This window comes from Bos taurus, chromosome 24 (assembly GCF_002263795.3).
Source record: "Bos taurus isolate L1 Dominette 01449 registration number 42190680 breed Hereford chromosome 24, ARS-UCD2.0, whole genome shotgun sequence".
Lineage (NCBI taxonomy): Eukaryota > Metazoa > Chordata > Mammalia > Artiodactyla > Bovidae > Bos > Bos taurus.
Window position 1 is genome coordinate 53,531,539 of NC_037351.1, and position 144,179 is coordinate 53,675,717.

At 42.7% G+C, this 144,179-nt stretch overlaps 1 protein-coding gene and 1 long non-coding RNA gene across 3 annotated transcripts in view; both read right to left on the reverse strand.

Annotated features, from left to right (window-relative positions):
* Nucleotides 1-49,163: 49,163 nt before the first annotated feature.
* On the reverse strand, nt 49,164-116,916 carry MBD2 (methyl-CpG binding domain protein 2). 2 transcript variants are annotated; one of them, XM_024984565.2, is made up of 7 exons: nt 116,252-116,916; nt 100,652-100,811; nt 82,712-82,849; nt 58,737-58,827; nt 57,288-57,465; nt 52,360-52,498; nt 49,164-49,635 (listed from the first exon to the last, which is right to left on the reverse strand). In XM_024984565.2, the coding sequence occupies exons 1-6, from the start codon at nt 116,809-116,811 to the stop codon at nt 52,372-52,374; spliced, it is 1,254 nt and encodes a 417-aa protein (XP_024840333.1). In that variant the 5' UTR covers nt 116,812-116,916; the 3' UTR covers nt 49,164-49,635; nt 52,360-52,371. The 2 variants fall into 2 exon arrangements, with proteins under 2 accessions (XP_024840333.1, XP_024840334.1); XM_024984566.2 differs by lacking the exons at nt 49,164-49,635; nt 52,360-52,498; nt 57,288-57,465; nt 58,737-58,827; nt 82,712-82,849 and adding an exon at nt 82,856-98,778.
* Nucleotides 116,917-136,643: 19,727 nt separating this feature from the next.
* The window catches only part of LOC104975792 (uncharacterized), a 13,447-nt gene continuing 5,911 nt past the window's right edge, over nt 136,644-144,179 (reverse strand). Inside the window, exons 2-3 of the long non-coding RNA XR_815255.4 lie at nt 137,277-137,335; nt 136,644-137,005 (exon numbers count right to left, since the gene is read on the reverse strand). This is a non-coding gene — a long non-coding RNA (uncharacterized lncRNA). The remainder of the gene's footprint in view (nt 137,006-137,276; nt 137,336-144,179) is intronic.

A 144,179-nucleotide genomic window follows, 5' to 3' on the forward strand; every position in this document is an offset into this window, starting at 1 on the left:
GAGCAGAGTACCCAATATGTTGATTTTTTAAGAATTTTGTATTTGGTTCATCCAAATAGTAGTAATAGCAAGAGGGTAAAGCTAATTAGTTACCGCAGTTCTGTTCCTGTCTATGAATCCCGAAATCCCATTGTCCGTGAAATTTCCAGGCAGGGCCAGCCTTTTTCCTGGATGACTTAGCAGCCTCTTATGCAAACTCTTCCAGATCTTTGTCTCAAGCCCAGAACTAAAATTCAAAATGAGTCATTTCCTTGATTGACAATAGGGAACAACACTACTTGCAAGGCAAATCTTTGGAAGAGAGAACTTAAGAGACCATTCTCAGTCATTAACACCCTAAAAGACCACCAGGAAACTAATCCCATCACCATAAAACCCGAGACTGCGAGCCACATGGCAGAGCAGCTTTCCCGGGTTCCCTTACCCTACTGCTCTCCACCCGGGTGCCCTTTCCCAATAAAATCTCTTGCTTTGTCAGCACATGTGTCTCCTCGGACAATTTATTTCCGAGTGTTAGACAAGAGCCCAGTTTCGGGCCCTGGAAGGGGTCTGCCTTCCTGCAACAAATGGCGACTCTGGTGGGATTCTTCTTCGCTGAGACTGACATCCTGACCACTCGGGGTACTCAGGGGCCAGCTTGCCTGCCAATGGACCAGACCCAGCGGCCTCAACTGGGACCCTCTTGTCCCTGGTCTCCACCTGACGCAGACAACTGGCCAGAGTGCCCCGACCGGTAAGGAACAAGAGACTTTATTGACCTCTCTCCCCTTCCCTCTCTCTTTCCTCTCCTTAACCCTTCCTATCCTTCGCCGTTTTTCTAGTCCCTCGGTCCTGGATGCAGGAATCTGGTCGAAGGGCCCTCACCCTGAGCTGAGGATTGGAGACTGATCACCTCCTCTTGGCAGAGAACTCGAATTCTGATTCTGGTCTGGTCTGATTTCTGGTAGGGCCGAGTTCCAGTCCTCCCTTCTCTAGAGGCCCGGGGAAAAGCCCCATAACGCCTGGGTATCTGTAGGTGGCAGGAGACGTCTGTAAGGCCACCCCTTTTGCCCCCCTCTCCCGCCTCCTCCCCCTTCTTCTTTCAACCTGGCTTCCTTTCCTCCCTTGAAATCTTTGATGTTAGTACTTGGATCTGAAGTTCTGTGTCTCTATAGGAGGTTTTGTGAGAGACTGTATTCTTGTATTTAAGGGCTTCCCTGGTGGTGCAGAGGTTAAAAGGTCTGCCTGCAATGTGGGAGACCTAGGTTCGATCCCTGGGTCAGGAAGATCCCCTGGAGAAGGAAATGGTAACCCACTCCAGTATTCTTGCCTGGAGAATCCCATGGACGGAGGAGCTTGGTGGGCCACAGTCCACGGGTCGCAAAGAGTCGGACACAACTGAACGACTTCACTTTCACTTTCACTTTACATTACCCACTTTTCCAGCCTCTCGCCAGGGGATCAGAGTCCTGGGGGAAAGAAAACAGGAAAAGAGGGTTTACAGCTTTAGAAGATCAGCCGTTCCATCTTCGTATACTGGATGCATAGGGACAAGGACCTTGTTCTTTTAGTTTCTAGGTCACCAGTATCTAGGGAGCCATAAACAGCTCTGAGGGTGAATATTATCAACTTCTAGGATATTTTCTCCCAGTAGGGAAAAAAAGTAACATTTTATGTGACTTCGTTTCCGAAGAATCTCCAAGAGTTCCCAGGTGACACTAATGCAAATAAATGCAAGGCCATTTGTGAAACACCTGCTTACTTTATTGTTGCTCAGTTGCTAAGTCACGTCCAACTCTTTGCAACCCCTATGGATCACAGCGTGCCAGGCTCCCCGGTCCTTTACTCTTCACATCAGGTGGCCAAAGTACTGGAGCTTCAGCTTCAGCATCCATTCTTCCAGGGAATATTCAGGGTTGATTTCCTGTAGGATGGACTGGTTTGATCTCCTCGAAGTCCAAGGAACTCTCAAATTCTTCCTCCAGCATCACAGTTCAAAGGCATCAGTTCTTCAGCGCTCAGCCTTTTTTATTGTCCAGCTCTCACATCCGTACGGAGAAGGCAATGACATCCCACTCCAGTACTCTTGCCTGGAGAGTCCCAGGGACGGGGGAGCCTGGTGGGCTGCCGTCTCTGGGGTTGCACAGAGTCGGACACGACTAAAGTGACTTAGCAGCACATCCGTACAAGACTACTGGAAAAACCACAGATTTGACTATACGGAAGTATAGTATAGTATCATATAGTATAGTAGGCAAAGTAATGTCTCTACTTTCTAATTACGCTGTCTAGGTTTGTCATTGCTTTTCTTCCAAGGAGGAGACTGTAAAAGGGTTTCATGATCAGGTAAGTATGGTAAATACTGCATCCAAGATCCCCTTATCAGAGATTCACAATGTTCCTTAGCAGTAAACAAACCTGTTCTCTCTTATCACTGTGGTTCAAACTCATGAGATATTTTTTTGCATGGCAGACACAAGAACTCTTCTGGAACCCTGAGAAACAGTGATGTGGATTAAAATAGCTCCAAGAATTATTAGCCAACAGTAAAGATGGTGACAGAAAGGCTTACACAGAGAAAATGAGACATGCCTAAGTAACTTGGTAAACTTCAGTCTGTGTTCTACCAAATCCTTTGATGTAAAAAAGATGGAACCTAATTGGCTTCCCAAGGACATGCTTGCCCCAAAGTGAAAGTGAAGTTGCTCAGTCATGTCTGACTCTTTCCAACTCCATGGACTGTAGCCTGGTAGGCTACTCCATCTATGGGATTCTCCAGGGAAGAATACTGGAATGAGTTGCCATTTCCTTCTCCAGGGGAATCTTCCCAACACAGGGATCGAACCCAGGTCTCCCACACTGAAGGCAGACTCTTCACCGCCTGAACCACCAGGGGCTCCAAGCTCCCCTGCAATATACAGGGACCATGTCTGTCTCTTGGACCTTCTAGAATGAAGCAGGAATCTGGAGGAGATTCTGAAGCAGGAATCTGGAGGTAGAGGAGAAGATTCTGCAAATGAATGTGTCCCATTTCAGGATTTCAACTAAAGCAGGCCTGGTGGCCAGTGAGCAGCCACTAACATCCAGGCTTCCAGGAGCTAACACACCTCCCATCAAAGAGAAGATGCAGAAATTCACGTTCTCATCTGGCAAAATCTAGTTGATGACTTCAAATGTGCTGCCAAGCCTCACAGAAGGAAAAGAGCTATTCATTCACTGCAAAGAGGTATTTTCTTACTTACGAGCAATTCCATGATCCCTCATTAGTCTACTTTGGTGTTTTTCTACCTAAAAATAGACCTTAATCACTCTCTCCAGCCCAGTGTTGAGGAAACTTGATTGCAGCCAACTATGAGTGAAATGAATTCAGTGAGTCTCAACCAGCATTTTGCTCTAAATGAGATAGAATGGAATGAAATGAATTAGATGATATCAGAGCATCAGACACAGCCAGAGTGATTATTATTTTTTCCACAAAATTTTAATTTACATTTGTACATCTATTCATATATATGTATATGCACATTGTGTTATAACATAAAATATATCTCTTACTTCAAGCTGTAACCAGAAACATCTACCAGTGATGCAACCTAATGCCCCCATTTTATGAGTATACTGAACCCCAGAGAAGTTTAGCAACTTGCCCAAATACACACAGCTAACATGAGCTATACTTAGAGTCTAGCAACTCTGACTCCTTGTTCAATGTTCTTGGCATTCTGCCCAATAATCCTGTTCAAAAACAAAAATTACACCTCCTTTCTGCCTTTTAAGATTCCTACCTATAAGGCTTGTTTGAAGAAATTTTTTCAATAACCCTCAGCTCATTGCCTTAAACAAAACTCTACATAAAATTCAGTAATATTGACCTCTGCTGAGATCTGTGCCAGAGAGACATGAAGCCTGAGGCTAAACCTAAAGGAGTTTAATGCTTGGCTTATAAACTTCCTGACTAAATATGACAGGAGAGAACACAGCCAGAAGTGCTGTAAAATTCCTATTAAATAATGTTTCTCCTAAGTAGGTACTGCTTACAAAATAAACCATACTGTCCCATTTTGTGCTTTATGATCTAATTCTCCTGTCAACAGAGCTAAGATATTTTTTCCCCCAAAGAAGGAGGAAAAGATGACTTCAGCAGCAGTAGGAAACTTATCCCCCAACTAATGAGAGCTTGTTATAAATAATAACAACAGGATCCTAAGGGTTTATAATAGCCTTGAAATTGCACAGAACCCTCTCAAGGGCAGGGCTTCCCAGGGAGTGCAGAGGAAAAGAATCCGCCTGCCAATGCAGGGGATGCAGGAGACCCAGGTTCAATCCCTGGGTCAGGAAGATCCCCTGGAGAAGGAAATGGCAACCCACTCCAGTGTTCTTCACTGGAAAATTCCATGGACAGAGGAGCCTGGTGGGCTACAGTCCATGGGGTCACAAAGCATCAGATGTGGCGGAGCACAGAACACATGACTCTCAAAGGCTTTGAGTCAGAAATGAAAATCTAAAAGCATAGCATTTTCAGTGAAGCTGCAGACTGGCAAATTTGGTGGAGAAGGGGAAGAAAGTGGATGAGGGGGTTGGTTTTATTCTTTTTTAAATAATTTTATTTTATAAAAATAAAGGACAGAAATGGCAGGGACCTAACAGAAGCAGAATAGATTAAGAGGTGGCAAGAATACGTAGAAGAACTGTACAAGAAAGGTCTTAATGACCCAGATAACCCTGATGGTATGGTCACTCACCTAGTGCCAGACATCCTGGAATGCAAAGTCAAGTGGGCCTTAGGAAGCTTTACTATGAACATAGTGGAGCTGATGGAATTCCAGCTGACCTAGTTCAAATCCAAAAAGTTGATGCTATGAAAATGCTGCACTCAATATGCCAGCAAATTGGAAAATTCAGCAGTGGCCACAGGACTGGAAAAAGCCAGTTTTCATTCCAATCCCAAAGAAGAGAAATGCCAAAAAATATTCAAACTAAAGCACAATTGCACTCATCTCACACGCTAGCAAAGTAGTGCTCAAAATCCTTCAAGCGAGGCTTCAACAGTACATGAAACAAGAAATTCCCGACACACAAGCTGGATTTAGAAAAGGCAGAGGAACCAAAGATCAAATTGCCAACATGCACTGGATCATAAAAAAGCAAGGGAATTCCAGGAAAACATCTACTTCTTCTTCATTGACTGTGTGTATCACAACAAACTGGAAAATTCTGAAGGAGATGGGAAGACCAGACCACCTGACTTGTCTCCTGAGAAATCTGTATGCAGGTCAAGAAGCAACAGTTAGAACTGGACATGGAACAACAGACTGGTTCCAAATAGGAAAAGGAGTACATCAAGGCTGTATATTGTCACCCTGCTTATTTAACTTATATGCAGAGTACATCATGAGAAATGCTGGGTTTTGGATGAATCACAAGGTAGAATCAAGATTGCCAGGAGAAATATCAACAACTTCAGATATGCAGATGATACTACTCTAAATGGCAGAAAGTGAAGAGGAACTAAAGAACCTCTTGATGAGGGTGAAAAAGGAGAGTGAAAAACCTGGCTTAAAACACAACATTCAAAAAACGAAGATCATGGCATCTGGTCCCATCACTTCATGGCAAATAGATGGGGAAACAATGGAAACAGTAACATACTTTATTTTCTTCGGCTTCAAAATCACTGTGGATGCTGATTGCAGCCACAAAATTAAAAGACAGTTGCTCCTTGGAAAGAAAGCTATGACAAACGTAGATAGCATATTAAAAACTAGAGCCATCACTTTGCCAGCAAAGGTCCATCTAGTCAAAGCTATGGCTTTTTTCAGTAGTCATGTACATATGTGAGAGTTGGACCATAAAGAAGACTGAGCACCAAAGAATTGATGCTTTCAAACTGTGGTGCTGGAGAAGACTCTTGAGAGTCCCTTGGACTGCAAGGTGATCAAACTAGTCAATTCTAAATGAAATCAACCTTGAATATTCAGTGGAAGGACTGATGCTAAAGCTGAAGCTCCAATACTTTGGCCACCTGATGCAAACAGCCAACTCATTGGAAAAGACCCTGATGCTGGGAAAGATTGAAGGCAGGAGAAGAGGACGACAGAGGATGAGATGGTTGGATGGTGTCACCAACTCAACAGACACAAGTCTGAGCAAATTCTGGGAGACAGTGAAGGACAGGCGAGCCTGGCTTGCTGCAGTCCACCAGGTCACAAAGAGTTGGACACGACTGAGCAACTGAACTACCATATTTTTATTTTATATTTTTCCCATGCAGCGTGTAGATCTTAGTTCCCCAACCAGGTATCAAACCCACACCCCTTGCTGTGGAAGCGCAGAGTCTTAATCAATGACCACCAGGGAAGTCCCTCATTTTCTTTTTTAAATCTTTTACAAACAATTATGCAAGGAACTTGGGGCTGCTAAAATGGAACTCTGAGATGGCAAAAAAGAAAAATTTTTTTTTCTCATGGTTTTGAAAACAATTCTCTAAAACAATAACTGGCACATAGGAAAATGCACGCTGACAGGCATTTGCAAAGACCACTTTTACTTTTTGTTTTGTTTTTTCCCCCAGGGCAACTTTGCCAGCCATCATTTTTCTTGAAAGATTTCTCTCCCCCTGAGGAGCTCCACATATATGCCGTAATAAGACAATGAAACAGATGCAATTCAAAATGTACGGAAGGGAGAATGTGGACAGCATAGATTGTGTAGTGTCCCTTGGTACTAACTTGAGTGATGGGAGACTTCCACTGAAATGCCCCAGTCCTCTGAGTTTATGTTATATTCAGACGAATAAGAAGCTCTCAAGATCCATCCTGTACCTCGTCTGTGGGCCCCCAGAGCAATCGGGTTAATCAGTATGACAGGACGATTTCATCTGAGTCACTCATTAGGCCCTGACACAGCTCCATCATATCAAGTCCTGGCTTCCCAACTTTCATCAACACGCCCCTTTCTTTTTTTAATTCAGCTATTTGCTCTAAAGCTCTCATTTTCCCATTACAAAACAGTGCAGTGCTCATAACAACAATTGTAGCTATAATATTTATTAAATGCTTTCTTGCGTCAGTTTTCAGTTTCAGTTCAGTCGCTCAGTCATGTCTGACTCTGCAACCCCATGGACTGCGGCACGCCAGGCCTCCCTGTCCATCACCAGCTCCCGGAGTTCACTCAAACTCATGTCCATTGAGTTGGTGATGCCATCCAACCATCTCATCCTCTATCGCCACTATCCTATTTGCTTTACATGTTTTAACTCAAATTTCACAAGTTGATAAAGTAGACAAGGGTAAGATCTAAGAAGTCTGTTTTGTTCACTGCTTTATCACTGTAGATGGTTTCTGGCATACAGTACGTGGTCAGTAAATGTCCCCACTATACAGTTCAGAAAAGTGAGGCATAGACAGTCTCTCGTCCAAGGTCAAAAAGGTATGAAGTAGCAAAGCCCAGATGTAAAATAAGTGTACCTAATGGCTCGTAGTGTTATTCATGGTGACTTCTATTTAGTTATTCTTTGCACGATGCTTTTCAAAACATCCATTTAATTAGGTTTTTCTAACTTAAAATTTCTTTTCATTGAAAAGTTTTAAGATTCTGAAGATATACACAGACAACAACAATAAAAAGATATCCCACTAACTCAATGCTAACCACTGTGAGTGTTTTGGAGGGTTTCAAAATCTCTGATAAATTTCTATGAATGTACTTACTGGATTAAAGGACATGGCCTCCAATGGGACTTCCCTGGTGGTCCAGTGGCTAAGAATCTGCCGTACAATGCAGGGGACGTGGGTTCCATCCCGGATCAGGGAACTAAGATCCCAAATATCTCAGAGCAGCTAAGTCCGAGAGCCACACTACTGAAGCCCATGCTCTGGAGCCTGCAAGTCCATGCACTACAATGAAAGATCCTGCAGGATGCAACAAAGATCTCGCATCTTGCAACTCAAACCTGACGCAAGGCAAATAAATAAATGAATACTTTAAAAAAAGAATATGATCTCCATAATACACATTCTGAGTTTGGAAATTACATGACTCACCAATTTTTATTCAAACATTAAAAAGCAGGGTTACTCTTACCCAGTGATGAAGGAAAAGGTGTGTAGTTGCCAATAATTTGCTAAAAGTGCATTATATAAAATGTTATAACAAGATATTACCATTATATAACAATATTACATTGGAGAAGGAAATGGCAACCCACTCCAGTGTTCATGCCTGGAGAATCCCAGGGACGGGGGAGCCTGGTGGGCTGCCGTCTATGGGGTCGCACAGAGTCTGACACGACTGAAGCGACTTAGCAGCAGTAGCAGCAGCAACAATATTACAACTTGTTCTGCCTCACACAAACAAAACTACCTTCCCCTATAGTCAGGACTCAGAGTCTCCCAACAACCATTCATTTATAGGAGCCAGAAAGTTCAGCTGTCAACAGTGACCCACGTAACGAAAAAGACGTGAACTTGGATGGCCAAGTAATTGGGTTCAAGTTACACGGAAATTAAATGGAGATGTGCCCCCAAATCAAGGAAATACATGAGAATGGCCAAATGAGATAGCCTAAAACAAAATCAGACCAGTGGCCTCCAATTTTTTTTATTTTCACCACAATCAAGAAAGTATTTTAGCATAAGCTTTTAACATAGGGATTTTTATTATAACATATATACATGTATCAATGCATTGACATATTCTAAACCATATGAAAAAATATTTTTAACCAGGTGAAATTAGTTTAAAAAATAAATGTCAATGTTATTTTTCCACACACCAATGGATCACTGCACATCCTGGAATACTTTCACTCTCTTATTTGAAAGCCACTCACGAGTTGACTGAGCAGCCTATGTTTTTAAGGATTGTGCCTGCTTCTTTTCAATTCAAGCCATATCTGTCTTATGATGGTTTTGCTCACCACAGTAAGTAAAGTCTAATCTTTTCTCTGTCCATAATTTTGCCTGACCTAGATCGTTCTTCACACAACAGTAAATAAAAGATGCATAATGCCCACAGTGCTATGCTGAGTCCCACACCACAAACTCATTTCATGTCTTTCTCCAAAATCAAGAGAGATTAAGAAATTTCTATTTTCAGATGAATGAGTAAAGAAGATGTGGTGTATGTGTACACTGCCCCCCCCCCACACACACACACAATGGAATGCTACTTGGCCATAAAAAAGAATGAAATAACGCCATTTGCAGCAACATACATGAATCTAGAGATTGTCATACTCAATGAAGTCAAAAAGAGAGAGACAAACACTGTATGATATCACTTATATGTGGAATCTAAAATATGACACAGACGAACTTATATACGAAACAGAAACAGGGTCACACAATCATCCTTTCAAAAAAACTGATAAGAATGCAAAGTTGTATATGTGAAGATGCCCATCTGAGCATTGTAAGGAAAAAGAAAATCAGAAGTAATGTAAATGTCCATCAGTTAGGGCATTGTTTTTGGTTAAAACATGTATCCAGAAGAATAATAAGCAGCCATTAAAATTGTTGATGAATACCTATATTTTATTGAAATGGAAAGATGGAGACAATTTATCATTAAGGTTTAAAATAAGGTAGGCATCGCCAGGCCAGATGGGGAACATAAAAAAGGGAAATAAACACCCCAGGAGACTACGCAAGGTGCTCAAGTTGATCTTTGTGCTCCTCTCTGCTTTTTTCATGAGTCAGACCTGGCTGTATACACCTTCCAATATGCTAAAGCTTGATTTTTCTTTTATCAATATTTCCAGGAAGTACATCATGTACTCCAAATAGCTTCCTAGCTGGAAACAATTTGAACATTGAGACCAACAATTATAGACAAATGTAATAATCCCAGATTGGCTGGCAGATTGCCGAAGAACTTGGATGCATGATCAGACAGCTCTTCCAATTATTCTAGCCAATGGCAAGAGGTTCTGTTGTTTGGATAATGGAGATTGATGACCCTAAATTACTGGATAATCCCAAAGATTCTAAATCTGTTTTAGCAAAGGAAATAGTAACAGCCAACATTCTCAACTAAGTGGTGGCAATCCTTTGTGGTATAAAACACAAAAGTCTGAGGAATATTTCCATGTTGGCTCTTAATTAGAACCCTCTAGAGAAAGGGCCTGTCAGATCCAAAGATGTGTTTATTCCTGCTGACAAGTTCCCATGGGAAAAGTATCTGTCAATACAAGTCCAGCCTCACCTCCCCCAGATGGTGCAAAAATCAATACCTCTGCTTCCTACCTCCTTCAAGAGAGTGCTGAGAGTATTCAAACAGCCCCTGAAAGATTAGAGATCAACTGTGTTATCGCCAGTCAGCTGCCTGAGCTACATTTCGTAACAATTTGGGTCATCCTCTGACAGCCACCAAAAAAGTTCCCTACAGGCACAAGCTTATTCTAAAGTCATGGAATCAAGCAGCTTGGAAGGACCAGAGTAAGAAGATGCTGAGGACCCAGCTGCCCATCTCAGACGCACCCCCTCCCTCCCAAGTCTTAGCCTAGAGCACATGGGCTCATCCTTTACCCACGCATCACCCAAGCAAAAAGGAGACTGACATTCAGGGAATCTATCAAATGTATGTTTAGTTTCACTTCTGAAATGCTCAGTTAAAGGTGGCTTAAAAGTTCTTAAAATCAAAAAAAGAAAAAAGAAACCCAGACCTGAGTAAGGTGAATATTCCCAGTGTCACGTCTTCAAGCGTCAGATTTCCCAAGGGGGAGGGAAAGGACTGCATGTCACATAATTCCAAGAATCACTAATGAAGAAGCCTTACCTTATTATTCTGCTTATTTATTTACTTCTATTATATTTTATCTTGTTCTGTATTCCGTCATTCCTAATTCTTCTTGCCACCAACTCCATTTCGAAACCCTATGGGATATTGCTTGTTTGCTTGCTCAGTCGCTCAGTTGTGTCCGACCTTTTGTGACCCCATGGACTGTAGACCACCAAGATCCTCAGTCCATAGTATAGAAGAGGCCCCAAAAACCCCAGGCAAGAGTACTGGAGTCGGTTGCCATTTCCCCTTCTAGGGGATCTTCCAGACCCAGGCATCAAATCCTGCGTCTCCTGCCCTGCAGGTGGATTCTTTACTGATTAGGTATGGTATTCACTACTTAGCTGCCACCTTGGGGAGAGGAAGGTATTCACGCTGCCTGGGAAGTACTTGGGGGCCCTATTTCTACCCAATAGGAGATTCACTTTCAGCTCTACTTATGATCAGAAAGCTAATTTTTCTATCAACAGTAATGAAATATTCTTCCTAGAGCTACAGTGAAGATCATAGAAAACACAAGAGCAAATGGCCAAAGCCTTGAGAACACCTGGAGTAGAGGATGAGAAAACTATAGGAACAGACAGCTATTATCTCATTCTTGGGATAATAATAATCAGTAACCAACAGTTTTCTGAAAGTAATATTCATTAGGAATATAGTAGATAAATACTGTAAGTAAAATAATTTGGGACCTCTTCTCAAAAACAGAAACAGTATTTTCTACCAGCAAGGGTCATGATAAAACAAAAGCTCTGGATATACCAATATGGAAAAAGTACAGTATAAAAAATACATTAGAGGATGACCACAGTTGATGTCATAGTGGGAGAGATGTCCAGATTAGACCAGAGCAGGGCCACTTCTCTTCACACTCACTCATCATTTCCTTTAGAGAAAGAATTAGACCACGGCCCTACTATATACATACAGGCTTCCCAAGTACCACTAGCAGTAAAGAACCTACCTGTCAATGCAGGAGATGCAAGAGACACGGGTTCAATCCCTGGGTCAGGAAGATACCCCGGAAGAGGGCATGCAACCCACTCCAGTATTCTTGCCTGGAGAATCCCCTGGAGAGAGGAGTCTGGAGGGCTACAGTCCGTAGCGTCATACAGAATCAGACAAAACTGAAGTGACTTAGCATGCCAGATACAACTATATGTATATATATACACTTTTGATTTGCTATATATATAATTGTTTTAAGTCTAGAAAACTTGCATAGCTTTCATCCAAAAGTATAAGTTCAGTAATTATTAATTAATATACCTTCACATATTTATGAATTAATACTACCTCCAGATGGCATGAACAGATATCTTGAATATGGTGGACCCAAATGACTACAGAAGTCAGGATTCTAGTACCTGGTGGGAAAGGTACCAACTACATAAAGAATAATGTTCTAGAATGTCAATGCTTTCTAAAATGTTACCTTGAAAGTGAAAGTGAGAGTCGCTCAGTTGTGTCTGACTCTTTGCGATCCCATGGACTGTAGCTCGCCAGGCTCTTCTGTCCATGGAATTCTTCGGGCCAGAATACTGGAATGGGTAGCAGTTCCCTTCTCTAAGGGATCTTCCCAACTCAGAAATCGAACCCAGGTCTCCCGTATTGCAGGAGGATTCTTTACTGCCTGAGCCACCAGGGTAGCCAAAAAACAGTGGAGTGGGTAGACTAGTCCTTCTCCAGGGGATCTTCCAGACCCAGGTATTGAACTGGGGTTTCCTGCATTGCAGGCAGATTCTTTACCAATTGAGTTATCAGGGAAGCCCATATGTTTCCTTAGCAGGAGTTTAATCCAAGAATCCTCTATACATTTAGTGAGTTTAATCTAAGAATCCTCTCTGCATTTAGTTTGGTACTTAGATGACAAAGATGAGGTTCTGATTCTTCTTTCTGAGCAAGGCCTAGAAAAAAAGAAGTCCTATATTTTAATACCTGATCTGCCTATATGAACAGGTTTTCAGCAAGTGAAGTTCTGTGTACTGGACTAAGAAGTGACTCAGTTCACAAAGGGGATCAGCCCCTGAGATAAACACAGTCTCCAAGAGTAACTGAACAGGCAAAGCTTTTCAATGAAAGAGCCAAAGTTTTCTTCTTCCTCTTCTTCCCCTTCCTCCTCCTCCTCCTTCTTGCCTTTAGTGTCTCCAGTGCTTCACAGTTAGTAATATTCAAATACAGTCACGATTTCTAAGCCAAATACTAATGTTTGTTATCTGATATTTTAGAGGAACCATGTTACTGCTGCCTGTCTGAAAAGAAAGAACCTATCATTGTTTCACTCCCTGGTGTAGAGGCTCTCTCAGATGTCGAATCCCAGCTCCTTTCTAAAGGTATCAATAACTGCAGTTGATTCCCAAATCCTTCATCCAACAAGCTTGTGCCAACTATTACCATGTGCTAGGCACTGGGTGCATAAAGATGAGAAAAATAAAGTTCCCATTGCTCAAAACTTTTAGGGAAAAGCATCAAAACCACAGAATGCACTAAAGAAGCGTAAGTACCATAATAGGGGTTTCCCTGGTGGTTCAGATAGTAAAGAATCTCCCTGCAGCCCAGGAGACCCAGGTTCAATTCCTGGGTCAGGAAGATCCCCTGGAGAAGGAAATGCAACCCACTCCAGTCTTCTTGCCTGGAAAATTCCATGGACAGAGGATCCTGGCAGGCTACAGTCCATGGGGTCACAAGGAGTCAGACATGACTGAGTGACTAACACCATAATAGAGATCTGAACAAAGACATGAGTACACGGAGAAGCTGGTGATCTGAGCAGCTATTCCAATGTGGTTTCCCAATTATAGATAACATTTTTGGGTCTGATAAACAGTTCTGGGCTGTTGCTCATTGTTTTGCAGGAACATATCCACTTTCCCTGTGCAGGATTTTACTACCAGAGAGGATTACAGGCTCAGACCAAGCATAACACCACTATTACTACTCATCGGTATAAAGGGTCATTTTTCTTGGAGTCATCTTTTAGGTGTCTTCTCTGCTAATTCAATCTCAGTGAAGTCTTTGACTTCATAGGGATGTGAAGTGATAGATTTATATGAGTTGGGAGATGAATAAAAAGAAGTCATTCCATACTGTAGACTTAGAGAAATTAAAATAAAATGGTGAAAAGAAATGAGAAGGGTGGTCAAGAGCTCTTTCAGAAATGTATTAATAAGATATCCCCAAACTACTATCTGTGCAATCATGCCTTAATTTATGTATTACATGCCATCTAAGAAATTGGACTGCGAATCAATGTTTGAGTCAAATTCTATTTCAGATGTACCCCCGGGCAATTTAAAGAAATAATTTAGTAAATCTCCTCCTAAAGCAGAGACTGTTTTACAGTGTGAATAATCACTTCCTCATTTTCTGTCTTGTAAGTTGGAGTTCTGTCAAGTCTACCTAATGCAAGGCAATCCACACCTTCTAGTTTATGAGAAAAAAATAATTACTATGAAGGAAATGGTAGCACACTGGCTGACTTTATCTCCAGATGCATTTTAGTCATTAAGTTGGTGAGATCAGCTGTTCTAGTTTTAAATAACTTGCACAAGGTAGACCAGTATTTCAGGACAGAGGCAGACAAGGAAGGGGAAAACTGGGATGCAGACAACCCTGGAAAGAGAGAGAGAGAAGGAAGGAAGAAGATGCAGACAACCCTAGAAAGAGAGAGAGAGAAGGAAGGAAGAAGAGAAGGAGAGAGGGAGGGAGAGAGGAAGGGAGGGAAGAAAGAAAGGCAGAGAAAGAGGAGCAGAGGAAGGAAAAGGGATGATCTAGCTCATCACTTAAAATGTAATGCATACATGAGTCACCTCACTTCACTTCAGTTCAGTCGCTTAGTCGTGTCCAACTCTTTGCAACCCCACAGACTGCAGCATGCCAGGTCTCCCTGTCCATCACCAACTCCCAGAGGTTCTCAAACTCATGTCCATTGAGTCGGTGATGCCATCCAACCATCTTATCCTCTGTTGTCCCCTTCTCCTCCCACCTTCAATCTTTCACAGCATCAGGGTCTTTTCCAATGAGTCAATTCTTCGCATGAGGTGGCTAAGGTATTGGAATTTCAGCTTCAGCATCAGTTCTACCAATGAATATTCAGAGCTGATTTCCTTTAGGATGGACTGGTTGGATCTCCTTAGAGTCCAAGGGACTCTCAAGAGTCTTCTCCAACACCACAGTTCAAAAGCATTCTTCAGCATTCAGCTTTCTTTTATAGTCCAACTCTCACATCCATACATGACTACTGGAAAAACCATAGCTTTGACTAGACAGACCTTTGTTGGCAAAGTAATTTCTCTGCTTTTTAATATGCTGTCTATGCTTTTAAATATGAGTTACCTGAATTTTGTTAAAACGTAGATTCTGATTTGGGGGCCTGGGGTGAGACCCAGAGGTTCTGCTTTCTAACAAGTTGCTGGTGATGCCAAGGCTGCTGCTGCCATGAACCACAAGTCAAGCAGCTAGGATGTAAGCGAAGTCTCTAAAATAGATGGTTAGAAGCATGCCTTGGAGAAGGCAATGTCACCCCACTCCAGTATTCTTGCCTGGAAAATCCCATGGGTGTAGGAGCCTGGTAGGCTGCAATCCATGGGGTCACTAAGAGTCAGACATGACTGAGAGACTTCACTTTCACTTTTCATTTTCTTGCACTGGAGAAGAAAATGGCAACCCACTCCAGTGTTCTTGCCTGGAGAATCCCAGGGACGGCGGAGCCTGGCGGGCTGCCGTCTCTGGAGTCACACAGAGTCGGAGACGACTGAAGCAACTTAGCAACAGCAGCAGCAGCATGCCTGATGCTATGCAGTTTATCAGAAACTTGAACCTCCAGGCAAAATGACTTTGAGGTCTTCAAACCATATTAGTGAAGGAAAAAGATCAAGAGAAGAAAGGAACTCACTGCGACAGTATTTCCTGTTCCTCAGGGTTTGTTTTTTCTCTACTGCACTCCCATCCCCACCCTCACTTTGGCTGGGGATGGCTTTATTTGGAGCAGGGAATCTGCTACCATCACATTCTTCTGCAGCATCTTCATGGCTTTTCATAGCAGCCACAAAAAGGCAGGGCACACTGGAGGTGGTCAAAGGTTTTAGCTTTGATCTCACACGATATCATTTCTCTAAGACATCCAATGCTCATCTTTTGAGCAAAATTAATGCAGTGTCTTTCACTCTGGCTCTCTCCCTCTCCTGAGATGTCTCTGGAACAGTAGTGCTGTACATGGAAAGTTTTTCCTTTGAACTAAGGCAAAGGGAGCACGTAAGCCCCAGAACACCTCTGGGCTCTAAGCACAGCATCAACTTTGAAAGGAACGATGAGACTAGAGCTCTATATTTTTTAGAAACACATATTTACTGAAAAAAATTGCAGGTATGCTACTGCACAAGTTTTTTAAAAGCCCGGGCCCAGAACTTCACTGATGGTGCAGTGGTAAGAATCCGTGTGCCAATGCAGGGGACATGGGTTCGATCCTTGGTTGGGGAAGATCCCACATGGGCCACAATTACTGAGCTCGCATGTCACAACTACTGAAGCCTCTGCACCTAGAGCCGGCACTCTGGAAAAAGAGAAGCCCGTGCACCGCAGTGAAGAGTAGCACCCGCTCACCAGGACTAGAGAAAACTGGAGCACAGCAAGGCAGATACCAGTGAGCCAACGAACAAACAAACAGAGCCCTGGCCCAAACAAAGGCTTAAAAAGACCCTCCCCTTTCTGGGCCTCAGGATAATTTCTACCCCTTGGTTTCCTCAACTGAGTAAGAGAATTAAACAATTAGATGTGCTTCACATTGCCATTGTAAGGTTTCCATGTGTGCATGGTTTAGAGAATTTCCTAAAGCCACAAAATCAGCCATAACGTTCACCAGGATTTAACGTCCCAGATGGTAGAAGTAAGTTAGCATAAAGGACACTCAAAATCAAAATACTCCCACGTAGAAATGGCACACAAAAATCTTGAGGCAGAAATAAATCAGTATATCAGAACTGTTGCCTCAAATATATATTAAGCAAAAGTATGGATAGGACAGTTGATATTCTTGCAAAATGGCATGCCATACCAGTTAGTTCTACATTCACATCTTAAAATCTCCTGTGGGATGTATGTTCTATGCTTCAAAGGAAATCTGGGTAACGCAAATCATTATCTATTCCTAAATGCTATTTCCAGATCCATAAAGCCTCTATCAGTGAAAGTACAAGTAAAATCGCCATAAGACTACACACATTCGCTTAGGATAGATATCAGTTTTATATGTATTAATATGCCCTGTGCATGCATGTGCACTAAGCTGCTTCAGTCCTGTCTGACTCTTTCCAATCCTATGGACTATAGCCCGCCAGGCTCCTCTGTCCATGGGATTCTCCAGGCAAGAATATTGGAGTGGGTTGCCAAGCCCTTCTCCAGGGGATCTTCCCAACCCAGGGATTAAACCCGAGTCTCCTGCATTGCAAGAGGCTTCTTTACCGCTGAGCCTCCCGGGAAGCCCAAGAAAGACACAGGAACATAATTTTTATGGTACATTTTGTATTTACCTGGTCTTTCTTTATTGGAAAACATCACCTGAGAGTTTCAATAGCTATGACATACCTGCCATCTGGTGGAAAGGTGGGTTTAGCATGTCAGGCACCACTCTTCCAGATCCCGCCGCAGAAATCTGCCTGCAACAAGAGGGACATCTTTATGGAGCCAGTGGAAGAGTGTGATTCCATCCTGAGTTGATGTCAAAGACACAGCTGGGGATGTCTTTCAGAATAATCGAGTCAGCTCTGCGGAGACAGAGTTAAACAAGAAATGGAAAAATCCTGCATGAGAAACAGCAAATGCTGTGGGAAGCCCACAGGCCCTACACTTGGTCACATGGGGGTGTCCCAATCCGACAGGAGGAAGAACTTTGAGTTCAGCAGAGATCCTTCACTCAGATGGTCTTATGGACCAGGGAGCTCTGGGCTTAGAAAGCGACGTGTTGCTTACAAAAACTGAAGGATCTATTTTCCATATTGTGTGGTGCCGGGAGCTGGCATATTGCATATTGAGTGCATATTGCATATTGAGTGCAGCACTTTCCACAGCATCATCTTTCAGGATCTGGAATAGCTCACCTGGAATTCTATCACTGCTGGGAGCCAGCGTGAGGAACTCCGCCCATGACAAAGGCCATGAGGAAGGAGACTCAGCATACGCAAAGGCGGGATCAAGCCTCAGGAGTCCCCCTGGAAATTCTCAAGCATCTACCCCCAAAACCAGAGTCTGCCTACTTTCTGCTTTGTGCTTTCACCTACACCTCTGACTTTACGGGGGGCTGTCCCCCACTACCTCTCTCTGAAAAAAAGAGTTAGCTTACAGCTCCAGTTAATAATTCCTGGGTGTGACAGTGTTTCAACCTACAAACTCCTTTGGAAATCCTCTAGCCTGCCTGAATAGGTTTTTCTGGCCACATGTGATTGTTCAGAGCCTCCCAACTGTGAGAGGCAGGAGATGTTCTAAACTGTCTAAACACAGATTCCTTTGAGTAGTTAAAAGATTGATTAGAAATTGTATTGGTGAAGGGTTTTTTACTTATTGGGCCAATGTTTGCTGCTAAGTCTCCATACTCCTTACCTACTGTGTCCTTGGCAGTGTATTGATTGATATAATGGGTGTATAGAAATGTAAGTAGTAGCCTCAATGTTTGTAACCTTGGACCCTTGAGTTAATTCTTTTCTTGATTGAGCCCACCTCACCTTTGCCCTATAGGAATGCAACTCTATCCAATGCTTTTTGGAGGCTGGTGCCTGACTTTAGAATAATCGCCTGACTTTAGAATAATCACCTTTAGAGAAAAATAAGTTTCTTAAAATGTTAACAGGCCTCCGGGCCAGAAGATGATGTAAATCACCTGAACTTTTGCATATGATAAGTTTGAAAGCCTGGCTTCGATTAGGACCAGGAACTGCTGTCCTTGCATGACTCCACTCCTTCCCCCATTATCCTCTATGCACAACTTAAGGTATAAAAACTACTTTGGAAAATAAAGTGCGGGCCTTGTTCACTGAAACTTGATCTCCCCATGTCGCTCTCTCTCTCAAATTCTGGCTGAGTCTCCATCTGGAGCGCGAAACCCGCCATGCTTGCTAATTATGCCTGGGCTTCTAAGATCTGACCGGGGAGGCCTCAGTGTCTCCTCTCCTTCGGTAGAACGGAAGGACGCCTGCGGCCTACGTGAGTGGTGCAAGCTTCTTGTCTTGAAGTTTTATTGGTCTCCCGCGTAAACCAAGCAACTCAGCCTCTTTTCTCCACTGAATTTTCCTACTGAGCTATCCTCATCCTATTACTCTTTATATCTTTGATAAATATTTAAATAAATAGGTCGCCTATGCCGTCTCTCTTTCGAATACCCTGGATCAGCCAGGGCTGGACCCCGGCAGTGTGGGAAGCAGAAGGTAGCACTGCCTCGGAACCAAGAGGATGTGGCAGGGCGCTAGAGGAAGGTCCTCTCACTTCACCTGTCCAGGCAGCATGGCACTGTCATGTCGAGGGGGCTGGGCATCAAATGGCTTCAGTAGCGTCCGTGCTTTAGCAGAAGGCAACGCTGCAGGGCCCTTTGAAGCTGGCAGAGCACAACTCCAGTCATCAGCAGGTGTTGGTGCCCAGAGCAGCCCTGCCAGCAGCAACACTAGAAACTAGAGCAACACCCGAAGCCTGGGCAGAAAACGTCTGGGTGTGTGTTCAGAGAAGAGACGTGAGGGTGTCTGCAGGGGCTGAAAGGATTCTGCTGCTGTGCTGTGTTTAGCCGCTCTGTTGTGTCTGACTTTTTGCAACCCTCTGGACTATAGCCAGGCTCCTCTGTCCATGGAATTCTCTAGGCCAGAATACTACAGTGGGTTACCATGCCCTCCTCCAGGGGATCTTCCCAACCCAGGTCTCCCGCATTGCAGGCGGATTCTTTACATCTGAGCCACAAGGGAAGCCCAAGAATACTGGAGTGAGTAGACTATCCCTTCTCCAGGGGACTTTCCTGACCCAGGAATTGAACCAGGGTCTCCTGCATTGCAGGTGGATTCTTTACCAGCTGAGCCACCAGAAAAGCCCAAAAAGGATTCTACTCATGAGCAACATGAGAGTCTCAGAAGACCCCTTGGAATAACTGGCTGTGGGAGATTTTTAAATTGGAGGCTAGGAAAGAGCCAGACGAGTAGTATTTACTACTATCGTCGGCATCTGTTTAAGCTCCAACTGATGTTACATGATAAAGTGACACCAGTCGTGTGCACAGTTGAGAACCTTTAGATGATGTCATGGAATTCAGCCTTGTCACGACTCACTGGTGGCCAGCACAAATATTGTTGCTGATAAAACAGAAACAGTTTTGATGAGCGAACCTAGATCAAGAGTGAAGAAGACGGGGACTTCCCTGGTGGTCCAGCAGTTAAGAATTTGCCTGCCAATGCAGAGAAGTGAAGTGAAGTCACTCAGTAGTGTCCGACTCTTTGTGACCCCATGGACTGTAGCCTACCAGGCTCCTCTGTCCATGGAATTCTCCAGGCAAGAATACTGGAGTGGGTTGCCATGTCCTTCTCCAGGAGATCTTCCCGACCCAGGGATTGAACCCAGGTCTCCCGCATTGCAGGCAGACGCTTTACTGTCTGAGCCACCAGGGAAGTCTTAATGCAGAGAACATGAGTTCAAATCCCTGGTCTGGGAACCGATATTCCACACGCCTCAGGGCACCTGAGCCCATGTACCATGACTCCTGAAGCTGAACGCCCTAGAGCCCACGCTCTGCAACAAGAAAAGTCCCTGCAACTAGCAAAAGCCCATGAGCAGCAACAGAGAGCCCGTGCACTGCAACAGTGACCCAACACAGCCAAAAATAAATAAATAAGATAAATAAACATCTGCTTTAAAAAAATGAAGGAAACAGAGGCTGGAAGAAACAAGTTTGGTTAAGGATGGAACAACTCAGGCTTCACAGAGGCTAAACCCTAGAGAAACTCCTGTTGCCTAAATCTCAAATACACAAGCAGCCTGTCAGCATCTTCCTTGTATTTAATTGTTCCCACCCCTGGGATTCACGTCTGGTGAGCACATTTCAATAGGACTCTCGGCTCCGGTACCTGATTCTGTAAACTCGATCACCATTCCTGCCTTGCCGGCCCCCACGTTTCCACCTGTAAATCTTCCCATGCTACTTTTAAATGCTGTTTCCTCCGCAGTACCTGGTGCGGAGTCAGGGACCAATACATTTTAAAGAAGCCTATTTTTATGAGTGAAATATTTTTTAAGGCACAGAACGCAAACCATTTGAAAAACTCCCACAGAAATAGGCTTCACCTTCACCCCCACCTCCAGCTGTCCCATCTGTTTCTTTAGAATAAAGAGGCCATCAGGAATATTCCAGGAGTGGGAGCATCAGAATCTCAAAATGCTGACATTTGCCTCCATAACTCCTGCACTATCCAAGTTTTCAAAAGTAAGCATGCAGCTACTATGAACAATGAAAGCAAAAATATTCCAGTTCTCCCAGCTTAATTGTTTTCCCCCAAACCATTTCCATCTCCTTTTTTATTCTCTGTTAACTTGGTGCCACCACCCTCCCAGTCACTTACTGTGGAAACCTTGACTTTGGGTACCTAACGGTTCAGTGGCTAAGACTGCCTGCTCCCAGTGCAGGAGGCCCAGGTTCGATTCAGGGTTGGGGAACTAGATCCCACATGCAGCAGCTAAAGATCCCTCAGGCCACAGCAAACATCAAAAGGTCCAGCATGCCACAACTGAGACCCAGCGCCATCAAAAAACAACACGAAAAAACACTCCTTCCCAAACCTTGACCTTTCCTGGATTCTCCCCATTGCTTGCCTCCCCTATGCAGACAGTCTTCAGATTTCATCTTTTTTTCTCCTCACAAAGTCTGTTGCAAACATCTCTTTCCATTCCTCTGCCTTGTAACACCCTTATGACCTTAGTCTAGACAGTTGCAACTTTGTTTCACCTCTAGCTTAACCCTGCTATATCCTTAAAAAACCACAAAGTTAACCTTAATTTAAATATATACATTTGCTTTGAGCAAATCACTCCACTCAAAACTGTCACCACCTTGAGTAAGTAATCCAGATGTTCTAGTCTGATAGCCCAAGTCCTCCCTCCAACCCGGTTTTCACCTTCCCCTCTGGTTTCTCTGCAGCCCCACTCCACTCCATGCATCACCACCTCCTGGGGACCCTCTGATCCAGACAAATGCACATGCTCCTGGTTCTCTTACACAAACCCCTGGATATTGCACCATCATATTCACACTCACTCCCTCTTCCACACTTCAACATCGTCTCCCACTTCCTCTCCCCTCAGCAAAGCCTCCTCCTGCTTCAAGACCTAAACAAACGGACCCTTTCCAGAGAATCCAAGACCCCCAACCTCCTTATGATTACATCTTCCTCTGAAACTATGACATTTACAGGCCGCATTAAATATCTGACAGGCTTTCTGAGTGTGACCCGACGTGTGGGGGATGCTCGTGTTTTGCATCTATATTCCTGGTAAAATATTCAATATTTCACTTAATAGTTCTGCCCCCTTTCACGCTCAAAAAAAGTCTCCAACTAGATGATGAAATGTGATCATCCTACTTATCGAACCCACCTTCACAAGAATCTTGCCGAGCAGGACTGTCAGTGACTCAGAGATGAGAATTTTATCACATGCCTCTGAAGTTCAGATGGTAAAGTGTCTGTCTTGTAATGCAGGAGACCTGGGTTCAATCCCTGGGTCAAGAAGATCCCCCTGGAGAAGGAAATAGCAACCACTCCAGTATTCTTGCCTGGAGAATCCCATGGACAGAGGAGCCTGGTAGGCTACAGTCCGTGGGGTCGCAAAGAGTCAGACACGCCTGAGCGATTTCACTTTCACTTTCACCTGACCCCTCTGCAAGTAGGTGCTATCAGATCAGATCAGATCAGATCAGTCGCTCAGTCGTGTCCGACTCTTTGTGACCCCATGAATCTCAGCACGCCAGGCCTCCCTGTCCATCACCAACTCCCAGAGTTCACTCAGACTCACGTCCATCGAGTCAGTGATGCCATCCAGCCATCTCATCCTCTGTCGTCCCCTTCTCCTCCTGCCCTCAATCCCTTCCAGCATCAGAGTCTTTTCCAACGAGTCAACTCTTCTCATGAGGTGGCCAAAGTACTGGAGTTTCAGCTTTAGCATCATTCCTTCCAAAGAAATCCCAGGGCTGATCTCCTTCAGAATGGACTGGTTGGATCTCCTTGCAGTCCAAGGGACTCTCAAGAGTCTTCTCCAACACCACAGTTCAAAAGCATCAATTCTTCGGCGCTCAGCCTTCTTCACAGTCCAACTCTCACATCCATACATGACCACAGGAAAAACCATAGCCTTGACTAGACGAACCTTTGGTGGCAAAGTAATGTCTCTGCTTTTCAATATGCTATCTAGGTTGGTCATAACTTTTCTTCCAAGAAGTAAGCGTCTTTTAATTTCATGGCTGCAGTCACCATCTCTAGTGATTTTGGAGCCCAGAAAAATAAAGTCTGACACTGTTTCCACTGTTTCCCCATCTATTTCCCATGAAGAGGTGGGACTGGATGCCATGATCTTCGTTTTCTGAATGTTGAGCTTTAAGCCAACTTTTTCACTCTCCACTTTCACTTTCATCAAGAGGCTTTTGAGTTCCTCTTCACTTTCTGCCATAAGGGTGGTGTCATCTGCATATCTGAGGTTATTGATATTTCTCCTGGCAATCTTGATTCCAGCTTGTGTTTCTTCCAGTCCAGCGTTTGTCATAATGTACTCTGCATATAAGTTAAATAAACAGGGTGACAATATACAGCCTTGATGAACTCTTTTTCCTATTTGGAACCAGTCTGTTGTTCCATGTCCAGTTCTAACTGTTGCTTCCTGACCTGCATACAAATTTCTCAAGAGGCAGATCAGGTGGTCTGGTATTCCCATCTCTTGAAGAATGTTCCACAGTTTATTGTGATGCACACAGTCAAAGGCTTTGGCATAGTCAATAAAGCAGAAATAGATGTTTTTCTGGAACTCTCTTGCTTTTTCTATGATCCAGTGGATGTTGGCAATTTGATCTCTGATTCCTCTGCCTTTTCTAAAACCAGCTTGAACACCAGGAAGTTCACGGTTCACATATTGCTGAAGCCTGGCTTGGAGAATTTTGAGCATTACTTTACTAGTGTGTGAGATAAATGCAATTGTGCAGTAGTTTGAGCATTCTTTGGCATTGCCTTTCTTTGGGATTGGAATGAAAACTGACCTTTTCCAGTCCTGTGGCCACTGCTGAGTTTCCCCAATTTGCTGGCATATTGAGTGCAGCACTTTCTCAGCATCATCTTTCATTTGCCCCAAGTGGCAGCTCAAACAGCCCTTGAAAATCAGGGTCTAATTGGACAAAGGGCAAACCAGGAATGCCTATTTTGTCACAGACGGTCTGCCCAACAGATCACTCTGTGGGGAATTACCTACTCTACTCACTTCCATACACACACACTCACAGGGACACACACTCACGGTGCGGCCGGAGTACACGTTCCAGCTTCATCCGCAGACCCGTGTTAACGGCACGCCTCCGTCCACGTGGGCGGGGCCAGGGGAGGGGCTCCTATGCGTCCAGGAAAACCTAGGTTTCGATTTTAAATGTCTGTACTAGGGATTGGTCTGAAACCAAATCCTAGCAGTTTGTCACTGATGACGTGTAGTTCCTCTTTTTTAGCACATCCACGGCCTCCTTTGGGCTTCTGTGGTGGCGCTAAGTGGTAAAGAACCCGCCTGACAGTGCATGAGACAAGAGATGCGGGTTCCATCCCTGGGTCGGGAAGATCCCCTGGAGGAGGGCATGGCAACCCACTCCAGTATTCTTGCCTGGAGAATCCCATGGACAGAGGAGCCTGAGTGGCTACGGTCCATAGGGTCACAAAAAGTCAGACAGGACTGAAGCGACTGAGCACACACTGCGTCCTTCATTCGCGAAACAATGGATGAGCATCAGCTCTGTGCAAGGTACCATGCAAGGTGCTATGGACTCAAGAAAAGAAGCAGACCTCCTTCCCTGTAGGAACTTAGAATTCTGGTGGCAGAAAAGACACCCACTCAGGATTCTGTGTGGCGTGTGCTATTGAGAAATGTATTGTGTGCTGGGGGACACAGAGCAGAGAATACCTAATTCTGATTTTGGTCTGCTGGGCTGAGTTGGAGAAGGTTTCACAGAAGTGACATTTGAGCTGAGTAACCAAACAGAGGATTAGGAAGAAAAGCTACACCAGCAGATACTGCAAGAACAATGTCCTGGAAACAGGAACTAACTGAGTGTATAATAAATACTCCAGGCATGAGGGCTGGATATGGAAAGGGGAAGGGCAGAAAACAGGGCTGAAAAAGTGGACTGGAGCCAGGAAAACATGTTCAGAATTTTGGGATTTATCTTATGGGCAAAGAGAAACCAGTAAAGGTTTATTAAGTTGGGGAAAGATGTGATTAGATTTAGGCTTTCCTGTAGAAAACTCAGAAATTCATATACAAGGGGGGCTAAGGGCTGCTTTCCTGTAAGGAGAGGTTGGATATTAAGTATACCAGTAAGTACACTTAGAGTGTATGTTACATGGGGATGGCAGGATGGGAGTGATGGTTTAAGGAGGACTGTGGAGAAGTTAAAGCCCTTCCCCACCACATAATTATCCATGAGGTAATTATCCACTTGATAATTACCCAAATACCCATTTGCTATTTATCACACATACAGTCTGTGTTACTGGGTGGATTTTGAGAGGACAGCAGTAGGGAACGGGGCAGAGGGCGGGGGGTGAGGATTGAAAAAAACAGAGAAGATTCCAGCTTGGGCTTCCAGGTGGATTATGCTGCTTTTAACAAAGCTGGAGAAGGTAGTAGGCCCAGGTTTGGGGAGGTGTGATGATGCGTTTGGCTTGGGACACGCTGGATGAGAAGTACTTGTAGCATTCCAGATGGGACTATTTAATAGGTTATAGAAATATCAGTGTTAGTGATGGGGGAAGATGTGTTCCAGAGATAGAGTCTGGGGTGTTTTCAGCATCGTGGGAACTGTGGGAAGAGACGGCGTCACCCAGGGAAAGGATGGCTATCAAAATGGAATCAAAGACTGTAGGAGAGGCAGGACTCAGGCAGGCTGGACGGGAGGTATCACTCATTCTGTCAACTTTGATCAACAGCTGTGGCAGCTGCGAGCCCCACGGGAGGGTGCCAGGACCACAGACAGGAGCTGGCGTGGATTCACGAGGCCACCATCCCAGGTTTAGGAGGCTGTGAGACACAGCGGTGCAGAAATCCAATGAGAAAGCCCTTCCGAAAGAAATGTTTGACAGAAGCAAGTCCCCCAGGGAGAGCTCATAGGATCAAGGGCTGAAAAGAGAGCACTAATAGAATCAAGGGCTGAAAAGGGGATGCTGGAGTTCGGACACCTGTGACTTGAGAGCTCTCGGTGATGCAGTGGAGGCAGAACTGAGGAAGGCTGAGGAGGAAATGGAAGGAGTCGTAACTATCTCAGTAAGCAGGGACCACGGCTCAAGATATTCCCAGAATCCTTTGCATGCTGCAGGTTTCCAGGGCTCTCAGCTATCCATCCCCACCTGCCATTCCAGGATGTCCTGTGCATTTCTACCATTCTCTCCCCCATATCCCACACTGCCCCCAGCAGGCCTGAAGACTGAAATATCCTTCAATAAAAAGACAAAAGAAATCAGGACTTTTCAACTTGGAAAGACAAGGGCCCAATTGACAAATGTATACAAAAGAACAGGGCTTCCCTGGTAGCTCAGCTGGTAAACAATCCTCCTGCAAAGCAGGAGACCCTGGTTCAATCCTTGGGTCAGGAAGATCACCTGGAGAAGGGATAGGCTACCCACTCCAGTATTCGTGGGCTTCCCTGGTAGCTCAGACGGTAAAGGGTTCACCTGCAGTGCGAGAGACATGGGTTCCATCCCTGGGTTGGGAAGATCCCCTGGAGGAGGGCATGGCAACCCACTCCAGTATTCTTGCCTGGGGAATCCATGGACAGAGGAGTCCATGGAGTAGCAAGGAGCTGGACACGACTGAGAGACTAAGCACAGCACAGGATACAAAAGGACAGGCTCGCATGCACACACGCACACACACAAGTTATTTTACTACAAGGTAAAAAGGGGAGTTAAAGTGAGGTGAGAGGACAGCAGGCTTCTGCCCATCCTGGGATGAGGCTTGGAAAGGACAGTGGGCGCAGAGAACCTTCCAGGTCCAAACGGAACAGCTGAAAAGCTACGACGTCTTTAAAAACAGCACAAATAGTCCTGAAATACAAATCAGAGCTGCTTTTGATTGCAGATGTTTAAAGTTACATTAAAGGAAAGTGGTCATCAGGAGGACTGTTCTGGAGCCAGGTTAGGCAGGAAGGAATAGGACTTCATTAGGATGGAATAGGGATAAAGCTGTGACTGAAACCTCCAGGTTCAGCTCAGTTGCCAGGCTTGGCCATTTTTTACGCTGCACTGACCCCTAGAGGTTCTTCATTTGCTTCAGAACGCGCTGGGCATTTGGCCCCAGGGGAAAGAAAGAAAGAAAATAAGAGGGAAAGGTTGCTTTACTTTCTTAAAATCAAAAAGGGAGGAGAGAGGAGCGGTAAAGCAGAGAGCCGAACCTCACTGCTAAGAGCCATCAATTCAAATCGCCTTAATAGGAGCAAACTTTGTCAGCGTATTTCTCCTGCCTGGAGCACCAGCAGTTCGGCTTGCTGCTGTATGTGTCAGACAGATTGGAAACCAGCGCTTGCATTTTAAAAGTGCATCCTTGATTTCCTGCCCCGAGTGGCAGCTGAGACCCCAGGCCGGCTGCTCACCGCGCCAGTCCCTCCCCGCCCAGGGAGGGCGGCGGGGAGCTGCGAACCCGGGAGGGGGCCCCGGGCGGGGTTGGGGGTGACGCAAGCTGCGGCATCGCCACGGGGTGGAGGGAGGCCTGGGGCGTGTCAGGGTCTCCTAAGAATCTTAATGACACACTCTGGCAACTGAAGTTTTAGAATTTTTATTAACACGCAAATCGGCTTCCCCGGTGGCTCAGCAGTGAAGAATATGCCTGCCCGATGCAGGAGACACAGGTTCGATCCCGGAGTCGGGAAGATCCCCTGGAGAAGGGAATGGCAACACACTCCAGTATTTTTGCCTGAGAAATCCTCTGGACAGAGGAGCCTGGTGGTCTACCGTCCATGAGGTCGTAAAGAGGTGGACGCGCTGAGCGACTAACACACGTATGGGGAGAAGGACGGAAAGTAAGCACATGGAATATCGAGGGAGCTGAGCCCCCAAGTCTGCAGCTCTGAGGGACAGGAGAGCTGGGGGTGGATTGGAAGGTCGCAGAAAGGAATGAACCCCTCTATGGGCAGACAGCCCACACCCATCTTTCCAGAAGGGGATGGGACCGTATGCTAACATTCAAATAATCCTCCGCCAGGGTCAGGACATTTACATAGCATCGCAAATAGGAGCAAAGGAAAAATATAAGGAAGTTTGGAAACAAACAGTTCTGAAACAGTAGTTCCATCACTCTCTAAACATCCTGTACAGCCTCTTAGTCCTTGAAGCAGCGCTGCTGCTGCTGCTGCTGCTACTAAGTCACTTCAGTCGTGTCTGACTCTGTGCGACCCCAGAGATGGCAGCCCACCAGTGTCCCCCGTCCCTGGGATTCTCCAGGCAAGAACACTGGAGTGGGTTGCCATTTCCTTCTCCAATGCATGAAAGTGAAAAGTGAAAGTGAAGTCGCTCAGTCGTGTCCAACTCTTAGCGACCCCATGGACTGCAGCCCACCAGGCTCCTCCGTCCATGGGATTTTCCAGGCAAGAGTACTGGGGTGGGTTGCCGTTGCCTCCTCCATGAAGCAGCGCAGACCCACCTAAAGGGGCCTTCCCCTTCCAGAACATCCGGGGTTTTTCAAGCAGCTTTGTTTGCACCTGGGCATACTTGGGTGCTCAGGGCCCCCTGATAGGAAGCGGAGGATGCTCCCCAAAGGGCTTGCCAACTAACCTGGATAGGTCATGGCGGTCAGTGAGAGACGCAGCATAGTGTCCACGCCTCGGTCCTCAATTGTCTGGGTCTGAGAAGGCAAGAGTTGGGATGAGGCTTCTAATCGATTTTCTGCTGGGCATAATAGCCTCATCTACAGTATCACTACCCTGAGACTCCTTTCCTCAGCGGTGGTAATCATTAGCATCTCAAGGAAAGCCAGCCTCTCCAGAGCACACACCGCGGAAGAGGCTGAATTTATTGAAAAACGGTGGGCCTGAGAAATATAATCTCAGATAAATCTCTTTATCGCTATGAATTGTGGAAGAAGGAATTTTAAGCCTGCAAATTACCTGGGTGACTTTTTTCTCTCTTTGAAGAATGAAATACCTGTATAGTATAGCTGAATCACTTTACTGTACAGTAGAAACTAACACATCATCATAAAGCAACTATACTCCAATACATTTTTTAAAATGAGTACCTATGAAGGGGAAGGGGTGACTTCTCTTCTAGACACTTGATTTGACACCAAAAATAGAAACATGGCATGTAATTAAACAATTCATGTTTTCTGGCTAAACCAACTGCCCGTTTCCTGAAAATGACAACTGTTAGAATCACTGTCCTTGACACTAGCCATTTGGAATTTCAGGCTTTACTACCAATAGTGTAGTAATTGACCAGGCAGTGATCTGATTTGATGGGTGACTAGTTGAAATAACTGGACTGACAGTTTCCACAGATGACACACCATCTTTTGCACACGAGGATCTCATGCATTTCCTTCAATAGAGTCATACAGCACCGTAATTATTCACAAAATCTTCCAGTGCCCCACCGCAGTTGTCACTCAGAAAGTTATGTCAAGAAGCCAAGCCAAAGAAATACGTAAGTATGTGAGCCTTTGTCAAATGTATCCACCTTCCTGCCAGTCTGAGTTTCTGCCAGTCCCATTTTCATTTACAAGGAGACCTGACACGGTCAGTCCTAAGGTTGATAGCACTAACTGTGCCTTCAGATACATCCCTTTTCCCCATGTGTATTTTGAGTTTTTAAAAAGCATCAGAGCAAGCACCTGCTACCAACTCGTAAGGCTTCATCGCTACATCTATAATTTCTTTAAAAAACTGGGAGAATACCAGTCTTCCCAAGTTATAAGAAGAGGTGATTTATACTTACTTTCCTTTTCCGTTCTTTTTTTTTTTTATTAGTTAAGCGCCTTTTGTCCAAGGGAATAAGGCATTTCTAGTTGTTCCCTGGGTTTGGAAGTTTGAGGAAAGTAGAAAATAAAGCTGCCAACAGCGAGGGAAAGCAAGTGTTGGCTGGCTAACTCCTATTCCCATCCCAGCCCAAGGATCCAATTGCTCCTTTAATTTCATCTTTCGCCTAGAAGTGATAGAATGTCATTTGTCTGCACCTCCTGGAGGTGCCCTGGTGAAATTCACAACCAGCCCCTGAATGCAGAGCACAAGGAGGGGCCACAGCCAGGTGACTCCGGATTGGTAGGTGGCAGGCGTAATAAGCAAGGAAATTTACCTACGAGGCTTATCTCGGCATTGCCCACCAGACTCTTAAAAGGTTTGATAGAGCCCTTAATGCAGTTCAGTCACATACAAACTCCAGGTGATCTCAACAAGACGTTATTCTCTCAAGACTTACTTTTTTTTTTTTTTTGCAATGGCTGTTAGTATGAGAACAGTGGGTGGAACATATACCTTCAAGGACAGGGGACAGATGAGGAGCCTCTGCTTATGTTGGTCAACTGGCCCTCACACCCTCTCTCTGACCTCCTCCAATTGTATTTAAAGAAGCCTAATGACAAAACTTGGAGAAGGCAATGGCACCCCACTCCAGTACTCTTGCCTGGAAAATCCCATGGGCGGAGGAGCCTGGTAGGCTGCAGTCCATGGGATTGCTAAGAGTTGGACACGACTGAGTGACTTCCATTTCACTTTTCACTTTCATGCATTGGAGAAGGAAATGGCAACCCACTCCAGTGTTCTTGCCTGGAGAATCCCAAGGACGGGGGAGCCTGGTGGGCTGCCGTCTATGGGGTCACACAGAGTCGGACATGCCTGGAGCGACTTAGCAGCAGCAGCAGCAGCAGCAGCAGCAGCAGCAGCAATAACAAAACTATTGTTCTTCCACAGCCTATGGGAAAGTAAGAATTCTATTGCAAATGTCTTTCTTTCCCTTCACAAAGTTGGGTGAATACCAAATGATTATGAAACAGTAAAAAGCCTGGTAGAGTTTTCAAGATTATTATTTGTATTATTAACACGATCGCTGACTATTGGTCCATTTAGAAGCAATTATCACTGTCTATACATCCTAGTCCAACCAAAGAGTTTAATTTAAAAGATACGAGAATTGCTTGAATACATAATTTCAGAAACACACACAGAACTATTGACTAAATGGTATTAATGCTAAAGGTTGTCCAGAGTGACAGGCATACACTGCAACGCCTTTTATATCACATTCAATTTCCTTCCTACTGTATGTTCTGGGTAGAAATGTAAGTTACCCAGAGGATTGCGAAGATCTCTGGTTTTATGAGTGCAAATAACATGGCTTGGAACTCGCAATGCACAAATGAGACCGGAGGATCAGTGGAGTGTAGCAGTTAGTACTCTCAAACCAGATCACCTGGGTTTGAATCCTGGCCCTGCTGTTTGCTAGATTTATGACCCAAGTTACTTAACCTTTGTGTGCCTTGATTTCTTCATCTATAAATATTACCTTTCTCATAGAGTGCCTGTGAGGATTAACTGAGTTCATAGTGTAAAGTGTTTTATCATTATCAGGGCTGTACAATGTTCTCTGTCTGCATGTTGAATGTGGAGACAGAACATACCAAGCCTGTTACTTAAAGGAAAGGTATTCTGCTGGCAACATTATAGCAGCAAAAACAAATAGCCTTTGGCACATACCAGCCAAACAGGCTCCCAAGGATTATACAATCTTGGTTATTCTTTAGCTGTTACTACTAACAAACACTTGCAGCTGGACTTGTCCTTCACAAAGCCACTTACTCTCTGGCTCCATGTAGATTATACTTTGCAATCGGCATTCTCCACCTACACGCCCTGGTAGGATTCTGCATCTCAAAGCAAAGAAGTTCACAGCAAATAATTTCAGGGATACCAGACCGGGTTGCTGAGCCACATGATCCCAGCTTTTGGCTGTAAACTTGCAGAAAAAAAATATACAACACCTTCCTGAGGCTATATTAATAAACCTCTCCCTAGTCCCCAGGGGAGGGAGACAGTTCTAGCCTGCTGCATACTGCCCTTTGACAGGCAAAGATAAAGCCATTTTTCTATTTCCTCTAAGCTCTGTCTCTGTATTTTTTTTTAATTCAGCTTTGGGGGACAGGGGGTCAAGATTCTGGCAACAACACCCATATGTTAGCCATTAGATCGTAACATTTGTCACGCTACAAATGCGTTAAGAGTCTGATGGAAGTATGCTCATAATATAGGACACAAGTTCTGGCCTAAGATTTCAGCTTGTTTATGAGCCCCACGTAGTTCATGGACTCTAGATAAGAAGCCTTGCCTTAAACTTGAACCAGGTTTACAGTGAAAACATACTGGCACAGTGAACATTAACCTATTTTTTTTAATTTCAAAATCTAAGATGTGTTACTCTTGCCTGGAAAATCCCATGGATGGAGGAGCCTGGTGGGCTGCAGTCCATGGGGTTGCAAAGAGTCAGACATGACTGAGCGTCTTCACTTTCACTTTTCACTTTCATGCATTGGAGAAGGAAATGGCAACCCACTCCAGTGTTCTTGCCTGGAGAATCCCAGAGTCAGGGGAGCCTGGTGGGCTGCCGTCAGTGGGGTCGCACAGAGTTGGACACGACTGAAGCGACTTAGCAGCAGTAGCAGCAGCAAGATGTGTTACCAAGGATTTAGGAAGTCATGGACTCTGTCCCTTTCCCCTAAAATTCACCGGTCCGTATGTCTAGACGCAACCCCCTAGTAACCTCAGAATGAACTCATTTGGAGGTAGAGTTTTCAAGAAGTAAATTACTTAAAATGAGGTCATTTGAGCAGACCCTAATCTGATGTGAACTGGTGTCATTATAAGAAGAAATTGGAACTCAGCCATGTCGAGAGGGAAGATTATCGGAAGACACAGGGAGACAGTGGCCATGTGCAGTCAAGGAGGCGAGCCTGAGGAGAGATCAGACCTGCTGACGGCTTGATCTTGGATATCTAGCCTCCAGGACTGGGGGAAAAACAACATTCTGTTGCTTAACCACCCTCCCCACAACCCGTCTGGAGTGCAGCCCTGGCAAACTGACACATGGGGTAACAGGAACAGGGAGAGCACTGGGGCGTGCCAAACTGGCACACTCCAAAGCGTGCCAAACTGGCAAGCTGGAGGGGTTGCAAAGAAAGAGGAAGGATTCTTATTCTCCTACATTTTTTTCTAAAGATTTTGTTTTGATGTGGCTTCCCAGGTGGCGCAGAGTGGTAAAGAATCTGCCCACCAATGCAGAAGACGCAGGTTCAATCCCTGGATGGGGAAGACCCCCTGGAGAAGGACATGGCAACCCACTCCAGTGTTCTTGCCTGGGAAATCCCATGGATAGAGCAGCGTGTATCCATGTACTGGATAGACACAGTCCATAGGGTTGCAAAGAGTCAGACACGACTGAGCACACACACACAGAACTTTTTAAAGTCTTTCTTGTATTTGTTACAATATTGCTTCTGTTTTATGTTTGGGTTTTTTGGCCCCAAGGCACGTGGGGTCTTAGCTCCCTGACCAGGGATCCAACCTGTACACCCTGCGTTCTTAACCACTGGACCACCAGGGAAGTCCCCCCTCACATTTTGATGTGTGGATATTGAAAAAAGGTAAAGAAAAACAGTTGCTCTTATGAATTCTGCTGAGATCCTGTTTTGAAGCACATCCTTTGGAATTCCTAATCTATCATATCATGTGAGACCCTATGAGACCCTATGTCCAGATAAGCCAGCAGTTAAGTCAGAGCTTTCATATCCAGGTGAATTTAATTATGTAGTAAGAGGAAAATATTCCATAGGCAGGCAAGTGCATGTAAACATGAATGATGTAGAAATAGGTATTCCTGGTTGGGGGACACTGTAGCTGTCCTTTGTCAAAACACTCTTCTTCATGTTTGACCAGAGAGCAGAAATGGAGTCTCCCTGCAGGATAGTTGAACTCTGGCCACACATACTTGAGGGTCACGGGAGAGCTGCTCCCACAGGCAGACAGGACGTGAAGTCACCCCAGACGCTGCTTCTGAGAAAATAACAGCCCAATTCTGTGAGCCAACGCTGGCCATTTTTGTCTCTTTTAGCGCAGGCCCTGAAATGAAACTTTGCATGTTGTGGTGATGACTGATGAGAAGGAAGAGAAAGAGACAGAAAACAAGAGAAAAAGCAAAGAAGGATGAGCAGCCCCATCATGGAATTGCTTCCCTTCGATCCAGCCCGGGCAAGAATTGCTACCAGCTCCGGAGAGGACTCAGGACAAAATTCAGAAAGAATCTGGTCCATAGCACCTCAGAAGAGGTCTCTTGGAAATTCAGCACTTGTCAACACCTGCCTCTTGGACCACATTTGATTGTAAATGTTTTTTTTTAATTAATTTATTTATTATAATTGGAGACTACAATATCATGGTGGTTCTCGGATGTTGATACATACACAGGCAATGCTGCTCTTCAGTTTTCTTGAATAAAAACAATTCAGGACCTAGCTTGCATAGATTTTATATATCATTTTTAGGAAGAATGTAGCATTCAGGAAATGTTTTAAATTGAGGACTTATTGCCGAGAGTACAAAAAGCTTCCCATTTACCCTGCCTGGGTCATTACCTCGGCTTGGTCCAACTGAACCTGAGCTATCTCGACAGCCAGTAAAAAATGAAGGTAATGACGCTGCCTCTCCAACCAAAGGCTAGGAAAAGTGAAGCATTAAAGAAATAAAGCAGGCCATTTGAGCGAAGATGCAAAATGCTGAAGAAGCAACATTTTCTACATGGAAACTCTTCTTTCAACATGGAACTCTTCTATTTTTTTTCCAGATTTTGACACGGGCTTTTTTCTTTACAATTTTCTTTACCATTCCCTGTTTTAAAACATATACATAAAGTCAGACAGGGAAGGAGAAATATCATAAGACATCCCTTACGTGTGGAATCTAAAAAGAAATGCTACAAATGAACTTATTTATGAAACAGACTTACAGACTCAGAGAATGAACTTACAGTTGCTGGAGGGGAGATATGGGGGAGGAGATAGTTTGGGATGAACATGTCCACACTGCTGTATTTAAAATGGATAACCAACAAGGACCTACGGTATAGTGCCCGGAACGCTGCTCAGTGTTTTGTGGCAGCCTGGATGGGACGGGAGTTTGGGGGAGAAAGAATACTCGTATGTGTATGGTTGAGTCCCTCTGCTGTCCACCTGAGTCTATCACAACATCGCTAATCTGCTATACTCCCATTTAAAATTTAAAAATTTACAAAAAATTAACACAGAAAAAGATAAAGCAAAATATAAGCCTATTTTAATTTCAAGTCATATTTTCTCAACTTTCTCATTCTTTCTTTTCTCATTCCCAGGTCCGCTACTCCACCGAAATCTCCCTGCTTTCAATCGCGTGAGTTCACGCCATTGCTCTCGGTTCAGGGATTTTCACAGGAATGTTGCCGAAAAGAATGTCCTCCCACTTTAACATAATCCATCCCTCTCTAGTATAGGGGCGCTGCCTCATGCTTCTTTCTGTGAATAGGCTAACCAGACCCGCAGAGACAGAGTGGAGGGGTGAAGGTGGTGACCTCATGGACTCTGGCTCCAGGCTGCCCCCATCTGAGCTCTGGTTGGGATGCTCACCAGCTGGGTGACCTTCATGACTCCTCTAGGACTCCATTTCCCCGTCTGCAGAATGAGGACAGTATCGTCTCTCTCACAGTGGGTACTGTGAGTCTAAAATGAGTATATGAATAGTGACTGAAAGTTGCTCAGTCGTGTCCGACTCCCTGCGACCCCATAGACTATACAGTCCATGGAATTCTCCAGGCCAAAATACTGGAGTGGGAGACCTTTCCCTTCTCCGGGGGATCTTCCCAACCCAGGAATCGAACCCAGGTCTCCCACACTGCAGGCAGATTCTTTACGAGCTGAGCCACAAGGGAAGGCCGAATATATATATACATCTGTCGTAATGTTTTTGTTTTTATCTTTTGGCCACCCCGTGGGGCATGCAGGTTACCAGTTCTCCCACCAGGGGTGGAACCCTGGCATTGGCAGCGTGGCATCTTAACCACTGGACTGCCAGGGAGGTCCCTACATCTGTCATTATTGTGTGTTGTTTCATAAGCTGTTTTCTGAGAGTTCTCCAGCTCAGTAAGAACTGATAAGCCTTTTTCATGGAAATAAAAATGGATTGTAACATGAAAGAAAGTAATGCTTCTCCTGGAAGTGTTTGATCTGTTACTTCCCTCTGTGCCAGCGCAACCACATGGAAAAAGGTCCAGTCTCTGCAAAGCTCATCTCCCTGCTCTCTGCGGCCAGCGAAATTCCCACAGTACGTCGGGTTAGGCCAGAGAACAAAGGGGATATCTAACTCACGCGTTGCATTTGGAGAGTATTTCATATTTTCATTATTGTATCCAGCACAATCCTGAGCATACAAAGTGCAACTCTCTGAAACAAAACCCCAAATGATTAAAAACAAAGGAATTGTCTCCTGTTGTATTTGACTTACAATGAATTTGGAACCTCACTATATATGCAGAGTAGGAGGCTGCTCTCTTGTGGACTTGTCTCAACCATAAGATGTGTTAAGATGATCAAGTTTTGATACTAAAACATAGTATCAAAAGGAAAGTCCTTCAACAGATGAATGGATAACCAAGGATAAATAGGCATCCATAACAGTAAAAGAATGAACTTTCAATATTTATTCTCAAATGCATTATACTAGGTGGAGGGAGCCAGTCCCGTAAGCTTACGCACTGTATGATTCCATTCATGAGACGTTCTGGGAAAGGCAAAAGATTGTGGAGACGGGGAACAGATCAGCGGTTGACAGGTTTGGGGTAGGGACGTGGCTGAGATCAAAGGGACAGCACAAGGAATTCGGAAGGGTGAAGATGACAGCACGTTTCTGCGTCAGCTCTGGTGGTAGGCCTGGGACTTTAGTCCTTTGCCAATTCTTATAGGTCTGCACATCAAAAGGACTGAATATTGGTGTATATAATTTTTAACATAAATAATTTTTTTTTAAAGCAGTGATAATGTAATCTTCCAGGCAAGCAGGAGCACTTTAGAATTCTCTACACACCCACCCATCCACCCACCCCCTTTCACGTCTAGAGAGAGACATTTACCTGAAAGGCAAATTAAAATGCTCAGATATCTCCACATTCTGATGCTCTCTCTTTCCCTCCCTCCCGCTCACCTCGCCATCTCTCTCTTTCTCTCTATAAGGGGAAAACCAAAGACTCTGAGGGGTCTTTGATCTTTGTTACGTCGCGTAAGATCTTTCGTTGCAGCTTGTGTGATCATGTTCCCTGACCAGGGATGGAACCTGTGCCCCCTTCATTGGGAGCATGGAGTCTTAGCCACTGGCTCAGGGAAGTCCCTTGACACTTTATATTTTGGAACCTCAGGACCCCCCAGAGATCGTGACTCTACGGTAGAAATAATATGTGTCAACAGTTGTTCTCCTTTCCTGTACCCTCACTTATTTGGTTTATCTCTTTTACTAGATTTTTATGACCAGCATATAAGATTAGCATCAAGAAAGCACTAATGTGATATAGATAATAGGATAGATTTTGTAAAAGGTCTAAAAATATTAAGGTAGAGGCAGGAAATACCGATGACTTGGTAATTGCTCCAATAATTAAGCATTATTGTTAAAGTTTAATGGAGATTACTGCTTTTTCTTTCCAGGAGGTAAAGTGTTTGCAAGATTACTCAGTCTGTGGCCTTGTTGTTTATTCTTGTGCCATTTATTTGCTCCAGATTAAGAAAAAAGGAAGCAATTACGTCTTAATTACCTTATAACTTGTGAAGAAAAACAACAGAGATACTCCTGCTTATTTTGCATTTGGAGTTCAAGGAAGTATTCCTGTGTCATAAAAGTGGGTGGTGCAGTGGTAAGGAATCCGCCTGCCAATGCAGGAGACTTGGGTCCAATCCCTGGATCAGACAGATTCCCTGGAGGAGGAAACGGCAACCCACTCCAGTATTCTTGCCAGGGAAATCCCATGGATAGAGGAGCCTGGTAGGCGATGGTCCATAGGATAGCAAAGAGTCAGACACGACTGAAGTGACTTAGCACGTGGATCCTTGTATCAAATTATCAAAACTGAGCATGGTTTCAGGAGCCCCTGAACTTGCAGTTGGTATCAGAAGTGCAGGTGGACTTATGTGGACTGCACCCTCAAACTTTGTAATTAATGCCAGGTACGAAATTGACGAAAGTGAAAGTGAAGTCACTCAGTTGTGTCCGACTCTTTGAGACCCCATGGACTGCAGCCTACCAGGCTCCTCCCTCCATGGGATTCTCCAGGCAAGAGTACTGGAGTGGGTTGCCATTTCCTTCTCCAGGGGATCTTCCTGGATTGAATCTTCCTGGATTGAATCCATGTCTCCCACATTCCAGGCAGACGCTTTAACCTCTGAGCCACCAGGGAAGCCCCAGATTGATGAAACTGACGAACTCACCCCCAAATTCAGTTTGTGAAACTCACTGGTTACATCCAGGAGAAACATCACTTAGTTAAGATGAGAAACACTGGAGGAACACGCCATATGGAGTCACCTACAATGTGTCAGACAGAGTCATGCTACCCAGAAGGGATACATTGGAGCGAGGGAAGTGTTTGGCAAGCATTCTGAAAAGAAATGTGATGTTCTTGGGCTAAAGGAAATACAGGACTTGGACTGACTGTGAAAAAGACAAGCTAGTTTTTACAAAAAAAAAAAAAAAAGTAAAAATGAAAGCATAAAAGTGGGGAAAGCATGACACAGAAGAATAGCGAGCCATTTGAAGCAGATACTGTGGTTGACCCCTAAGAGCCACATTAGTCCCATATGATTAATCTAAGCCATTTGGGGTAATTCCAACCCCTTTTCTCAGTGACTGGGCTTCCCTTGTGGCTCAGCTAGTAAAGAATCCGCCTGCAATGTGGGAGACCTGAGTTTGATCCCTGGGTTGAGAAGATCCCTGGAGAAGGCAAAGGCTACCCACTCCAGTATTCTGGTCTGGAGAATTCCAGGGACTGTATCATCCATGGGGTCGCAAAAAGTCGGACATGACTGAGCAACTTTCACTTTCTCAGTGACTGGTCTAGAAAAGGGCATATACCCAAATCTAGCCAATGAGGCGTGGAGAAAAGTGTTTGGGGGGCTTTTAAAGTGTAGACATATGGGACTTCCCTGGTGGTCCAGCGGCTGAGACTCCATGCTCTCAGTGCAGGAGGCCGGAGTTCAATCCCTGGTCAGGGGACTGGATTCCACATGCTGCAACCAAGAACCTGCACGCCACAGCAAAGACCTGGTGTAGTCAAATAAATAAATAAACATTAAAGAAAAAGAACACACACATAGGAAGCAATAATCTACCTCCTTCCTCTGCCCAGTGTCACATCCAAACAGGTCATCTGGAACAATCCTGCTGCTGAGGGTGAAGATGAAGATGAGGATGAAGCTGACATGTGGACAGGAGACCTGAGTGAGAAGACTACACAGAAGCAGAGCTGGAGCCCTGACGGTCTGCCCTGGGTATCTGTCCTCCACGAGGATTGTCTTTTAGATACCTTTAATGTAATATTTTGTTATTCAAACCACTTAAGACTGACTTTTCTGTTCCTTGCAGCTAACAGTGTGTGACAGACAGAATGACCCCTCCAAAATGTCCATGCTGTCATTGTTAGTAACACCAGTAGATTAGGTTCCATGGTGAATGGGACTTAGCAGATGCAATTAAAGTCGCAGACCTTAAAACAGAAAAAAATTCATCCTCGATTATCTGGGTGGACTCACTCGAATCAAATCATGAAAGCAGAGAACTTTCTCTGGCTGGAGTTGGAGACATGGGGTAAAAAGGGAAATGAGAGAGATCACAGCATAGAATGAATCTGACCTGCTTTTGTTGGCTTTTAAAGAATAGTTATTCATAAACTTTTGGCTGCGCTGGGTCTTCATTGCTGCGCACAGGCTTTCTCCGGTTGCCGCGAGCAGGGGCTCCTCTCTATGCGGTGCCTGGCTGCTCACTGCGGCGGTGTCTCTGGATGTGGAGCCCGGCCTGTACGGCTTACAGGCTCGGTAGTTGTGGGTTTATTTGTCCCACGGCATGTGGAATCTTCCTGGACCAGGGATCAAACCCACGTCCCCTGCGTTGGCAGGTGGATTATTAGCCACTGTACCACCAGGGAAGTCCCTTTTGCTAGCTTTAAAGATGAAGGGAGCCATGAGCCAGGGAATGTGGACAGCCTCTGGAAGTTGAAGATAATCCCTGGCTAACAGTCATCAAGGAAAGAGGGACCTCAAGTCCTGTACTCCATGTACCTGAATTCTGTTGACAACCCAAGGGCACCTAGGAGCAAGTCTCTCCTAGAGCTTCCAGACAAAATCCCAGACCAGCCAGCACCTCCATTTCAACCGGTAAGACTCTGAGCAAAGAACCAGCTTGTCACACTGTCCCAGGATTCCTGACCCACAGAACCATGATGTCTGAGCTCATGAAGGGTTTTAGTTGGGAGTATCCTCAGGTAGGGTGTGTAGACTGAGGGCCAGAGGTCATCTGAGGAGTCAGACCTGGTCCAAAAGAATAGAAGCCCACTGTAAACGTGACCAAGAACATCAGATCATCTAAGAGGGACAACCAGTCCATCCTAAAGGAGATCAGTCCTGGGTGTTCATGGGAAGGACTGATGCTGAACCTGAAACTCCAATACTTTGGCCACCTGATGCGAAGAGCTGACTCACTGGAAAAGCCCCCATGCTGGGAAAGGTTGAAGGTGGGAGGAGAAGGGGACGGCAGAGGATGAGATGGTTGGATGGCATCACTGACTCGCTGGGCATGAGTTTGAGTAAACTCCGGGAGTTGCTGATGGACAGGGAGGCCTGGCATGCTGCAGTCCATGAGGTCACAAAGAGTCGGACATGACTGAGCGACTGAACTGAACTGAACTGAAGAGGTATATAAGATCTGGCAGCAACAGCAAAATGGAACAGAACTAGAAAGACAAGAGGCCTACAGAGCAGATAGATGTCACTGTAGGAAACCAGACAGGGCTTCACAAAAGCCTACATATGATTGGCAGCATATGAAACCACGAGAATGAGAAAGAAAACTGGCTGGGGCTTCCAGCGATTAGCTGAATATTAGTGCTCAAAGCTGAGTCTAAAGTCTGGGTGTGCCATGGCTGATTCATGTGCATGTATGGCAAAACCACCACAATACTGAAGCACAAAGGTGGTACCAATACATCTGTTAATGGCCACTGGATTAGCCGAACTTCTCTGTCTGCCCTACAGCACATGTTTAAATAAACAAAAGAGGTTTTCCCTTTTCATTTGAGGATATGAGCCAAGACTGCTATAGACATTTGAATTAATAAACGAGTACTAAGTGGACGTGTTTGTGAGAGGGTACATTTCTTTGTTGTCACATTTATTTCTTCCCCAAATGTCCTCTGAGATATCTCTGTGCCAGGCAGGAATCTCCTCAAGTGTTTCCAGTTATTCTCCATTGTTTAACCCTCACTCATATTTCCTCTTTTCTCTCTATTGGTCTTTCAGGATATGGTGAGGGAGCCTACCAGACCTCACTTTTTAAAATTAATCTTTATTGGAGTACAATTGCTTTACAACGTTGTGTTAGTTTCTACCGTACAGCAAAGTGAAGATATACGTACACATATTTCCCCTCCTTTCTGAATTTCCTTCCCATTTAGGTCACCACGGAGCACTGAATCGAGTTCCCTGTGCTGCACAGCAGATTCTCATTCATTGCCTACTTTATACACAGTATCAGTAATGTAAATATGCCAATCCCTATCTTTCATCCCACCCCTCCTGTCCCCGCTTATTAATAGTCCATATGTTTGTTCTCTACATTGTGGGATTTCATTAAAAGAAAAAAAAATTAGAAGAACAAAGATAGTGACTATTCCCTGAATGAATTTAAAGTTCCAGGAAAGTTGAGTATGTTTTTGACTCTCTGAGTAATACTGCACTTCCCCTCTGCAGTGTCAAGTATTTTTAGGGTTAGGTGACTAATCCATCCTACAGCAGCTTCTGATAAACTAAAATCTGGCCTGTTCCAAAGAGTCACAGTGTTATTTTTTAAAAATAACAGTCATAGCTGTAAGCTTGTGGTTTTCTCATTTACAGCATTTTATCAAGTGACTCTACATTTTGCCAGGAGACAGAGGAAAGAAAGGCTTTAAAATAAGGCATTCAGTCTCATCATAAATAGAATTTCTACCAAGTTGCTATTCATATCTTTAAGTTTCCAAATGTTTCTATTTTCACACAACTGGCTATTGTTGAGTCCAAGGCCCTTGAGTATAAGTCATGCTGTGAGCAACAAGGCACTGACGGCTGGCCCCCAACCTCCCCCGCTCACACACACAAGTCCTCACCTTGGTTCTCTCTAGGTTCAAGAGGTATCTGTCTGGTCACCAAAATTCAAGATAACTACCCCCCAGAGCAGATTCCAATCTCAAAAAAAATCCCCAGGGTGTGTTTAGAGGAAAGGGATTGTTACCATCTATGAAATACAGGCCACATACCAGGCATGTGAAATGTATTTCCCTACTGAGAACTGTTTTACAGAAGCTGTGGATACTAACCCAGGAGAAGAGTACATTGTCACAAAGCTTTGTATTTGATGGCAAGAGATTCCCAGGCTCCTCAACTCCAGGGTACGTGAACCCCAGATGAGGAGTCCTGAACTGGAGTACTGGTCTCAAACCTCTTTTAATAAGAAGAATTTAATAATAAACCCTTTTAATAAGCCTGAAATAGTGCAACTCGGACTGGGACTTGAACTCATGGGCTGGGACTCGAACCCATGGGCCGGGACTCGAACCCACGGGCCGGGACTCGAACCCACGGGCCAGGACTCGAACCCAGCCAAAATCCAGACTGGGATTTGAAGCCACTGTCTTCTGAATGAGATCACACCCCTGATCTCAGGACTTAAGTTCAGGTTCGTTAAGTCTCCTGGCAGAAAGAATTCAGTGTGAGACAAAGTGTAAGAAGTGTAATTTGTAGAGAGATCCACATTCCATAGACAGTGCGGTTTGTCTCAACAGGTGAGAATGGCCTTGGGAGAAACACACTCCATCCACAGACAGAGTGCAGGCCATCTCAGAAGGCAAGAGTTCCAGAACATGGGCTGGTTAGTTTTTCTGAGCTGGGTAACTTCACAGGCTAATGAGCAGGAGGACTGTTCCAACTATTCCGGGGGACGGGCAGGGATTTTTAGGAATTGGGCCACGGTCCACTTTTTGGCCTTTTATGATCAGCCTCAGAATGGTCAAGGCGCAGGTGGGTGTGTCATTTAGACACTGACGTATTACAATAAGCGTATAATGAGGTTCAAGGTCCTCTGGAAGTCACATCTTCTGTCATCTTGGACCTAGTTGGTTCTAACCAGTTTATGTGGTATCCTCAAGGGCTATATGTCATTCTTTCAGAGGTTGTGGCCTGCCCCCTTCCCTCCTGTTTCAAGCCCTTTAAAAAGCATAAGCTCTCAATTTATAGATGTTTACTCACAAATTATATACATGTACTACTCTGATAATATTCAGTTCTTCACTCAGTCGTGTCCGACTCTGCGACCACATGAACTGCTGCACGCCAGGCTTCCCTGTCCATCACCAACTCGTGGAGCTTGCTCAAACTCATGTCTATACTCTGATAATATGTCTTTAATTACTCAAAAATTAAAATCTCAAAAAGATCAGATGGAAACAGCCATGCGGGACCCTATGGAGCCTTCCTGGAAGAGACCCCTCCCCCGTATCCCCTGCTGCAGCTCCTCTCTGAAGGATCTAGATAATAGTATCTGATGCATATTTCCTGAGTTTTTCAGATGCTAAAGCCACCACCCAGTGGAAGAAATTAACTACTTAATGATCATGAGCACATAGAGCCCAGATCTACCGGAGCCTAAGGACTGATAACGCTAACCCCTGTGACACAGTCCTGTTAGCTCTGCCAACCAGTCAGAGAACTGTGCACAAGCTGATCACGCGCCCTGGGACATTGCCTTTGAAAATGCTTTGCTGAAACCCACGAGGCATTTGGGTGTTCTGAACACCAGCTCTTCTGGACGACTTGCTTGGCGCCTGCAATAAACGCTGCACTTTGCTTCACCACAACCCAATGTCAACAGATTGGCTTTACTGCCCATGGGTGTGAACGTTGGTTCGGTAACATGCCCACCCCCAGTGAACGCTTATACACAAGCCCTAGAGGCGAGCGTCCCACTTTGCAGCCCCTTCCCCGGGCCCTGCAGTCCAGCTGCATCTCGACGCTGGACTTTTCACAGCAGCAAGCTCAGGAAGCAAAACACTGAAAGTGCTACAGCAGAAGGGAAATGCTAATCCCCTCAGATAAAAATAACTCCCAACATTGTGAGACCGAGAAGCTGCACCCTTTCCACCTCTTATAGAAGATAAATAATAAGTCAAGATTTCTCAGCCGAAGAATTCAATGGAAAAGCTTTGACTGTTCGTGTGAAAAGAACCAAGCTTCCCCTGAAGAGCCACTCTGCCCTGTTTAAGTTTTCAGGCCACAGTCGTGCTGTACTTGATAAACCAGGCTGTTCTGTTCTCTGTCAGAGAGAGAAAGGCACCTTCAGATGTGAGTGGGGAAGAGTGTTGAAAGGCTGCGTAGCGTTCTAAAAGCAGATCTCTTTCTTCATCTGCTCCCTCTCTGCACCTCACCGGCTTGCGTAAGTCGTTTAACTAGTCTGCTTCTTAAGACTGCTTGACTCTTAAACTGGGGATAGTAGCATGTGTATATGACGTGGTTTATTTGTGCTTTGCAATTCAAACGTGACATTAATGGAGGTAAACCTGTTCCGAACATCATAAATACTGCTCTATAAATGAAAGGAAACAAAAACTTGTGTCCTCCTGCCATAAAAACCAAAGCCAAGTAATTAAGAGAGTCACTTATATGGACTCTTCTGGAATGGCTCAGCTGGGAAAGAATCTGCCTGCAATGTAGACGACCTGGGTTCAGTCTCCGGGTCGGGAAGATCCCCTGGAGAAGGAAATGACTACCCACTCCAGTATTCTTGCCTGGAGAATTCCATGGACAGCGGAGCCTGGCAGGCTACAGTCCATGGGATTTGCAGAGTCAGACACAGAGCAACTAACACTTTCACTTTTATGGGCCCTTCTGGAAAAATCAGTATGCAACTTGAAATTTTCAAGTCCACCCCAGGGACTTCCCTGGTGGGTCCGGTGGTGGACAGTCTGCCTACCAATGCAGGGGACACGGGTTCGATCCCTGGCCCTGGAGGATTCCACTGCCTCAGGCAGCTGAGCCCACGTGCCACAACTCCTGAAGGGAAGGCCAGGCTCCGGAACGAGGGGAGTCACTGCAGCGAGAAGGCTGAGCACCGCAACACAGAGTAGCCCCTACTCACCACAGTTAAGAGAAAGCCCACACACAGCAGTGAAGACCCAGGACAGCCAAATAAAAAAATAAATAGAAAAACAAACAAAAAAACACCTCCTTAAAAAAAATAAAGTCCACCCCAGACCTTTCAGATAGGCAGGTTTGATAAGTCATTGCTGCAATTCGCAATCCCGTAGCTAATCCCGTTCTGACGGATGTGACGGCTCCACCTGTGTAGCCACTGAGGCAGATTTCACACTGGGGTCATATATGCAACCCAGCCGTGAAGGCGGGCAGGACAAGGGAGTTGTGACAGTCCCAGTGGAGGACCAGAGGCTATGGCCTCACAAGGTCCAGCGTGGCCACCACCTGATTCTGAGAACCCTTCCAGCTCTTTCTGCTCGCTAGACACGCCGGCCGAATGCTGAGCCAGCGTCTCAGTAACGACGGCAAGCAGGGTCACTGGATAAGCTTGAAAGCTTTGGGACCCTAACCCCAGTCCGCCGGCCCGCCCCGTGTCCGTGAAACACAGGTCCGAGATTCCTCCATAGATTAAGTCACTGAAGATGACTTACACAAACATTTTTAAAGCTTCGAAATTTATTGCTGTACATTTTCGCATAGCATTGACTATGGAAATACTAATAGTGCAAATATTTATTTTGGACTTTGTAGCATTTGAGGGATCATAAAGCTTTTTGACATCTTTCGCAATCATTAACAAAGATCTACATAGTTCAACTTCAGAAATTCAAACAAGTCATCTTATATTCAAAGAGATTACATAATGCTTTCTTGATCTCCTCTCTAGGACAAAAAAAAAAAAAACTACCCCGGAAGCCAGCAGGGGCATTCCTTTCCATGGTAACACAGACGTCTTGCAGGACTTTTCCAACTGCAAGACTCAGTGTTCACAGATTCATTCAACAAGTATTTACTGACACACTGTTCTGTGCCAGGCACTGACCTGGGCTCTGGGGACACAAACATGGAAAGATGCAGTCTCTGCTTCACGGTGCTTACAGTCTTAAAGTAGAAACAGACATGCAAACAAATTTACAATAAAGTGCTTCCGTGGAGGTATTTACAAAGTGCAGTAGGAGTCTGGAAGAGAGGAAAAGCACATCTGCCTGGAGGGGATGAAGGACAGCTTCACAGAGGAGGTAGACACTGAGCTGCGACGGGACCAGTGCTCGAGAACCGGCCGTGCAGGCAGGTAGGCAGAGGGGACGACAGGGACAAAGACACAGGGGCCCAAGCGGCACTTCGAAGGAGCAGGTGGTGCGGTTTTCCTTGAGCTGAAGGTGCAGCGGGGACAGTGGCAGGATGAGCTAGACAAGCAGGCGGCTATCAGATCCTGAAGAGCCTTTTGATCATTCGTCCGTCTACTCAATGCACCCATACGGGGTGCTTACTGTGTGCCAGGCACTAGGCTAAGCGCTGGGATTATAACAGGGAACAAGGCAGACACATCCTGGCTCTCAAAGAGCTTACATTCTAAGATAGACAGACCAAACAAAAGTCAACAAATAAATAAAATACAGACTTAGAAGATTTCTACAAAGGAAATGAACAGAGTGCCAAGGTGGAAAATAGAGTATTGGGGGTATTTATAAAGTGGAGGGTAGTTAGGGTTATCAGCAAATGACTCTGGGAAGCTGACACCTGCAGAGCCCGCCACGACACACCAGGTACTGTGCTAACACGTGACAAACAGCATCTCATTTAGTCCTCACGACGACTCTATGAGGTAGGTATTATTACTATTTCACTGAGGAGGAACAGGCTCAAAGACACTGGGGAAACCTGCCAAGTCACACAAATGGCAAAAGGAGGGTTCAAACACAGGTGCTCTCCATCTCCAAGTGCTCACTAGGTGGGATTCCAAACCGCGTACACAAGACAAGGGGGGATTCTGAGCAGGGACACGGTGAGATCACAGATGCTTCCAGGACCATTACTGATGCCTCCATGGAGGAGGAAAAGGCCGGATGGAGGGAAAGGGGACAGGTGGAAAGCAGAAGGTGCCGAGTGCAGAGGAGAGGAGGGGGGCTGCATGAAGGCGGTGGTTGTGGGAATGGGGAAGACACGCACGGTGACATGTTTGTTTATTGATAAATAGATACGAGAAAGGCGGTTAGTAATGCTAACAGGACTGACGGGTGTTGGCAGCAAGGACAAGAGGGGCCTCTGGGATCACTCCTGGGTGTCTGCCTCGGCGGCGGGATCAGATGATCTGCTATCCCCTGAGTTAAGGGATGCAAGCTGTGGAAGGCTGGGGAAATAAGATGATGAATGTACTTTTGGACATGTCCTGTGGGCGCACTGCGAACACATGGGCTTATGGTTCTCAGCTGGACACCATGGAATGGCTTTCGAACCTTGTTCTCTACCTGAGCAACGCACAGAATAACAAAAATCAACATTTTGTATGTGGGTACATTGTGGTTTTCCTTTGAATACAAAAGTTGCTTATAAAAGCATGTATGTCTTGGTTGGGCTGCTTTGTGAAATGAACCCATGATGGCCAAGGTGAAGTTACCCCAAGCTTAATGACAAATGAAGACTCATGGACTTAGAGGAGTCTAAGAAAAGCCTTCGGGCATTCAGTCTAACTAGTCGTGATAGCTTTTAAAAAGAATCAATACTAGCTTCCCACTGTCACCCCAACTGAGGACAGTCAGAAGGGCCTAGGGCAGGGAGCCTCTGCCACCTGTCTTCCCAGAGTCTACAAGTACCTTTACTTATTTGCCAGCAGAAGTACTCTGAGGAAATTGGTGGCCTCAGGCCCAAAGATCAAAGTTGAATGTGAATCAGGAATTCCAAGAAGGTATCATCTATGCAGTCTGGCGTAAGGTCCCGAGAAACAGCAGCTCAAACCTAGCCAGTCACACTGCTTTCACCATTTCCTTTTCTTTCCTCAAGAACTGGAAGGGTGCTGAGGATACTAATTTAAAAACACACACACACACACAGGTGACATTTATAGGCAACTGGTCACATCCTTGATCACATCATTCTGCATCTAATTTTAAAAGAACTCAGAGTTAAGAAGTGCATAAGCCCTTCCTATAGAAAGATATTATTTTTGCTCTTTTTTTCTCAAAATGTACTTAAATTTGCTTAGTTCCATTTCTTGGCATCAGATTACCTTTTTTGTTTTTTAAAACTCATTTCTTAATGCTGTGCCAGTTTGAGCAATTAGATATCAAGGAATTCAAGAAGTAATGAAGTTAATGCTTATGAGTTTCAACAGGAAAAAAAAAAAATGTTAAGACTTTGGAGGCTGGGTCGTAATTAGAAAGCGTTACAATCTGGTTCATTTAGCAAGTCTGCCCAGAATGCTGCCTCTCTCTGTGACAAAGGGTCTCACCTGCACCTGTTAACTCTGTAAGCCAGTAGACATTGGAAAATACAAAATGTTCTCAAAAAACAGTCACAGACTTCCAGCAACATCTGAAGGGCACGTGTGTACCTAACTCACACCAGAGGGAAGAAAATGCCTTATTTTTATAGAGGTAACAAAAGTACTCGTTACAGGCAAGGGAAAATAAAAATTACCCACACTACATGACAACTTAGAATTCTGAGCACAATTCTCATGATATTCAGAGGCATATTGCAAACGTATGAACTATTTCCCACCACCTTCATTTCAAACTTAAGGCCCAGGGAAGACAGCTGAATGTCAATCAGAAATCCTAAGAAGGGACTATGCATGGTGTGTGCTCCTTAACAGAAAGAATTCCAATCAGTCTGTGAATATAATCATTTATTTGTCTTTACAGTGATGATGGAAGAATGTACAGGTGTCCTCTTTCAATAAAGTATAAAAATCTGTTTATATACAGTGAAGTCACAATAAGCGCTCATTGGGAAATTTATTTGGTACTCCTGATCTGTTCATATTAAAATTGGGGGGAGAACAAGTATTTCATGGAAGTGCTACATTTCCAGTAGATTGCACCTGGCATCAAAAGCTCAGCTTCATTTTAAGGGTCCTGCTCGATATTACAAAAAGACTAATTTTAAGTCCTGGGACTCAAAATAAACATCATTTTTGAATAATAGATATATACATCAAAAATACATCTAAAAAGGCATTGGTTAGTGCTATTAAAAAGCTCTATGTGCTCAGGTACATTTTTTTCTTACACGCAAAACCCAGTGGAAACGTTTTTGCTCAATTCTAGGAGTTTGCTCTCGGGGAAAGTCGGTCAAAGTTACCTGCAAGAAAAAAAACAAACAGACTTAAGTAATTCAATGATTTCTCAGGTGAGGTCAGCAAAACTTGGAAAAGCAGTGAGAGATCAAATTTCAGGTAGAATAGGATTTTTAAAGCCTTGATAGTATTTAGTTACAGCACTTTGTACATAAAAAGGACTCAACAGCTCCCCTCATTGTTTCAACTTTTTTAATTCTGAAAGAATCTTCACTTCATTTTCAAAGAAATCTTATGGACCCTTTTGTATACTTATGAAAATATTTCTATCATTAAGTAAATCAGCATAAAATGGGAAATCACAGAGCATACAAATGAAAAAAAAATCATAAGATATAGCCAAATCCAAACATATTGAGAAAATTTAGGAAGATTTCTACTAACAATGATTTATTTTATTTCACCATAATTTATTTTACTTCAGAGAATTTATAGATAGAAACACAGTGAAGTCTTATTACTACTTAACTTGGATGAAATTATATTGTACAACTGCCAATTCAATTATTTATGTATTTGATACTCATCTCAATTATAGCTTTAAATCTTAACACTTTTTGTTTTTATAATTATCTTCTTGCAATCACTCCTAAAATGTTCAGCAACCTGGGCCCTCTTCTTGAGTGTAAAATCTTAAGCAACACAGCAAACCTCAACCTGTTACTGACGGGCTGCTTGTGTGTGCGCGCGCATGTGTGTGCACATGCATATGTGTGCATGCATGTGTGTGGTGTGTACATGTGTGTGCATGTGTGTGTGCGTGTGTACATGTGTGTGCATGTGCATGGGTGTGCGTGTGTACGTGTGTGCGTGTGTACATGTGTGTACACGTGTGTGCATGTGCATGGGTGTGCGTGTGCTTGTGTGTGTGTGCAGTCACAAGCTGTGTCCAACTCTTGCGACCCATGGACTTTGTGTGTGAGTATAAAACATCCTGCTAAGAAGGACCATTAGAAAGACCAGCCCTGTCATAATGCAATGAACATACCTAAACAGAACTGCGTGGTACAGAGTGCTGCATGTTACCAGGCATTTGAACATGGCCATGCCCCACCTTTAGTCAAGCTAAGTCCTACCTATTCCACAGTTAATTATGAACCCCTAATTAAGTCATGTGGCCGTGCTCTGGTTTATTAAACACTCTAGGTGTACGTGGAGCTAAATTAATGATTTAGGTAAATTTAGTTTTGATAATTAAGATGTACTTCTAAATCTTCTATAACCCAAAAGTCTAATGGCCTGGTCTAATGCCATTCTCCAGTTTAGAATATGATATATATAATACCAATTTCTCCCTACCCAACATGCTGACGTGTTGGCTATTTTTTAAATGTATATTAACACTTTGATCACTCAGCATTAATTAGTTTGTTTTCCACGTTAACCACCTTTGTGCCAGGCAATGAGCGATGCGCCCTTTATCTGAGCCAAGTACCTAGTCCCTACAACACAAGGTCGCTTACATGAACCAGGGGGCTGCCTTGACAGGGGGTTGACTTTGTCAACCTGCAAAGTAATCTGCAACGTAGGCAAAGGTCTAGTAAAACCTCAACGACAGTACCCTTGATTTTTCCTACATTGTTTTCAGGGGAAAAGTCTGGAAAACAATTAAAAGCTCTGAAGAAGAGGGCTTTCTTGGAATCAGTTCTCAGATTTCCACACTGCGCTGAAGTCTTTGGATAAAAAAAAATACACTTTCAGACTTCCGCCTGAGAGACTTTACACATACAAAGTGTGCTCATCACAGTCCAGAAAACACACCCCTATTGGAACGGCAGACAAGATTCAGCGTCAACACAGCATCATCCTGTCCTCGATACGGAAACCAAAAGCAAACTACTTAAAATAGCACCAAACTGGATTTAAATGGTGCTGCACGGTCAGGAGACTGTGTGGCCAGAGGTCACTGCTGCCGCTGACCAGGTTAATGTAAAAGTTGTCATTATTACCTGATTTCTGTGCCACTGTGGCCTAAGCCACTCTGAATTAAGACAAAAGCACTGAATGGAAGGAAAGACTGAGTGAACAGTGAACTCCTCCCGGCGTGCGACACCTCCAGTCTACCCCTGTCCCAAACAGGACCCTCCCCACCACCCAGCGGGCTCCCGTAAAAACCCTGGGCTTGGTCATCCGTCCCACTCTCCCACCCTCCTATCAGTCAGTCACCTGGTCAAGTCGATTCTACCTCCAAATACATCTCAGATTGGCTTTTCCATTTCTCTCTGCATCCCCGACACCAAGACCCTCATGAAGCCACCGTCACCTCTTGCTAAGCTACAAGCTCCTAACTTGGTCTCCCTGCATCAAGTCTGTGCTACAGAGATCAGAGAAGGAGGGGAAAGGGAGGGGTTTTTGCCTACTCTGTGACCATACTTTTATGTAGGGGACAAGAGACCCCTTCACCCCAGAAAGCGACCGTGGCGGAGGCGACGGCTGCTTCACCTCCTGCAGCACCTCCCTGGCAGAGTCCTTTCCTTCCTCCTCTGCTTTGCTCCAGTGACAAAGAGCCCAGGACCCTCTCAAGCAGCCGCAGGGGGGTGAACATTTTCACATCATGAGAAGAAAAGGATGCACTCTGCTATGGTCCTTAAATACAAAGGGGGCCCGACAACAGCAGTGCACAGGATACACAGTGGAGCAGGCTTTGCAGGCGCCGCTGAAGCTGGCTGCAAGGGCAAGAGCAAGGAAACAAAAGCCCGGAGTGCCCCAGCGTCCCGGCGTTGCTGTACCTGATGCCAGTCTTAGGCGTCATCTCCACTGTCCACTTCAAGGTCCACGGCCTCCGCGTCAGCAGCTCGTGACAAGATGTCTGCCATCAGCGCCTCTTCCAATTTCTTACGTACTTGCTGTACTCGCTCTTCCTGTTTCCTTTGTAAAAACAAGAGTAAAAAGACACTAACAGTTTGGCCAGTGTTGGAACAATGATGCTGCCGACGACGTGGTTTATCTTTACTCCAAAGTCAGGAAAATTCCTCAGAAACACACACTTCCTTCTCCTTAGACTTTGCAAAAGCGGCCTCTAACCCTCACAAAAACCAGGTCTCGTGGGAGATGAGCTTTGCCCAAAAAGGGGGACATTCGGACAGGAAGGGAAACCCTCATCTCACAGAGAATTCTGGCAGGAGGAGGTTTCTTTCAGGGACCTTTTCTTCAACTTCAAAAACTTCAAATATGTGAAGGTTCAGGGTTATTCCTATAAGGGATAATGTGAAATAAAAGTGGGAAATGATATCGGAAAATAGGAAGGAAAAGAGATGTGCTGGGTGAAGCACTGAGAAGGGCGGAGGAGGTGGAGGCGAGATGGGCCAGTTCAGCCGCTGCCTCTGGTGGCATCGGGGAGGGTAGTCGGAGCTCTCCCCTGGGTCCGCAGCCTGCTGACCACAGGCCGTCACAGAGGAGCCAAGAGCACACGACCCTGTGCACCAAGGGCGGAGGAGGAGCGGACCCTTGAGCTGAGCCGAGTAAGTGAAGAACACGCAAGGTCCTCTGGGTCCTGGGGACTCTCAGGGAACCTCCAAAGTGAGAGTTAAAAACACCACATCACACAGAAGAGGCAGAACCATGACATGAAGAACGGAGCGCACCAATGGTATCACATTTCATCCTTAAAAAGCAGGAAAAAAAATGGAGAACAGCTACCTGACAGGGCAAGGAGAGATTCCTAAAACAGTTCCAGCAAACCAAGATGGCAAACAGAAACTCACCTCCAGAACCCAGTGGGGAGGCAATGGTTGAAGAAACAGGAGAGAAGGGACAAGTGTGGAAGTCAAAGGCTTGGAAAAGAAGCAAGAAAGGAACAGAGGCAAAGGCCCAGGTGGGAGGGCGAGCCTTGACTAGAAACAGGACGAGTCGCCTCCAGAGGCCGCAGGAAAGGTTGGGGGATGGATACAGACTGGAGGGGGAGCAGCCCCGGGATGAGGAAGAGACACAGCAAGGGATCTCGAGGGCTCTGCTGAAGGAAGAAGTGCCAGTTTCTCCATCCATCGTTGAGGAAGACAAATCACGGCACTGCCCCACACCAGGGCAAGCAGAAGGGTAGAGGGGTGATGTTCCAGAAGACTCCACTAAGATGCCCTGGGCATTTGCCCCTTGGGTCCTCAACCAGCTGTGAAGTCACGTTTGCCACAGTCTCATCCCCACGTCTCTTTATCTCAGTAGTCTATGTCCAAGGTAAGCGAAATTAACATGTTGTGTAACCACAAAAACTTTAGATATCATCTTTACCAAACTCTAAAAACAGCACTAAGAGATAAAAGGTTTAGACTTCCACCTTTTAAATGAATTTTTGAAAAGAGGGAAGCAACCACTGAGTCAAGCTCTGCAGCCTCGATCATATTCACAGAAACTAGAGTTGAAGAGATTTTTTTTAAGAGATGTTTTGATCCCTGGTAGCTCAGATGGTAAAGAATCTGCTTGCAATGCAAGAGACTCATATTCGATCCCTGGGTTGGGAAGATGCCCTGGAGAAGAGAATAGGTACCCACTCCAGGATTCTTACCTGGAAAATTACATGGACAGAGGAGCCTGACCGGCTACAGTCCATGGGGTCGCAAAGAGTTGGACACAATTGAGCATCTACCACTTCCGTTTTTACAGTCTTTATTGCAAGTGTTACAATACTGTTTCTGTCTTGTGTTTTGGCCCTGAGGCACGTGGGATCTTAGCTCTTGGACTAGGGATCAAACCCGCACTCCTTGCGTTGGAAGGTGAAGACATAACCACTGCACCGCCAGGGAAGTCCCTGGAGTTCAACAGATTTTCACACAGTGGAGCAGAGTCATGAAAAACAGGATGTTTATTTCTTACAGTCAGTCTTAACATCTGGCTCAGTAACTCCAGGCTTATGATAAATGGCGTTATCGGTCATGGGCAATCTCTCATGCCTCATACCAGAGTGTCTGCACAGCCCCCCTAGCATCACCCCATCGGGAAGATGAAGGAAATGGGAAGAAGAGCGCTTCTGGCTGGAGAAGTGATCTGAAAATCTGACACTGGCCACCGCTGCTCTGCTGTCTTGAGCGCTGCTTCCCCCATTTATGAAAACTGAAAGTAAAGCCTCTGCCGGATGTGGCGAGCAGGACTCTAACACAGCCCCAGGATGTCCCCACGGGCCCCTGGTCACATCCCAGGCAGAATTCTCTCCCCTTAAGGGCAGGAAGGACTTAGGAACACGTGATGGGATGTCATTCTATGATCAGGTTACTAATAGCTGACCCTGAGTTAATCGAAAGAGATTATCGTAGAGGGCCTGACCTAATAAGAAAGAAGAGGCTTTCAAAGGGGCTGGGCTCTTCTAGAAAGCAGCAGGAGAGGGAATGTGAAGGGAGCCACGGGGCAAGGAGCTGCTGGCAGCTTCAAGCTGCCACTGAGAACAGCCAACAAGAGAAGAGGGGCTTCATCCCTACTAGAAAGACACGAACTCTGCAATAAGCTTAGGAGGAGCCCAGGCTCCAGAAGGCCACGCAGTTCTGCAGACACTCAGATTTCAACTGTGTAAGACCCGGGGCAGGGAATCCAGTCATGCCCACCCGGACTTCCGACCTACAGAACTTAGAGCTACGAACAGCTATTGCTTTAAACGGCGAGGTTTGTGAGAACTTATCACTGGGTATCAGAAAACAAATACGCCTATGAATGAAAATAGTTATCAAGCTGGCTGAAAAAAAACATGTGCTCAATGTTGAGATCCTTAGTTGAAGGTTTAACACAAACACATTATTGGTGACACAACTGGAGAAAAGTGATAATTCCACTTGCAGTCGTTTATTTTGAATATGTACTAATTGGAGAAGAAATGTTTGGCTTGATGATTTGTTATGACAATGCAATCAAATGGACAATCGGTCAGACGAGTTTACCCTAAAAGAAAAGCATCCAAATCCGGCTTGGCTGGAGAAGTATACCTGAAAATCTGACACTGGCCACCACGTCTCTTCTGTCTTGAGTGAGGCTTCCCACATTTATGAAAACCGAGTAAAGCCTCCGCCAGATGTGTTAAGCAGGATTCTAACACAGCCCCAAGATGTCCCCATGGGGCCCTGTCATCAGAAGACCTCAGTCAACACCCTCAGGGACCTAGCAGGACCCGGGCTGATGAACTGGGCACTCATTCCAGGACAGAGGGGGGCTAGCCTCCTGAGTAATTTCCTTCCTCAAGGGTAGGAACAGTCCAAAGAGCAAGCTGATTCCTTTCCTTGATTTCACACTTTTTTAAAAAAAAAAAAGAAGAATAACACTGATCATAAATTCCACATCATCAAGGCATCCGAATGCAACTGTGAACTGCTCTACATCTTTGCAAAAAGAACTACTTTAAAATCCAGGGAAGGCCTTCCAATTATAAACCTGGCTAGACACAGGCATTTAACAACAGTCTCATACCAACTTTCACGGAATTAGGAAAAAAACAAAAAAACAAATGTAATACGTATTTTTTGAAATTCAGAAGTGTCATCTGCTGGCTTGGTCTAGGAACAGTAAAGCTTTCGGGTTTACATTCAGAGGACAGAAATAATGAAGTACACATCCTGTCCTGTTCTTAAAGGAAATACAGCATAGTACACAATCATTCTGGGCTTCCCTGGTGGCTCCGTGGTAAAGATCCACTTGCAGTGCAGGAGACAGCCCGCAATGTAGGGGACACGGGTTTGATCCCGGGGTTGGGAAGATCCCCTGGAGGAGGACATGGTAACCCACTCCAGTGTTCTTGCCTGGAGAATCCCATGGACAGAGGAGCCTGGCCAGCTACAGTCCATGGGGTCACAAGAGCTGGACACGACTTAGCGACTAAACCACCACCAAACTACAATCATTCTAAAGAATAATACTGAAATCCATAAATCCCATGTAAGAATTTCTTTGTGGTTTTAGTATCTGGAATAGTTCTGTTTCTCCTGAGCAATGGCTTGCTTATACTCCTTGGGCATTATCTATCTGAGAGATACGGTTCCCCTTCATAATCTGCTGCTATAAACCTAATTCGCGGCCCAGCCGTAGAAAGAGTAAAAGATGTTAATGGATGCAGCTTGTGTCTGCTTCTCATTCTTGGCTGTTTTACATAATAGCTTTACCTTTTGCTTTGTCTTTCTTCTCATTTGCTTCTCATCTGGCTTCACTTGATGTATGTACATATGTGTCTCACTGTGTGTGTGTGTGTGTGTGTGTGTGTGTGTGTGTCTCTTCAGAGCCACCTTAAACCTTTACTTGAAACAAAGTGAAGTAGAGATAAATAAATCTCTAAATTGAGTTTATGTGAGATCAATAAAATCAAGATAAGTAAACTGAACTTTGAAAACACAACTGAACTCAAAGCAGCACAGCAATGATCTGCTACTGCAGACAGCAATCAGAACAGGCATAAGTGAATGCACGGACTCTTCAGAGCAGAAAGGCAGAACCCAGATTGCATAAGATACTGCAAAAATCATGTGGAGAGAGTACGACTGCTCTGTCCTTCGGGGATAATCAGGATGATACACCTTATACAATGCTACCTTTTCCAGCATGCATTTGTTTTAAAACATCCTGTATCATCTGTTTTACGCCAGCTTTGCCAAGAAGGGTCATCACTTACTAGGACTGGCACTGAACCTAACAAGCAATAAAAAACGTATCAAGTGTAGGAGACAAGTTTTTTGAAGTCATGTTCTGCTCTCACCTAATGTCTTCATCTGTGACAATGAAAGCCTTGCAGAGGGGTTGAGATGTGTTCAGCCAGACAGCGGGGTTCTTTTCCACAGCAGCAGAGACTTGCCCTGTGATGGGTGCAGAGCTTGTGTGCAAAGCACTGGCGACAGCAGATAAAAGGGTCTCATCGTTACTACCCGGACCAACTCCTGCAATCAGAAACATGCATCAGTTCCAGGACGTTTCTAGCTGTGCTGAGCAAACCTTGTGGAGCCTAAAACAACTGATTATCTTTATATTCATCTGAGATCAGCTATTTAAAACTGACAAGCCAAAGCAGCAAAAGATAACAGCACATTTACTTAGTTATCAAGAACAAAGAATTAACATTAAGGAAATAGTAACCAAATACTTGAGTATTTTAATAAAACTTAAACAGAATTTAAAAATACATTTCCAGGGTATTAAACGTCTTAAAAAGTTGGCTACATTTCCTCATGCAAGGTCAATTATTCTTAATGATCTAAGTCCCTTCTAAAGTCATCTTACATTCAAATATCCCTATTAATGTGTCCCTAGGGTCCTGGAACGTTTTCCCTGTAGCTTGCCATGTCTCAACATTTCTTTCTTGTGCAGGGATTTCAAAGGAAAAGCCAATGCAAGTAGGCTGTACCTACACCTTTAACAGCTTTTTCAACTAACAAAATACCCACATGAATAGGATTAGTAACTGTACCCCTGACTGCACGTTAGGAGGCTGGAACCACAGCTACGTGTAAGTTCACTGCTTCTCATCTGAAACTTGTTAGACCAGCTAAAGCAATCATTTCCAAGGGCACAGAGCGATAAGACACTACTCTAACCAGGAATTAGGAGGGTTTGCAACGTATCAAGATTTGGAAGCCAAAGTTGTAACACTCAAAAACTAATGCTTCTCTAGAACTTGGAGTGAACGTGTGACACCACGAGGCATGCCAGCAGCTGAGTTCTCCACCCCGGATCCCGCTCACTCCTGTTACTGGACCCATGGGCATCTGAGGCTTGCAGCAGCAGGTCACGGAGGGAGAGACAGGATTAGAGATGCTGGCTGTTCTTTTGATAAGAGGAAGGGAGAAAAAAGCAAGTGCTGGGGCCTGATGTGGCTTCGAGCAGGAAGCTGGGGATGGTCTGCCACTTAGGCTGCATTTGGGTCTAAACACGTAACATGGATTAATTTACATGACGAGCCTAATTAACCTCAAGCCAAAAGGTACACACAGAAAAAAAAGTTAGGTAAGACACCGCCCGGAAGCGTTCTGCAACCTACAAAGTGTTTCAGGCACACTGCCTCTGGGTTTACTAAAACCCAAGGGGAGCATCACCCAGCGAGGCAAACAGTCCCCACAGCAAAGACCTGTCACCCTCATCACGTCTGCCTCCACTGCCTCCGACACAGAGCCTGGCACGCAGCAGGGACTGCTCAACTGAACTCGGAGAATACCTTGAAGACCTTTAGGGAGTTCCATGGTTTTTATAATTTGTTCTGTTACATCTGATGCACTAAGTCCTTGTAGCCTCTTCTCCCAGAAAAGCTGTAAGGCAAAACATCACTGTTAATAGATACATTCTCGGGACAAGAAAGCAGTGCATCGATGCTGCTGGATAATGAAATTGAAATCGTATCAGTAGTTCCCTAGTGTCCCCATTTTTTTTTTTTTTCCTTACAAAGAGCTAAATGATACTTCAAACATGACTTCAACACATCATAATTCTTTCAAGTTATATGACTCAAAAAACTTTGCTTTGTCATTCTAGGCAGCCTATTCACTTGTTACATCTGATAGATTGTTATGTGCTATGCATGAGATACAGTCCTAAATAGATAACAGTCCTTTGGAAGACATAAGGTATCTTCCAAAGAGTATTAACTTGAGTTCTTCAAAGTTTCATTTGGCATGAAAATTTAATGTTACAATTTATCAGGAAAAGGAAAAACTGTATTATGTAATACCTCTTTATCCAAAAGCGTTAGGGAAACAATTTCTCCACCTATGTGATTTTTCTAAGACACAGAAGTTTAGCCCTTTGGCCTACTTTAAGGGGAACAAACGCCATTTTTTATGGAAACTTTTCTAAAATGTTTTGCATACTTCCCTGCTTTTTAAACAGGATGCCACATTCATGAGTGCCTCTCCTTCCATGGTACAGAGCCTGGGTCTCCTCAGTCACTAGGTGCCCCAGGGCATCATTCTGGCATCAGTGAACACGCTGAAGACTCTTCCTACCCCATGGGTCTAGCGAGATATGCAACTGCTTGTTCATACACTGAGCAGGCCAGGACAGTTCTACTGCTTGATGTTAAATCCCTTCTACACTTAATTCTCTCTCCTAGTCGGCTACTGTGTGCGTGCTTGCTCTATCACTTCAGTTGTGTCCTTCGCTTTGCAACCCTATGGACTGTAGCCCGCCAGGCTCCTCTGTCCATGGTTCTCTCTAGGCAAGAATACTGGAGAGGGTTGCCATGCCCTTCTCCAGGGAATCTTCCCAACCCAGGGATAGAACTTGTGTCTTTTATGTCTCCTGAAGTGGCAGAACTCTTTACTGGGGAAGCCCAGTTGGGTATTACTCGTCATTAATGTCATTCATCCATATGAATGTATTTACTGAGCTCCTACTATGTGCTCTACTTGGCCTGTGAATGCAACAGTGGATAAGATAGAGAGTGTCTTTGTCCTCAAGCCTCATCTCTTTTCTACTCTGTTTCATATTTACTGCAGTCCAAAAAGCAGATAAAGGAATTCCTTAGGAATTTGATAAATCTGTCTTTAATCCTGGATACCCAGGGGCCTGTCATATAGTAAATATTGAAAAAATATTTGTGTGAATGACTGATGTGGGAATAAACGGGCTCAGAGTCAGGATCCTGAGGGACACATGCACCCAAGTTGAAACCCCAGCTATAGACATATGACCTTGGACCAGTTCTGTAACCTCAGATGTTCAATGTCCTCTGTGGAAGAGGCAAGAATGACTGTTACATACAATGATTGTGGAGGTTAAATAAAGCAAAATATACAAACACCTATCACACAGTAGGCATAAGGTTTATTAGGTTTACTTTTAACAGATTTTTGAGCACTCTGAGGGCTTCCAAGCTTATGTTCTAACTTCTGGATACATGAAAAGCGTCAAATAGCAACTTTCCGGACAAATGAGAAGATACAGTAAAATAATTCTATTTATGGCAGAACAGTAATAGCTTAGATTATATAATAACCACAGTGCTAGCACCAAGAGTAACTTCTTTACTGTCCTTTTAAGACCTTTAGTATATGCTAACATCTCCATATACCTCCATATAAATTATATCAGCAGCAGAATATGTGGGCAAGGACATGAATACATTAACCATTAACCATCATGAGGGAGAAGTAGTTAGTTCTTCTAAGTAATAGTTAATGAATGTGATAAATGTCCTGAGAAAGTCTGCCTGCTCTTCTGGGGAAATAAGAATCATCTATGCTTTGAATACCACAACTATAGGGGAGAAAAACCCAACAAAAATTAAAATGCAGTTAATTCCTAATGAAAAAGTGAAGAAGAGAGTCAGTGAGTATGAGATTAGTAAGTGTTTTATATTATATAATTTTATAATTATATAAATTATAATTTTTAAATTATATATATAACTTAGTTTGTAAAATAAATCAACACTACCAAAAACATTATGAAAACTACATACAGAGATGATTAGTAATAAACTACATCTAAAAATCCCAATTCTAGATATCAAAAGTTAAATTTTTTACCTTCTATAATTTTTAATGTTTAAATTTCCATTATTTTGAAGGAAAACACAAATTTGGAATGAAATATTTTGCAAAATAAATCTTGGCTTGAGAAACAAGTATACAGCTCTAGATTGCAAGTCCTGGTATCATCACACATCATCAGACAGCCCTCAACAAAATCTGAAGTTGAGCCTGACAGGTTGATGACCTCTCTGTAAATGAAGCGCTTACACTGTGAAAACGGAGGCACACGTATTTCTGAACGTGTAAGTGTATATACGTGTGTGTGTCTTTCTTCCACCCCCTACTCCCTGGGAAGTGGGAAAGGTCAGAGCAGGAATCCAGGCTGGTTTGAGAAAAGAAGACATTTAACCGGCCAAGGTCGCCACTGCCCTCCCTGCCTCCTCCCCGCCTGGCATTCAGCCCTAACACGCTCAGCCAGGGGAGCTGCTCAGCTGCTCGTCTGACGTTTCAGTGTGTCCCTAACCCACCTTCTCACGTCCATCTTCTCAGGTCCCTATTTGCTCTGTTCTGGAAAGAAGGGGTTCTTCGCACTTTAAAATATGTGTAAAACTTGTATCAAGCAGGCATTAGGCCAAGGGAAGGAAGCCAGTCTTTTACATACCGTATGAATGAATGTGTATGAAAAAGAAGAAAACTGTAAGGGTGGTTGCCAGGAGTCAGGGCTGGGGGGAAGATCCCACTGCAAGGGGTCAGCACAAGGGGATTCCTTGGGGGTGCTGGAACTGTACTTTGGTTTTTTTTTCCATAAATACAAACTTTATCCAGCTGATATAATTACCATTTTTTTTGTTTTTCCAAGCAAATTGCTCAAAGAACGATCAATTTGCACTATCTCCTTTCTCCCAGGCCCATTTCAACTTTATTATCCTACCCCCTATTCCGTGAATTTCCACTACATTTACTCTAAAGGTTAATCAGCCCCTCTCACCAAATGCAGTGACCTTTCCTGATTGTTTCTGGTCACTTTAGAGCTCTGAATGTACTGGAGGGGTTCAGGGAAAGAGAGGGGTGTTCCTCTGCCTGACATTAGAGTCTCAGATCTCCTTGTTTATGTATTACTAGGTAACTGACTGTGGTCATCTGAAGTTCTTCCTATTGCATTAACATTAGAAATTGAGACAGAAATATGGAAAGGACGAGGCTCCCTACATTTGAAAGGAGTCCTCTGTCCAGGACAGTTGTCTTGTCCACCATACTTTCATAAATCCTAACTGAGCCGATGAAAATCTGATTTCACCAGCCACATCCCATGATTTTCTCAGCTTCAGCTTGCTGCCTGGTGTGAGGTCAAATAATCAACGTAATTTAGGGACCAGTGATCTAATATTTGGAGAAACTCTTTAATGTGCTCTCACTCTAAGTGAGTACATCCCTCCCTAAGCCCCACTGATCAGGCCCTCCTCTGATATCACCCTGCAGTAGAGAAGAGAACTGGAGAGCTCCCATATGTACTTTCTAGGGCCAATGGTCTGGGCAACACCCTAACCGGCCAACAAGCTGATGGAGAAGCATAGGATAGGATTAACAATCACACAAAACCAAAAAAGTATCTAAAATGTCACTGACAGGGAAAGTGCAGCTTTGAGGAAACCATCTTAATAGAAAGTGGAGCTCATCTCCACACCTTTGCTCCTCATGACTGTAGGAAGTACCTCTATGACATCGCTGGAAACAACCGCTCTACGTACTTTATCTAAGGGCCCCAGAGGACAAGCGTGACGGTGGACGGTGAAAGCTGCTACTTTGGTGAATGATCAAATCTGCTTCCTGAAAGGACAACCAACCCAGAATACAACTACACCATTTTCTTTTCTTAATGGCTGCATGTTGGACAAATACCTTACAAGTGATATCCAAGATGAAAATGAGGACACAGGGATCTCAAACAACTCATCACAACATACACACACACACACACACACACACACACACACACGCCCCTGTCTAGGCTGATCGTGTTTATTCAGACCATCTTCCACCACCCTGAGCTTAATAATACATACTCTGAAGGAACCTGTGCTCTTGGGAGGATGTCAGAACAGAATGGTTTACCGGGAAAAAGTAAGTAGAGAATCGATCCAAATTCAGCAGATGCTCTTTTAGTGCCCATTAGATACAAAGCATTTTGCTGGGGATGGTTATTAGGATAGCCGGCAATCACTGTCCACTAGCTGCTTACTGTTTGGTGAAACTGTTTTCTAGAAAAACTCTAGAAGGGAGACGTGTTAACCGCAATAATGAAGATACAATATTAACTTCAATTTGGGAGAATCTGGAAAGGCTTTTAGGAAGAGGCAACTCTGAAAAAATGTGTTAAGAATTCTATAGAAGAGGAAAGACTTCTCCAAGCCAAGGAAACAGCTTAAGCAAAGGCAAGGAGGTGAGACAGAGAGTGTGGGTCAGTCTTTCTAGATGATTTTTACAGATAAGAATAACCAGGGTGGCTTATTGTACAGGCATGTTCTGAGACCTCAGCCCTAAAGATTCTGTTCAGTAGGTCTTGGGTTAGAGAGCTGGTTTTATGTTATTCTACAAGTGTCTTAGGTAACTCTGAGGGACACGGGGGATCTTGGTCTGAGAAAGGCTGGTCTGGTCTGTGCTGAGAGCATGGCAGTGCACACACGAGGCTGTGTACCCCATCACCGAGATCTCCGAGTTATTCCCGATTCTGCTAGATGGAGAAGGCAATAGCAACCCACTCCAGTATTCTTGCCTAGAGAATCCCTTGGACAGAGGAGCCTGGTGGGCTGCTGTCCATGGGGTCTCACAGAGTCGGACACGACTGAAGCGACTCAGCATGCAGCATGCTAGACGATTAAAAAATGTATCACACTATCCTCTTCTAGCAGAGAACTGGAGGAAGATACTTGCTTTTCTGTTTTTCGTTGCAGGAGGATATGTCAAAGCATATTTAAGAGTATACCGAACTGTTCAGGGGTGAGCAGAGACAGGGCTCGCCCGAAGATCTGTTTGTGCCCAGGCGCGTTCCCCTGGCGGAATAAGAGGAGGAGGACGACAACTCCTGCTTACCCATCGAGCCCTTCCCTCCAGCCTGGCACTGTGCTCAGGGCTTCACATACAGAATTCGGTTAGTCTTTCCTACAGTGTTTTGAAGAAGACATTATCAGCACCGACTCGCAGTAACTCATCAAAGGTGCATGACCAGGGGTGCAGCTGGAATTAAAACCCAAGTCAGTGATTAGACAGTCCTCATCTCAATAAATGAAAGCTCTAGAAGAGTATTTACATGCATGGCTCTGTGTTTAACAAGCCCGAGACCCTTCTAGTCATGAAATCAAAGGCAGACGAAAGACCAGTAATTGCTGAGAAAATTATCAGGCTGCTTTTAATCCATTTACCTACGAAGTGATGCTGTGTTAACTGTGCACTGTAGGCGATCCGTGCCGAGGCCACGCTCCTCCTCAAGCAGAATTAAGAAGCCATCTGTGTGATGTTATTTAGGCTAAAGCTGGCATAGACTTTTACAACAATCTCAAAAGAGACGTAGGAGAAGCTCACATGATGAAAACTGAAGAACTGGTATAAAACACATCTTCTACAAATTAGCTTTCTCGGAATTAATTGCGAATATCAATGACATTTGAACACCCCGTTTTGTTTATTTGGTGGATAGAAATTAAAGAGCGAGATTTCTACTCCAAGAAAGCACTTTCTGAGAAGTCACACTAACAATGGAGTGTCAGCAGATGTTTCAAGAAACAGTAGAGATGGAGTGCTTTATGAAGCATATAGAATGGAAGGCTTGAGTTTTTTCTATAATACTGTATAAGGTTACTTTTATGCAAATATTGATTTCTCATAAACACATGGAAAAGCATCTAGATCAAACATACATTTTCATCCACCATTAGATTTCATTTGAAAAGTACTGTGTAGTGTTTTTTAAAAAAAAAATCACCAATGAAAAGAAACTGACTTGCCACGTATGCTCACGACCTCAAGTTCAGAGCCAGCCTGGAGGGCAGAAGACTGAACTTCTGAGAAGCTGAGTGAACTGGGACTGGCCTTCAGAGTCAGACTGACCCTGATTCAAATCCATGCTATGTCACTCACTAGCTTTATAAACTCAGACAACTATCACAATATGCTCTGGCTTCCTGCCCTAGGGAATGGGAGGATAAAAGCAATCTCAATGGTTATGGACAGGAGGAGGTTTTATCAATACTTGAAGATAACCATTAGACAGCAAACAGCAGTTTACTACTTGGTTTTTGCCCATGGCATCTAGTACACTGCTGATCACGTCATAGCACCTACTATGCATTAAAATTAATACATATAAACAGAGCAAAGAGAGTTGGCTCTGAAAGGCACGTATCCACAAATGAAGACTGAGGCATGGCCTCTGTTCCGATCTGCTCCTCTGGCCGAGTTTCAGTGGGGGTGCTTTCTTGATACTCTAAGTATCTTAAAACCCTTCCCTTTCCTTTTCTCATGCAAGCCCCTCTGCCTCCCTCTCAGCCTAAGGCTAGCTAGGAGAACGCTATTAAGTAGGAGCAGCTACACAGGTTGCAGGGCTCTGTACAAAATGGAATCAGAAGGTTCTTGTTCAGAAACCCTGATGATCGTTTCACGATGACAGCAGAGCCCCTGAGCAGGCACGGAGCCCTAGGAAGTGAGTGCTTGGGCCACGAGTCCGTGAAGCCAGAAGAGGTGGTAGTACTGAGCAAGCTGGGAAGGAGGCAAGACCAGCAGAGACTGGAGACCCCTGTGCTGCGGAGGGTACCTAGGGAAATGTCGGGGTGTAATCTCATTCTGTGACTTCCTTAAAAGAAGCAGGACAACAGAAAGTCGCTCTGGCCAGATCTATGCAATAACAAATGAACCTTTCCCTCCCTTCTCGTCAAAGCAGCCCAAGGATTTCTCCTCCCCACTGTGGCTCCTCATCTGGACAGCGGAGAGGCCGCCTGCCAGTGACTCAGCAGTTCAGCTGTACAGCAGGAAGAGGGGAAACCCGACGAATGACGAGAATGACGAGACCACAATGGGGAAGGACGGAATCTAAAGACGGATGGGAAGTTTGTTCTATTTAAAGGCCAGTGGATAACATGGAAGCTTTTCCTGAAACTGTAATTTCCTTGTTATTTTTACCCCGTCTACTTCCATGTTGTGATGAGAGCAGAGCCCTTAGAAAAATAGAAAAACTTCAAAAGGGCTCTGAGCTTGTTTCAAGAACAGAAGGTCAGAGAAAACCTGGAAACAAACTACATTTCTGTTCTGCAGTGAAGCAAAAAGGGGGAAAACAAAACCTCAAGCCAGCGGCAGTGGCCTAGAGTGGAGTTTCTCAATCTTGGCATTACTGACATAGGGTTGGATAATTCTGGGTTCTCGATGTTTAGCGACATCTGGGGTCTATGCCCACCAGATACCAGTAGCACTGTCCCAGTTGTGACAATAAAAAGTGTCTCTGGATGCTGCCAAATTTCCCCAGGGTATTTGTGGTTGGGACAGGGAGGATAAAATCAGATTTGGCTGAGAACCAGGGGTCCAGAGAAAGAGAAAGGGAACGGGAGAACAGAAGGTCTGCAGTGGCAGGGGCCCAGATCTCACAGCTCAAACAGAAAGGAGACGCCGCCCTTGGTACACAAATCACCCCGGCCAGCTCCTGCCTCCACTTCCGGAGTCTCTGCCCCAGCTCTTGACTCCTGGGCCTTATCACAACCGAACTAAGTGGCCTGGGGCTGAGAGCCCCTTCTGTCACTGCCAGACAGCCAGGGGGTAAGCAAGATAAAGCAGAAGTGGGAGAAACACTTCTTACCGAAAGAGCTGAAATTGAACACGCTTCCTGATAAAAAGATGGCTATAAGCAGTAGTTATTTTTTGCAATAATTCAGACACACTCAGGAAATGCAGGTTCGATCCCTGGATCATCAGGGATGATCCCCTGGAGAGGGGAGTGGCTATCCACTCCACTATTCTTGCATGGAAAATCCCACAGGCAGAGGAGCCTGGGGTCGCAAAGAGTCGGACCTGGCTGAGAGACTAACGCTTTCACTTTCACTTTAGACTTAACGGTCTTTTATGGGCTGGTCTGGGACCCTAGAACCACTTATAATGATCATTTCTACTGGAAGATGTGGAGTTCCAAACGACCGAAACATGATATTTTATATCTCAACCTGTAAGGTGAAAAGCATCTGTGTGTACAGATTTTAGAGGCAGTTCCCTATTATAACCACAGGATCGGAGAATACACGTGTGTGCAAAGACATCACTGATGACTAAGAACAACACAGCTCCATTCGGAATGACTTCAGATGCTCAAGTATAGGTACAACAAGAGAACAGAGCCATGAGCTGATTTTTACCATTTTAACTTTCGTAAACTCTTAGTATGTAGCTATCCATAGGGCCCAGACAATTCCAAATTAAAAGTCCAGGGAAACAGCATCCTGCCAAACTGAGCCAGATGAAAACTTAAAACTCAGATCTTCATATACGTTTCATATCTTGTCTTAAAACATGACTGTTACCTTTTGAAAGAAACACACCGAGATTTCAATAATGAAACTAAATTCATCTAAAATTGCTAACGAGTCAAACCGCTCTGCCCTGGAGACCACCCCTGGACCACTTCCCCCTTCCGTCACTTCCCTCCTGTCTCCTGGATCCTGCTCTTTCTGAGGCCTTCTCTACACCTGACGCCTCCTTCTGATCCTGCCCATAGATATGCCCAAATCCTTCTCTCACACGTCCCAGTTTACTCCTTCCTCTCCTCGGGCTTCTTCCCCTGATGGGGCAGATACACTGGAACACGGCTAACAGAGAAAGTGTCCTTATTTAACTTATTGTTTTTGCTTGGTCACTAAGTCATGTTCAACTCTTTTTGCAACCCCATGGACTGCAGCCCGCCAGGCTTCTCTCTCCAAGGGATTTTCCAGGCAAGAATACTGGAGTGGGTTGCCATGTCCTTCTCCAGGGGATCTTCCTGACCCAGGGAGAGAACCCATGTCTCTTACATTGGTAGGTGGATTCTTTACCATGGAGTCACCTGGGAAGCCCTTATTTTATTACATCTCCTTCAAACCACCTGTCTTCTTCCTTCCACTAAGGGAGAAACTTTCTTATTTCCTCATCTTCCATTCCTTCCTTCTAACCTGGATTCTACTCCTAATATTATGTTAACTGACCTGCCCAAGGTCACAGTAACCTTCTAATTAACAAACCCAATTCCTGATTCAACCCTCTTCTGCCTTACTTCCCTGCTGCCATTGCCTGCTGTCAGAAAACTTATGGAAGTTTGCCTTTTATGATGGTTTTCTGTATGTTTCTATATTTTCTATCACTGTTAAGCAACAAATTAATACTCCTGATAGTAACTGTCAAAGAAATGGGACTGTAGGCATTTTTTTCTATTGAAAGAAGATACTTAAAATGTGTAAGATGTAATAAACCTTTTAAAGTACTTGAAGACAGAAGTGTTAATACTTTGTAAAGAGGAAACAAAAGTTACCTTTAGAATCTAATCATTACATGAATTTTAACTTGCACAGTCTTCATCTTTGTCAAGAGCATGATGTGAGAACACTCAAATTTTGGGGGATGAATTTATGGCTAAGTATGGGCCTGGGAAGAGCTACCCCACGCTCGAGGTCAGGGGCGGCGGCTGAGAGGAGCGACCCCACGTCCAAGGAGCGGTGGCTGTGCGGGCACAGGAGGGCTGAGGAGCTACTCCATGATCAAGGTCAGGAGGGGCAGTGGTGAGGAGATACCCTTTGTCCAAGGTAAGGACCAGCAGCTGCGCTTTGCTGGAGAAGCCCTGAAGAGATACCCCATGTCCAAGGTAAGAGAAACCCAAGTAAGACAGTAGGTGTTGCGAGAGGGCATCAGAGGGCTGCTGCTGCTGCTAAGTCGCTTCAGTCATGTCCAACTCTGTGTGACCCCATCGACGGCAGCCCACCAGGCTTCCCCGTCCCTGGGATTCTCCAGGCAAGAACACTGGAGTGGGTTGCCATTTCCTTCTCCAATGCATGAAAGTGAAAAGTGAAGTCACTTAGTCGTGTCCAACTCTAGCGACCCCATGGACTGCAGCCTACCAGGGTCCTCCGTCCATGGGAGACACACTGAAACCATACTCACAGAAAACTAGTCAATCTAATTGCACGGACCACATCCTTGTCTAACTCAATGAAACTAAGCCATGCCCGTGGGGCCACCCAAGACGGGCGGGTCATGGTGGAGAGTTCTGACAGAATGTGGTCCACTGGAGAAGGGAATGGCAAACCACTTCAGTATTCTTGCCTTGAGAACCCCATGAACAGTATGAAAAGGCAAAATGATAGGATACTGAAAGAGGAACTCCCCAGGTCAGTAGATGCCCAATATGCTACTGGAGATCAGTGGAGAAATAACTCCAGAAAGAATGAAGGGATGGAGCCAAAGCAAAAACAATACCCAGCTGTGGATGTGACTGGTGATAGAAGCAAGGTCTGATGCTGTAAAGAGCAATATTACATAGGAACCTGGAATGTCAGGTCCATGAATCAAGGCAAATTGGAAGTGGTCAAACAAGAGATGGCAAGAGTGAACGTCGGCATTCTAGGAATCAGTGAACTGAAATGGACTGGAATGGGTGAATTTAACTCAGATGACCATTATATCTACTACTGGAGGCAGGAATCCCTTAGAAGAAATGGAGTAGCCATGATGGTCAACAAAAGAGTCCAAAATGCAGTACTTGGATGCAATCTCAAAAACGACAGAATGATCTCTGTTCGTTTCCAAGGCAAACCATTCAATATTACAGAAATCCAAGTCTATGCCCCAACCAGTAACGCTGAAGAAGCTGAAGTTGAACGGTTCTATGAAGACCTACAAGACCTTTTAGAACTAACACCCAAAAAAGATGTCCTTTTCATTATAGGGGACTGGAATGCAAAAGTAGGAAGTCAAGAAACACCTGGAGTAACAGGCAAATTTGGCCTTGGAATACAGAATGAAGCAGGGCAAAGGCTAATAGAGTTTTGCCAAGAGAACGCACTGGTCATAGCAAACACCCTCTTCCAACAACACAAGAGAAAACTCTACACATGGACATCACCAGATGGTCAACACTGAAACCAGATTGATTGTATTCTTTGCAGCCAAAGATGGAGAAGCTCTATACAGTCAGCAAAAACAAGACCAGGAGCTGACCATGGCTCAGATCATGAACTTCTTATTGTCAAATTCAGACATAAATTGAAGAAAGTGGGGAAAACCACTAGATTATTCCAGTATGACCTAAATCAAATCCCTTATGATTATACAGTGGAAGTGAGAAATAGATTTAAGGGACTAGATCTGATAGAGTGCCTGATGAACTATGGATGGAGGTTCGTGACACCGTACAGGAGACAGGGATCAAGACCATACCCATGGAAAAGAAATGCAAAAAAGCAAAATGGCTGTCTGGGGAGGCCTTACAAATAGCTGTGAAAAGAAGAGAAGCGAAAAGCAAAGGAGAAAAGGAAAGATATAAGCATCTGAATGCAGAGTTCCAAAGAATTGCAAGAAGAGATAAGAAAGCCTTCCTCAGCGATCAGTGCAAAGAAATAGAGGAAAACAACAGAATGGGAAAGACTAGAGATCTCTTCAAGAAAATTAGAGATACCAAGGGAACACTTCATGCAAAGATGGGCTCGATAAAGGACAGAAATGGTATGGACCTAACAGAAGCAGAAGATATTAAAAAGAGGTGGCAAGAATACACAGAAGAACTGTACAAAAAAGATTTTCACGACCAAGATAATCATGATGGTGTGATCAGTCACCTAGAGCCAGACATCCTGGAATGTGAAGTCAAGTGGGCCTTAGAAAGCATCACTACAAACAAAGCTAGTGGAGGTGATGGAATTCCAGTGGAGCTACTTCAAATCCTAAAAGATGATGCTGTGAAAGTGCTGCACTCAATATGCCAGCAAATTTGGAAAACTCAGCAGTGGCCACAGGACTGGAAAAGGTCAGTTTTCATTCCAATCCCAAAGAAAGGCAATGCCAAAGAATGCTCAAACTATCGCACAATTGCACTCATCTCACATGCTAGTAAAGTAATGCTCAAAATTCTCCAAGCCAGGCTTCAGCAATACGTGAACCGTGAACTTCCAGATGTTCAAGCTGGTTTTAGAAAAGGCAGAGAAACCAGAGATCAAATTGCCAACATCTGCTGGATCATGGAAAAAGCAAGAGAGTTCCAGAAAAACATCTATTTCTGCTTTATTGACTATGCCAAAGCCTTTGACTGTGTGGATCACAATAAACTGTGGAAAATTCTGAAAGAGATGGGAATACCAGACCACCTGATCTGCCTCTTGAGAAACCTGTATGCAGGTCAGGAAGCAACAGTTAGAACTGGACATGGAACAACAGACTGGTTCCAAATAGGAAAAGGAGTATGTCCAGGCTATATATTGTCACCCTGCTTATTTAACTTATACTCAGAGTACATCATGAGAAACAATGGGCTGGAAGAAGCACAAGCTGGAATCAAGATCCAGGAGAAATATCAATAACCTCAGATATGCAGATGACACCACCCTTATGGCAGAAAGTGAAGAGGAACTCAAAAGCCTCTTGGTGAAGGTGAAAAAGGAGAGTGAAAAAGTTGGCTTAAAGCTCAACATTCAGAAAACGAAGATCATGGCATCTGGTCCCATCACTTCACGGGAAATAGATGGGGAAACAGTGGAAACAGTGTCAGACTTTATTTTTGGTGGCTCCAAAATCACTGCAGATGGTGACTGCGGCCATGAAATTAAAAGACGCTTACTCCTTGGAAGGAAAAGTTATGACCAACCCAGATAGCATATTCAAAAGCAGAGACATTATTTTGCCAACAAAGGTCCGTCTAGTCAAGGCTATGGTTTTTCCTGTGGTCATGTATGGATGTGAGAGTTGGACTGTGAAGAAAGCTCAGTGCCGAAGAATTGATGCTTTTGAACTGTGGTGTTGGAGAAGACTCTTGAGAGTCCCTTGGACTGCAAGGAGATCCAACCAGTCCATTCTAAAGGAGACCAGTCCTGGGTGTTCTTTGGAAGGACTGATGCTAAAGCTGAAACTCCAGTACTTTGGCCACCTGATGTGAAGAATCAACTCATTGGAAAAGACTCTGATGCTGGAAGGGATTGGGGGCAGGAGGAGAAGGGGACGACAGAGGATGAGATGGCTGGATGGCATCACTGACTCGATGGACTGAGTCTGAGTGAACTCCGGAAGGCCTGGTGTGCTGCGATTCATGAGGTCGCAGAGTCGGACACAACTGAGCAACTGAACTGATACCTCAGAAAATAAACACTGATAAAAAGGGAGGAAGTTCTTTGAAAACATATGCATTTTATTGAATTGCCCGGAGTATTTTCTCATGTTAGGATTTCATAATTTCAATGAATATCTTATTCACTTTTCTAAGGCTCTTGCTAAATCTGATCAAAGAACAAAGGATCTTGTCATGTATTTGCGGACTAAAGCAAAACCCCAAAAATGTTCACTTTATATTCAGTGACTCATGAGAAGCTAAAAATGCAAGACACGGGGTTAGAGCTGCACAGAAGAATGATGCTTCCTGCCCAGAAGGAATTTGCTGTCCAGTTTATAAACCGCTGTATTTCAAACCAACCCTGTATGATATCCAAGTCATCTAGTTTGGGTCAGCAAAAACAGCTTAACTTAAATACCATGGCTTGCAAACATCAAAAGGCAAACATGAGCTACCCTCTTATTTTAGGGGAGTAACCTAGGAAGAAAAGGCCAGATAATGACAAGAAAATTATTACGTAAATCAAGGAAAAGCTTGATTCACGTGGCTGTACAAACTATAGTGAGATCTCTTGCTAAGGCAAACGATAACAATTTGGGCTAAGAGAAGATGGAAGGAGGAAGCAAAAGGCAAAAACGAGGTGAAGAGGATGGAGGTGCAGTAGCTGTCTGCTGCAGCTGCTCATCTCAACTTTGTCATGAACACAACTTACACAAAGTGGGCAGGTAATATACCCGAAAGGGGACTACTGTGCTAAGATGACCATGGAACCAGAATACTCGTTCATAAGGCCCCTAAGCTCTTCATGTGCCACTCCCACAGGAAAAGTTGTAACAATAATCTTATTAATACACAAGAGTTCATATGAGGACACAGGTATGCTCCTTTATTTCTTCTGTGTCACATTTCCACACAGCTCAGATTATCTGCTCAGTGTTTGTCTTCCTTCTTAGATTAGAAGTTTTATAAGGATAGGATACATGACTGAATTACATGTTTGTATCTGCCTGCCAGTGCTGGAGATGCAAGAGACACAGGTTTGATCCCTATCCCCTGGAGGAGGAAATGGTAATCCGCTCCAGTATTCTTGCCTGGAAAAGTCTATGGACAGAGGAGCCTGGTGGACTACAGTCCATGGGGCTGCAAAGAGTCGGACACGACTGCACGACTGAGCACTCACACGCACAGCATCGTAAGAGAAGCAACAATATATGCTGTTGAATAAATGAATTAATGATTTCAAAACCCCATTCAACAACAAGAACTTTGGTCCCTGATAGATAAGGAGCTATCATCAGCTGTTTATCGGAAAAGATGCCCTTCAGAAGAGCTTTCCTGAAACTAATTTCAATAGTACAAATTAATTCCTCATTTTATAGTGGGGCATTAATAGATTCTATTTCCTTTTAAATATCAATAAATCAAGAAATAAAAGTATATACATATTATTTAAAGCATGACATTGAACAACCACTAGAACTAAAATCAGGTTACCAATCCTCAAAATTATCAGAAGAATTTAAATGGAAAGCTCAGACCTGAAAACAAAAATATTGATACCAGAAAATGACAATAAAATACAAAAAACAGTATATAAACATAACGATAGAATCAAGACCAAACATATCTATAAAATAAATAAATGTAATGATCAACTCGGCTATAAAAAAGAAAAAACCATTGGATCAGAAAGAAAAAAAATCAACTGCATGTTTTATGCAAAAAAATAATCTCTAAAGATAAAGGGACTCAAAAAACTGACAATGACAATGAAGAATGAAGAAATAGCAAGCAAATATAGAATGAGAAAACAGAAGTCTCAATATTACTAGAAAATTACTTTAAGGCAATAAGTGGGAAATAAGACAAAGCTTAACCTATTGTGTAACTAGCTTCTATAAAATAAATAGTATCTTAATAAGTTAATTTGGCTTGCTATGGGGAAATAGGCATGTATAGACTGAGTTCAAAACTTGCTAAGAAAGCTCCCCCCAATACTTCATTCCACCTTTCATCTAGATACTACCAACATCAGAGAAAAGATGATACAACAGATACTACAAAACTGAAAAACATTACTAGAAAATATAACACCATTTGAATACTTTGAATAATGGTGAACAACGTATACCATTAATTTGAAAATTATGGAATGCACAAGTTCCTAGAAAAACACATTCTCAAAATCGTTATAAGAAATAGAAACAATGACTATTCACCCATATACTGATTAAATATATTGAATCTGCAATTTCAAGCCTCCCCATTTAAAAACAACAAGAAATTAGGCTGAGATGACTTCACAATTAAGTCTTCCAAACATTTAAAGAAAAGTAGCAACCTTACACAAACTCTTCCAGAGAATACTGAGAGAGGTCACCTCCCAGCTTATTCTACAAGGCCAATAAAACCTTGATACTAAAGCTTGAGAAGAAAATTGTGAGAAAGGAAAAATGCAAGTCAATCTTGTGACTGTAAATGCAAAAAATCCTAAACAAAATAACAGTAAATCTAAACAGTGATAACACATCATGACTACACTGAGCTTATTAATCCAGCAATTCAAGGTATGTTCTCCAATCAAAAAATCAAGCACTGCAATTTCTCACATCAAGCAATCACTATAATTCACTATGTTAACAGAATAAAGGACATTTTATCATTTAGCTAGGTAGAGAAAATAATTTGATAAAATTCAATATACATTCATGAAAAACATTCTTAGTAAACTAAAGTGAATTTGCTTAATTTGAGGATATTTACCAAAAAAAAAAAAAAAGCTATAACAAGCATATGTAATGGAGAATCATTCAAAATATTCCGATATTACAATAACCAATGAAGATATCTGCTATCACTTTTATCAAGATTATACTGCCATTTCAAGCCAGTGAAAAGAGACAAGGAAAAAAAAAATCATATGTTTAAGGATTGGCAAGGAAGAAATAAAACTCTTGTGTGTAGATGATATGTTTGCTTGTTCATGAATAAGGCTGGAGAGACTCACTGATTATTTAATAAGTTAATTTAGGAAGATAACTGAACACACATTATATAAAATTTAGCTTATTTCCACATATTAACAACAAACTAGAAAAAATTTTAATGTAATCAGAATAGCATCAAAAAACAACAAATATCAACAAATAAAAGATGTAACAGATCTCTAGACTGAAAACTATAAAATGTTAATCCATATGAGGTTAGTTAATTATAAGACTTAATATTGCAAAAATGCTAATTCACCCCCAAATTGGTCTATAGATTTAAATCCTGGCAGGTTTTAAAGAAGACTACACAAGCTGACGGAGAAGGCAATGGCAACCCATGCCAGTACTCTTGCCTGGAAAATCCCATGGATGGAGGAGCCTGGTGGGCTGCCATCTATGGGGTCTCAAAGAGTCGGACACGACTGAGCAGCTTCACTTTCACTTTTCACTTTCATGCATTGGAGAAGGAAATGGCAACCCACTCCAGTGTTCTTGCCTGGAGAATCCCAGGGATGGGGGAGCCTGGTGGGCTGCCATCTATGGGGTCGGCACAGAGTCGGCCACGACTGAAGTGACTTAGGAGCAGCAGTAGATGAGCTGAGTTTAAAATGTACGTGGAAATGACAATAGCCAAGACTAACCAAGATAATCTCAAATGAAGAATAACAAAGCTAGAAAACTTAGACTATTAGATATCAAGTTCAACAAAACAAACAGACCAATGAAACAGAACAGAGTGTAGAAACAAATTCACATCTACAAACAGACCAAAGGAACAGCATGGACCACAAACAGACTTTCACTTACACGCTTCATACATCACAGAGGTGACAACACAACGCAATGGGAAAAGAATGGTCTTTCAGTAAATGTCAACTGGATATCCATTCAGGAGAAAAGTCAGTCCACCTCGCATCATATACAAAAGTCAATTCCAGATGGATTAAAGACCCAAATGGAAAAGTAAAACAAAGCTTTCAGAAGATGGTATGAGGGATATGTTGCTAACCTTAAGTAGGCAAAAATTTCTTAAACATGTCACAGAAATAAAAGGAACAGACTGATGAAGTATATTCTTTACTTCTTATAACTTGAAGTATTACATATAGAAAAATGTAAAAAAAAAAAATAAGTTTACAGTTCACTGAAGTTTCACAAAGTAAACACACTCATGTAATGACCACACAGATCAAGAAACAACATCACCAGCAACTTAGAAGCCCCCACTGCCACACTCACCCAGTCTCTAGCCCACCTCCCAAGTCTCTTAAAATCATGAACTTATACTTACTGAAAAAACACTATAAGGGAAGTGGAAAAGGTTAAGCCAAAAACTGGAAGAAGATACGTGTGACAGATCTGAGAAAGTACTGATACTCAGAATATGCAAAGAACTCCCACAAGTCAATGAAGAAAAGAAAAACACCATTAACACAACAATGTGTAAAAGACTTGAGTAGACGCTTCAAAAGAAAGGATACCTATACAGCCAACAGACATACAGAGTGCACAATATCATTAATATCAAGGAAATGCAAGTTAAAACTGAAAGTATCCCTGAACACAAATCAGAATGTTCAAAATTTAAAGACTGATCATATCAAGCGCTAACAAGAACTGGAAGCAAGTGCCACTGCGGGCAGAAGGTGGGAACTCTGTATAACCACTCTGGAAAACCAGACGGTAGCATTTAATAAAGCTGAGCGTACGCATACGCTTATGACCCGAAACCTCTACTCTGGTATAAACCCCAAATCAAAAACACGTACTAGAATATTCACGGAAGCAACATCCATAACAGTCAACAAGACAGACAGAAACTGAAATTAACAACAATAAGAGAATAGTCAATGCAGGGAACAGAGGACAACCAAACACCAAACAAAAAACATCTTTATAATTAATGGATTCAGAGAGGTAAGAGTAGAGGTTGTAGCTATAAGAATAGCAAAACTTTATGTACAAACCTGCTGCTGGAAATTAAAAATAACATCACCAAAATTAAAAAAAAATGATAAAAAGTTAAAATCAAGAAACATTCTGGAAAGTAAAACAACAATCATAATAAGAGAGAAAATACAAAAGTAGAAGTATGAAAATTCTAAGATGGCTAATACACAACTTATACAAAGAGAGAATGAAAAGATAAGGGATTCAGCAGAAGAGAGGAAAAAATGACAAGAACATTTTCTATGCAAAGGGTAAACATTTCCCTCTATCGCCTACTTACTGCTCAGTGAATTAAAAAAGGCCTACAAACACATGTCAGTGAATTTTTTTAAAATCATACACATACTAAACATTTTCAGAGAGGAAAAAAAAAAAAGACCATGAAGGAGGAGCAGACATTCTGCAGAGCACTGAACTTCTCTTTGGCAAGACTGAAGACATTCTCAGGGTCAAAATAAATGAATACTAAAGTATCTTACGAATTTTCACATAGAATGTCTTTAAAAATCCATGGCTTTAAAATTTATCTTTCATCTAGAAAGTTTCTTCTAACAATTAAAAACAGTCCCTTTTGATTATTATCAGAAAGATGAGCTCTAAGCACTGACAAGGATGAAGAGAAAAGGGAACCCTCAGGCACTGCTGGTGAGAAGGTAAACTGGTGTAGCCATGATGGAAAACATCATGAAGATTCCTCAAGAAATCAAAAACTGAACCACCATACAATCCAGCAATCCCACCCCAGGTATGTATCCAAAGGAAATGAAATCAGTATCTCAGAGACCTACTGTACCCCCCATATCCACTGCAACTTTATTCACAGTAACCAAGACACGGAAACAAACTAAATGTCCATCAATGGACAAATGAATGATGTATATATAGACACACACTGAAACACTATCATCCTTAAAAGAAGGAAATCTTGCCATTTGTGATAATGCAGACAAACCTTGAGATCGAATGCTAAATGAAATAAGGCAAAAGGAGAAAGCACAAACTGCATAATCTCATTTATATGTGGAATCTCAAAAACTCAAACTCATAGAAATACAGAGCAGAATGGTGGGTTGCCAGGGGCTGAAGAAGGGTAGCGAATGGCGAGATGCTGGTCAGAGGGTACAAACTTCCAGTTAGAAGATGAATAAATCTGGGGGATCTAAAGTACGTCTGGTGACTACAGCTAACAACACTGTACTCTATACCTGGAAGTTGCTAAGAGAGATCTTAAATGTTCTCACTATCACGACCACAACAAAAAAAATGTTAATTGTATCAGGAGATAGATGTATTAACTAACTTTTTTTGTGGTTATCACTTTGCAAAGTATGCTGCTGCTGCTGCTAAGTCGCTCCAGTCGTGTCTGACTCTGTGCAACCCCACAGACGGCAGCGCACAAGGCTACCCCGTCCCTGGGATTCTCCAGGCAAGAACACTGGAGTGGGTTGCCATTGCCTTCTCCAATGCAGGAAAGTGAAAAGTGAAAGTGAAGTTGCTGAGTCTTGTCTGACTCTTAGTGACCCCATGGACTGAGGCCCACCAGGCTCCTCCATCCATGGGATTTTCCAGGCAAGAGTACTGGAGTGGGGTGCCACTGCCTTCTCCGTATTACACCTTAAACTTATATGATGTTACATATCAACTATACCTCAATAAAGCTGGGGGAAAAAAACATTAAAAAAAAAAAAAAAGACATTTCTGGAAGGGAGGAAAGGAAAGTTTCATATCCTTTGAACAAAGAATTAGTTAACAAAATAAAAAGAAAAAAATCTAGGATCAGATGGGAGATTTAAGCCCACTTCTTCAGTGATTTAAATATTTACTTTTGGGTAAAAAAAAAATTAATATTCTGTAAGAAATGTAATTTATATTCAAAGACTATCAGAAACACCTAAAGCCCAGCAAGTTTAATTAAAAGGAAGAAGTAAAAGATGAAGCTCAAAGACGAAATTTCTTTGATTGGTGGGTTAAAAAAAGAGAAAAAGCAAGAGACCAGAAAGTGTCAAAGATGACAGCATTAAAGAAATAAGAAACAGACATATGAGATCTTCATATACTGAAAGAAGGATGCTAGGAAAGACACCCTTAACAACAAAATCACAATTCAATTGGATTAAAAAGAATTTAGGATGAGATTTACATATCTGGCCAGACAAGGATAGTTCACTGATCTTACTGTTTGGAATAACAGTCTTACAGTTGGTAGAGTTCCCTCCATCCCCACCCCAGGTTTCTTTTTAATCTAATAAAAAGACAAGCATGTGCTAGATATGTTTATAGTGTATATAAAACTGGCTAGCTACTTACACTATCATGACCAGGTTTTACGAAAGTTATTTTTACTTTATAATTAATCACAGGCAGAAATCACTGCCGAGTTCTGTTTAATGCACTTTTGTTGTGCCCTAATTTGTGCTTTTAAAATTAAGGCATTTTCAAGGAGTTAATATATTAGAAATCCACAATTCACATATTTTAAAGAATTCAAAATAGACTGCCATATAGATAGACTCAGGCATAGGAGTTTTGTTACAAAAAACAGGAATTATTAATTTCTATGATTGCTTCACATGTAGACTAAACATTTTAAACTGATTCAGGGTAAAAGATCCAAAAATCAAATCCTAATTCTAGGTCTCAAAATTCAAGACTCCAAAAGGAATTACAAGACCACTAGCTTAAATATCCTAAAAGAATGTGGTACAGTTAAGGTAGAGACTCCCCAGGCGGTCCAGTGGCTAACTCTGTGCTCCCAAAGCAACGGGCCCAGGTGTGATCCCTGATCAGGGAACACATCCCTCATGCCACAGCTAAGACCTGGCACAGCCAAATAAATATTTACAGCTAAGATAAAAAACACTTATATCTACAGGAACCTCAAAAAACAGACACCTCACTGGCTAATTTATTTACTCTACAATCAGAATAACTCCTCCAAATGAAATATCTGGCAATTCATATTACTAATCTAGTTCGATGAAGCTATGCAAAAGGTAGCAAAACTGGAAGAATTTTTGCCCATGTATTTTTTTGCCTATCTCCTCAACAATAATAGCTCATTAGCAGTCTTTTGCCATATTAATGTCAAAATATAATTAAAATCAGCATCTTCCTTTACCAAAAGACCCACATCTAAACTGGAACAGTCAGGATGACAAGATCACGATTTCGAAAACACCAAAGCTGCCTCTTTACCATTTCCCTACTTTTACTCAAGGCACAGTCTGATATTTTGAAATCCTACGAGGGGGACAGCAGTCAAATATGACCTCAGTGCTTATGTTCAAGATGAAGGGGGAGAGACAACTAGTGTCTCAGTATAATCAAAAACATCCAGCAGAAACTGTCAAATGACGAGAGGACAATGTGAACAACAGTCCAAGCATCTGAAGAAGTAACCTCCCAAATAATTTTTAACACTTTCTATGAAAGCGCTAAAGTGAAGATAAAACCCTCCAAAAATCTGGGTTAAAAATGACATGTGTTTTTGTATGGGGGCTGGGGGTGGGGATTTGATTTTTTGACAGATCTTTTCACTTGAGCATAATCTCATAAACCTTAATTAAAGAAGGAAAACTTAAAAACTCCTCAATGTACCAAAGAGTAAGGAGCAACTAATCTGGTTACTTCAGCTGTAAACATCTAGGTTGCCAATACCTCTATAACCAGATAAACACCCAGTGAATCTAATAAGTACAGTTTTTAAAATCTGTGACTGAACTTAGGTGCAGAAAACAAACTCCTGTTAAAATGACCATAATTTGCTATTTGGTTTGTCCTTAACGAAAATATTTGTTCAGAGACTACTGAGAATGATTTGACAAGGGCAAAGGGGGTTAGAATTTACTAAATGCTATCTGTTCTCAATGAGACAACTCAAGTTTTCGATATGGAACTAACATTACGCATTATTCCACTTTCTTTATCTTTGTGGCTTTTTGAAGCAAACTGTCTTACCCAATTACATACTCGTGGAGTTTTCAATTAACAAAAAAATCTTTACAAAGAAACAATTTTAAAATCACCAAAAAGCCAAAGGACGAGATGTTCAAGACTTTAGACAGTACCTAAGAAAGAACACAATCAGGGAATGGCTCTGTCAAGGTGGGCCAAGTTCGGAATGGCCGCGTTCCTTCCCTGTTGGAATGAATACACTCAACTGCCCGTGGCTGGTGACTAACAGTGGGTGCAGGAGTAAAACAGAAGGGAAAGCCTGGCACAGGAAGCTGAATGGCCCACAGGAAACCTGAGTGGTGACAAGAACCTAAAGGCACATGCAGGTATGCATCTTTTATATTGGATGTGATACACTTACATGGCCCCTGTTGAATCTCTTGGGGACCAACAGTAAAGCAAGTCTAGAACTTCAAATCTTGAGACATCTATAGCAAGATGCTGATCCAATGTGGCTCCAAATATCTTCTGTTTTCCTGGCTCACCTGAAGAGGAAAAAACACTACAGAGGATGTGGGAACTGCATTTCTTTAGGTAGCTTCTTCTAGACCAACTGTCTGAAAGTTTTGGCCCAGTCCTTTATGAAGTCTGCGGATGAGACACTCGAGGGACTAGTGAAAAACAAAATTCAAATGAAAAGGTGGAGTGAGACATCCAAAAGGGGAATACGAGAGGCAAAGATAATGGTCGTAGGTAAATCAGCGTTTCTAATCCGTAAGTGGGAGGAGGAAGAGAAAGGAGAGGAAAAAAATGCACCGAGGTTTCTCCCTCCACTCCCTCACCCCAGTTGCTACTAAAATTTCACCAAGCACCTGAACTTTTTTTACCACAATTAGGGAGTGAGTGCGCAAGATTACTTGGAGAGTTTAAGTGTTTTGCCAAGTCTCCCTCCCCGGGCTGTGTGGCATTATTAAGCGGCAGGGAGGCCTTTCAGTAATACTTATTTTCTGAGAAAAGATTCTGGTGGAATACAGCTTGAAGCAATAAAGAAAGAGAAAAATAAATGCCATTTATACAAAAATGGAAGTCACAGGACAATATACCCTATTGACAAAGTTTATTTACTTCTGTTTTTCCAAAGGGGAGGGACTGCTTTCATGTAATAAGAAATCAGAACAAAAAGTCGTTTTCAAATAATATAAAATATTTTTAAACTTAGCAACACAAACTGCATGCTTCTTCCCCTTCGGAAATATTCTCCCTGGAAAGATAATCTTTAAAAAAATAGCTAAGATGAGCAGAACCAAGTCTGAGGTACGTTCACACAAAAGCATAAAAAGGTAGTCCATGAAATTAATTTTTTATTTTTTTTAATTAACTTAATTTTTTCTTAAAACATTTTATCTAAATATTGTCTTAGAGCTATTCTCCAGCATTCATGTAATAGCCTAGGATATAAAACAATTTTCTTTCCAAATATATTCCATTTTAGCCAGAGTTAAGTTGAACTATGACTGGTAAAGATACCAGAATTTTCTGAAAAATAAAACTGGAGAACCAACTAGATCCTTACCTGACGTGGCTGTTCATTCATTCGCTGTGGATCGGATTTCACTTTATTACTAGGATGATTTGTGACTTTGGTTACTGGTTGCTTGAAAATAGATGCTGTTTGTCTAATTGGCAATGTTGTATTCAAGTCTGGTTTACCCTGTGGATATAAGTGTTTTAATTAATAAATACTATATATAAATATCATTAATTACTTATTAATTCAGTATCTATTACTTTAACTTGGATTATTACCAACTTCCCAATCTCAGCATTTTAAATACTCTGAAGTATATTTTAAACACTTTATTATGTAAGACTTATGTGAAGTTTCATAATAAAAAGTGTCATGTTCTTTAAAATGTCAAAAAATTCTCTATATAAAATTCATAATTGATTTGATTAACAAGATACTAGCAACTTTTAAGCAAACAAATATATATTTATGGTTGGGTTATACAAGAGGAAGGAGGGCTTTCAGGTCAATAACCAGGAAAGCAATCATTTCTACATTCTGAGAATGGAGGAAGATAATGGCGTTCTTGGCTATTAAAATATAAATTACCTCCTCAACTGTTAGGGGTCCAGGCTTACATAAAACCACAAAGGTTAACCTTCCCTTTTTTATATATATTTTAAAAAAAGGTAATTAGAAAGCTCTAATTCCCACAAACAAAGCTCAACTGAGGAAAATGTAATAAAATATTCTTTATCTTTAATTTTATAACACATTTACTTTTTAAAAAGAAACTTTAAATTGAAGTTTCAGAAAAGCAAGCAACATACTCACGGACTTTTAATCAACCAGTAAAAAAAAAAAAGTAGGATGTAAGATTTTTATTTCTTAATGAAATGAAAATGTGGCACAGAATTTCTATTAAATTCACAGGAAGTACTGTAACATAAGGTGTTGGGGGTGGGGGTGAAGAAAAAGAACAAAATGTGATTTGACTCATTCGGGCTTCCCTGGTGGCCCAGCGGTAAAGAACACGCCTGCAATGCAGGGGACATGAGTCCAAGCCCTGGGTCAGCAAGATTACCTGGAGAAGGAAATAGCAACCGACTCCAGTATTCTTGCCTGGGAAATCCCACGGACAGAGGAATCTGGTGGCCTATAATCCATACGGTCGCAAAGAGTTGGACATGACTTAATGACTAAACAACATCATTCTGATTTGGGCAAAAAAACAGAAAGGGTCAAATATATCCAAAAGCAATATATATTACATTAGGTATTTTTACTATAGAAGTGTACTTGATAAATCATCTACAGGATGTCAATGAACTTTAACTATCTCCAAATAAAAACTTTATCAACTTCCAGACTCCAAAATAGTGTTTCTCAAACTTGAGCATGCATCAGAGTTACCCAGGGGGCTTATGAAAACACAGACTACCCGGTCTCCCTCCTAGAAATGATGATTCAGGAGGCCTGAGGTCGGGCCTGGGAATTTGCATTCCAATTAGGATCCAGGTGATGCCGATGCTGGCCCAGGGACCACACCAGGGCACCACTGCTCTAAAACAAAGGCTGCAAGCCGGAGGCAGGGAGACCAGGTCTAACCCACAGAGGTGTTCTGCTCCAGTTTTTAGTCTCTTGAGTCAATGAAGCTAAGAGCCACAAATAAAATTCACATAAAATCGAGAATTCTAGCTTCTCTTAAAAACTCAAAGATCTAGAAATGGACTGATGTGGCCAAAACAGGCGATGACTGATTAGCAATGGCGGCCACTAGAGGTGTCCAGGGCTGTCGTTTTGCAAAAGGCCTCAGCTCACATGTGTGATACCTGTCTGAGCCCTACAGGTATTGAGTTTGTGACCTCTGCTTAAAGAATATCAGAAATTAATCTGATCATTATTACAGTTATGTTATTTGGGTGCCCTATTCAATGAGTCTGCACTCGCCCCCCCAATCCCACCCCACGCACACTGCTCTTCTGTACATGCTGGGCATGCTGGTCATTCCTTTCTCTCATTCACTTTTCTTCCAACATATGTGCTTACCTTTAAGAGGCACATTCATCTTAAAAAACTCTAACAATACCACTTCCCAGGCATTTCATTTTCTTATCTTTATGTTTTTTTTTTTTTTTTTAAACTTGATTTACAGGTGTGGAAACTTGGCCAACAGGCTGCAAAATAACTACTTAGGATTCCATCTCTAAAGAGTGTGAGGCCCAGGAATGTGTAGTTTTAAAACTCTCTTGGTAATTCTGTGATGTGCAGAAGGTTTGGATCCCTCTGATTTATGACATCAAGAGCATTGTAAGACCCTAAGTGAAGCCAACCAACTTGTATCAGTCAGTATTCAGTCCAAAAGACGCTTAACACATAATGGCTTACAAAGAACTCTTCCTGCCACTAATTTGTTATAGGCAGTATCTACCACAAAACAATACCTTGCTTGGTTTTAACGTTTCTGTACTTAAATAAAGAATAATATACTCTGCTGGTTATTAGAACAAAGATGGGATCAGTAGACAAAGAAACACAGAGCAACTATTTATATGAACAAACACAGTCGAGCCTGTAAGGTTCTGTTACAAAGAATGACTGGAGGAAGCAGAGACTAGCTTAAACTATTCAAAACTATAAGAGGGAAAAAACTATAAAATCCTGAATCCACACAGACTAGAAGGAAGCCTGAAACATGTAAAACTACTGGTGCTACAATGCTAAGACTAATTTTTTTTTCATTATGTTTGTGATACAATAAAAAATTAATCTATTGGTTAAAAAATGTCACTGTCTGACAATGACAGCTTACTGCCCAGGGGAGCGGAACGAGATTTTTCAAGAGTATGCAGCATTGCTCTTCTGTTGAGCTTATTTATATTTTATTATTTTTTCTCTTTTAAACTGGCCTGAAAGCCCTGAAGAAAGAATTTTTCACTAATTAATTCTTTATTCTACAATAGTAAAGTAGTCGCTCAGTCATGTCCGACTCTTTGCAACCCCATGGACTGTAGGCTACCAGGCTCCTCTGTCCATGGGATTTCCCAGGCAAGAGTACTGGAGTGGGTTGCCATTTCCTTCTCCAGGGGCTCTTCCTGACCCAGATATTCTACAATAGTATCATGTAAAATAACCTGAGAAGCTGGACTAACTGGTTTACCCAGAAACTGTCACAAAAAAAGTAAATTTTATTACCATTCTCTCCTGAGGACTGTCAAAAGAGTCACTGTTAATTCACACCCAGTTGTCTGAGTTTTCCTAAATAACTACCAATCTGCCATGAACCTAGGAGTTATAAAGCAAACATTTTTTTAAACACATGATTATATTTTAATATAAATACAAAACACATTACAAAACATTATAATAGACTGATGGCAATAAAATATGGTATTTCATTTGTACTGCATGACATCCTCAGTCATAAATAAGTTCTTAGAAACCAGTAACACTGGTACACCAAGGGAAATGAAAAAGAAGAACAAAATGAAATAATGCAAGTAACTAGTAAGGATTAAGCATATATGAAGATGACCAAACTGAACAATAACAGAAGCAGAGCGATTTCTTTGTAACACCATATTGCCAAAGATTAAAATCTAACATTTGTAGTTTTAGGAAATATACCCACATAAACACTGGTGGATACAATAATGGTCATTATAGTGGTGGTTATTTTAGCATTCTTTTTGAGACTCTTGCACATGTGTGAGTTCAATACTAAAACATGGTTAATATATCTGTGTATTGCTACATAACAATCTAAAAACGCAAATGTGAATTACTGAATAGAAAGTTGTCTGGAAAATCACAGCAAAATTTTAACCTTACTGTATAAACAGATCAGAAAAGGGACTGCTACTATTTTTTGCCTTTAAAGTACTTTTTTTCAAATCGGACAAGATTAAAGCTATTCGTGTATTTGAAATATTCCCTTTCGATAAAGGAATAAGTGAAACAAAGTTCCTTATATTATAAAACTAAACTGACAGAAACACATATTCTAACAGTTTCTGATCTTTGATATATCTTCTCAGTACACAGGCTAGCACACAAATAAAAGTTCACTGTATTTTATAATAATGTGTATACTAAGTTGTGAAGTTTTCAAATAACTCAAATAATTGTTGACAGTTTATTCTCTCCCCCCTGGGATGAATACAAAAATAAAACTTCCTAAAAATTTTTTAAACTTTTATATCTTTCTAATAAATATCTGAGATGGCTCTTAAAACTTCAAAAAACAAATATACAATAAAAATTAATTTTAATCAAGGACAAGGAGAAACAAATTTCCTTTTGAAATGGTTAACAGTGACTGATTCTAGCCTTAACCATCTGATGTGGATCTGAACTTTCTAGGGGTGTGGGCAAAAAAAGAAACATTCAATGACGTAGATTTCATACTCAGAAAGGAGGAAGCATACCAATTAAAGAGGAAAACAAAAGCTGGTGTTAAATCTAGGAAAAAAAATAGACATTTAACATCACAACAGATATTAAACAGATTTCAAATGCTTTTTCTTTTTCCAGTGACCTTCCATAAAAGCCAAGAACATATTTAAAGGACAACTCACTGAAGATGACTCTGAAAAGGACTAAAGTAGCGTGGCCTGACTACTGTGTAACCTTTCAATGATTTAATGTGGTTAATCCTAGAAAGGGTTTCTGTGGTAGCTCAGCTGGTAAAGAATCTGCAGGCAATGTGGAGACATGGGTTCAGTCCCTGGGTTGGGAAGATCCCCTGGAGAAGGGAACGGCCACCCACTCCAGTATTCTTGCCTGGAGAATCCCCGTGGACAGAGGAGCCTGGCGGGCTACAGTCCATGGGGTTGCAGAGTCGGACACGACTGAGCGACTAAGCACACAATGCTAGAGAAGAGGAAAACTAAAGCGGTGATGCAGATCACGTGTCTTTAACCTGTACCGTTCAAATACTGTTTCATTGCTACCCTCTAAATTTTTTTGAAAATAGATAAACCCCCACCTACTTCAATTTTTAAAATGGAGAAAAGAAAGAAAACAGGACACTTCCACGTATCATCTTAATTCTGTGGTTTTGCACACCCCAAGAGATATTCATGTCCCAATTTGAGAAGCAAAGACTTTCTTTTTCTAAAGTCGCTTTCCTCATCTGTAAACGAGGTAAATACAGTAACTGCTCTTAAGATTCTTACAAAAATCAAACAAGATACTGCATGTGCGATGCTGCTGCTCAAGCAGCTTTCACTAAGTCAGTTATTGAACAAATACTGAATGCCTACTATCTGCCAGGTACAGACCGTGTGCTGTGTATAGTCATTCACAAATACCAAAATCCTTCAGAGCTTACACTCACAGGGCAGCGAGGAGACAAAACAGTGGTATAGCTTATAGTCATGTTGGCACATAAACTCTGAATAAATAGTAGCTCTCTCTATTATCTGGAGAAGGCAATGGCAACCCACTCCAGTACTCTTGCCTGGAACATCCCATGGACGGAGGAGCCTGGTAGGCTGCAGTCCATGGGGTTGCTAAGAGTTGGACACGACTGAGCGACTTCACTTTCACTTTTCACTTTCATGTATTGGAGAAGGAAATGGCAACCCACTCCAGTGTTCTTGCCTGGAGAATCCCAGGGACGAGGGAGCGTGGTGGGCTGCCATCTATGGGGTCACACAGAGTTGGACACGACTGAAACGACTTAGCAGCAGCAGCAGCAGCATCTTATTGAACATGCTATTGAAATTTAAAACCTTAACCTATTAAGCTTCCCCATAAGGAAAGTCACTTCCTGGTTAATGCAAAGAGGAGCCTGAGCTTTAGGGGGAACCAAGATTATCTTCAAAACCTAATTTTGGATTTGCTCCCGGATATACATGGTAGCCAATGCGTTTCCACAAAAGTCAAAAGCCAACAGAATAAAGTGCTTTACAGTCCTTCAGTTTTTTTATATGATTCACTCAACATAAAATCCACCATTTTATACAATTCAGTGGGTTTTAGTATATTGACATTCAGTGGTTTTTAGTATATTGACAAAGTCGTGCAACTTTGCAAAAAGGTTTTTGCAAAAAGTAAAGAAAATATGTATCTGAGATTTATGATTTTGTAAGGAAAATCCACTTCATGTAATATTGTAAATAAGAGAATACCTTTTTAAGGAGATCAATGGAATATTGAATATGTAGAAGATAATAAAATGGGTGGACTCTACTTTGAGTTCATTAAAAAAGGATGTAGTTAATTGAAGCGGTTTGAAATTCATCACTGAAATCAAGTTTTGAAGAATTTTGTTTGAAAAGTAACTTGGAACTTTAGAAAAGGACTGATGGCTAAAGGCTAATGAGTTTCAAACAGAGCAGCTCTGCTCAAACTAAGGCTTCCACTGCATGGAATTCATCATCTCCTTTACATCTGGGCTGGCCCAAGCTGAGTACACAACCTTAGAATTGTAAAAACAGTCACACAAATCATTTTCTGCAGGGCTTCATTCTCTCATTGACCTAGAGTCTAAAAGTCAGGTAACTCTGCAGGACCTATAAAACTTAAGTGACACTGACAACCACAGACAGAAACTCCAACATCCAAAATAAACGTTGACAAAACCATACCACGGGCAACTATGTCTCTACATCTACTCTCATCATTAGCATAAAGGTCAAGCCCAGAAGCTCTCGGAAGGTCCCGTGCACTCTGATATCTTTGAGGAACTAACTTTTAACAAGCTAAACCTACTCATACTGAACAGACTACTCTCATCAACAAGTCTGTCTGCTAACGTGGCTAAAGTTCTGTTCTCTGTTTGCTTCCTAGAAATCTTTATCCCTCCCATATCTAAACACCTAGCTCAAATTAGCCAAAAAATGGAACAGTGCTGTTAGTTATAATAACTTCTTAGTTATCTTCATTTTTCAGCTGAAGATTTCTGCATATGAGAAAATTAGAAGTTCTCTGGAATGGCCCTTGAACAACGTGGGACTTTGGAGTGTCAACCCTTCACACAAAGAAAGCTTTGATCTGTGGTTTTGCAGCCATGGATTCAACCAACTGCTGACCGCTAGTACTGCAGTTATTTACTATAAAAAAAAAAAATTTGCATATATGTGGATGCGTACAGTTCAAACGTGTTGTTCAAAGGTCAACTTTAGTTACAATGTCTCTTGCTACATCCTACTCCTTCTTTAATTATTCATTAAATGAGCACTGTCCAAGCCACCATCATTCCAGCTTGGGTAAATAGCCTCCTGTTATAACTGGCCCCTGACTTCCACTCCTGCACCTCTATAGTACATTCTCCACACAGCAGCAAAAAAAAAAAAAATCATATTGCTCCCTACATGAAGTCCACAAGAGCATCCTATACCCTTCCTCATCCTGGTGGGCCAGGTCCAGCGACTAGGTCTGTCTGCTTCCTTGCTCTCACCTAGTACCTCTCTCCCACGCACTGACCTCCAGGCTCCTACCACCTGTCCTCACGTGCTAACTGTATCCTGCCTTAAGGGTTCTGCACTGGCTATTCCCTCTGCTTAGAACACTTTACCCTCTGGTTTTTGTAGAGCTGAATCTTCTCGTTCAGTTCTTGGCCAAAAATCATTCCCTTCTGATCATTTGGCCTAACACAGCCACCAAGTCAGTCTCAACCACTCTTAATTAACTGTGTAGTATTTAATATTTAAATTGTGTTAGTCATCACACTAGAATAATAAGTTCCACAAACACAGAATCTTCCTCTATATTATTTCTAGAATCTGAAATAATGTCTGTGCACACAGAATGTGCTAAAAAAAAATTTTATGGAGTAAATGATGCATAAAAGGTCTGTTACACGTAAGATCTTAAGTTATGCAGCCCTTATTCCTCAATAGTCTCACTGTCAGTCTTAAACGTATGCACGCTATGTTAAGTGGAAGCTACTAATTCAATGCGGTCTACAACATCCCTGTCAAAATTATCAGACATAATCATCTGTACTATATACCTCAAGATTACTAATGTAAAATAACCCCCAGACTTGTTCCATTAATTACTATATAACATGAAGTTATGCTTATAGATACATAGCCAGCCCTACAAAAGTATCCCATGGGCAAATAATCCTCAGATGGTGTTTTTGGCAAAGTCAATTAGAGTGATGTTGTATCATGAAATAATGGGAAATAAAGAGTACAAACAATGTATAACCCAGTAGATGCCAAGATGAGATTAAGACATCAAAACAATCTATGTATGTTGGCAAGAAGCATGCCATACTGCTCTTAGACAGCCATGGTTCAGGAAAAATGTTCATTATGGATCTGAAAACTTGATCATCTCAGTATAACTTGCTATAACAACTTCTCATCTGTATATTAAAATAACCTAAAATTTAGCAGTGGTTCTAGACAGAGGAGACTGGTATGGAAATTAAAACCTTGGGACAAAATATAAGGTCAATTAATAAGATGTCAACAGATTAAGTAACAGAGATGAGACAGGTAATCACTTGATTGAGTTACACAATTTAACCTGTAAGAATAATATTAACTAGGTGATAAACCAGGTAATATTAACTAGGGGCTTCCATAGGCTCAGTGATAAAAGAATCTGCCTGCCAAGCAGGAGATATGGGTTCGATCCCTGGGTCAGGAAGATCCCCTAGAGAAGGAAATGGCCACCCACTCCAGTATTCTTGCCTGGGAAATCACATGGACAGAGGAGCCTGGTGGGCTATAGTTCATGGGGTCGCAAAGAGTCAGACACGACTGAGCGACTAAATGACAACAAGGAGATAAACGGAGCTAATCAACTTTGGATTCCAAAAACTTTACTGAGAATTCAGCCTGCCCCAAATGGTAAAACTGTTCTCTCAGGAAGCTGAGCAAAGGTGCTTGTTTAAGGAGCCCATACTCCGCTGAGTAGTCCTGTAACACATCAGGCGTGTAGGGGGGCTGAGAACTAAGGCAGGAATAAAGTCAGTTCTTTGGGGGCTCAGAGATCCAAACAAGTCCTACTTGCCTAAGAAAGTGCTTCTAAGTTCATTCATAATACTTATCTGGCAGAGGTACACACACCTCCTTTCTAAAAAATCAGGACAATCATATTCCAAATGTTTGCATACTCTGCTCTAGCAATTATCAAAATGAATCCCATCACACCCCACATCCTATCTTCATAATAACCGAACAGCCAGGCCCCCCAGATCATGCATCATCACGCAGTACTCATCTCTATAATATTCTGTACGTCCACCCTGTAGTTCAGTGGCCCTCAAACCTTTTTGACTTCAACTAAGAGTAGAAATATATACTTTAAATCATGACTCAGTACACACAAGGGTGTATAGATCACAAAAATCACCTAAAATACTTAGCCTTACTAAATGGGATGTGCACTGTTTTCTATCCCATTGTCTCGTATCTTAAAAATGCTAGTCATGGACAAGCGAAACCAAGTGAAAGTCGCTCAGCCGTGTCCGACGCTTTGCCACCCCATGGACTATACAGTCCCTGGAATTCTCCAGGCCAGAATACTGGAGTGGGTAGCCATTCCCTTCTCCAGGGCACCTTCCCCACCCAGGGATCGAACCCAGGTCTCCCACATTGCAGGAGGATTCTTTACCAGCTGAGTTTGAAAACCAACCCCTAACCTTACCCATCACTCCCCCTGCCAGTCCTTGCCCTGTACACTCTTGGGAAGTTGGTCAGCAGAGCGGCTCTCCTATATCCTCAATATTTTCTTTGAACATTCTCTCCAGTTCCTAGACTTCCTTAAACTTGCCATCCCTCAAAGATCCTATGCCCCTAAAGTTCTTCCAGATAGAGGCTTTTCCCCTCTTCCTCTCTGACAACTACACTTCTAAGGCCCAGTAAGTGGTTCTGCTTTCCTCCTTTCTCCCCATTACTTTCTCACATCATTTCTCTATTTTTCCTCCTTCAAAAAGCAGAGCTCCCCTGAAGCTCATAGGGTCTGACTGTATGACTTTCTACCCTCCTCCCTGATTTCTCCTTTACTCACTGAAGACTTTAGTTTCTGTTTCATGTTTTCTTCCCCAACCCAGCTCTTAGTCCTCATTCTTAGAGGCCTCAATACCCACATGGATAATCCACCCAACATCCTGAGTCCTCTGACCTGTTCTACCCAGCCTCACCCACCTAACATTACAGGCACAAGCTTGTCTACTCTGGTAACTATACAGTGTCCAATATCTCAGGCAAGCATCCAACCTTCCAATTTCTACTTCCTGCCCTTATAACTCACTGAGGACTGCCCTCCAGGTTCTTTGAACCCATCAATGTTCCCTGCCCATTGGCTGACTGTTTTCTTACTCTTTAAAACCTCTTCCACGTCCCTCCCCACCTAGTACAGACTCCATGGTCCATCCCTACACTGTCAACGCTCTTAAACTTCTGTGGTTTTCCACTGGTGCAACAGGCCCCATTCTTACCTTTCCACAGTATTTAAAATGGGAAATTCACCAAATCAGCATCCCTTTCATTTACCATCTAGTGATTCTCCTTCCTAGTCAAGAAAATTTACTGAAAGAATTGTCCACCATGAGCAATTTTAACTCTCATTCCCTTTCAACCCAATCCAACCTGGCTTCTCTTTCCCCCCAAACCACTGGTATCAAGGTTATTAATGACCTTCCTGCTGCCAAACTCAATGGAAATTTCTGTCTTCCTCCATTCAACGTTTCAGTGGCAATCAATATACCTGACCATTCTCCTTTTTGAAACATTCTCCTCTCCCGTGTCTCTCCTACCTTTCACAATCCACTTTGCTGATTCCTTCTACTCTATTTCAATTTTAATCACTGGATTTTCTCAGAGCTTCATTCTGGATCCTTCTGTCTATAAGCTCCAGGCCCATTACTTGAAAAACTACCTACGTAACTTTCTACCTAATGACTTTCCAGCTCAGACCTCTCAATCAGTATATACATGACATGACAAATCCATTTGGATGTTTAATAAGCATCTCAAACTCTGGCCACTCAAAGTTGAATTCATTGTATTCACCCATATAAATTCTTTCCTAAGGCGATCTCAGTAGATGGCAACCCCATTCACCTAGTCACTCAATCTACCTAAAATCTAAGGGCTCACACTTGAGTACTCTCTTTCACACCCAGTTCATTAGTGAATTCTGTCAATCCCATATTTAGAACAAGACCAGGATCCCTTCACCTCTATTACCACGTATGTCTGCTGCTGCTGCTAAGTCGCTTCAGTCGTGTCCAACTCTGTGCAGCCCCATAGACGGCAGCCCACCAGGCACCCCCATCCCTGGGATTCTCCAGGAAAGAACACTGGAGTGGGTTGCCATTTCCTTCTCCAATGCATGAAAGTGAAAAGTGAAAGTGAAGTCGCTCAGTCATGTGTGACTCTTAGCGACCCCATGGACTGCAGCCTACCAGGGTCCTTGGTCCCTGGGATTTTCCAGGCAAGAGTGCTGGAGTGGGGTGCCATCGCCTTCTCCAGCATGTATGTCTAGACCATCATTATTCCTCACTGTACCATTGTAACAGCTACTCGCTCCTCACTTCTGCTTTTGTCCGTTTCTTTCAACTGAACAAAACCTGTACTTAGGGCGCCCCACACTTAAGTGAGGTGATCCCCTGTAAGGACGTCAAGGCCTAGAAATGCTGGATTCGTCATCTGTGATCTACTCTCTCCCCTTTCCACCCCCAACGTGTCCAACAGAGAGACCAGAAGCCACTCTGTTCCACAAGGCTTAATAAATGATGAAAACAGCACCAGCATCTTTGGAAAAGATTTCAGCTACCTTTCTATCAGCCAGGAATATTTTACGGAAGGAATGGGATCTCTGTCTTCAGTTTAGATGGAAAGATACTAGGAAGGTGGAAGCCAACTTGTAGATGTTACCACAATACCAGGAGCTGGTAATCAGACTGATCCTATCACAGGGCCCTTTAGTTGACAACGGGGTCCCTAGTTCTGAAATAAATCACCCCACTAAGGTGCTACTTCAATAACTGAAAAAATTCCTCATCAGTTAAACAAAGGTCTAATGTGAGCTACAGCAAGTGAGCTGATCCTTAACATTTTTTGCCAAAGCCTTGCTCCCTCTCCTGTTGTAAAACAGTAGTTAACTTTTTCAATTACATTCTCCTTTGAGAAACTGGTAAAGATTCCTTTCTCCTTAGGAAAAAACAATTATACACATTATATTATACACATTTCAAAGGTTCCTGGAGAGCATCCTGAAATGTGGACTCTCAGGTTAGACATCTTCCTGACTCTACTAGTTCCAAGCTGGCCTCTTTCATCTTTTAAAGGAAAAACAACAACAATGATAATGTTCCAGGATCGTGCCTTCTTTTCCAAACGCTGTCCTCTTTGCTCCGTCTCTCATTCAAACTTCGCGAGAGCAGTCTAACCATTTTACGAGGACGGAGGCAGAAATGCACGTATGTATACACGCTCTGGAAGTCCACAGAAGCTCTGAAAGGGTGCACAAACAAACTGGCTGACGGTAATTGCTCTAGGGAAGAGGCTGAGCCTCAGAGACTCGGAGAGGAGGGAGATGCGTCTCACAGAATATCCTTTCCACCATGTGTGCAGGTCGTAATCAAGTAAGATTAAGTGAAAAAATTTACAACTTTTACAATGGCAGGCTACATCTTTGCTCATAATTTCTGGTTTCCCAGGAAGTTTCTGGCATTCTAAATATGACTCCTGGTCCTTCTACCCCTCTGATGCTGGTTATATCTAAGTCATCAGGTAACTTATTTGAAAATCCAGTGAACACTACAAAGTATACTTCTCTATCTGCCCCTACACTGGGCAATGTCAATGTTTCGCAAACCACTATGACAGGAGTTCTCATAGCGTGACCCGGGAATCCCTGGAAGTCTACGAGGTCTTTCAGAGTCCACGAAATAAGAGTATTTTGACTCAGTCTTCCTTACCTACCCTCTCCCCAAACTTGTTCTTCCTGCCCTATTCCCCCCTGACCACTGTCCCAAGGGACTCACCCCAGAACTGGAGTAGGCATCAGCAGTTCCCATGCTCTACAATCATCAGGGACTCATCTACTAACTTGTCTTGATTGAGTCTCACCTTTTTATACCTCCAGGCTACAGTGTTAGTCCAGGCCCTCATTGCTTCTCTAGACTAAACTGCTCTAACTGCTCTTCCTGCTTCCAGACCCCACTTTTCCCAAATGGTACCCATTCTACATCCGACACCCAATCTGATTCCCACCACTACCACCAACTCACTGAAGTTTTCAATGTGCAACGCTACTGCCCCCAAGAAATATTAGCTCTCTTCAAGAATTTGCTATTATTATTTTGCTGAAGATAATTAGAGCAAATCACCTGCTGGATGATTTGATTGAGCACTTGGGACGGGGCCACTCAGAATCCAAACTGTGGTCACAGCCACAGGAGTAGACTACACGCACGCTCAGTCGCTCAGTCGTGCCTGACTCTGCAACCCCACGGGCTGTAGCCTGCCAGGATCCTCTGTCTGTGGGACTTCCTAGGCAAGAATACTGGAGTGGGTTGTCATTTCCTTCTCCTGGGGATATTCCTGACCCAGGGATTGAACCTGTGTCTCCTCCTTGGCAGGCAAATTCTTTACCCACTGAACGATCAGGGAAGCCCAGTATACTACCATAAACCAAGGTAATTCATGAGAAGAAATAATGGCAGACTTATACAATTAATTCCTTCAAGGGACCATAATGCTCTTTATCACCAAATACATCCAATTTGTGTGACTTGAGAAATATGATGAAAGAACTGAGTCTTTCCAAGGTATTAGCAGCATTGACAAGTCAGGCTGAAATATAATTTGTTCTATACCAGATCCATATTGTTGAGTGAGCCAGCTGTAAAATATATGTCACATTAACGTTAGGGAAGTTGAATTTTACTAGTTTTGTAGATTTAACTCATAAATGTTTCAGAATTCAGTTTAATATTTACACATCTGAAACATTAAAATAAATTTCTAGCAGGAAAACTAAGCTACTGAAGTTCTTTAAATATATCACGCACTGAGGATCACCATACTCTTCTCTATCCAATCTTAAGACTGTTCTCTAAGTATCTTAAGAAATTAACTTCCTTCTTAAAAGGTTAAGGATCGTTATCTCTTAAAACCTTGAAACATCTCTTTGGAAAAACAAAGCCTGCATAAACACCTAAACAGTATTTAGATTTTAAAGCAAAAATCATTTTTAAGAGGCACACTCCAGAACCATGCAGTCCAATATGGTAACCACTAGGCACATGTGGCTATTTAAACTTAATTAAATAAAACTACAAGTTCAGTTAGTCAACCACACTAGGCACCTTTCAAGCACTCAGCAGCCACGTGTGGCTGGTGGCCGAAACAGCTCCATCGTCACAGAAACCGCCACCGACAGTGCCGCCTCCTCGACCCCACCCTTGAGTGAGCTCCGAGGAAGCCACTCAGGACTTCAAAACACCAGCTCGAGGCTGGTGACTTCCAAATCACTCTCTAGTCTTCTTCCATTAGCCAAAGGGACTATGTTCAGTAACAAACTGGTTATTTTAATTTGACTTTATCAACTAAAGAGATGGAAGCAGGGGCTAGAAATAATTATGAGAGTGGCAAGAAAATCAATAAGGTACAATGTAATCTAGAATGGAACAGATTTCCAGAGTGAGTCTGAGACTGAGTTTGAGACAAACAGGAAGAGGTACTGCAAAAGCCTTAGTAAATACCAACTGAAAGACAATCTCCACTCTACTGTACCCACCAATCCTAGAAGAATTAAAAAGCATTTTTAAAGTTCTTCAAAAGGTATCTTTCCAAACATACTTGAAGATATTCACTCAGTAAATTCCCCTCTGATACAAAAGATATACTAAAATCAATAAACCAGTCAATATAAACTATAATTTATACTGTTTATAATTGTATTGCTTGTAATTCAAAGTTTATATTGTTCTTTACATTTCTCATTTTTTCAATATAGAGTCTTTAAAAAATATCCCATTCCGGAGTATGTAGCTGAAGAAAATAAAAGCACTAATTTGAAAAGATACATGCACCTCAATGGTCACAGCAGCATTATTTACAGTAAGCAAGACATGGGAGCAACCTAAGTGTCTATCAACAGATAAATGGAGAAAGAAGATCTGATATATAAATGTACACATAGATAGACACACACACCATACACACCACACACCCTCCAGAATACTACGCAGCCACAAAAAAAAAAAATTAAAAAAAAAAGAATGAAATTTTGGCACTGCAACAATATAGATGTATCTGGAGGGCATTATGCTAAGTTAAAGAAGTGAGACAAACAAAAACTGTTCCACATATCATTTATATGTGGAATCTAAAAAATAAAACTAGTGAATATTAAAAAATATTAATGTAATTAATGAACTTCAGCCAGTTTCACAATCTGACTTCAAAGCCAAACTCTACCTCAGATTCCTGTTTAAATCTCTTTTAATCTCTGTATCTCTCAACTTTCTCTATACTGCATTATTACTTTAGAAAGACCTGGTATAGTTACTATTAATTACCCACAAATATGTTTTCTGCTTTATAGAGATATTTAATGTTGGTGTTACTCCAAAAGGGAACTTACTTAGAAAAAAAGGAAAAACTCCATTTTCTGTCTTAATTAAAATAAAATCAGATGCAAAAATAAGATCAGGGCCCCAAAATTCAGACAGAGCACTTTCCGAAAACGATAACAAAAGGCATTTCCAAAATCCGTATGGTGTATTAATTGATTCAATCAACATTTATGGCCACTATAAACTTCTGGAATGATGTGAAAAATAAACATTCAGCAAACATTCATTAAGTACCTACCGTGTGCCAGGCTTTGGATTATGTATATACACCAAAACAAAGCAACACGAGACACGGGCCTCGCCCTCGCGGAGCTCACAGTCTAGCTGCCGCAGACCGACAGCCAAGGCCTCGTGGCCAAGCACCAGGAGGCCTACGGGAGGAGGGCCTGGCTCCGGGCGAGGGTGCAGGGCAGGCTTCACAGAGACGGAGACAATGGAGCTGGGCCTTGGATGAGGAGCAGGTCACCAGATGGAGGGGAAGGGGGGAAGCACATTCCAAGCAGAGGAAACAGCACATGAGCAAGCAGAGTCTTGAAAGCACATGCCACGGTGCAGGATGACGAGCAGTCCAGCGCAGCTAGAGCGGAAAGGTGCACACAAACTAGAGATGAATTAGTTTTAGGTTTGTAGTGAACCATACCTAGCAGGAGGTGTATCTTCATATTACACTGAGCGTAGCTCAACTGTGATTCTGCTAACAACGGGGTGCTTTGGAAGCATTCCGTTCATTTCATAAATATTTTAGCCCCTTCAAAAGATGTCCAGGACTGTTTAGAGCTTTAAAGGGGCAGTTTCAGAAAAATATATCTTAATTTTCCTCTTATATTTAAAAAGCAAAATAAACCCAGAATCAAGGTTTTCTTAAGCTGAAATCACACAGCTTCACCCCTAGTTACACTAGTGACCTAGTTACTAATGACCCTAGTTGCACTCAAGGTCCTAACTTGAGCACCCTCTACTCCTACCACTACCCTGAACACCTTCAGAACCATCGACACCATAGTTAGGTGGGCAACTCGGAGGCAATTCAAAGCATCCCTTTCCAGCTCTGCCTCTCTAAACGAGGGACCTGCCAACACCACTTTGGAAACCGGGCCAGGTAACTAACACAGTACGTGAGGACAAGTGCATTCTCACCTCCACACGATGCTCTTGGAAATCAAGCTGTTGTTTAAAAAAACAAAAAACTATTAAGCTAAATTCTGAAAAAAAGAGGGATATAAAGCAGAGACCCCATATTCTCCAGAAAAAGTAAAAGGCGAGGAGGGAGGCTGGGTCAGAAAGTTTCCCATCCGGGCCACCAGGCGACACTGTTCACTGAGGCAGCTTGGTGCTTAGGAAGCTATAACGGGAAAAGGAAAAGAACACGCTAGGTGACTTCACGGAAACTCCTGTTTACTGCTCACATCAACGCTAAGGGAAAGCTTTTATGATCCTAAGTTTACAGATGAGAAACCTGAGGCCATCAGAGGTTAATCAAGGTGCCAGTGACTGTGAGCGAGGAAGAGGCAGAGCCAGAGCATGAGCGCATGACTGCCTGGACCCACGGCCCGCCCTGCGACACTTGGGCTCCAGGTCCTCAAGCGAACACAGCGCTCCCAGGGGGCACGCATGCCCACACCAGTCACATCCTAGAAAGAAAGTCCTTCCTTTTCCCTCCACCGCTTTCACGGCCAGTGTGAGACAATCGTGTGGTAACACACGTAACACGTGTTTCTCTGAAATTTAGAGGAAAAAAAACTGGGTGGGGGGAGGGTATAAGATTAGTTCTTTGGGGAACAGGGGGAGGTGGGCACTTTCTTTGTAAAGATATTGGGGGCTTTAATACAATTAAATTAGCATAATTCAAATGCTACTCATGTAAATTCTTATATATCATCAACTAAGCAACTCACTAAGGGTAAAAGCTAATGGAAAAATCTCCAATCACAGTATTAGAATGTGAATATTACTCCTAAAGGAATATTATTCTTCAATACCATCGAAAAGTCAAAATAAAAACTGTTCTTTCTCAAATCCTAATCCTGAAAATTAACAGGGACATATAAATAAACTATGTGGTAAGGGTACTTGCACCACAATAAAATTTTGCCTCTTTATGGGCAACACGAACTATTTTAACGGGGGGCAAAAAGGAGACAATATCAACAGAGAATTTTTTGTCAACAGTCCCAAAGGGCCCAGAGTATGATATACATTGGCCTAGGGAGATACTGAAATGTTGTTTTCAACATCATTACTTAGGCTCTCTCTCTTTGTAAGCCAACTACCAGAAAATTAATCAGATTTATTAAGTTAAATTGTTTTGCAGGGGGGAGAAGGAAGGGGAAAAAAAAAAAAAAAGCAAAAAACAAAACTAGGGCATTCAGACAACCAAAACTCCAGTGCACAGAACAACGCAAGAGACTCTGGGGAGAGCTTCTGAAACAGCACCCATCTGATTAACCCACCTTATTCTGATTGAGAGGATCATTCCGCAGTCTCTGTTTGTTCTTCTGTAATTTACTAGGCATCATCTTTCCAGTTCTGAAGTCAAAACTGCTGAGGTCAACAGTATTTCCCAGATACCTTGCCAACTGAGGTTTGCTTCTGAACTTCTTACCACTCGGACTAGAAGAAAGATAACATTAATTGTACAAAAGGCAACAATATATACCCCAGATCACTACCTAAACCTTTTCTTCATGCCTGCCTTTCTGCTCCCAATTAGTATCACATCATGGCTTTACAATGTTTATTTTTTTCCAAAGAAATATTAAAAGTTTTAAAGGAACATCTTAACTTCCTAAAGAAAGAGACAGTGAGTCTGCCACCTACCATCCCACCCCTAGACATACTGCTGGAACACACAGCAGATGTGAATACTGGTTATCCTGCTGGCCACTCACCCAGCAGCCATTGACAGAACGCCAACCCAAAGAGCATGCAGAGCACACACTGCAAATGGCTCCTATTTTACCCATTTTCCAGACTGATTTTTGAAATGCTTTTTTTCCTGTATTACATGTACACAATGCCAAGAGTAACTAGAAAGAACTTCAAAACAAATTGTTCTGATGTCAACAATTCCTGTTAAAAGCACACTTAGGGACTTCCCTGGTGGTCCAGCGGCTAAAACTCCATGCTTCCACCGCACGGGAAGGTTCCATCCCTGGTAGAGGACCCAAGATCCCACAAGCCATGGAGCACAGCCAAACACACACACACCACACACACACCACACACACACACCACACACACACACACCACACACACCACACACACACACACCACACACACACACACACCACACACACACACACACACACACACACACACACCACCTGTAATCCATATAACCTTTGGGCTACCGATTTGAACTCAAAGCACAACAGGAAAAAAAAAAACTGAATTCTGACAATAATAAATGCTCCCTAATGTTACTAAAAGGAGAAAAACTAAGGTAAATATTTGCTAATGTGTTTGTATGATGCTGACATGACTTTTGTTAGCCTAACTCCTATCTGAGAGAAGTGTATCAAGAATAACTTACTTTTTGTAAGAAAAACTGTCAAAGCTGGAATATTACAAAAGTGCCAGAATTATACAGAGGCTTGAACTAAACGAATCTTTCCTAAAACAAAAACAAAAAAATTTCCCATGTGGCACTGAACTGTAAGAAAAAATTCAGAGGAAGAACGCCCCAAAGTCTTATCTAATAAACTGTCTGAACCAAAATGTGCTAGAATAAACTTCAGTGAGCTATGGCACCAGAAGAGAATTGTGAGAATTCTAGAAAACCTTTCAAAAAAGCCAACATGTCATATTGAGAACTTAACCTTGCTCCAACTGACCACAATAAAAGAAAAATAATTCAATCCAGAGACAAAAGAGAAAAGGCTGGAAAACCAAGCAATTTACATTTCCCTGGAATAGCAAAAACTTCTCTCGGGGTCACGTCGGAAGCAACACACCCCAGTCTGCCACACACTCCACCAGCCACCACAGACCTCAAGACAGCTGAAGATCGTATCAACGTTCTTTTTCCACAATCACATGACGTGGCTATTCCTGAAACACAATTCAAGGTATAGAATTCAGCCCACAGATGAAGATAACAACCAGTTAAGACCAGTACGTAACAGAATAGAAGGAAGCAAGGAGCAACCAGAACACAGCAGAGGAGAGAATACACAGTTATGTGTAAATGAACTTCAACTCCCATTCTGGGCCAGATCTCCAGACATGGTCAGGATCACGGAATAAAAGAGCACACAACCGTCAATACTGTCTAAATATGAATCACCTCTGGCCACTGCAAACTTCACCCCCAAACCTGATCCTCTGAAGCATTATCTGTCGCAGCATCACTGTCTACCCAGCAATTCATCTTTCGGCTATAAGACCACAAACAGTGTTCAGGGCGCCATCCCTCAGCCCACATGGCCAGTACCAAGTTCTAAATATTCAGAGACTCTTCAATGCTGGCACAACAGATTGGCCTTCTTGGTAAAACATCAAAAGCCTTCCAACTGATCAAGTACTTTTTCCTGACTTTTTCCTACCAGACGTCAAGACACCCACATTCTAAACTCAACACCACCAAAAATATGCCATGTACCTTTGACTTCCAGCTATGTCTTTCCAGGAGGAAGGGTGAACATAAGCAATATTCTGCCTATCATAAAACTATTAAATCCTCCAGGCCCAGGTAGAATGTCACTGCAACTGTGAAGTTATCTGTGATTCTGCAAGCCCAGTTAGAAATAATTCTACTATCCCTCAATTCTACTTTATTACAATCTACACATTTCCTTGATTAGTCAAACAACCCAAAATTACTATGTCCCTTATTAAAACTCTCAAACAAAACTTATATAGGCTAGTATTAAAGTAACTTCTGAGAGCAAAAATGGTGAAACAGGAGAGTGAAAAAGCTGGCTTGAAACACAATGTTCAAAACACTAAAACACTAAGATAGATGGTATCAGTCCCATCACTTCATAGCAAACAGAAGGAGAAAGAGTGGAAGCAGAGACATTTTATTCCCTTGGGCTAAAAAAAAAAAAAAAAATCAATGCATACAATGACTGCAGCCATGAAATTAAAAGATGCGTGCTCCTTGGAAGGAAAGCTATGACCAACCTAGACAGCATATTAAAAAGCAGAGACATCACTTTGCCAACAAAGGTCCATGTGGTCAAAGCTATGATTTTTCCAGTAGTCATGTACAGATGTGAGAGTTGGACCATAAAGAAGGCTGAGTGCCAAAGAACTCAAGCTTTCAAACTGTAGTGCTAGAGAAGACTCTGGAGAGTCTCTTTGGACAGGAAGGAGATCAAACCAGTCAATCCTAAAGGAAATCAACCCCGAATAGTCACTGGAAGAACTGATGCTGAAGCTGAAGCTCCAAAGGGCCACCTGATGTGAAAAACAGACTCACTGGAAAAGACCCTGCTGCTGGGAAAGACTGAATGCAAAAGAAGAGGGAGGCAGAGGATGACATAGTTAGATAGCATCACCGACTCCATGGATATGACTTTGAGCAAACTCAGGGGAAGAGCGGAGGACACCGCCTGGCATGCGGCAGTCCATGAGGTTGCGAAGAGTTGGATACGACTCAGTGACTGAACAATATCAGATGAATAGTTAAGAACATGGTTTTGTTTCGCAGACACAATGGGAACAGAAAAGTCTATGCTTATTTAAAACATTAATATATTGCCTGGAATTTAAAATACTGAACTGGAAAATTTTCTCATGGTTAATTTGACACTACGTAACAAAGGAAATACTACTAAAAAAAAAACTTCCAAGTTAAGTGAAAAACTGGTAAAGAGCACCCTGTTAATATGTCACTTTAATATAATTACAATTAATTTTAATTAAGCTGTAACAGCCACACAGTCGTATAACCAGATACTCCAGCTACTGGTAAACAAGATTCTGCTAAACAACTTGACGTACACAGAGGCATGTGTGCTGCACGGCTGTAAGCACTGGCCTCACACACTGCTGCCTTCAGAACACGGTACAGGCTGTTTTCCTGCCTGTAACTACCAGAGCTTGTGCTCGAGGCTTTAAGGAGAGTCAACCTGGCTGCCCCAGCGGATTTCAAGACCAGGGACCTTCCTCTGCAGGAGACGAAGGCAAGCCTAGTAGAAAGGCAAGGCCCATGGGAGCTTAAGGTGAAGCAGAAATTCTGTCCGTCAGGTAGGGGCCGTCTTCACAGCAGCAAAACGACTCTGGAAGTGGCCGAGGAAGTCAGGGCTAGATAAACAAAATGACTGTGGGTCGCTGGAGTGACTAAGTCATCATCTGCCTGCTCTCCAAGATGGCTGCTGTCAGCTAACAGTCAGACACCCCACGACTTAACGTGACTAAGCTTTTATTCTAAAAGCATCAAACTGCAACTCAGGGAAATTACTTTTTTTTTAACTCTAGTAGACTAGTGAAGGATATTAGTCATTTTCAGTTTTCTCTGCCCAAAGCGATTACTTCTAGTCCCAGTAATGAAATACTAGTATTTCACTTTCAACCACAAAAAAATTCCCTACCAACTGCCCCCTTGATCTGCCTATCCTGAACCGACCTGTGATCTCACCTTTACTTGTCCTCCCCACTAAATACCCTGAAGAAAAGTAATTATTAATGAAAATTGAAAGCATGAGTTACATTTTTCCAGTTCATATAAGAACATTCCATCACTAGAATTATGTCTTTGCTTGTTTTCATTTTGATTAAGCTGTTTAAAGCAACTTTTTTAACTTTTTCTGTTTTTTACTGAAGTACAGTTGATTTAAAGCACTTCTTAAACCTAATTCTACATGAGACGTTTCCAACTATAGATTATCAAAAAAAAGAAATTTTATTTGGCATCTGACTTTCAAATCTAAAAAAACTTTACTGGGATCTCAGAAAGACTTAAATAACAGCCACCTTAGCTAAACAGTATTCCCAGACTTCCCCGGTGGCGCGGCGGGTAAGAATCCGCCTGCCAATGCAGGGGACACAGGTTTGATCCTGGTTCGGGAGGATTCCACACGCGGTGGACTAATCCTGTGCACTTGAACTTCTGAGCCTGTGCTCCTGGGCCTGGGGGCTGCGATTAGGGCCCATGCACCTCAAGCCTACCCTCTGCAACGGAGCAGCTGCCAATGCTGCAAGCAGGGAAAGCCTATAGGCAACCATGAAGACCCAGCACAACCAAACTTAATTTTTTTTTTAAAGAATACATTAAAAAAAAAAAAAGCTCAGTAGTACTCCCATGATGTCAGTCTACCAACTCATCCACATCACCTTAGACGACTGCCGGTCTATGATTTGAGAATTAACTCTTCTGAAGACCCACTTCGGGCACGTGAAACTGCGCTCTGAAAATGAGTGGCAGAGCAGAACACGTGTTTTCATGTTACTCTGGAACACGGATAATCATGATGCTTCAGTGAAACCATTGTGAGGAGCCCAGAGGTCTGAGCAAACACAGTATCTCTTCAAACCAGTCCGCACCAGGATGACCTGTGGGGACGGCGGCAACCAGAGCCGAGGAAGACGGACTGGCCTGAGACAGCAAAGGACGCTGTGGATGGTCACGCAGTTAGGTCGGGGCTCAAGACCAAGATCCAAGGCTCGCCACTCTCCAGTAACTTCAGGAAGGGCTTTTCGGAGGATAAGAAGAATCCTATAAGCCACAGCAATGGAAAAGGCTGAGAATAAAGAAATAATCAACTTTCTATGTTTTTTAATCCCTTTAAGTATTCAAGTTTACGTGTTACTTACAAAAGTCTAAGTATTGAAAGAAAGATTTCTCTAACTTGAAACAACAATCGTCTCCAGAAGTCAAATTTTAGCTAATACTAAAACTCTGAAATTAAAATGATCTTTTTGTACCTCGGCACAATCAGAAAACTGCCAAACCAATTAATTTGAAAATATATATACCATTTTTTCCCCAAAAACCACATGACACACACACAGGAAAATCTATCTAAAGTCAGCCCCCAGCCCCCCCTCGACTCCTTTCCTCCCAAACTTTAGGGGTAGGTCTTTCCTAAAATCAACCGTCCTCAGCCCGACTCTACAGTCTGCCCCAGGCAGAAGTTACCTACTTAGTATCCTACTTATCATCTCCTATCTCTGATCAATTACAAAATCCAATTCCTTCGTAATCACCTTTGAATCCATCCTTCCTCTTCCATTTCCACTGCCGCTGCTGCTGCTGCTGCTAAGGCACTTCAGTCGTGTCCGACCCCACAGACGGCAGCCCACCAGGCTCCCCCATCCCTGGGATTCTCCAGGCAAGAACATTGGAGTGGCTTGCCATTTCCTTCTCCATTTCCACTGCCACTGCCTAAATCAAGTCTTCCTCACCTCAAATCTCAACCACTACAATAGGCTGATTTTCTACTCACTGGTCTCTTTGCCTCCTAAACCTTCCAGATTGCTCTTCCTCAAATACCACCATCACCCCAGGTCCAGTTTAAAAGCCTTCAACGGACTTCAACCCAATAGCAAAAGGGAGCCAAACATCTCAGCCCTGCATCTGAGATTCTTTTTCATTTAATCTTCTCCTAACCTTTCAACCCTACTCTGCACTTCTCTTACCCAGTGACTTTTGCCCCTGCCACACTGGTTTATTCAAGTCTGTGCTGAACCAACAGGCTGAATGATCTCGCTCTTCAGCCCTATACAAACCACGTCTTTCGCCTGGTCCAGCATTCACGTCGCCACCCCGAATTCCCAAGAGTCCAGAAACACTAATCCACCTCACTGTTGTTTAGTGGCTGAGTGGTGTCAGACTCTTTTGCAACCCCATGGACTGCAGTCCACCAGGCTCCTCTGCCAATGGGCCTAGGCAAGAATACCAGAGGGGGTTGCCATGTCCTTCTCCAGGGGATCTTCCTGACCCTGGGACTGAACTCTGTCTCATGCACTGGCAAGCGGATTCTTTACCACTGAGCCACCAGGGAAGCCCAGTCCATCCTATGCCTCTTCCATAACACCTTAATAGAACAAAGTATGAACAACAGCAATTACGTAAATTATCATGAATTGCCTGCTGGCATCTCTTGTATTCTAGTTTGAAATACTGAGCTCTGTATAGCTGTAAAACTTCTACAAGTTAAAATTCTATCTTCACAAATAGCATATTGCTGCTGCTGCTAAGTCGATTCAGTCGTGTCTCACTCTGTGCGACCCCATAGACAGCAGCCCACCAAGCTCCCCCGTCCCTGGGATTCTCCAGGCAAGAACACTGGAGCGGGTTGCCATTTCCTCCTCTGATACATGAAAATGAAAAGTGAAAGTGAAGTCGCTCAGTCGTGTCTGACTCTTCGAGACCCCATGGACTGCACCCTACCAGGCTCCTCTGTCCATGGGATTTTCCAGGCAAGAGTACTGGAGTGGGGTGCCACTGCCTTCTCTAAATAGCATATTGAAGTGTAGTTATTTAACAAATGAAATGACAGAATGTCAAATGTGCTTCAAAACAATGAAGGCTGAGTCAGGGGTAGTAGATTTGAGTATGGATGAAACAAGGGTGACAACTGTTAACTGGATACTTGGTAGTTTTTTATTCTATTTCTATGTATGTTTGAAATGTTCTATAATAACAATTTTAAAATATAAACATTGAAGAATACAGGCTGAGTAATTCCCCCTAAAAATCAAAAAGCAGTTTTTTAAAAATATGAAAAGCCTAGGCAAGTAAATTTAAGCATGAAATAATTTCCCTAACTGTTGGGGTGGGGTTTTGGGTGGAGAATTAAAGTATCAGTAAGGAAAAAATTTATTATATTAACAATCTGGCTACTCTTAAGATGTGACAACATTCCATGTTTTCCTTCAACTTAAGTAATTAAGGAATAACCACACAATTTTAAATGGTATGAAAGATCTTCAGTAGAATTTGAATTCTGTACCAATCATTCCATAAACTAGTATTTATTTAATAAGAATTATATGCAAAGAGTATATGACTGGTAGCAAATTCTATTATCTCTGTATCATGGTTAAGAAAACAGTTAAAAAGTCAGGGTGGGCCACTAAAAAATTTAAAAAAATTTAAAAAATGAATGAATGGATGAAGAATTCTCCCAAAATCTCATCCCACTGCCATAAGCACTCGCTTTCTGAAAAAGGAAAAACACTGGTTACTTTCTTTAAACTCGGAGAAGGCAATGGCACCCCACTCCAGTACTCTTGCCTGGAAAATCCCATGGATGGAGGAGCCTGGTAGGCTGCAGTCCATGGGGTCACGAAGAGTCGGACACAACTGAGCGACTTCACTTTCACTTTTCACTTTCATGCATTGGAGAAGGAAATGGCAACCCACTCCAATGTTCTTGCCTGGAGAATCCCAGGGATGGGGGAGCCTGGCGAGCTGCCGTCTATGGAGTTGCACAGAGTCAGACACGACTGACGTGACTTAGCAGATAAGAACACCCAAAAAACAAACTATTCTTTTAAAAAGAGGCTAAGGGTCCCTGGGAAAGGCTGTTTAAAAGAAATGCACATACCAGTGTATACGTGTTAAAAAGAATTTTAAGTTCATTTATTCCCTGGTGGCTCGGATGGTAAAGAATCAGCATGCAAAGTGGGAAACCTGGATTTGATCCCTGGGTTGAGAAGATCCCCTGGAGGAGGGCATGACAACCCACCCCAGTATTCCTGCCTGGAGAATTCCGAAGACAGAGAAGCCTGGCAGGCTATACAGTCCACGGGCTCAAAAGAGTCGGAAACAACTAAGCGACTAACACTAACTATCCTTGCTTTAATCTATGGATTCCTCCAAAATGAAAGGAACTATAAAAGAACATAAATACGTGTGTGGGGGTGTGTGTGTGTCTATGTGTGTGCACAGGCAAACATAACCAGGAAGCAGGATGAAAGTCAAAATATTATATCAAAATACTAACAGTGATTCTCTTTAGAACTATATAAAGACAGTCATTTCTCTTTATATACTCTTCAATATCTTCCCAATTTTCCACACTGAACATGGGTTATTTTTATAATCAGGGGGAACTATGGAATATTTTTTAAAAACTCTTATGAACATGTATAACCTAAGCTCTACCCTGACATTTCAAAATACAATAAAATATTGGGAATCTTCACGTCATCAACAAGCACATACTTCTATTTATGTTGGGTAATTAAGCGAAGAGAAAGGAACTAATATTTTACTGATCTGACCACCTACTATATATGCTGGATGCCTTACACGTATTTTTATTTAATCTCAAAAAATTCCATGAAGCAGAATTCTTATCCCTAATTTATAGATGACGAATTGGAAGCTTACAGAAGTTTAAAAATCTGTCCATGTGAAAACAGTAAAGCAAGACTCAAGTCCCAGTCTTCTGATTCAGAGTCCCTACTTTTCTATTAAGCCAGGCCTATGCAAGTGAGTTTATGGACAGACCTACTTCAAACACAGTATTTAAGTAAAGACGGAAGTGAAAAGAAAGCATTTAGAAACTGCTATGGTAATCTGACATAGTAAATTTACAGTCTGTAGTATCTAAGAGTAAAAAGTTGCAACATGTATTTCATATGTCCACTTTTGTATTATATTGCCCATTTCTGCTAGGGGCCTCCAAAAAAGATCTTTCTTTTTTTTTAAGAGATACATACATCACTGCATACATGTTAAAAATAATTCTAAGGACATTCATCTTTGTTTTAATCTATGGATCCTTCCAGTATAAAAAGAAAACAATTCCAAGATACATTATTCAAAAATCAAAGAGGATGATGCTTTTCTTTCTAACATTTGTAAATCACTAATAATTGTTCCTGACAAATGGTAAGTACTCGATTTTAGGATCTAATTTTAAATTACATTTACTATCATTTGCATTTACTTAAACTGCTTATATATAGTTCAGTTTCCAAACAAATAAGTTTGAATTTATAGTAAGATAAGGCAAAATCAAAAGATACACACATATTATTCAAATTTTACCCTATTTCATAGTTCTATTCTCCTTCCTTGAGAAGTGTTAGTTTTTAGGAAGTAAATTAAGTTAAAATTCATTTTCAATTTCTAGTTATTCCTTAGTGGCAATGGCAAACACCAACAAAAGACCAAGAGACAAGAGCTGCAAGGGGAATTTCTATCAAGTCAAACAGTAAGTGCATGAAAAAAGAGCTGATGATTTATTTCTAATTCATCCTGCAGGTCTGAGAAACCTCAAACACAAGCTAAAGTTTATGAATCTTTATTAGTCCCACTATAAAGTGTAAAACAAAAACAAAACAGTCACCATCAACTTTGCAAATCGCCTGCTTGTTTCACCAATTAAATTATGAAAAAAATCGTGACTAAATCTCCCAAGTGAAATTTTAAAACCAATCTGAAAAGAGATCATATATCAATTTCTGTTAGAGATTTATTTTTAGAATGTATGTGTATCAGTTCCTTTTCAGCTAAGTATTTCCTTCATTACAGGTATTATGAGCCTCCTGGCAGGTGAGACTTTGCATGTCAGACTCTAAAAATCAGATGCAGGACAGATGGTAAGGCTGCAACCTAACAAAAATCCCTCTAGCGCATCACAAAAAGATGTGATGGTACAGTTAAGAAAGAAGTATCCGAGCACAATTTCCACCATACTTAGGCTCTATATTTCTACGTTATTTCTGGATCCAGGCTTCAATCAGAAAAAGCTAACATTAGTTTGATAAGAAGCATTATCAAGAAACTAAAAGCAAGGCAAACTTTCAATTATGCAATAAGCATTTAATAAATATTGCATATTGTTTCTTTCTCCAGCTAAAGGATTTTTTTTTTTTAATCTGTAGTACATTTCAACTGGGTCTCAATTCTGAAAGAAACTAACAAAGCTTTTTGCAGGAACTATATAAAACTACCTCATAAACCACACTGAGCCTGCAAGTTACAATGTGATTTCTTCCAATTTAAGTGAAAGCTTTTAAAAGGCTCCTTAGGTAATGTGTTGCCTATCGGAATATCTGATAACTAAGAGGGGCAATCCTAGGGTGAACAAGAAAAAGAGAAAGAAATATTTCTTAACAAAATGGTCACTTCTATTACCCAAGAAAAAAATGCTTTTTAAAAAAATTGGTCTGTAGTTTATTTCAACTGTGTCTCAACTCTGAAAGAAACAAAGCTTTTTGCTTAATTTATCACAATTTTCCCACTTTTTTCCCCTTCGATATTACATAGAACTTGGAAGATTCTTTTGGTTCAATGGCTTCACTACAAAATAGGATTTAAAATGTACCCCTTGTCAACTTCAGGATGCAGGCATAACAGTAAATAAATACGTTAGTTTAGTGTACACCAAGCTTAACAAAGTAGATTAAGCATGAGATGTTGCAATACTTGAAAGTGAAAGTGTTAGTTGCTCAGTCCAGTCGGACTCTTTGTGACCCCACGAACTGTAGCCCACTAGCCTCCTACCTATGGAATTCTCCATAGAATTCTCCAAGAATACTGGAGTAGGTTGCCATTCCCTTCTCCAGGGGATCTTCCCAACCCAGGGATCGAACTCACATCTCCCTGCATTTCGGGCAGATTCTTTACAGGCTGAGCCACCAGGGAAGCCCAAGTCGCAATGCTTGAGCATACAGCTCGGGATCTCTCGAGGCAGCAGCAGTGCAGGGTGGTTTAGAGTTGTGGGGGGTTGAAGCACCCAGGTCAGGATTCTAACCCTGCACCTTCTAGCAGACCTCAAGCAGCACTTAGCTTCCCTGGCCTAACTCCCCACCTGTAAAATGTAGATAACCGTACAGCATAGTAACAAAGCAAAGGCAAGAAGTCCTTTAAGCCTTGTTTCACAAAGTTTTAAGTGTCATGTCAATGGGTAAACACTTACTTGGCATCTGTGTGTTTAGCACTATGTCTGGGGAGTGGGGAGGAAGACACGTTCTAGGCAAATGAACAAGACAGTAATACAGGAGACGCCACATTTAACTCCATGGTGATGACCAGAAAGAAAACATTACAAATGACAGTGCACTGAACACCAACGAGACTTCAATTAACAACTGTGACCCGTGGTCCACTGAGCTAGTTTTTTCCAAGACTCTTCTACAAAGACTGTGTAGAAGAGTCTATATTTTTAAGACAAAAAAAAAAAAAGACAGACAGGCCCTATTTGAACTTTGACATCCTCAATGATTCAGAATTCATGGCTTCAAAGAGCATACCAGCCTCTCACAACAAATGAGATATGCCAACTTTTTAAAACCTATTTATATGTTCAGTCCATACAACTTGAGTTAATGAACTTGAGTTAACGAGTTAATTTTCCTCTAATTAGTCCTTAAATGTTTGCAAAGTTTTAAGAGAGCTATAAATTTATCTGACTGCTCTAGAATTGAGCCCACTATTGAGGCACAGGTACAATCACACTATCCACGTCATAAACGGAGAAACCACAGCCCTGGGAAATAAGTGACATGCTCAAGGCTGCGTCGGTAACTGCAGAGGTGGGTACCAACTCCAGACCTCTCCACCCCGGGCCCTGCTGCCTTCCCTAGAGACTCCTACCTTCAATATCTCACTCATGACTTAAAGCTCTCAATTATATTGCCTCTGAGTCCTCTTCTTTCCAGATCAAGGTGAAATCTCTTTAGTCTTTCATCACGCACCTACTCCCTGGTGATTATTTCAAATGTCCTCTGGTTCTATTTTATCTTTTCAGAGAAGTGATCAGGTGTAAATGCATCATAATTTGATACAAGAGTCAAAAACGGTTACTATTTTGTTTCCAATACCCAACTAGATCATACTTTATGGCAGCAGCTGTAGCTGTTTACCCTGACTCTCAGGCCTTTAACCTACTTATAACCAGTAGTCTAGAACCCAACAAGATATTGATACAGAGCTCACAGAAAGACAACTGATTTTCAAAAAGGCATAAGGCAGCTACTAAAAGGTTCCTTTGCCCAGGAAAACAGTATTTCAAAAAATACACATCTGCAAGTGCACAGAACCAAAAGCTAGAAATGACAGGAATCAAGTGGACCAGTAAGAAAAGTATCATTGAAATAATCGGCTCATATGATGGCAATGAACTTTTTCAGAAACTCTACCAATAGATCCAACACTTGATCAAGCCACACCCTTTTAGAAAACAAACTTTGGATGATAATATACAAACTGCCCCAGCACTACCAGTAATCCTGACAGAAGACATAACTATACTGCTTAACTGGCAACCAGAGGCACACCTTCCTATTAGAACCTGGCAATCTCAGGAAAGAGGAAAAAAAAAAAAATTCTATCAAAATTTGAGGCTTTCTCAAATGAGCTTAATTTAAGTCCGATTAATAAGTGTAAGACACACCCTCGGTTAACAGGCACAGATTTGTTTAATCTCCCCAGGGGCAAGCTAAATCAGGAGTTAGCATTATTAGAATCTGTGCGAACAACTGTGTGCAGGTGTTCACAGTCACCAACGGGAAGAGTTAACGCAACCTGCATATTAACAGACAATGGCCAGAACTGGGCGAGCTGTTGGCTTTTTAATGAGTGGCGTGTATACAGGGATGCTAATATACAAAGCCCTGACACTGTGGATTGAAAAATAGTGTGTCCGCTGTTTTTTTTATTTGCCACGCCACGCAGCATGTAGGATCTGAGCTCCCCGACCGGGGATGGAAGGCAGGCCACCTGCAGTGGAAGGGCAGTGTCTTAACCACTGGACCGGCAAGGAAGCCCTACGTGTTCACCTTTAACATGAGTAGGTAACTTCCGTCATCCATCATTGAAAGCAGAAGTCAAAGTCAGAGGAAGCACTGTATCACAGGCGTCACATCACACCGTCTGGGTCCTCCTGCCTCGTAACCTCTCAGAAGGAAATCCTATAGTGTAACTGGGCTTTGTAGGCAGACAACCGACGACAGACAACACTCCCTCCAGCCCTGAACTAAGTGCATGGGGCACAAATCTGTCCGATGTGTGTTTTCATTTGGCACAGACAAAAAATAGCACATCATTCTGCACTGTCTCATAAAGAGACTTTCAAATTGATTGTATCAGTTTTTCTATCATAAAATAATCTATTAATATTAAAAACTTAACATCAAAAATTGACGACACACCCATACACAAAGGTGAGCGCTATGGCAATCTGCCTTTTTGAAATAACTTTTCCAGCTGCTGCAAGAACTGCAACAAAAAAAGCTCTACAAGAACCAAGTTAGTTTGAATACATCATCCCAAAACCAAACAAAGCATATCCCAGGAAAAAGTCAAAAGGGGTGAAATTCAAAGCTGAAGATGCTCTACTGAGAACAGACTAGTCACCCATTCCTCAAGGAGGTCAATCCCAGACACGGAATATTCTTGTCAAACATCGCTGGCTACAAGACGTCAAAACAGACTTCCCTGAAGAAGTGTAGGCAAGCTACTCGATCAGAAAGAAAACAAAAGGCACTGTTAACGGAAGACTCTGCAAAGATGAACAATCGTGAAAAGCACGACAGGAGACAAGTGAGCCTGAGACGAGTAGCAATTTGCTCCAAAGTAACAGTATTACCCAAGTATAATTTAATATGTACTGATGGGGAAATACAAACACGATTAGCGCCTTTGTATGTTTAAAATAAGCTTTCTAAGCATCATTTAAGATTTCAAGATGAGTGGTCTCAGATTAAACGTCAAAACAAACTAATAACACCACTTTCATTTTTTTACTTCAATAGGTGAAATAATTCTACTAAAATTCTTCATCCATATATTTGAGCAATCATCAGGAATGTGTTTGTATTTACATTTTATGCCAGTAGTGATACTTGGATGTATGTATACAAGTACACGTATGCACATATACATGTACCGATTTTTTAACCTCTTAAATCTATTTAAGAGTATTCTCAATTCATAAACATGGTATTTTGTGTGTGCATGTGTGTGTGTGTGTGTGTATTATAATACACACACACACACACACACTTTTCCCCAAGGGTAATGAATCAAACCTACTTGATGTCAGAAAACAGGAAATCCTTCCTAACACACTCTGATGGTTAAATGGCAGATGACAACTACTCCAACACCTCTGTATAGTCCCTGAAAATGACTCAATGAACCCACAAACGCTGCTCTCCAAGCCACTGAGTATAACATGTTCATGTTCTCTTCTAGAAATGGGACAGTTTATAAGAAAAGTTAGCAAATTTGTTAAGAAAATTCCACTGGTATCAAGAGCCACAGACCCTGTCCTGAGCTTACTGGGTCATCAAACTACCGACACGGACAGCATGACCACAGGATCAAGCTGAAAACCTTTCATCGTTCGGACCAAGATTTCTCAATCCCGCACTTTTGACATTTTGGGCCGGTTAATTCTTTGCAGTGAAGGCTGCCCTGTGTATTACAGAATGTTTAGCAGCATCCCTGGTCTCTACCCATTACATGTCAGCAGCAACCCCCTTCCATGGTGTGACAACCAAAAACGTCCCCAGACAGTGCCAAATGTCCCCTGGGGGGACACACTCTGGTCCAGGAGCCTGAAAACTGACCACAGTTTTCTGCTTCCAAAGGAGAGTCAATTCTGCAACAACAAGGGCGGTTCTAAGAAAACTACCGGCATCCCCAATGGTGACTTTGTATGACACTGCCCCGGGGATCCCAACACAAGTAACTAAAACCTGGTTTACTGTCATAGATGGCTCCTTTCTTCCACGTGTGCGTGATTAAACACTCTGCGATGATGAATCTGGGACGGGCTTGGGACGGCAGCCAACAGTGGCTGGTTTTATAGTTTCGATGAATTGCACCTTCTTTTAACCCTTCGGTGGACCAGTCATCCCTGGCAGTATAACCCTGTTTTCCTCCCCCCTCAAACCATCACTCCCCGGGACCCTACCCCATGAAGACGCCCTCCAAGGGGCTCGTATCATTCGGACGCTGTGACTGTCACTGCACTGGGGGGTTGGGGTGGGAGGTCACCTCTCAGCCAAGGGCCCGGGCCCCTCCGATCACCGGGCGGGCCCGCCCCGGGCCCATCCGCTGTCCTGCTGACACCCCCCTACCCAGGTCAGAGCTCGACTCCCCGACCCCGGGCTGACCCCGCCGCCCCCCAAGGCGGTACCTGAAGTAGTAGACATCGCTCTTGCCGGCGCTGAGCCCAGATTTTCGGATCACTTCCTCCTTCTTCCATCCGGGGGGGAGGGCCGGGCAGTCCATCCTCTTCCCGCTCTCCGCGGCCCGGGGTCCCCGGGGCCCTGGCCCCGCGCTCCCCGACGGGAAAGGGACCGGCTCCCGCCGGGGGGCGCCGCCGCCGCCTCCTCCGCCGCCGCCGCCGCCGCCGCCGCCGCCGCCGTCGCCGCCAAGGCCGCCGCCGCCGCTCGGGGGACGGCCGCGGCCCCGGCCCCGGCCCCGGCCCCGTCCCCGGCCACGGCCCCGGCCCCGGCCACGGCCACAGACGCCGCCGCCGCCGCCGCCCCGGCCCGCCGGCTTCCACCGCCCCCGGCCACGGCCGCCGCCCCGCGCGCCCTCCCTGCGCGCGCCGCTCACCGGGGACGGGGCGAGCGCGCAGCCCGGGCCCCCCTGCTCGATGGCGGAGCCGCCGCCAGCGCCGCTGCCGCCCGCCGCGCTCTCCCCCTCCTCCTGCTCCGGGCAGCAGCGGCCTCCCCCCGGGTGCGCGCGCATCCAGCCCCCTCCCCAGCCGGCGCTGCGCTTCTTCCGTAACCGAGCCCTTGGAATCCCGGAGACCCGCCCCGCCCGCGGCGCGGCGCGCGGGGGACGCGCGCAAGCATCATAGAGCGGGCGCGCACAGAGCGGCCCTCCCGCCGGGGGGCGGGGCCTCCGCCACCGCCTCTCAGGTCCTCCGAGCGGCCCGGGCGGCCATCTTGTCCCCTCCTCCTCGAGGGCACGCCCCCTCCAGCGGCTCCGCCCACCGCGCCTCCGGCCGCGCCCTTCCGGCCCCCCGCCCCCACGGGGCGCGTGGTCGGGGCCCGGGGCTGCAGCCGGAGAGACGTCAGCGGGCCTGCGGTTCCTTTGTTTCCAGTGGGTTACCCTCGCTCACGGTGCAAACTCACCTACGTCTGCTTCCCAGTTAATGAGCAACAAAGTGTATCTCTTATTTTATATTTACCACCTCGACTGTTCATTTAATGAACAGGAGATACCTTTTCCTGCCTCGACGTCATAGCTTGCCGGGGAGCTCAGGTTGATGGAGTGAGTTGAGGTGTCCTCATAGCAGAGTATCACTAGCCTCCAGAGTCCGGCTTTCAGAACTTTAGAATTCTGGATTGATTATCATCCCAGAACTTTGTAAGGCCATAGGAAGGGAAATGACAGCCCGGAAAGTTCCCTCCAGTTCCTACAGGATTTACCTCTAATGTCCCCATAAAATGACCAGAATTCCTGAATCCACCTAGAATTGACCAAACTTCTTAGGATCTTTTCTTCAACTTAAACTTCGTTTTCTAATAACCTTTGACAAATATCCATGGCCTTTGGCTTCGTTAATGCACCCTGATGCTAAAAGACCCATTTAACCTAATCACTAGCTTTAAGGAATCTGCATGGAATTCACTTGGACCTGCCAACTATTCAGGAGTGATTTTTAAAGAGTAAAACCAAATTGATTAAGAAAACTGATTTCCATTTCAGAGGAGCACAACTTCTGTTTGTTTAACCTTTTGAATACATTATGAAATATAGTGTTACGCTATCTTCAGATTTTGAAAATACAGGACCTAAAAGTTGAGGGCCAAGTTTAATGGATAGAAAAAAACTGATGAACATAAAGTAGTGGAAAATATATTTATTTGATTTGCTTTTGTAATTTATTAAGACAAACACCAACTCAAACACACAAACTTGCCCCTGAGCCTGACCTTAGACTGCTTTTAATGTCTTTGAGTTGAGATACATTAAGCTATAGCTTCTTCTAAGAAATCTGTCTAGAACTGTGTCTAGCAAAGAGTTGAAAAGTCAAGTTCTCAGGAGAGAGGTCAGTTCTGAAGATCCGCATTTAGAAGTCAACTCGTGAAAGTGATAATTGAAGGGAACCCTGCAAGTAAATAAGATCTCCAAGGAAGAGCATGCATGGTAAATTAATAATTAATTTAAAGATAATTTAAAGAAAAGAAAGAGGAATCAAGAACTGAATCATAAGGAACAGATACATTTATGGCTCAGGTGAAGGAGTTAAAGTCAGAGATTTATGAGATCAAAGTTTGGATAACAGGGAATCCCCTGGCAGCCTGGTGGTTAGGACTCTACTTCCACTGCTAGGGGACAGGATTCGATTCCCAATCATGAACCTAAGATCCCCAAGCCATGTGGTGCGACCAAAAAAAAAAAAAGTTTGGATAACAAACACCCTGTAGGAGGAAGGGGTTGACTTTCACACTTAATTATTGAGATAATAGATGGGAAAAGATATACTGTTGAAAATTTTTACCTTTCCATGCTGTGTCTAACAAGGCTGTGGATCAAATGATGCAATGGATGTAAAAACATGTCTAAAAGAGTAAATTACTATCAATTTAAGATAATTGCTCTGACTTCTACTACCAGATTGTATTTGCTAAATCCCACTAGATAAAGTAGGGTGCTTCCTTAGTTAAGAAAAAACTCATTTAGGGCATTTCAAAAGCTTTTCTGGTCAAACTTGAATTTTTCTGCTGTGATACCATAAACCAAAGGATAAAAACAAACAAAAGCATGTAATTATTCTACCACTAAAGGAAGAAAATTATCTAATTAAGAAAACATTAAATTCTTGCAGGGACTAGATTGACACCTAAAAGTATTGAGGATAAATGCTAAACACCTAAGAGATAGATCCTTTTGTTTCCCTTAAAATACTGGACAAATAATAACCCTTTTATAACCCTGGGAGAATGCATTTTCTATCACCCTTTGAAGAATAGCAACATTGTCTTTCTGAGGCAAGAAAGCTGTGACCAAGTTTTTCAATTTTAATCTCTTTAACAGTGGAAAAGTTCTTGCTTGCTAACTTCACCTTATGGAAAAAGTGAAAGACAACACCAGAGCGGATTATGTATGAAATCTGGCCAATTAAACAAACAACTGAGATTTAATCACCTTGGCTCTCTTACTCTCAGGTGCAGAAGCAGGTGCTGAAACACCAGCTGTCACCCCTGAAAGACTATTCTTTAAAATATTCTCCTTGCATTATTTCCAGGGAGAGCTGAGATTAAGCCACTACAGTAATGTAGTTTTCAAGAAAATAGGTGTGTGTTTGCATTTTTATTGAGAAAAATGGAACAAATTCAGGGAATGAAACTTCAAAGAATGTGAAGTAGTGGCTAGTTTTAAAGAAAGAAAGAAAGTGAAGCCGCTCAGTTGTGTCCAACTCTTTGCAACCCCGTGGACTGTAGCCTACCAGGCTCCTCCATCCATGGGATTTTTCCAGTCAAGAGTACTGGAGTGGGGTGCCGTTTCCTTCTCCAGGGGATCTTTCCAACCCAGGGATCAAAGCCAGGTCTCCCACATTACAGGCAGACGCTTTACCATCTGAGCCACCAGGGGAGTCAACAAGCTAGTTTTAAGATCTGTATATTTATTAAAGGTATATAACCTGCGGGCTTCCCAGGTGGCTCAGAGGGTAAAAAATTCACTCTCAGTGCAGGAGATGCAGGAGACTTGAGTTTGATCCCTGGACCGGAAGATCCCCTGGAGGAGAGCACGACAATCCTCTCCAGCTTTCTTGCTGGAGAATCCCATGGACGAAGGAGCATGGCAGGCTACAATCCATAGGGTTGCAAAGAGTTGGCCACGACTGAAGTAACTGAGCACACACACAAATAACTTGCATTTGAATTTTTGAGTGTGCTAAGATACTCAGTGAAAGAAGGATTTAAATATTGGAAATCTTTCTATTTCTAATGAGCATATTTGCATCAGGTGATAACGGGGGCATTGCTTTCCCTCTCTTAACAGAGTCCAAACAATAAGGTCAGAATTTATCAAGACGTTAAATACCAGTGAGGGCATAGCCAAAAACCATTTTCCGGCTCCAATTAGCAGCTTTTATGATTCACTGAGTTGGCCCAACTACTGTTCACCTAATTCCCAACTAAAACGAAATGCTGCTGGCATGGCACATCAGGTTGCCAAATGACACTTTCAAGTCCATGCAGTATAAATAAAGGGGGTTTTATTATTATTACCTGCCACTTGGAATGACTACAGAAGAATCTTACACTGCATAGTTCAGACTCAAAAGAGAAGGGTTAATTACTTGAAAGGCAAGAGACTTAGCAGCAGTAGCCACAACAAGAGAAAACAAGAAGTAAGTTTTGTACCAAGGGAAATTATTTCAGAAGACAGTGTCTTGTATTTTTTTAAAATTTTTCGTGGGTTGTTAACATTAGCCATAGGTAAGTATCTGGTACCAAGCGTTTAGGATTAAGGGGTGGAGAGGTGCTTATTTGATTTAACTTCCTAAAAATAGAAAACGCAGTACTAAGAATAGAAAGAAAACCTCACTTAGGTTTCAGACTCCTAAGATGCCATATAACACGCTCCACAATGAGGTTTTTTAACTTAATCCTGGCTGCGAATCACGCTCAAGCCTGAGCTCCCAAATGGCAGCAGCTGCAAGCTCATCGCCTTGCCTGTGTTATGCACCCCAAGCTCCAGAAAACTGCTCATGCCCGCGTTGCCAAACATCTCGGGCTCTGCCAGCCAAAGCCCCAGGCCAAGGCTCAAACCCAAGCAAACTTCAGCTCAGGCTCCAGTTCAGGCTTCCACAGGTGTCCACGTCCCCACAAAGCCTCCAGAGTTGAGGCCTTTGTCTGCCAACAGGAGGACGGGAGGGCTGGTATGACCGCTGGGCTGCCGTGTGCAAGGCGCTGGGGTCCTCCTGCACTATTTGTGCAAATAAACCTGAGGCAGAATCTGTCCAAAACAAACACAAAACACCAGAATGCCAGCACAGGTGATCCAGAAGGCCGAGGAGTGGAAACTGAAAACCTCGGAATATGCATCTCGCCAGGAGATCCTGCTATAAGTGGTTTTCCCCATGTCCCAACGTGTGTCTCAGATATAGCAGAGCTAGGACTGGAATCCGGGCCTCCGGAGTCCAGGTTTAGAGCTTTGTCTCCTTAACTGCTTTCAGACTGCCCCATTGTCTCTGATTTTCTCACCCCGGAACATGTCCTGCTTCACAGTGGGAACCTTTGCTTCCACCCTCTCCCCAGCCCAGCACCTTTCTCTGGCTCATTCCTGTTTATCCCTGGGTCTCACCTTAGACATCACTTACCCCTAGAGCCTTCTCCGACTTCCCCTAACCCTCCTCTCCTGCACTCCCCTGGGTGTGTGCTGGATGCCACACTGCCATTAGGTATTTCCCCCGTCCAACCTTTATTATAGGTGGTTATTTAATTGTCTTTCTTCCACTACCAGCCTAAAAGGCCATTCTGCATGTTTACCATTGCATCTGAAATGCCTCTTACCCGGCTTACCTGGAACATGGGGAGAGGTTATTAGATACTTGATGAATAAATCAAATTAACACACTTGGCAAAAATTGTGTACTCTCAAAATAACGAGTGGCATATTTTCTTCTCAATGGATGCATATAATCACAGACTTATGTAAAATCAGAATACCAACAACTGTTCTGATCTTAGATAATTTGAATAGGCTTCTGTGTCCGAAGAGTTATTGAACAATAAATTTGACTGACTCAAAAATGAGGTTTAAATTCATTTTACAAACATGTTTAATTATAAGACAGTTATAATGTTTTCTTTGGGTAATCACTCCTACATGAATTGAAAGCAGTTATTCATCAGTTTCTCAAAAATTTTGTGTCATATATATTATGGAACCTGCTGTATAGCACAGGGAACTCAGCTTGGTGCTGTGTGATGACCTAGGTGGATGGGATGGGGGGTGGGATGGAGGTTGGGTGACAGCAGCCCCCCCAAGAAGGAGGGGATATATGTATACATATAGCTGATTCCGTTGTTGTGCAGCAGAGACTAACACAACATTATAGCACAATTATATTCCAATAAAATTTAAAAAATTTTAAAAAGACCCTCATCACAAAATAAGACTCCACTTCTAAACAATGGTTCCTGAATTTGTATTCTTATCTACACTTATGTTTCTCCTCTTTGACTTCAAATAACTTGACTCCTCCTAATATTCTCTGAAATTATATGTACACATATATTTTAATGTCTTTTTATTTTGGAATCTTTTACAAGGTTCTCAGAATTGTGTTTGTTGGTTGTTTTTTTTTTTTTTTGCGTTCTTAATTTCTGATTTTCCCCTAATCTGTGGTATTTTTTTTGTTTAGCATAGCTCATGATTCCATTCTGAAATATTCAGACTTCATATTCCAACATTTCAGCTACCCCGACTCTCCGTGTTAATCACAATCATACAGTTAAATTTTAGCACTCATATTGCATATCTCCCAGCATCTATGATTAATGTCACATAATTTCCTGCACAGCTTGGAAGTCTGTCCTCTGAGGTGGAAGGTGGGAACAGCATGATCCAGCAACTGTCACCATCTGTGGCTGACACATTGTTGGTCTAACAATACCTATCACCAGTCTCCCTTGCCTGCCTGCAGTGTGTGCGTGCGTGCTCAGTCACACAGTCCTGTACAACTCTGTGAGCCCATGGACTGTAGCCCACCGGGCTTCTCTGTCCATGGGATCTTCCAGGCAGGAATACCAGAGTGGGTTGCTATTTCCTACTCCTGGGGATCTTCCTGACCCAGGGATTGAACTCCCATCCCTTGCATGTCCATGGGATCTTCCAGGCAAGAATACTGGAATGGGTTGCCATTTCCTACTCCAGGGATCTTCCTGACTTAGGGATAGAACTCCCATCCCTACATCTTCTGCATTGCAGGCGGACGGATTCTTTACCACTGAGCCACCAGGGAACTAAAGAGACTAAAAAAAAAAAAGTAAATATTAGCTATCCCAGAATAGTTTAGACAAGAACAGGAAAGAGCTAGCAGTGGTTCTGAGAAAGTTTTTACTTCTCTATTAAAGCAAAACAAAAACTTGATTAGCACTACCCTTGTCCCTTTGTTCCTGCCATGGACATGATTTCTGAAGCCTTGACAGCTAATTGCAACTATGAAGCAAAGAGCAGAAAGATAAAGGCACACATCCTAAGAACAGTGGGGCCAGATGATGAAGCCTGAAAGGCATTATTCAGCAGCTGAACCAAGTCTTGCAACTCTTTGTCTCCATACTTGTGTGCTAGTTGAGAAATTAGACTTTTTTTTTTTTAAAGACGGCTCTCTCTCTCTTTTAGTCTGTCTGCACCGGGTCTTAGCTGTGGCTTGCAGGATCTTTAGCTGCAGCGTGTGAATTCTCAGCTGTGGCATGTGGGATCTAGTTCCCTAATCAGGGATCAAACCCGAGACCCCTGCGTTGGGAGTGTGGCGTCCTAGCCACTGGACCACCAGGGAAGTCGCTAGACCGTTCTTGGATTAAACTGCTGTTGGGTTTTTGGATAACCAAAGCAAAAAGCATTCTTTACTGAGATATGATTCCTACCCTCAGTGAAATGTGTGTATCTCGCTGGAAATTTGGCAGCTCTCGAGCTTAAGACCCTGGAATGGGATATTGCACAGGGTAAGGAAGAGAGGGAAGGAAAAGGGGAGAGAGAAAGGGAAGGAGAATGGCCGGGAGGCACTCCCCCTGGTAGTAGCAGACCGGGAAAGTCCTCCCTTCCATACTCTGATGGAAGGAAAAGCATTCCAAGAGATTCCTCCTACTTCGGCTCTATTTTTATCCCGTTGCTTCTCACAATGACCCTGGAGAAGGGAAAGGCTACCCACTCCAGTATTCCGGCCTGGAAAATTCCTTGGGGTCACAAAGAGTCGGACACGACTGAGTGACTTTCTCTTCACACAATGACAGGTCCAGCTCCAGAGAATATGGTCCAGTAAACTGTCTTTGAACTTGATCACTTCACTGATATATCATCTGAGCCTCAAGTAGAGGAATAAGCATGGGGAGAAAGAGCCTAATCAATGTTGCTATAGTTGAAAATTCCATTTCAAGAAAATCTTTTATTAAAAAAAAAAAATCCGAACATAAGAATAAACAACTGGTATCTGAGTCATGCCGTCTTATTTCACTGCCCAAGGCTGATCTGCTGCTGCTGCTGCTAAGTCACTTCAGTTGTGTCTGTGTGGCCGCATAGACGGCAGCCCACCAGGTTCCCCCATCCCTGGGATTCTCCAGGCAAGAACACTGGAGTGGGTTGCCATTTCCTTCTCCAATGCATGAAAGTGAAAAGTGAAAGTGAAGTCACTTAGTCGTGTCCAACTCCTAGCGACCCCATGGACTGTAGCCCACCAGGCTCCTCCATCCATGGGATTTTCCAGGCAAGAATGCTGGAATGGGGTGCCATTGCCTTCTGTGCAAGGCTGATCTAGTTGGTAACAAACAATGCTGTTTTGAATGACATTGACTGATGACAAAGGGACAGACGCCAACTTAATATGTGAGCCATAAGGTTGTGCAACATGAAAACCAAATAACTTCAGAGCACAGCGAATAAGTTTTTCTGTCCTTCAATCAGAGAAAAGTGGTGGGAAAACTTCTTACCTGGAGAATGTAGTGGTGTTCATAGGCCCAAATCCAAATTGTCTGACTATGGTCATTTGTACCACATTCACATGAAATCAGTAATTTGGCTTCGAGGAGGGGGGCATGGGGATTGGAGGGTTTGGGAATCATCTACAATATGAAATTGATTTAATTTGATAATTTTACTTACATTTAACTTATAGATTTGTTCATTTCTATTTACATAAGAACAATAAGCGTAATGAGGTTAAAACAAGCTTCATAGTTTTACATATTTAAGTAACATCAGAACAATAATTTAACTCATCATGGGGGATGGAGGCCCCCAATAATTTTTTCCCCATAAAAGGAATATGTGCATTTCTCAGGGTTAAGAAAAAATGCCCTCAAGGTTAAGAAAAGCTCGCACTCTCCTTGTCATATTCTTTCCCTTAGCAAAGAGATTTCTGAGAGATTGATAATTCATCTTTGGTGACCCCCTCCTTCTTAAAATTCTTTCCTTCCTTGGCCTATGAGACATCATACTCTTCAGATTCTCATTCTATCTACTGCTTTCCACTTGTCTTTGGTATAGCATCTTTCTTTTTTTTAATATCTTTTTCTTTGTCAATAAACATGGACATTACATTTGTTTTTTTAATTTTTAAAAACTTTTAATTTTGTATTGAAATATAGCTGCTTAATAATGTTATGATAGTGTCAAGTGGGCAGCAAAGGGACATACATATACTTGTATCCAATCTCCCCCAGACTCCCCTCCCTTCCAGGCTGCCACATAACATTGGGCAGGGGTCCCTGTGCTATGGTATAGCTTCTTTCTTGAACAGTTTCTTAAATGATGGTGTTCTTCAAGGTTCCCTCTGTAAGTGGCTTGTCTTCTGATTCTACATGCAAGGTAGGTCTTAAAGATGAGTCTGCTAAGGAGGGTCTTAACCAGGAGGCTGCTGAAGGATGTGCTCTACCAGAACAGGAGAGTGAAACAAGATTGAGAAAGCTAGGGAATCCAGGAAAGAGGATTCCAATAACACTGGTGCAAGGCAAAGGAATGCTCTGGGTGATCAGGAAAAGAGCTCCTAAGAGATGTGCAAGAGGCCCAGGGAGCAATATTCCAGGTTGAGCGAAAGAGACAAAGGTTGTAGGAGGTACATTTCTAGGAAAAAAAAAAAAAAAGAGGACCATTTATCCATGCTAATGCCTATGCAGAAAATACCTTGGCCACCTGATGCAAAGAGCCAACTCATTGGAATAGACCCTGATGCTGGGGAAGATTGAAGACAAAGGAGAAGGGGGCAGAAAAGGACGAGCTGTTTAGATGGCATCACTGACTCAACAGATATGAATTTGAGCAAACTCTAGGAGATAGTGGAGGACGGAGGAGCCTGGCATGCTGCAGTCCATGGGGTCAAAATGAGTTGGAAACGACTTAGCAACTGAACAACAACAAAAATGCAGAAAATTACGTTAAAAAGCTTTTAGAAACTGTGGGGGGAAAATCAATGATAATTACATAGACGACTAAGAACATTTTTAAAAAGTGGTAATCATTTACATCAAGAGAAAAAAACAAATGAAATATAATCATGATGATACTATTGTGATATTATGTAATAGGTAGTAATATTTGAAAATTTAACTAAATATTGAGAAGGTAAGTCTACACTAAAGAAAGCAGCTACTAAAGCAGACATGTGTTAAATATGGAGGGTGAAACAGAGGATGAGAGATGGGGCTGAGCACTGCATATTTTCTGTATATACTTCTTAGTATCATGTAACTGTTTGAACCATGTGCCTGTGTATTTTGGTAAAAATATAACAAGGTTTTAAATTGTCATGTGCCTTTCTTTTAGTACCATCACTCACCACCTCACAAATATGAAGAATAATTACCATTTTCCCCCCAGGTGTTTATTACACACCAGTCTTCATGTTGGATACTTCCTGTGCATCCTATCTAATCTTCGCAACACCATGCAGAGTAAATAGTATTATCTCCAGTTTACACATGAGGAAACTGAGGCACTGAGAGGTTACATTACCCATCAGAGTTTCCCCAACTGGTAAAAAAGAAAGCTAGAGAGTAGCCATGTGGTTTTAAAACCTAGGCTCTTTGAATTACATATTGTGGTGAAATACAGCTTTACCTTTGATTATATATAATTTTAATCTTTGTATGTCTTGCACATGTTTACATAAAGCCCTACCTGGGTTTTATGCATCACCCCTCTTTTTATTCAATTATTTTGGCAGCACTGGGTCTTTGGCAGGCTCAGGTGCCCCTCGGCAGGTACAATCTTAGTTCCCCAGCAGGGATCAAACCTTCATCCCCTGTATTGGAAGGTGGATTCTTAATCACTGGACCAGTAGGGAAGTCCACTCCAAAGGTCTTCTTAAGTTGACATTTTCAGCAAGCTGCATACTTATCTTTCTCAGTTTCCTGGTGTATCCTTTTGGGTAACTCCATATTCTTTCTTTTTTTAGCTGATTTGGGTTTCAGAGATTGCTCTCTGCCCTAACTCTGAGCTTAAAGAAATTTTTAGCACTGAATGGTAGGCCTGAGCTGTGGACAGTGTCCATCTGTAAGTTGGATTCCTTGGTGTCGGGTGAAGAAAAGTACTAGTTGAAGAAGATGAGGTACATCTAGAAAGGGAAGGGATTCTGTAGGCTCACTGACTACACAGCCAAGTATTATACAGCAGCAGCCTTGGGAGCAAAAGAGAGCAAAGCTTGCTCTCTCGATGCGGATCATAACCTCATTCCCTTGCCTTATTTACCTCCGTCTAGTAATCAGGACCGGAGAAGGCAATGGCACCCCACTCCAGTACTCTTGCCTGGAAAATCCCATGGACGGAGGGGCCTGGTGGGCTGCAGTCCGTGGGTCGCTAAGAGTCAGACACGACTGAGCGACTTCACTTTCACTTGTCACTTTCATGCATTGGAGAAGGAAATGGCAACCCACTCCAGTGTTCTTGCCTGGAGAATCCCAGGGACGGGGCAGCCTGATGGGCTGCCGTCTCTGGAGTCGCACAGAGTCGGACACGACTGAAGCGACTTAGCAGCAGCTGCAGCAGGAGTTTCATGACAGTGAAAATATATGAAAATACTAAACGTCAAAAAATTTAGTGGGAAGTATTTTTCTTTAAAAGACATGAAACAAAGAAATGTTTACAGACTTTTCTAAATATGTGACTTGTCTCCAGTAATTATACACAAGAAAGCTATTTTTGGAATCGTAGTTCACTATAAAAAGATAGGATTATAAATTGACTTTTTTTAGCCTTTAAAATTAACTCAGAAAGAAATGACTTTCCAGTTGTACACTCTTTATTGTTTACCCTAAAATAACATTTGAACATGTATGGCGGATTTGTTGTTACACCCTACAAGTTGTAGAATACTGTAATTAACTGATTCTAAATAATAAATAGCACTAGAGGATGTATAAGGAAAAAAGACTCCAAACAAAATTACATTTCTGAGAGAAATGGAGAATTAAAGGATGCATGAAAATATAAGAAATTTGTACTTATTTTAGCAAATACCTCCTGCAGATTTTTCAAAGTCTATAGTTATATAAATCATGACCTATCACAAAGGAAAAAACAATTAGTGAAACCACAAAAAAGAAAAATGATACGTTTTACAGTTTTTTAAATAAGTAGGAAAGTATATGGTTGCCTTACAGATGAGAGGTAGTTTTATTTCACATTGTGTTATATTTGGAGAAAATAAATCACTGTTTTAAAAAACAGTGCTCCATGAGAAGTACTTCAGGGGGTTGCCCAAGTGCATAATTTCTTGAAAGTCCAAGTGTGTAGTTTTCTGTGTATCTTTAATCTTAAAACAATCTCAGATGTACAAAAAAAATTTAAAGAACATCTTTGTCTTGACTATTTGAAAGTAAATTGCTAACATGATGTCTTATAACCCCCAATACTTTTATGTGTAATTCTTACAAGCAAGGATGTTCTTCTCTAAAACAATTGCAAGTAAAACCTTTCAAACAAGAAATTAAAATTTGTATAGAACCATGATCCCCAGACCCCATTCAAGTTCTGCTGATTGTCCCAGCAATGGTCTTTAGAGCCAATGAATCCAGTCTAGAATAACAGAGCATTCGGTTGTTGTGTCTTTTTGTTTTCTTCAATTGTGGAACAATTCTTCAGTCTCTCATTGATTTTCAGGACCTTGAAGTTTCTGGAGATTACAGGCTGATTATTTTGTAGAATGTCTTTCACTTTCCGTTTGTTTGATGTTGCCTTGTGATGAAATGCAGGGAGCTGTGTAACTTGGGCAGTAATATGGTAGAAGCGGTGTTGTATTCTCATTATACCGTATCAGCAGGCCCAGGATTTCAATTTGTCCCATACCTGGTCATGTAAACTTTGATCACTTGATGCTGGTGTCTGACAAGCTCCTTCCCTGTAAGGTTACATTTTTTACTTTTGTAGCTTGTATGTATTTTAGTATTAATATATAGGCTAAAAAAATTTAATGATGATAAAACATACCCGAATATATATGTTATAAATCAGCTTTTAAGAATTGGAGGCCACTTCCAGTTTTTGGCTTAACTCATGTTTGCATAGAGCCTAGCCAGTTGCTTACTATTTTTCTCAGGTTCTTACAACATAATGTTAAATGATTCTTTATAATTTTTTTTTTTTTAGCTGAGCTTTCTGAGCTAATCTGAGATCACTCTCAGCTATATTTCTGAGCTTAAAGAATTTTTAACATTGAGTGACAGCTCCGAAATTCTCATAGAATTATTTGCCTGGAAATAAAGCATCTGTATTCATTCTTCTACTGCTGGATAATAAATCACCACAAATATATCCTTAAACAATACACACTTATTATCACACATTTTCCATGGATCAGGAGTCTGGGCATGGTTTTCTGGGTCCTCTGATCTTTAGAATATTCCAGACATTGACTGGGCCCAGAGTATCCACCTGAAGCTCTGTCTTCTCCAGTCCATATAATGGTAGGCAATATTCATTGTGAAGCCATAATTCTCAGGGACGTCTATTTCTTCAAGATCCACAAAGAGTCTCTGGCTTCTGCTTCTGATCTTAGGACCCTCTTTGAAAGTGTTCACCTGGTTAAGTTAGGCCACCACGGATAATCTCCCTTTTTGATCAGCTCAGTGTAAACTAATCAGGCATGTTAATTACACCTGCAAAACCCCTTCAGCTTTGCCGTCTGGATTAAATACTTGAACCTCTTGTACTGCTTCAATTGGCTGTTGGGTTTGTCACTCGGTTCTGACTCAGCTTTTTCTTTTCTCGATAATAATTTAAGTTTGTGCATGTCAGAACACATAAAACTGTACAAGTAAAGACACTGTTACAACCTGTGTGCACTGTTGTGAAACAGCAGGCGAGTCTCAGGTGTGTCTGCTTTATGTGTATGTACCATGGAGCCGTGCAACTGGAGGAAATACACAGCCCCTGGACTTGTGGTACTTTTACATTAGGTGATTTTAACTTTTGTAAGTCTGCGGTGCTTTTTCCCTGCCTTTTTTCAGTAAGGAATGAAATCAGTTGTTAGATATTACTAGGGATACCACTAAGAGGCAAACCTTTATTAACATCCACTTAATAACTGAAGAGTTTTCCATGGGCACTGATTAAAAAATACCACTTGAAATTCCTTGTCTGCATGAATCTAGAATTTCTGAAAACTCTGCAATCCCAACAAGATATAAAAATGACTGCTGGGGTTGATCTCTGCTTACATTATACTTGTTGATATGGATTTTAAAAAGTAACCATAAAAAATAAACATATGGTCACAAGTTTCTGCTTTTATTTATAGCATGGGTAGTGATTGAGGTGGGTGTTTTAAGTGAAATTTTGCTTCACTGAAAAGTCTTTTGCTTTAAAAAATAGTTTGAACACCATAGAAGAGTTTGAACAGGATAGTACTGGAAAGGCTGGATCTTCAGTTAGTAAATGAATCTAGGAAATTCAAGAACCTAATCAAGGTAATAATTTAATTCAATTCTTTCTTAAATAGGACTTATAAAGCTTCTGTATACTTTGAGCATTTGTAAATCCACCCAATCTGAATAAAGGACTACTGATATTACCTCCTCCATTAAGGTTTTTTGAACCTGACCAAGACCCCAGTGACGCTCTACTACAGAAATATACAATAGCCTTTCTTGTGTCTCTGGATAAGCCTTAAATCTGATATATAAGATCTATCCAGACACATTTTATCAGCCAAGGTTATTTTTTTCAACTGTCAGCTATAGCTTTAGTTATAGGCTGTACGCTGCCTAAAGTCTAGGACACAATTTTTAAGCACTGTATTCCTTGGTCTATGCCTCCTAAGATTTCCTCTCCTGGGATGGGGTCAGGAGAGACCTAAATCTAAATGTCCTAAAGTGTTAGCTTTCTCAAGGGTTTCCCTGACCCCTAATCTTATTGAGATATAATTGAAATGTACCAAACCACACACATCTGGAGAGTATAATTTGATCCATCTCAACAGACATGCACACCACAATCATGATAATGAACATTTCCATCCATCTCAAAGGTTTCCTTTGCTTCTTTGTAATCCCTCCCTACCTCCACCCCCTCCCCCAGAACCACTACTCTGCTTCCTGTTATCACAGATTAATATCTTCTGAAATTAAATGGTATCATCCACTCTGTCCTCTCCCTGTGCCTGGCTCCTATCACTCAGCTACTCATTTTAAAAGTCATCCTTTGAAATAAGTCAGAAAGAGAAACAAGTATCATATAATTAATACATATACATGGAACCTAGACAAATGGTATAGATGATCTTATTTGCAAAGCAGAAATAGAGACACCGACATAGAACATATGGATACCAAGGGGGAAAGGGGAGGGGGTGAATTGGGAGATTCCAGCTGACGTATCTACACTACTGATATTATATATAAAGTAGATGACTAATTCAAACGTACTGGATAGCACAGGAAACTGTACTCAATGCTCCGTGGTGATCTAAATGGGAAGGAAATCCAATACAGAGGGAGTATGCATAAACATTAAACAAAAGCTAACACAACATTGTGAAGCAACTATACTCCAACAAAAGTTAGAAAGAAAAGATTCATCCTGTGGTGAACATCAATTTTCCATTCCTTTTTGTTGCAGAATAGTATTCCATTGAATAGACATGTCACATTTGTTTATCCATTCATTATTGATGGACATTAGGATTGTTTCCAATTGTTCACTCTTACAAATAAATCTGAATGAGCTTTCATTTACAGGTCTTTATGTGGGCATATGTTTTCATTTCTTTAGGGTGTACAGCTAGGAATGGAATTGGCATATAGTAGGTGTTACATTCGGAGAAGGCAATGGCAACCCACTCAGTACTCTTGCCTGGAGAATCCATGGACAGAGGAGCCTGGTAGGCTGCAGTCCATGGGGTCACTAGGAGTTGGACAGGACTGAGCGACTTCACTTTCACTTTTCACTTTCATGCATTGGAGAAGGAAATGGCAACCCATTCCAGTGTTTTTGCCTGGAGAATCCCAGGGACGGGGGAGCCTGGTGGGCTGCCGTCTATGGGATCACACAGAGTCAGACACAACTGAAGTGACTTAGCAGCAGCAGCAGCAGCAGCAGGTGTTACATTTAATTTTTTAAGAAACTGCCACATTGCTTTCCAGAGGTATTGTACCATTTTGCATTCCCATGAAAAATGTATGAAGGCAGGAGAAGGTGACGACAGAGGATGAGATGGTTGGATGGCATCACCGACTTAATGGACATGAGTTTGAGCAAGCTCCAGGAGTTGGTGATGGATAGGGAGGCCTGGCGTGCTGCAGTCCATGGGGGTTGCAAAGAGTCGGACACAACTGAGCGGCGGAACTGAACTGAACTAATGAAAAATGTATGAGAGTCATAGTTGCTATATACCCTCATCCACATGTGGGACAGTTTTTATAAGATTAGTCTTTCTAATGGGTATGTAGCTGTGTTAACTTACATTTCCTCAGTGACAAATAACGTTAAGGATCTCTGTGTGTCTGTGTGTATATGTGAGGTCCTCAAATCTTTTGCCCATTTCCCCCCTACGTTATCCAGTGTTTTTTTTTTTAATGAGGATGTCTAGGAAAGATTTGGCATTCGAGTTACCCATTTCCTTATGTTGAATACTTTGGCTCAGAAAATGATAAGCTAACCTCTTTGATCTCTGCCAAACTTGAGGAGACTCATACTTTCTGTATAATAAGAATGTGTTCTGGACTACTCGATCCGATCATCTAGTACGTTAGAGGTCCTCTATCTCTATATGTGTATCTTTTCTGCTAGGACACGTGCTGTTCGTTAAAATTTTATGACAATTTGGTCGTTGTTGTTTAGTCACTAAGCTGTGTCTGACTATTTTTTGACCCTCTGGACTGTACCTGACAGGCTCCTCTGTCCCTGGGATTTCTCAGGCAAGAATACTGGAGTGGGCTGCCATTTCTTCCTCCAGGGAATCTTCGTGATCCAAAGATTGAACCTACGTCTCTTGCATTGGCAGGTGGATTCTTTACCATAGAGCCACCTGGTACCATCTTTATATCACATATGTTGTAGTAGATACTATTAATGTTATTGGAGACATGAACACTAGAATTAGTGCAGGGGCTTTCAACAGAAAGTCCCCTTGCAACCAATGTAGAATGGAAGAAAGGTTTTTTGTGTGTTTTGTTTTTATGGAAATTTTATTAGGAGATCAGTCCTGGGTGTTCTTTGGAAGGAATGATGCTAAAGCTGAAACTCCTCATGCGAAGAGTTGACTCATTGGACAAGACCCTGATGCTGGGAGGGATTGGGGGCAGGAGGAGAAGGGGACGACAGAGGATGAGATGGCTGGATGGCATCACTGACTCGATGGACATGAGTCTGAGTGAACTCGGGGAGTTGGTGATGAACAGGGAGGCCTGGTGTGCTGCGATTCATGGGGTCGCAAAGAGTCGGACACGACTGAGTGACTGAACTGAACTGAACTGAAGGACAGAATGTCAACTTAGAAAATTTTCTCCAACTGCAACTATTAGTAAATGAGATATTGCCAGCATAAATCTAAAGGGTACTTTTTTTAGGGGGTACTTTTAAAAGTGGCTTCCCTGGTAGCTCAGATGGTGAAGAATCTGCCTGCAATGTGGGGGACCTGGGTTTGATCCTCCATGGGGAAGATCCCCTGGAGAAGGGAATGGCTACCCACTCCAGTATTGTTGCCTGAAGAATTCCATGGACAGAGGAGCCTGGCAGCTACAGTCCATGGGGTCATAGAGAGTCGGACAAGACTGAGTGAATAACATGTTTAAAATACTTTATATTTACACTTAGTTTTTAGAATTATCTATTTAAAACAAGAAAGGTAACTTGAAAAACAATTAAGCTCTCTTTTCTCATTCTCATCCTCAGGGTAGATTCTTTTTTTTTTTTTTTTACTGTGCTGCATGTTATGTGGACCAACAAGGGATGGAATCACCTGCACCCTTGCATTGGAACCATGGGGTCTTAATCACTGGACCACCAGGCAAGTCCTAGGGAAGAGTCTTTGGACCCTACAGACAGTGACCGATATCTCCTTCCTCTCAATCTTGAATAGCTGCCTCTGAGTTGTACACATAATTGGACTTTGAAATTAATGCGTGAGTGTCTGCTCAGTCATGTCCAACTCTTCCTGACCCCATGGACCGTAGCCCTCCAGGCTCCTCTGTCCATGGGATTTTCCAGGCAAGAACACTGGAGTAGGCTGCCCTTCCCTCCTCCAGGTTTGAAATCAATACTACCTGATAAAATCCAGAGGAAAAAGATGGGAGTCGCATCCAAAATAATAGTGATTATCTATTTTTCCAACTGTTGCAGATGTCTGTGTGCGCATGTGTGTGTTGGGTGGGGGGTGGGTTGTTAAAGATTTGCCCTGAATAGTGGAGAGGATTTCTGTTCTCCCAGAGGCCGTGTATTTACTTCTTTTCTCTCTCATTTTCTTTCTTCATCCTCCCTTTCTCTTCCCCAAGGCAAGAACAGTTATTTACTTAATTAGGGAGGAGAGCCTGACAGTCCTAAAGCCAGGTGGGCTCAGCCCTGAGAATCCTTTTTAGACGGCCTCCCCCAGGGCGCTGCGGGTTCACTGTGAGTCCAGGTTCTCATCGGTGAGCTGGCAGGCGTGTCTGCCCTTCCACAGGCCCTGACAGGCCTCTGTTCTCTCAAAACCAGCTTCTTACCCTGTTCCCTGTTCCCGGGTGGAAAAGTCAGCTCGGCTGTTCACATGTGGCTACTTATCTTCAATTCACAGTGGGTGGGGCTCTGCCGGAGGTAGGCGGGGTAGGTCTCAGGAAAATGCTTTTCACTTTAAACCTAGCGTTAGTACTAATATAGTTTAGGATCCACATGTCTTCCGTCTACAGGGGATTTGAGCCATGGCCTTTGAGATTCAAAAAAAAGAAAAGAAAGCTTGGGGTGACGTCTGTGAAAGTGCGGCTCCATTCTGCTCCCCCGGGGAGGCGTGGCCCAGGTCACGTGTCCAGGGCCCGCTCTGTGCTTTTGCTCCACCCTCTCTGATAGGCGGTCAAAACCAGACTCCCTCCTCTCTCCCCTGACGCTTCAATAGTGAGATATCTTGTAAAAAGTCTAGGTGTTACGCAAGCATTTGCTGAGACTTGCAGAAAAACAAAGGAAAGCATAAGTAAAAAGGAAAGAAAGAAAGTAGATTTTAAGGTAGAGAAGGCTGATTCGAAAGCGTTAGAGTTATGAGTTATGGTTTGATAACATGCTGTTAACTTGAGTATCTACCTCAGCAATTTTTCCTAAAGAATGGATAAAGGTGACTCAAGAAAAGGGAGCAGATCTTTAAACTCAATAAATCTGTTTTTTTTTTTTTTTTTCCTAAAGCAGATGCCTTCTGCTTTTATTTACTGAGTTAAAAACACATATCATATTTTTATGGCATGCATTTTTGGCCTCACGCTGTATTTTCTTCCTGTTTAGGATCGTAACCACAGTGGTTCTGCCAACCACAGTCCTTTTCAGGAATGTTGTTGTTGTTTAGCTGCTAAGCTGTGTCCAACTCTTTGCAGCCTCCTAGACTGTAGCATGCCAGGCTCTTCTGTCCTCTACTAGCTCCTGGAGTTTACTCAAATTCATATCCATTGAATCAGTGATGCTTTCTAACCATCTCGTCTTCTGCTGCCCTCTTCTCCTTTGGCCTTCAGTCTTTCCCAGCATCAGGGACTTACTGATCTTGAACTGAGGACTAATCTGTTCAAGCTTAACATAGATCCTAGTTGTTGATGCTTCTACAAAGCCTGAACCTCAGTGAGCAAGAATGATTTCTTAAGTTATTTCAAATAATGTCAAATGAAATTCTAAGTCACCTATAATCCTTGTGCATTTTCTTTAAGTTGTCTTTCTTTCTATACTTGTATTTTTTCAATACTCTGTGCAATGAGTACTTTAAAAATATTTGACACTTGGGGTTAAGCTGTTCACAACTTCAAAGCATGAGCTTGAGCAACCTTCGAGGCAGACTCTGTCTAGGAAGACAGCTTGCTGAGATTAAAAAACAATGATTAAAGAACTATAGAGAATAGATTTATGGACATAGGGAGGGGCAGGAGAGGGTGAGATGTAAGGAAAGAGTTAACAAGGTAACTTACATTACCATATGGAAAATAGATAGCCAATGGGCATTTGCTGTACGGCTCTGGAAACTCAAGCAGAGGCTTTGTATCAACCTAGAGGGGTGGGATGAGGAGGGAGATGGGAGGGAGCTTCAAAGGGGAGGAGATATATGTATACCTATGGCTGATTCATGTGGAGGTTTGACAGAAAACAACAAAATTCTGTAAAGCAATTATCCTTCAATAAAAAATAAATTAAAAAAAAAACTAGGAAACCTGATTCTGCCAAACAGCTTGACAATTGTGAATAATTTATTTAATCTCTGTAGTCATTCATTTACTAGAAGACTCTTGAGAGTCCCTTGGACTGCAAGGAGATCCAACCAGTCCATTCTGAAGGAGATCAGCCCTGGGATTTCTTTGGAAGGAATGATGCTAAAGCTGAAACTCCAGTACTTTGGCCACCTCATGCGAAGAGTTGACTCATTGGAAAACACTCTGATGCTGGAAGGGATTGGGGGCAGGAGGAGAAGGGGATGACAGAGGATAAGATGGCTGGATGGCATCAATGACTTGATGGACGTGAGTCTGAGTGAACTCCAGGAGTTGGTGATGGACAGGGAGGCCTGGCGTGCTGCGATTCATGGGGTTGCAAAGAGTCGGACACGACTGAGCGACTGGAAAAAAAAAAAAAAAAATGACCCAGTCATTTCAGTCTCTATGATCCTTTCCAATTCAGAATATTTGAATAGATGCTGTTTTAAAATACTCTGGTGTTTCTCATGAAGCCCTTTCACATACACATATCATTTTGTCTTCAAGAGAATCATTAAAGTAGATAAGGCTGGTCTTTGGAGAATAGATAAAGAAGTTGGGTATCCTTTTAACTAAGATGATAACTAAGTGGTAACTAGGATTGTGGGAAATTAGGTGATTGGCAGTGATTACCTGTGTGATAAATGGCAGAACTGGAACAAGAACTCGGGTCTTCTGACTGCAGCAAATACCTGTGTAGGCCACAAAAAGATGCAAGAGAAAGCGTAACTATTTGGAATCACTAATTATCTGCAAGTAATTCTTCTGCTGGTGATAATGCCCTTTACTCAAACCACACTAACTCAAAGTAAAAGTAAATACCAGAAATAAAAGTAATAAAATGGCCAGTGCTTTATTGTAGTATGAGTATGGGGTAATTACAAGGGATTGAAAGAAAACAGCTGAGTTCCGGGTGGGTGAGTTTGAGGCTGCAGTGTGGAGGAAAGTTATGATTCAGTTATGGCCACTCCTTACCAGAAATGTAGTGATAAGGTATAAGCGGTAGGGGACAAAGCCATGAGGAAATGCCAAGAAGTAGGAAACTCTGACTACTTCTTGTTGTTGAGTCATTAAGTCGTGTCCTACTCTTTTGTGACCCCATGGACTGTAACCGGCCAGGCTCCTCTGTTCATGGGATTTCCCAGGCAAGCATACTGGAGTGGGTTGCCATTTCCTTCTCTGAGGGATCTTCCCAACCCAGGGATCAAACCGCATCTCTTGCATTGGCAGGCAGATTCTTTACTGCTGTGCCCCCTGGGAAGCCCTAAGGCTTGGTGAAAGTGAACATGAAGTCGCTCAGTCGTGTCCATGTGACCCCATGGACTGTAGCCTACCAGGCTCCTCCCTCCATGGGATTCTCCAGGCAAGAGTACTGGAGTGAGTTGCCATTTTCCTCCTCCAGGGGATCTTCCCGACCCAGAGATTGAACCTGGGTCTCCCGCATTCCAGGCGGATGCTTTAACCTCTAAGCCACCAGGGAAGCCACAAGGGCTGTATAGTCCATGGAATTCTCCAGGCCAGAATGCTGGAGTTGGGTAGCCTATCCCTTCTCCAGGGGATCTTCCCGACCCAGGGATCAAACTGCATCTCTTGCATTGGCAGGCAGATACTTTACCACTGAGCCCCCTGGGAAGCCCTAAAGCTAGGTAAAGGAGAAGAACTTGGAGACTAAAACTATTTGAAAAATAATAGCATATGAAAAACACAATTATGACCATGCTGAAAAGAATGAAGACTAGGGAGAGATAAAAACTTGGTGATTGGATTACAATAAAAATGTTTGTAACTACCAACTGCATGCCAAAATGTAGGGACTTCCCTGGTGGTCCAGTGGTTAAGACTCTACACTTCCGATGCAGGGCATGTGGGTTCAGTTCCTGGTTGGGGACCTAAGATCCTCCATGCCGAGGGCAACTAAGCCTACACACTGCAATGAAGACCCTGCACAGCCAAAAAAAAAAAAAAGTGATATGAAAAAAAAAATTTTAAAAAAAGTGATATGATTTAGGATGTGATACTTAAAAATTAAGGGGTAAAGTGTATGATGTATGAAACCTACTCCCAAATAGCTCAGAAAAAATACGTGTGCGTGCATGCATGCGTGTGTGTGTGTGTGTGTGTGTGTGTAGCTTGAACCAGAATACTTTCTGCTTTCTGCTGCTCTCTGACACAATCATTCTTGATTGGGGAATAAAACCCTTCCCAGTTCCTTAAAGATACGGAAAATCAGCAAAGGTTATAGAGAGAAAGTATTAGCAATGTTTATGTTGTGGTACGTGGCCCCACTCCTGAGAGTGATGAACTAAACTCCTATGTGGTTCAAGGTTTCCCTCAAGACCAACTGAGCTAATGAATGAGCAAGTACTTGGTAAAGACAATGGAACAATAAAAAATGAAAGTATTGCTGAACTGTGGTGATATAACTAACTATCAGGTATACACAGTTATTACTATTAAGCTAAAAGAAAGTCAAAGTTAGCATTGGAAAATAAATCATCAATAAATCATCAGATTTGTTTTTTTAATACTATAAGCGCATAATAGGCAATTTAGCTGCCCTAATCCTAATGGATACAAATCCACTGTTGTTTTCTCTTCACAATGACTCATGAAGTGTGCTTGCCAGAGCTGCTGTAACAAAGTATCACAAACCAGGTGGCTGACACAACAGAAATGTATTGTATCACAGTTTTGTCAAGCCCCAGATCAAAGTTCCAGTAAGGTTAGTTCCTCCTGTGAGGGAAGGATCTATTTCAGGCCTTTCTCCTTGACTTACGGATGCCTGGGTCGGGAAGATCCCCTGGAGGAGGGCATGGCAACCCACTCCAGTATTCTTGCCTGGAGAATCCCATGGAGAGAGAAGCCTGGTGGGCTACGGTCCATAAGGTCCCAAAGGTCAGACATGACTGAAGTGACTTAGCACACACGAAAGTCTTCTCCCTACGTCTCTTCACGTCATCTTTTTCTATGATGTCTGTGCCCAAATTCCCTCTCCTTATAAGAACACCAGTCATATTGGACTAAGGTCCACTCTAGTTATCTCATTTTAACTGGTCCACCTCTGTAAAGACCCTCTCTATATATTCTGGGATACTGGGGGTAAGAACTTCAACACATGAATTTGGGGGCAAAACCCACGATACGAAGAATAGTTTCTTTTGTGAGTATAGGTGCAAAGTCCTTTTCTTAAAGAACAAATTCTTTGATGAGCCATTGATTTTAGTGAAAGATGATTCTTCCTTTTTCACTCTTTCAATTTCAAGGCATGTCTCATTTCCACTGCTAGATCTATCTCACTGAAATGGGGAAAAAGAGAGGAGGTTGACCTCCAGAGTACTGGAAGGACTGATGCTGAAGCTGAAGCTCCAATACTTTGGCCTCCTGATACAAAAAGCCAACTCACTGCAACTCACTGATATTGAGGGTATCAGGAGAAGAGGGTGACAGAGGATGAGGTGGTTGGATGGCATCACCTACTCAATGAACATGAGTTTGAGCAAGCTCCAGGAGATAGTGGAGGACAATGACGTCTGGCATGCTGCAATCTATGGTGTCTCAAAGAGTAGCACGTGACTTAGTAGCTGAACAACAACCACCACCACGATATTACAGGATTGGCGGTGAATTCAAAACCTACCAAATGGTTTTCCAGGCATACCCAATAGGTATTCCAATATACCTATTGGAAAGGTATGTAATAATAGGTGAGAACTCATTTTACTGCTTTGTGTAAGAGTGTAAAAAATGGAAATGGTGTGGTTGTGGCTGAAGTCAGGCTGCTGGCTGAGCTACAAAACACAGTGCAATCAGGAGCCTCCAAGGCTGGGTCCCCATCAGTATAAAAAAGAAAATAAAAAATATTTTCATAACGAACATATCAGCGACAGAACACTTACAAATACGAGATATCAATACGTTCTGTTGGAGAGCACACTCTTTAAGAGACACATGTCATTGAAGAAACCTTTTTTGTGTGTGGCTGGATTATCTAGAAATCTGAGAATTATTCTAGTCATTTATCTTTCACCATTAAACTAAAACTTTTTTCGGTTTTAATAAGAGCGTTTCAGCTAAAATATTCATGGCAGCAACCAGCCTTTTCCATTGTTTGCTGAGTACACCCCCAAAGCTTAAAATATAGTCCTCATTTTCATCTGTCATGTATTAACATGTGCTCTCCGCCTTAACTGCGGGCAATTACTGAAAATGTCTTTGAGGCAGTAAGACAGGTTGTACCTAATTCTCTTCTTCTGACTCTGTAGAGTTTCATGATAAACCCTGGAAGTAAAAAGGGGTGGGAGGAAGGGAAGCCCCCAATCCTTTTTATGAAATCTTCCTCCCATTTTTTTTCAAATAGCAACCAGTTTAATTATAAGTTGTAAGTTTCTCCTGCTGCCAACAATTGCTAAATAATAATGACAGCACTCAGCGCTTCTCAGTGAAGCACACATGAGAGGCTCTGAAATAATCCTCAGAAAGGACTGGAGAGTGTGTGGTGCCAGCTTCACGCCCGTGGCCGTGCGTGGGAGCAGAGGCATGGAAGTCAAATCCTCAGAGTCGACCTTCTGCAGCAGCCTGATGCCAGCCCATGCACTTCTTTATTTAGGAAGGGCTTTCCACTGTGTGTTAGCCACTCAGGCGTGTCTGACTCTTTGCGACCCCATGGACTGTAGCCCACCAGGCTCCTCTGTCCATGGAATTCTCCAGGCAAGAATACTGGAGTGGGTTACCATTTCCTTCTCCAGAGGATCCTCCTGACCCAGGGATTGAACCTGGGTCTCCTGCACTGCAAGTGGGTTCCTTACCTTCTGAGCCACGTATAGTCCATGGAATTATCCAGGCCAGAATACTGGAGTGGGTTACCTTTCCCTTCTCCAGAGGATTTTCCCAACCCAGGGATTGAATCCAGGTCTCCTGCATTGCAGGCAGATTCTTTACCAGCTGAACCTTCCACTCTATAGGGCTTCCAGGATGGCTCAGATGCTAAAGAATCTGCCTGCAATGCAGGAGATTCAGGTTCGATTCCTGGGTCAGGAAGATCTCCTAGAGAAGGAAATGGCTACTCACCGTAGTATTCTTGCCTGGGAATTCCCATGGACAGAGGAACCTGGTCGGCTACACTCCAGGGGGTCACAGAGAGTCGGACACGACTGAGCGAGTAAAGCACACGCTTTCACTGTATAAGAGCTGAAAATGTACCGGTGGGCTTAAACCAACAATAAGCAACAGTAAGGTGGTGACAATCACTGAATCCTAGTTGAGTTGAATTATTGGTACAATAAATATAATGAGAAGGAAAGAATCTAGTATTTCCTGAACCCTTGCTTAGTGACAAGGTCAGCGCTTGGCCAACTTTAAAGTGTGTATGAATCACTCAAGGCATCTTTTTATTTTTTCAAGTCGTTTCTGATGTGTTTCAAGATTATTTTATTTAGTCATTTATTTAGCTGCACTGGGGTCTGTGGGATCCTTAGTTCCCTCGCCAGGGATCGAACCAGCACCCCCTGCAGTGGAAGCCAGGAGTCCTAACTACTGGACCGCCAGGCAAGCTCCAGCTAGGGCATTCTCTTAACAAGCATGTTCAGATTCAGCAGGCCTGGGGCAGGGCCTGAGATTTGCACTTTTACCAGATTCTCAGTGACTGCTACTTTCTGGTCCCCAGACCATAGTGTGTGCAGCAAAAGCCTAGATCCTTCATATTTAGTACCTACAATAAATTTGAGAGACTTAAAAATTAATAAATGAGGAAACCTGAAATTGATTTATAGCAAAGTTCCTATTCTTTCCAGTACTCTAATAATACCCAATAAGAGTAACAAATGCTTTAATTTTTTAAAATTAGTGTCTCAAAAATGCCTGGTCACCTGTGATATTTGTCTCAATTTCAGATCTTCAGGTCCTACCTCAGTCTATCATACTGAAATTTCTAGATGATGTGCCTAGGAAAATGTGTTTTAAACGGATACCTCGCTTGATTCTCACGATCAGGAAAGTTTAGGAAACAATGATTATCTAGGTGACACTGTAGTTTTGCAGCTTACGTGAGGAACTCTGGTATTCTATGGTTATTTCTGAGTTTAAGCAGAACCATACCCGCTGGGGACCTTTAATGCATTTCAACTTCACAGAGAAGGGCTGCCGGGACACACAGAGTGAAACTTGTCGGTTTCATGATGAAAGGGATAGGTTTGAACCTGTATCTTATAACAGGGTGCTAAAGTACAGTATCTAATTATGTCACTCTTAATTGTAAGGTGAAAGCAACAACAGCCACAACGTTTTCTTTGCCTCTTTATCAGGTGAATGATCTTTGCCACCAATCCAATTACAGAGGATCAGTATTCTAAAATAAAAGCTCACTGGGATAATATCTCCCATATCCAAAAGACATGGTTAACTTTTTTAGTAGCAACTCTCAGTGCGATCAGAATAAGGTTGGTTATTTATCTATGCTTTGAAAAGTTTACTTTGCACCAAGGAGATGACCCATAAATATTTCACTATAGCTCTGAGCAGGAAATGAAAGGCCAAAGTAGACTTTTTAAAGTAAACATTGAGTTACTTCTTTTAGATCACTGATAGTATTTCTAACTTAAAGAAAAACAAAACACATTCAATGTATGTTATTCAAAGGCACTTTAGAATCTTGGTATAGTTAATGTACTTATGAAATATAATTTATTAGCTTGATACATTCTGTTACTAATGGAACCTAATAATTTGATAACTGGAAGACCTTAGATTTTCTTACATATTTCTATATTTTCAGGAAAATCTAATTATATATGACCAACTTTCAAATGAAATATTACATTTTCTTTTTAAAATTAACAGGATATTTCAAATATGTCAGAAGACTTGTATACTGAAATCTTCCTATGACACAGTTCACTAAGCATAGAATTTGTTTCAGAGAAGTGCAACCAATATAAATATTAGTCATTTGGAGACACTCCACTTAGATTTGAAACCTAGATTGTGCCAGTTACATAACTTTTCTGAGCCTTCATTTCCTCATCTATGAAATAGGGACATTTCCTTGTTGAGTTGTATTAGACTAGAGGTACATGAAGAGACAATGGCAACCCACTCAGTACTCTTGCCTGGAAAATCTCATGGGCGGAGGAGCCTGGTAGGCTGCAGTCCATGGGGTCGCTAAGAGCTGGGCACGACTGAGCAACTTCACATTCAGTTTACACTTTCATGCATTGGAGAAGGAAATGGCAACCCACTCCAGTATTCTTGCTTGGAGAATCCCAGGGACAGAGGAGCCTAGTGGGCTGCTGTCTATGGGGTCTCACAGAATCGGACACGACTGAAGTAACTTAGCAGCAGCAGCGGCAGATGAAGAGGCAAGCACATGGTAGGTGATTAATGAATGGTAATAATAAAATAAGGCATCATTGCTAAACTACCAGAAGAACTTTTTTAAAGTGATAGGGGCTTCCCTGATGGCTCAGTGGTGAAGAATCTGCCTGCCAGTGCAGAGGACTGGAAGGAAAGTTATGACCAACCTAGACAGCATATTCGGAGAAG

Coding starts and splice junctions, on each gene's coding strand:
- MBD2 (XM_024984565.2), bottom strand. CDS start 116,811: ATGCGCGCGCACCCGGGGGGAGGCCGCTGCTGCCCGGAGCAGGAGGAG. Junction 82,850..100,651: donor ATCCTCTCAATCAGAATAAG/GTGGGTTAATCA, acceptor TTATATCCACAG/GGTAAACCAGACTTGAATAC. Junction 57,466..58,736: donor ACTCCCTAAAGGTCTTCAAG/GTATTCTCCGAG, acceptor TTCTGATTGCAG/GAGTTGGTCCGGGTAGTAAC.